This window comes from Erigeron canadensis, chromosome 4 (genome assembly GCF_010389155.1).
Source record: "Erigeron canadensis isolate Cc75 chromosome 4, C_canadensis_v1, whole genome shotgun sequence".
Taxonomy (NCBI): Eukaryota; Viridiplantae; Streptophyta; class Magnoliopsida; order Asterales; family Asteraceae; genus Erigeron; species Erigeron canadensis.
In genome coordinates, this window is record NC_057764.1 from 31,953,456 (window position 1) to 32,097,634 (window position 144,179).

Here is a 144,179-nt window from a genome sequence, read left to right on the forward strand (position 1 = left end):
GAATTCTTATGTTATTGTTGTTATTATCTCTTTTGATTTAGTTTGTTCTCCATTAAAAGTTCATTATGACTTCTTTTCAACAACAAAAAATAAGACCACATTAGTTCATCTTGAAGATCTTAAGCCAACACATGTTAACCATCATCTACAACTTGGCGTTGTGCATGTATAGACTGTTTCGAAGTGGAACAATCCGAAGAAAATTAAAACGTTCGAGATGGTCTTTGTTGATGAATTGATATATGTTTTTCAAATTATATACTGTATATTTTTTGTTTCTCTTTTTGTTTTTGTTTTTCTTTTTATTGAACTTAACTCTAAATCGTTTAGTCAAAAAATATTATTTGTGTTTGTATTAACTTTATATATAACAAACTGCAAAATTTTTATTTGACTAAAGTTGAAAAAAAAAAAGGTAAACTGGAATCAATATTTATATAGAGTTAATTTTCATTTGTTTCTTCTTTAGCTTTCGCATTGATTAAGTTACGTTGTGATATTTGATTAACATATTTTAAAACTACTCATCCATTAGACATACCTGAGCACTAGTTAAGTATATAAAGAGATAATATAGTTAAACCCAAATTTATTCATTTAAAAGAACACACTAAACCCAAATCTATTCATTTAAAAGTATTAAAATACAATACATATAAGTACCAAAACATTGATTGAGTTAAAAAATATATATAGTGTGAAAAACAAACAAAAATATGCATACATTAAGTTATAGAAAGTAATCCTTAAACAATATGTTTTTTTTTATCATATATAACAATATATTCATTATATAATTATATTGTAGAACCGTATAAAAATAATATATGGTTAAAAGAATTTGGCTAAAAAACGTTATGTACATATTATTTCCTATAGGTTATAATGAGCTAAAAAGGTACCACGTGTAGTGTGACACAACTTGACATAGAAGAATATGCCCCACACGTATCCATGTAGGAATCCCAAGCAAAACTCGACAGTTTATTACGAGTAGTTTATATGAGTACCCTACACAACTATTTCTCAACTTTACCTTTTCTTTAAACACTAAAAGACCGTTAGTTATTTCACACGTGAGTCTTCATTTAACCATTTCCCTTTTTATTTTCACCAAATTAGATTAGATTTTCAATTTTAGTGGTAATTATAGTTGTTTAGAGACTTCAAAAGGGTGTTTGAATGTCTGCAAGATGTTACTAAACTTAGTTCTTACTTCCACGTGTTCATACGAAGGGACATAAATAATATTTGATAAAAATATTTAACTGTAAAAATTGCTCATTTGAATTAAAAAGGTTTATAATAATCAAAATTGAAAAACAAATCATAGGCTTACAAATATGATCATTCAAATATTTATTTAATTGGATACAATTTCAACCATAGCAAAATGCATATGAACTTAAAAGTACTTTTAAGAATATACAATATATAGTTGATGCATCCAAATCACTTATTTCTCAGGTGATACAGGGTTTGAAAGCAAATTTAAGATCATCAAGGAATTATTAAGTGGTTGAGATTCACCTGGACACTAGCTTGATTAAGAAATTAGTGGGTATCAAATAGTACATGAGATCAGGAGGATCCCGTCCAATTACTTTCTTTAGTTCATGCATCCGGTACATATTAATCTCAATTCTCAAGAGTTTACATTTTTTTACTTATGGATTAGATTTAAATCTTCAAAATCATGATTGTTTTTATCATGAAATTCAGGGACTTAGACTTTTAATATAATAAGTATGATTAACAATAACCCTGATGATCTTCAAACTTGCTTACTGCTTTGATATCAAAGTTGGATCAATTGAATCTTTTTCCAATGCACATGTTCCTACTATTCACTATTTTTTGGGTCGTAGTTAGCATATTATCGGTAGAAAGATCCTTCAATTATGTCATATCTTCTCTCGAATATTTATACTTAATGGTTGCTTTCATTAATCCATATCATATCTTTTTCTTTTGTCCACATTCCAAATGTAAGAAAAAAAACTTCTCATCCACCATCTTTATTTTCACTTTTATCTTTAACTTTTAAGAAATCGCAGTAAGATAAATAAATGTCATAAACGTTGGTGTGAATAAAACCATTTACATATGCATTGAACGTTAAATTCTACAAACAAAACATATATACCACTAAGAGCTTTTAATCATATGCATGCTAAACATGTTTTAGTCATAAAGCATTTAATTAGGTCGGCCATTGAACCAAAAAAAAAAAAAAACAAACAAAAACACATGAAAATATTGTTGGAAATTTTATGTAATAACATAAAATATCCAAGTTAATAGATATGTTAAAAGGAGTTGAAAGAGTAATTAATTAATGTGAGTTTGTCCCACATTGATAGAAGAATAAATATTAAGTGTGTTTATAAGGAGGAGTGTACCCGACACGCCTGGGACCGTGGGCGATGAGGCGTAATGTGGCGCACTTTGCACTTGGCAGGACACCTAACTTAGTCTTACATGTAACACATGTTGTTTAACCATGCAAAATTGCAAACCAACATGTGTCCCACTAAAACATTCACTAACCTAGTGGTGTTTTGGTAGAAAAACAAGAACACAAACACTCTCTCAATCTGATCAACCAGAATTTCTTTCACTTTTTTCACTTCGAATTGTTCTTGAAGGTATAATTCCGGGTTGTCGTTAACTCCGGCAGTACAATCTGCTTTGGCTGTTGTACCCTGGGAAACTGTCGGGTTCACTTGGGTGGCCCGAAATCAGTTTTAAGGGACCTTGGTTTAACCATATCCTCAGCCCGTTTTTGCTTTTTTTTCTGTTTCCGTTTTGTTCTTTATTTTGCTTTCTTGTATTTTTTAGTAGTACTTAATTTACTTGTAATTTTATTATTGTAATTCGAATGTATCTTCAATAAAATTGTTAGTTTATTGAATGGTGCTCCAACAAATATTTCAAAGAACGGTATTAACCATATATGTTGAAACTTATTCATTGAAAGCATTAAAATAAGTTTACTTGTTACCATAATTGAGAATTTGAGATTATCCAAGCTTAAGTACGGAGCAAGTTAATTTATGAACTAGAGCTGGAAACGAGCAATTATTCAAGCTTAAAATTAAATGATTAAAATTTTTTAATGAACTAAATTAAGGTGTATCGAGTACAAATACAATTCTAAAAATTGTTAAAGCTCGAGTCTAATAAGTTATTAACAAACGAGAGTCCATGCTTTCAATTTCTTACTCAGTTTGTCTACTATATAGGACGATCATCATGTCGATGAAACTAGCTAGCTTTTCTTTCACATATATTAAACAAAATATATCGTGTTACAAAATATATATATAATATGTTAATATTATATAGTACTGCTATGGATATATATAGGACCTATTGGTTATGCATAATAATGATGAAAGTTCATGATTATTTCCTACTAAACTTTGTTAAAAAATTAATATCAATTCTTTTCAAGTTTTTTAGGTAAAAGATTTGTTCAAATACTAAAACAAATTGTCGTTTACGTACATTGCATCGGATATTAAGCTACATATATGTTAAACTACGTACAATCACCAAGTGGTCTAATATTAAAAGTTCTAGTTTCATTATAACAGATTTTAGATTCAAATCCTATTAGAAAAATATTTTTAAAATGGTTGGGAAAATGTTGGAACAGACCATAGGCAACCAAAATACATGTTTAATGTGCTATATGTGAGCCAAAAAATGACTCGCTATCCTTAAATAACCTTAACTCGAACCCGAAATATATAAACCTCCTCCATTTATCGTTTACCCTTTACTAGCAACTTCAATCAAATATTTGTGATGTTAGTTTTAGTTTACATAATACTCGTATAATAAGTATGCATATGAGCTATGCTCAAATAAACAGTATAAAATCGGGTTTAAAAGCAGATATGGATATGGATTGACACTTTAATTATTTATTAATCTTTTGATTATTATCCCCAACATTCTCCGAGTCCAACTTAGAATTAGTGGAAAAGAGAGAAAAATTAGGGGGCCTCAAGGAGCGCTTACTCTAGACTCTACTTTCCGCTTTGAATCAAAAGTTAAAACTAAAAAAAATACGAGTAGATTGTAAATTTTAATATATTCTTTTAGCTCGCTCATGCTATTTTTATATGTTTTTCGTTATTGTTAAATCAAATAATTGTTTCTTTTGTAATTTGTGTCCACAACTAGCTATTTATCTTGTAGTGCATGGTGTTTTTGTCGTTTGAAAAATGATAATGACAATCATAAAAGCTGTCAATACCAACATATTACATGCTTAAAAACTAATAATTTAATTATTAAAAGTCACCTCTATGAATTTATCAACAACAATGTACAAATTTTAATACACCAAATTTGTTTTTACCGACATTCTAAACGTTGTCATAACAAAACCCTATTTTTAATTATAGTTAATTTGTTTGCGACTATGAAGTATGTGATCAAATTGTTAACTGAGACAAGAATAGTGAACATCTGAACTATGATTTATTTTATACTTAGATTAATCCCTCTTTTTTTACAAATTTTCAAATATAAAAAAAAATAAATTTAGCCATAACTAATTAAAGTAGCTTAGGTTAGACATTTTTGAACTTTTTAAACAAAATGTTTCAAGTTTGAACCTTCCTGAAACATTTTTAATTAAGATGGGACAGAGAAAAAAAATCAAGACTAAGAAGTGACCAAATTAATCAATTTACACGTGAATCAAATATCCGTTTCTCTTGAATATACTAAACATCTCATTTGTTTAGGTCAAAGACAAAACCCAAAGAAAAAATTAAAGCATGGATAGGTAACTTTTTAGATCATTAATTAACTAAAAATCAGTAGTTACTCTCTGGGCGCAAATGACAAAAACTGAATCTAATTTATGTACTTAACAAGGAACACATCACAATTTTTGGGTGTGTTTCAAAAGGTCGTTTTCCCTGTTATAAAGTTGTCCCACATAATTTACTTTTTGTAACTTTTAGACAAAAATTTGGAAAATTTACAACCAATACCTCTCATACACCCCAAAAACATCTCCCATGGGACACTAAAAAGAAATTTGTTATAAAACGAAATTAAAAGTCTCACTAAACATAATTATGGTCGGTCGATTTTATTCGGTTGCTCTTTATTCCGGTAGAGTTTTTTTTCATCTAGATTATATTTTACTATACAAAAGATATATTACATTGAATCATTGATAAATATATACAAACAATCTTTTTTTTTCATTATTATTATTATTACGCGAAATAATGCTTGTAATATACTAGTAGTATACAAATATATTTAATTCTAGATGCTTTTGAATGAGCTTATTTGAAATCCGCATCCTTTAAGGGCGTGTTTGGTCTGATGGAATTTGAATTAAATTTCATTCCGTGGTACGTTTGGTTGTCAAAAGATGATGAAATTTCATTCCATTGGAATGTAAATATTTCATCAAATGATGGAATCTCCAATCCATGGGGTTATTGGATGGAACTTGATTCCTTCATTCTCTTGAATTTTAAGAAAACAAAAAAAATTCCATCAAATTTCATTCCTTCGGAATCTAATTCCGTTGCAAGATTTCATTATTTCTAAAAACATTCTGTGAATCAAACGCGCCCTAATATTTTGTTTTATTATTGTTAATAGTATTTGTTTTAATATCACTAATATTATTGTTTTATTTTGTTAACTATTATTGTTTTATTATCGCTAATATTATTTAACATGTGAATGATATAGTATGATACGATATATATAATAAAATTCGAGGATTGAGTCATTCCAAAAAAAAAAAAAAACTTAATGATGATGAATATAGATAACTTTATGTTGACATAATTCTAAATCAAATTAATTAGTGTATCTTGCTCATCTAGATTGAGAAGTTAAAGAGCATATATAATTTAACTGTAATGGCTGGTATGATTATGTTTGCCTTCACTGGCCATGGACTACTCAATCGGACAACCGCATATGTACGTATAAGATATTCATTTAGCATATGAAATATGATATTTGTATTATATTTTGATTTGTATAATATGTTAGACTATACTGAGTGTGGCGGTTTTCTCCTCTTTTTCGTCCCCATTTCGCCCACTACACCACCCTTCCCAGCCGATTGGGCCCCAAAAACACCTTCAGGTAGAAAATTTCGATCGCCCACTTCTCCAACAAAAAATGCAGTATTTCTTTTTATCTCTTAGACTTTATCACCACTAAACCAATTACCTTATAGTATTTTATTCAAGTAATATTTTATGATAAATAAATTAAAATTTTCTATATATTTATCATCTAATATACATCACTGTGGACCCATAGTCATCAATCTCTTTCGGAACTTGGACCTCCATAACAAGCACCACTTGCAGTTTCATTATCCCAAATTATTCATTACAAAAAAGTTGATTAAGAATTTAATTATATTATTAAAACTACATTATACAAAAGCTACCTTTTGATACCATTTATATTACGAGTATATTATTATAAAACATGTATAAATTATAATCTCTCTTAGTATAAAACTTGAAATTTGATAACCAAACTATATAATTATTTCGATTACTATCTATGGTATATTTGATATACTATTTGCGATGGCGACCTTGAGAAAGAATTGAGTGTCCAAGTTTAGTCGAGAAAAAAATATCCTGGCGATTTCAAATATATAAACAAATTTGTTTATAAATAATAAATAACGTTATAACAATACATACATTATATTTATATAAAAGAATCATATTATAGAAATACATCTTATGACAGTTAATACTTAACCAATAATTCTTATCATTTTTCATAGCAAATTGACTGATTAGCCCTTTTCACTTTAAGTTATATATGGAGAATGAGAATATACGGCTGTTAAACACCTAGTTTGAATGTAGAACTCTTCACATCTCGATTTTTTAACCGTAAAAAGCATGGAGAACCAATCATTTATATCTCACAACTTGATTTTGTAACCATAAAAAACATGGAGAATCGATCATTTATATATTATATAATAAATATTAAAATATTAGTATATGAGGAGTTCTATACTCATGTTTGGAAAAGTTAAAATGAGAACCAAGTATTTGTCGAAAGCTACAAGAACTCTTATGTATAGGGATAATATTGTAATTTACAGAATTAGTTTAGATTAATATTAATTTAAATTGAAAATGCTCCTTAAATGTCTCGGTTCGTTACATGTAACATGTGGAGTTACAAAAACTTGAAATGGATTCAAGCACATGTGTGCGTAACAAAATAAAAGATATCAAAGGATTTCGTTTTTTAATTTCAATAACTGATGCTTTGAAATTTAAATTTAGATAAAATTTAAGCTTCTTATTTGATTACATCTTTACAAATTTACTTATGTGCTAATTAAACGTGTTACAATGTGGTACACGTATGTTTAGACTATACAGTTATACCACAAATGATACAATCTCAACCTCATATCTAAAATAGCCATAAGCCATAACACATTTGTAACACACAAATATATGTAAAACGAGTCAAATACAAATGTGTACACCGAACCAAACATGTGTTCATGGACCTGCTATGACATATGACATATACGAACACGGTGCACACCGACGAAAACAAGTGTACTAGCTGTTCAAGACCAAAATAAACGAGATTACTCCAAGTTCAGACATAAACATGTGTACTAACTGAATTCTAAAATTGATGAGATAATAACCTTTTGTTTATACTCAAAAATGCTATCAACTGAATCCCGTATTGTATGTCGAACACAGTGAAAGCACGTATTCTTGTCTTCAATCTAGATTTTGTTTTAATTAATATATTGTATTGAATCTTCATTAATGGGTTTTGATAGATATGAAGCCGTCTAATTCGTAGGAAGTTATATATGTGTGTTTTTATTAATCAGCCTTGATATATTTTTATTTTTTGCTACCTAAAATACCCTTTCGGTCCGTCAACCCTCTTTAAACGAGTCCACTTATTTACATTAATGCCATTATTATTACTCCGTATAAACCATTGATTGCTTTAATCTAACGCAAGAAATTGGTTCTCGCAATTCTCGATATTTTCTTGGTTCTCACAATATATGCCCATTATATATATATATATATATATATATATATATATATATATATATACGGTAGAGATCCTAAAAGAAGGTGTCTTAAGGAGAGAAGGTCCTATAGGTCAATTAGAACGCGACATGTGTCAATATAAAAAAAAATGTGCGGTGGCATTTTAGTAAATAAATCAAACTTTTTTTGAAGCCTGGTCAGCCTGGGTTCTGGGTCAGCTTGGGTTCTGGGTTAGCTTGGGTTCTGATCAACTTTGTTGGTCAGCATGATCAATTTGGTCAGCTTGGGGTCAGGTTCGGTTAGATTGGGGTTGGGTCAGCTTGGGGTCAGCTTGGGGTTTGGGTCAGCTTGGGTCAACTTGGTTAGCTTGGGTTGGATCAGCTTGACACAATCTACATAAATGTAGATTATGGGTTTTGGGTTAGCTTGGGGTCAAGTTGGGTCAGCTTGGGGTCTGGGTCAGGTTGGGTTGGGTCAACTTGACACAATCTACACAAATGTAGATTAATCTACACAAATGTAGATTATGGGTTTTGGTCAGCTTGGGGTCAGGTTGGGGTTGGGTCGGGTCAGCTTGGGATCTGGTTCAGGTTGGGTCAGCTTGGTTAGCTTGGGTTGGGTTAGCTTGACACAATCTACACAAATGTAGATTATGGGTTTTGGGTCAGCTTGGGGTCGGGTTGGGTCAGCTTGGTTAGCTTGGGTTGGGTCAGCTTGACACAAAACTACACATAATCTACACAAATGTAGATCCCAAGCTGACCTAGATTCCAGGCTGACCAAGTTGACTCATAACCCAGGTTGACCAAGCTGACCCAACCAAGCTCACAGACCAAGCTGATCATAACCGAAGCTGACCCAGACCTAAGCTGACCCAGAACCAGGCTGACAAAAGTTTGATTAATCTACAAAAATGCCACCGCGTTTTTTTTTAAATCCACATGTCACGTTCTGATTGGTTCATAAGACCTTCTCTCTCTTCTCTCCTTAAGACACCTTCTTATTTGATCTCTCTCATATATATATATATATATACATATATAAGGTAATACTCCGGTGAGAACTGTCTTAAAATAAGAATGGTGAGAACACTTAAAAAACATCATTTTGATGCATTAAAATTCCATAAAACTAACATAGTGCATAACTAATTATCATTATTTAAGTGTTTAACAACACATTGATCCGTCAAAATTGAAAAATTCACGTTTTTTTGTGGATGCATCATTTTGAAGAATATGCATCCAAGATGGATGCACAAAATAAAAAACATGATTTTTTTGATTTTGACAGACCAATATATTGTTATACACTTAAATAATGATAATTAGTAATATACTATGTTAGTTTTATGGACTTTTAATGCATCAAAATGATATTTTTTAAGTGTTCTCACCATTTTTATTTTAAGACTGTTCTTATTTGATTGTCCTTGTATATATATATTATTTTAAAAAATTTCGTTCTAGTAAATGTGTTCAAGCCGGGAATCAAGTTTTCCCCCTTTAAGCCTCCTTTAATGGGTTGTAAACATTGCATGTAACTTTTTATTTTTTATATTGTAAGAGTGTGAAATGCAATATTTTTAATTTTTATTATATTCTATTATATATATATATATATATATATATATATATATATGGGAGCCTTATTTTGAGAACTAATTTTTTTAAGAACCGTGAGAACTCTTAAACTTCATATTGGATCACATGTTTTTTTTGTTCATTCATATGTGAAACGTTATAAAAATATATTTTGCAGAAGAATTTTTTTTTTTCAAAACCTTATATATAGTTGTTTGTTACATGTGAACAAAAAACGTGAACAAATTCATTCACAATTTCACAAAATGGTACTTTGAATGATTTTTAAAAAAGTTTCTTCTACAACATTCATTTTTATATAATTTCACATGTGAATGAAAAAAAAAACATGTGAACAAATATATAATTTAAAAGTTATCGTGGTTCTTAAAAAAAAATAATCTCAAATAAGAAAACTTTATAATGGGTCGTAAACATTGCATGTAACTTTTTATATTTTATATTGTAAGAGTGTGCAATGCAATATTTTTATTATATTCCATTGTAAATAAATAAATAATAATAATAATAATTAAGTAGATAGAAGCATAATTGTTAGACTCTTACGAATCGAATTGATTTAGATCAAAAATGAGGTGACTCGCTAGGTGACTCTTTTGTTTCCTAACTCTTACGAGTCGCAGTGTGAATTTTGAGCAAGTCAAGCGAGTCACAAGTTATGATTGTTGTAGTTTGATATGATTATATATTATATATATCCTATTGTATGGTTACATTATTTTGTATGTTATAAATGTATTTTTGATCCTTTTAGTAAAACTGTAGATAAAGTGTAAGTTTATGATCAAAAGGTATTGAATGTATAATAATTTAGTAATGTATTTAGATAATCAACTTATATTTTGTTTATAAATACGTCACATATATATAATTATACAATATTATGTAGTATAGAGACTCTTACGAGTCAAGTCACGAGTCAAAAAATAGATTTTCGAGTCGAGTCAAAAGTTATGAGTCGACAACTATGAATAGGAGTCGAAATGTAATTGCCATTCTACTAAAGTAAAACTAAAACATCAATCTAACTTTTGAGAGTGTCTCTCGTTAATATATGAATTTTGGGTTGTGGATGATCACCTTTTGTATAAAATTATCTTTGTTTGGTAAAATACTAAAATACCTCAAAATGAGATTTTGTACATGATGACCTATGGAGACCACATATGTTGATCTTTAACTTCCACTTAATAAAGAATACATGCCTGATAATTTCCTGATAATTAAAATTATCATCTAAATCTATGGGTTTAAGGTTTAATTAAAACAAAAGGAAAAACACTTTGAAGTGGGGAAATGCCATGAGAGCCATGGCCAAAAAACCAATAGCTAGCACTCCACTTTATAACCAAACGCTCCTTCCTTTCTCTTTTGAGAAACTTAGACATATAATATTCGAACATTGGGATCATAAATTGTTTGGTAATATATATATATATATAATTTTAATAGAAGTCAGTCAAGGCATAAATTATTAAAAGTATCTTTGTGATCAAACTTATGAAAAATTGAAAATTAAAAACTTATGTTACCCTTGATACTTAAAGATTAGAGTATCAAGTATGTAAAAGATAATCTGGACGATGTCCAGCAATACACCATTTTCTTCGCTCTAACACAAACATACCATTTATACTTTGTCAAACACATACATATCTTGTGTTGTTAGAAGTATTGGTTTATAGGACTCAATATTATCTTATTATACCAGAACAGTACCCGCGCGATGCGGAAGTGGTGATGGAGGAGGTGGCGGCGGTGATGGCGATGACGGGTGGTGACGTTGACAACGATTGGTGGTGACGAGGTGGTGGGCAATTATTGGTGGTGGTGGTGGGCTGGTAGCGGTGAGTAGTTTTGGTAATTAATGTAATGTGGTTTTAATAAATTGTTAAAACTTAATTATTGAAAGTTGAAACTTAAAATTTAAACAAAAACCCTATTTGTTTTATAATATAGTATAAATATAGATACAGATATATCAAGGTTAAGGAGCTGTGACAAACTCCTTTGCTTAAATCGTTTGAGGTAACGTAGGTGTTGTAAATGATTTGCCTTTTAAAAGAAAAACGTAACCCAATAACCTTTAAATTAGGCTCTCTATCACGAAACTGGTTAAGTCAATATATGTTAGTCCTCTCGTTATTCTTGAGTATTTTAAACCTTTCAAAAATAAAATAAAATTTAACGATAGATGAATAAACATGTTGATAGCCCATGTCATATAATGATATAAATTACAAGAGGTTAATTAAGTTCTACCATTTTACTAATGTTAGATCTATTGTTAGGTAGCCACTAATTCGGTTTAGATCTTTTTTATTTATTTTATTACAAACTATATTTTTCTCAAAAGTAGATGAAATTCAATCAAAATTTTTTATAAAGGAAAAGGTTTGGTTGGAGTAGTTATTATAATACGGAGTATTAAACATGGTCGATGAAACATTATGAAACATCCTCATCTTAAATAAAGTGGCATCGGTATCGAGTGTTCGTAGGTGTAGGGTTTTTAGCAGCTTTAAAGAAATGAAGGTGGAGGTCGGTTCACATTGGGTTCCTTATTTGTTTGTCCTTTTAATCTTTTTCCATATCTAAATTATACACTTATATGGTTTTAAAAGGTTTCGTTTGGCTAATTAAATTGGTAATACTTTAGGTAAATCTTTTGAATAGTCAATGGACGAAATTAATTGTATTTGTGGAGTAACATCTACAACTATGTTTTACAACTCCATGTTTTTTAGGGCTTGTACAATGTTAAGTGTGCTACATATATATAAATATGTTGTGTATATGATATATTGATATGACTAGCTTTTGTTCGTAATTACCACTTTCATTTATAAACAATGTGAGGCATGCATTCAACTATCGAGCCATGAAATATGATGTTTAGGTTACATCATTTTTCAGTTTTCACATATATAATTAATAGGAGATTGGTTATTGTAAAAAGTATTAAAGTAAATAAATAAGACATGATCTTAACTCTTAAATCATGATAAAATTGATGCACGTAGATTCACGAAGCACAATTATATATATTGATGCATGATGATTTTCATGATGCATGTCGATTTTTAGTGAAGAAAAAAAATTATTATTTTATTTGTTTTACTTTAATACTTGTTTTATTTTACCTTGAACCTAATTAATAGATTGGAACAACAGATTATGTTTACATGAAAAATTATTTTGCCCAAAAGTAAAATTCTTTGCGAGAATAATTTGTCTTCGTAAATACAAGTAGGGGTGAGTACAGTTCGGTTTGGTTCGGTTTTTGACTAAAACCGAAACCAAACCGTTATAATTCGGTTTTTGAAAACTAAAACCATTGGGTTTCGGTTTTTTCAGTTTTGGTTTATTTCGGTTCGGTTTTTCAGTTTTAGTCGGTTTTTAACCACTTGTGGTTTGAGTCAAATTGAGCTTCAAAAGTTTATAAATTTATACCCTATAATTACACCTTAATTAATTTCAACAAGTTTTCAAAACAATGTTAATAACAATAACACTACAACAATGACAACAAATCCATAAAAGTAAGTTGTACAAACTTTAAACAAATTTTATATATAACTATTTATATCTTTTACGCGTTGTTTAATTGTACGATTATTAAAACAAATTAATTTCGTTGTGTATTTTTACTTAAAACATATAAATGATATAATTATATACACCTAAAAATGCAAATATAATAACATATTTATCAAAAATTAATAATAAAATGATATAAATATAAAATAAAGTAAAGATATATATATATTTGGTTCGGTTCGGTTTTTATGGTTCGGTTTATTATTAGAAACCAAAACCGAACCACAACTTTCGGTTTTTAGAAAACCAAAACCAATGGTTTTTGGTTTTTTCGGTTTTCATGGTTTTTTCAGTTTTCAGTTCGATTTTTGCTCACCCCTATAATACAACCATGATGTAGTGATAAGCATAAAGCATGTAACAAAATCGATAACTCTGAGTTCGGTTATGGATCCTTTAAGCCAAATCGATCTAGCAAACCACATAATTCCATCTTTTCCTTTTATCGTAAGTTTGTATGTTGTATTATAATTGATACCCATGATCGAATTATTTGTAACTAAGCTCAATTTCTATTGGCTTTTTTTATATGTTAAGAGCTGTTGGTGGAGGATAGAAATTAAATGTAATAAAGAAATTAAAATGATAAAGAATAGATGGATGTTAGGATGTAAACCTGAGAAGGGAATAAATTCACAGTTATCAAACAAAAACTATTCTTGTTCACTGGTTAGTTTGAAGTAGCTACTAGTTTTTTAAGGTAATTATAAACTAGCATGATATTCGCGCGATATGGTGATGGTGGCGGCATGCGGTGGTGACTGGTCGCAACGGCGATTGATGGTGGTGACGACGAGTAGTGTAGGCTATTGATGCAAATATAATAAATATTATTTTAAGAGTTGAAGTTGATGGTATAATTTATTTTATTAAAGGTATTTTGAGTATATTAGTGAAGATAAATAAATTAGTGAATAAAAAAAAGAATGAGGTATTTTTGTCATATTGTGTAGAGTATTTCTGTCATATTATACAGAGTAAGTTTCAACATTTCCAAATATAAAAAGTGCTATTCTTTTTATAAGTATAGGTCTAGAAAATAAGATGTTGTGAATGAGAAATGATATTCATATCATAAGTTTTCATAAGTTCACCATAATATATAAGTATATATCTGACTGTACAAGTTAGCATCTGATTGTACAAGTTAGTAATATACAGTTAGGTTATAGGTAAAATAAAGCAAATATTAAAGTAAAACAGATAAAATAATAAGTTTTTTTTTATTGAAAATCAACGTGCATCATGAAAATCATCATGCATCTTGTGCTTCGTGAATTTTCGTGCACCAATTTTATCATGAACTAACGATCAAAATCTTGTCTTGTTTGTTTTACTTTAATACTTACTAGATTTTAGACCCGTGTCCAACACTGGACACGAGACTTACGACATTATTAAAAATAGATATTAATACATGTAACTTATAAAAGCTTATAAGTTCAAAGTTGAATAAATATGTAGATTTTATGTGTTTAATTCAAATGTCAAGAATGTTAAGCATAGAAAGAAAACTAATGTAAAAAAATAATATTGGAAGCATATACCCCCATTCGGCAGTTGAAAAACTTTTTTATAGACGAAATTTATTGTAATGTTTTTTCTCTTCTCATTTTTGTCACATATTAACACCTTAGAGCCCCTTCTCGACTTAACTCGAGATACTGCGTTGTACAATTATTCTTGTGTGAAAGCTGGACTTTGTAGATAGAAACCAATTTTAATAACATTGTAAAATAATTATTTTAGTTATTTGCTTTTTATTAATTAAATAAAATTATGTAAAAAACTAAATGATGACATTATCGAGAGTCAATTTGATGAAATCGAGCGATATAATTGGCTAATAAGTCATAAGTTCATCTGTCTCTATTAATATTAAAATATTACAATTAGTCAATTACTATTAAGATCTTGATATATTTACATTAAATTTAATTTATTATTAATTATATATATATATATAATAGAACATATTATTAGATATATATTAGTTATTATTTTATTGAATAATATTAGATATTATTCTATCAGATATATATTAAATATTATTATTTATTTATTATATCGAAATTATTGGATAAAAAGTGTAAATTTGTGATGAAATACAAAAACTTGTAAATTAAAGTCAAAATTGAAAATAAAAGTCAACATTAAGAAATCGAAAGTTATGATTGGTCGATAAGTTATTAGAGCAACTGTACTTTAGTATAATAAAAGATTTTACAATAACCAACCCTTACCGTTATAGTATTTCCATCAAAATATTATGAATTGTTTAAACTTTTTACTTAAATGATAAGGTATTGTGAATTATGTATATTAAATTATGGTATAGCACATATCATCAATACCATTCACGCAATATGATGTTATTCGTCGTATAATTGTTTATGCGAAAAGTTAAATCCTATCAACCCAGTGCATTTCATTTCTTTTCTAATCGTGCAAGACCAATTGCTGTTATTAGTCTTAATTTGTAGGCGAGCTAGGTCTCAAAAGCTAACATTTTAATTGGCTACTTTTATTAAGTTTGTCCTAAGGCGTCAAATTCATTTTATGATGGTTAATTCATCCCAAATTTGGTAATTAACAACTTATAATGTCAGACTTGACACCATCGATCAATATTCTATACTTTTGTTTATATGATTCAGGTTTACTGTCTATAAATTTTACCTTTTTTTTTTAAAGTAAATAAATTTTTTTTTGTTTTATCTTTTCTAGGTCATGTTGCTAGTAACTCAAATGTAATAGTGCTTTAACTATCTCCAACATTCAGTTATGCGCCACAAAATTGTCAATCTGTAATTTTCGACCGAGGAGTTAGAAGTTACAACTTTGAAGATGTGTTTGGTTGGAATTAGGAGGTGATAAACATCTTCACTTACAGTTTGTCGACCACACCATGCCCATGGAACTGAGAGGCGTGAATCGTCATAAACATTAACTTAATGATCCATTTAATTATAAATTATGATATATATCATTTTAAAAAATTATCTTAATAATCCGTTTAATTACTAGATCGTGACACTTGCAAAATCAAAAAATAAAATTAAGAAAGAATAAATAGATCATTTGTGTCATGCAATCAAATTGTTAAAAGGAGATTATTAGAGTAATTTTTAAGAACATATTGTTGGAACTACATTAGTGTGACCGTCGCTGATCATGTATCATTCCTGATATGATAATTGATGATAACTGAAATCCCTATGTCTAGTAAATATATAATAGGCTTATTTACTCTTAAAGACGTAGTATATGGTTTCCCATTAGACGATTGTAACTAAGAGGACTAATGGTACATACATTAAACACCAAATGGGTTGAATGTGTAATTACTTTCATTATAAATAGAGGGTAATTAACCATGAGTTAAGGTTAATCCCTACACACATTAAATCCTAATTTTCGTGTGTCCCTCCTCTTTAAATTCGTGCATCAAGTTACAACCGAATTACTCATCCCATTATTACTCAATCACCTTGTTATGGGAACCCAAAATCAATAGCAATTATGCTTTATACTCTTACAGGTTTCACAGGATGATTGGGGATACTTTATCATTCGAATCGAATCATGTTTATTCCAACACATGTATCATTACTCTTTTATTATATGTTTCAAACTTTTAACAACTTTTTAGAGATTGATTGATATCCATGTTGGATAGTTAGCTTTATTTTTTACGGATTTGCACAATCTCATGGTAGGAGTGTTATATTAAACATGAATTTGTTTTTGGATTTAATATATGTTTAGTTAGAGCTTGGATTTACCTAAAAATTTTACAATCACATCATAATCGAAATTGTAAGCATAGTGGATGACGACATATAGCCTAGTGATTTCGGATCGTAAACTCAAATTTTTGAAGTCTTCATGTTAAAAACTAATTATAAGTAATATAAGTCATAGGAGTTGAAGAATCGAGAAAGAAAAATAGACATTAATGAAAAAACGATCAATCAAATAAGGTTATAATGTGTTTTGTATTTATAAGCCAAGAGATAGAGTTTATATCTAAGTCTCGTAAGGAATCTTAATATATACTATAAGACAGTTGAACTAATGACTAATTAAACAATCACATCGTTCGATTTCATCAAATTGACTTTTGATGATGTCATCATTTAGATAAACTACAAATTAAAAATCCTAATAATCATTATCCAAATATATTATTATATTAATATTTATATTAATTTTTAGAAAAAGTCTCATTAATTTACACTTTTTTATTTTCCATTAATAATTTACACTTTTTAGCCCTGAATACTTAATTTATATTTATTTTTAGTCATCAACTTAAGAAATTTTTTTAAAATTTACAATCATTTAATTAAATAAAAAAAAAATTAACATATATATGAAATATTTTCTACAAAAAAATATTTATTTGAAAACCTAATGACTTATTAACAAATATTAGAAGAGTCCTAATTGTTATCAAAAAATATAAAAACAATCATAATTGTTACCATATTATCATAGAACAAATGATTGAAAATAAACATATGCGTATACGCGCATCATGATTAGATACATATACTTGAATGTCAAGTCCGGGATCACAAATATGTTTATATTTCAATTCTTAATTATTTTTCCTAATAATATCACATTATGAATACATCTGTTTCAAAATATATTATAATGGAGAAATTATTATATATAGCATGTGCCTTGTGAAATAACTACGATAAACAATTTCATCAATATGTCTAGGCTAATAATGACAGTGAGGAACCTATGATTATTGTACTACAACTTGCAAAATATAACACTTAAAACCGTGTTTTTTTAAAATTGTAAGCTTTTGTGACTTAAATGTATGAAGATCTAATATTGTTAATATCGTAAATCACGTGTCCAGTGTTGGACACGGGTCTAAAATCTAGTTGAATCTATATACGATTAAAAAAAGCCAATTGAATAAAATAAATAAAATAAAAAGACACATGTCGATCAAGAATTATGCCAAGTGTCGTTTCAAAAACATCTTAATTCTGTTTTAGTTTATTGGTAGATTTGAAGCGTTTAAATAATTTTACAAGTGAAACTTTATTTTAAAATGAGTGTGGTATGAATCATTATATATATGAAAGTTTTAGGTAAAATAAAACAAGTATTAAGGTAAAACAAATAAAACAATAGTTTTTTTTTTCCACTGAAAATCACCGTGCATCATTAAAAATCATCGTGCATCAATTGCTTCATGAATCTTCGTGCGTTAATTTAACCATGGTCTAAAGGTTAAGATTTTGTCCTATGTGTTTTACAATACCCAACCCCTATATATAAATGATCAACTAAATAGACTAAGATGTATTTTACTTTTTTTAAATAAAAAAACTAAGATGTATTTTATTTTTAAACATAAATAATTCAAAATTGTTTTGTTTTGTTCGTAACTATGTAGTATTTCAAACTTAGCTTATTTGGCGGGAGGTTTTTATAGTCACGAAAGAATATACATATGGATGGTGTGATCATATTCATATCCCTTTCATAGGTATCATATTCGTTAGTCTAGTCATTCATTTGCTTTTTATATAGACTTGTAATTTTGTTGTTTACGAGTATCATGTTTAACTATCATTGGTGCAATTAGTTTATTATTATACAGGCATGTACGTCAGTCCAAAACTCCAATCACTATGAAACTTTGATTACCAAACAATGCTTTATGTTGATTCGACCCACAAGTCCATAACCTAATGGATAAAATGATACTCCTATATACTCGTATTAGATAAAACAAATGTTAATTTGAAGTTTGTAATTTAATTCTTTAAACATGTCGATGAAATTTATTTAATATATAATGAGACAGAATCATAAAAAATGCCATACACATGTATGTAATTTTTTTTTGCCAATGTGGTTGGTGGCCCATTGGTAAGGTCTTTGACTTTGGGCGATTTACTTGGGTTCGAGTCCCACTTCTCACATTTGTGGGGTGGATTAATAGGGATTTTTCGAAAGTCTTGAATTTCAACTCACACATGCGTGTAATTTAAGAGTAGAAGTAGATTATAATGTCGTTCTAAAAAAAAAAAACAAAAAAACATATATGTATTTTTTACATGTGTATGGAGTCGTGCTCTACTATACATCACACTGGTATTTGTCAATGTTTTGTTTTGCGTTTTCCATAGTTAAATCCATGTTAGTATTAACATCATAAAATTTTGGTTCTATATATAGTAGTTTTTGGTTCATTAGATTTTTTCAAATCCCGTTGTGTCAACTATTTTGCGGCTTGATCATGTAATCCTAGTATCCCACTGAGCAATGTTTTAAAAACCGGTATTTTAGTCATACCGGTGTGAAAATGTTTTTCGGTATTACCGGTATTATCGGTAAGTACGACGACTTTAGTTTATTTTATTTCTTATATAAAAATCTTACAAAATTTCTTACAATCTAACGAAAATATTCAAAATACAATTATAATCTATTTAAAAATAATACCAAATAGGTATATCATAAGTTTTAAAGCTCACAAATAACAAAAAAAATAACATTAAAGTATAACAAAATAATTTTTTAAGTATTTTTTTTTTAAATATCAGAAAATTCCGGGAATACCTTTAATACCGGCCGACATTTAATAGTGAAAATACCAAAAAAATACCGGATTTAAAATATCCTAGTACCCTCCGATATCGGTTATACCGGCCGGTATATACCGGTATTTAAAATATTACTAATGAGTATTCTTATGGTTAATTAACTACTCCTTTAAGTTTTTCAAAGTGTGTGTAAGTGTAACCAAGCTTATTAATTTATCAAACACAATTTATCCTGCTTTAAGCTTAAGCTTTATTTATTTATTTTTTTCTCTCTTTCCTTTAAGCTTAATTTATAAAAGACCATGCTTTTGAAATTTTCATAAACTCATATGAACTATTTATCAAACACACTTTAGAAGTGGACATAAAAAAAGAGTTCAAAACCGATCATTTGAATATTTTGATTAAGTTGCATACATCTTAATCGACAATTCATGTTTATTAAATAACCAATGTTTCATAAACTGGTATGTTATTTTTGCATTTTCGCCGGACGTCTTTATATCTGAAGCAGTCTATTTATTCTTGGATGGAAACAAAATTATGTATGTCTCATCTACTCCATATACATCTTTGCAAAGATTAAGTATTGTTGTTGTTGTTATCGTCGAAAACTAGTATGTTATTTGAATCGCTAGGGTGTTAAATTAGAAACCAGCTAAACTATGTTCCAACCGGTATATATTCATAAAATGCTATTAAAGTTATTACAATCAAACAAATATAACTTATAATAATTACCAAAAACATTAATGCTAAATAGCTAAAATTTCAATACAGATATAAGTTTTGAAGTTTATTAGCATCACAAGATAAATAATAAAGTATATATAAACCAGAATATCATTCAAGTAAATAATAAAATTTAATTTTAACAGTATATTTTTAAAATATAAAAAGAGAAGACTAAAAACTCCAAATTAAATCGAAAAAAGGTTTTGCCTTATTTATGGAATTAAATTTATTTCATTATTTATTGAGAAAAAAATCAGTTATTTACCAACTGATTAAATAAAAAAACCAACCGATTCAACATTCAACCTATTAATATAATATGACCGTCTTTGTTAAATCGCCGGTTCAATGGTAGGCTCAAACCGATTTTAAATCATTGCAAATTCAATAATCTAACTAATTTATTAGCTTTACTTCATTGACCCATTACATTACAAGAAATACTAGAGAAGCACACAACAAGCGACAAACCGTGAAACCGGAAGATACTTGTTTACATGTATATATATATTTTTAAAAGTAATAATATATAAATAATCCGATAAGTTTGTAAACATGTTTAAAATTTAATTGGTGACACATTGATTCCACTTAATTCTAACTTTTAATTTTATCAATACCAAAATTTTAAACAAATTTATAACATATCAAACAAGTAGTTAGTAAGATTTATCTAACTTTTCATTAAAAAATTATAGTTGGGAATATATATAAAAAAAACGAGCATTAACAGAAATCACATGAAGTATAAAGTAAAAAGGTTAGTAGGAATATATATTCACCATCACACCACCACGAGGCTCCATCCATCCATCACTCACATTGTCATCATGAAAATCACCTCCGGAGCGTAAATTTCAATAACCCCTCATTAATGATAACGACTTCCTCCTTATATTTTTAACTGTCTCTCTCTCTCTCTCTCTCTATATATATATATATATCTATAAATCTATATATATCTAATTCGTGGATTTCAGCGTCAATTTTCAAACTTATACTCATCCCCGCGCTCTCTAACCCCACCACCCACACTCTCGCCCTTTTTCAACCCACACATTCACTCTCACCGATTACTTACTTACAGGTATACTATTTATATCTATACATTTATATCTGTATCTATACGTTTTTAATATCTATTTCATTTTGTATATAATCCGATCAATCTCAAATTCAATCAGATCTATAAACACTAGTATTCCTCGATTCTCTCAATATTTGTGTATTTTTAATTCATTTTGAGCTACTTACTGTTTATTAATTAACATGACTTTTTTAATTTTATATTCATGTTGAATAGATTATCTGATTATTGCGTCTGCGTTAAGCCGAAAAGTGATTTTTTGCATTTTCTAGATAGAAAAAAATAAACAGTTTTGAAAAAGCAGGTTGAGTTACAAGTATATATTTTGTGAATTGATCTTTGTTGTTTTAATATTAAGTATACTATACATGTATTGAACTATTGATTGTATTTGTAATGTGTTTTTGTTTTTTAGGTTTGAAAAAGATGGAATCCAAGGCAAAAAGAGGAATAAAAAAGAAAATGGACCTATAATAGATGTGTTGCATTTTTCAAATGAACAGTAGTAGTCTGTAAAGTTTTATTTAAGCACTTCCTTTTTTGCTTCTCTTTTATATTGTATCCTTCTGTGTATGTATATGAAAAATACAACTTTGAGAATATACTACTACTACTACCACTACATATAAACAGCCAAAGGAGTGTTTGTTTTACTTTAGCATGCTAGAGATATTGAATTTTTGAAATATGAAGAACAAACCTTGTGATTCTACTACTATTAATAATAAAAATAATAAGAATAATAATGGGGATGCAAGTGGTGAAGGTCAGAAGCAGAAAGAGAGGCATATTGTTTCTTGGTCTCAAGAGGTTGTTATTTTTCAACTTATATATATATATATATATATATATATATATATATATATATATATATATATATATATATTTTTGCTTTAGATATTGTTATTGTTGGTTAAAACCATCTCCGGGGTCGCCTGATGGTAAGGCGTCCTGAACGCCTTTAAAGAGACGAGTTCGAGACTCACTGGGTAAACATTTTGGGATGGCTAGGGGAAAAAAAACCACTAGGAAACGGCCATGGGAATAAGGATCAGAGCCAAAAGCTTTCCTTGGTAGCCTAAACAGGGAACCCTTTATGTTTACGTGTTTGATCGGTCATGATATTTTTATTTGGTTATTGATATCGGTTGTTTGTGATTCAGGAGGATGATATACTGAGAGAGCAAATCGGTATCCATGGAACCGACAAGTAAGTTTTTTTTGGTGTGAATTTGTGATATGGTTTGATGAGAATAAAGTTTTTTGAAAAAGCTCGGTAGTGATTATTGGATTAATAAGATTGATTGATGGATGGTATTGTGCAGTTGGGCTATTGTTGCTTCTAAGTTTAAGGATAAGACTACAAGGCAATGCAGAAGAAGGTAAACTATAAAGATTTTCTATATAAAAAAAGGAAAAGTATACCATGTGGTCATGCACTATTTGTACTTTATCTTGCAAGATCCTATTTTTTCGATACTTTTTTGCTGAACTTTGATTCGGGTAAATGACAATAACACAGATGGTTCACTTATTTGAATTCTGATTTCAAAAAAGGAGGATGGTCACAGGAGGAAGATATGCTCTTATGTGAGGTAGAGTTGTAAAAACTTATAATGCCCTTTTATTTTGCATGTTATCAATATGTTTGTTATGTTTTCATTTTACCAAAATTGATATTACTGTACATACGTGATATTTATCGTTTTGAATATGGTTGATGAGGTAAACTGATATCAGAAGATGGTTTTGCAGGCCCAGAAGATATTTGGCAACAGATGGACTGAAATAGCAAAAGTGGTTTCAGGCAGGTAAAGTCTAAATGATATTCTATTTGATTTTCAGTTCAAGTTGTGCATTGAAGAAAAACTTAAACACGATTAAACTTCCTCTGTTTTAATATAGGACGGACAATGCCGTTAAGAACCGATTCTCCACTTTGTGTAAGAAGAGAGCAAAGAATGAAGCGATGGCAAAAGAGAACCACACTTCTTACATCACAACAAACAACAAAAGGACCAGATTTCACATTGAACAAGATTCAGATAGAGTATTAGAAACTTCCATGCCTCCTTCCAAGATGAGGTATTTTTGATGCAGGCTTTCAGCCTTTCAGCCACCCATATCAAAGATCAAATTTTTTTTTTTTACATTAGTGCTACTGTATTATTTAGGAGGAAACATATCTCGGATTCGGCAGAAGAATTGACTGGGACCTTTAGAACGATTGATCAGCAACTGAGACCTCCATTTGCTGTACTTTTACATAACTGCCATAATGTCAACACCGTAGCCACTCAGCTTCCTTCCAAAAGTGAAGATGCGTCGAAAAATGGTAATTCACCATACAAGAAGCTTCATTGATGATACTATTTCAGAGTTGTAATTATATATCGTATATTAAGGGTTCATAGTAATATACACTTAAATTGTAATATAAATTGATTGGATAATTAAGACCTATCAAGTGTTATAAATTGATTAAAAGAAACTAAATGTAATGTGTTTGAAGGAACATTCCTCAAGAAAGACGATCCGAAGATCATTGCATTGCTACAACAAGCAGAACTTCTCAGCTCATTAGCACTAAAAGTAAATATGGAGAAAACAGATGAAAGTTATGAAAATGCTTGCAAGGTGACAACATCACTCATGACAGCCCTTTATTGTAACTATTTTGTCGTATCTTCTTTGAAAATGTATCGTGACTTCACATGGAGATGAAGGGCAGTCTAGTGCTTTAACCATATGGAAATTTGTTTCATAATGTAACCTTAGACATTCAATCATACTATATTCAGGCTGTCCAAGATTTTCTCAAGCAAACCAAAGAAAATGATGTGCTTGGATTCAACATATCTGATATGGATTTTCAGCTTGAGAATATCAAAGATCGGTTACAGGACATAAGAAATTGTGATGAAGGCAGCCAACAGTCATGGAGGTACTAAATAAGGGACATAGTTGTTATTTCACTTGACATGGTTAACCAGAATAACACACTCGAAATGTTTCAATTTGTGCAGACAGCCTGATTTATATCAGGGATCCCCAGACAGCTCTGAGTACAGTACTGGGTCAACTGCCCTCTCCCAAGTGATTGAAAAAATGGAACCACTTCCGGATAACATCGTTGATGGTAAAAATATGATGATACCCGACTCACCGACAAACCAAGGTAACTTTCTGTCAATGATTTTGTTATTATTTTGCATTCTTGATGATAAATTATAGTTCTATTTCTGTTTCAGATATTTTACCTTCTTGTGACGAATTTCACCTTGATATTGGATCTATATGTGCCTTGCCAAATTCAGAGTTCAACTCCCCACTTCAAGTAACTCCATTGTTCAGATCGATGGCTGCAGGGATTCCAAGCCCACAATTCTCAGAAAGTGTAAGTTTGTTTCAGCAGTTTTTTTTTCTATGTATCTATTCTTATTTAAAACAATACAATATCTTATAATGGTACTCACTTCATGCTATAAGACATGTTTTGACTTTGTTGAAACATAGAGAAGTACCAACCATTTTTTACAAGCCAACAGTAGAATCACAAAGTATTAAGGAAACTTTTTCAATTAGTCGAGATGCTTGTGTGCTTTTCTGTAAGCATTATAAGTTACGTATGTTCTAACTACTGTCACTATTTGGTAATAGTTGATCATCAGTGGTGGATTTCAACCATACTCTTGGGTACAGCCAGATGAATCACCAGGGTAGAGTCAATGGGTGGGTTGTAATATATTTCATCTGCAAGTGTGGTTTTCGTTTCTAAAGAAGATCGATGATCACAAATATAAAAATAAAAATAAAAACATCTCCATTCAACTCTAAAGTAATGACACGTACTTCCTCCCAAATACCATATTATGGTATATGGAATTTTTAAGACATAAGGTCATAAAAGATTCAAATTACTTGCTATTATCATATTATGGTCTTCGGGCAACCCGATAACTTATTTTTTTAAACCTGCTTAACTGATGACATAGTGTTCAGTTGCCATGCCATTTGGCATTTTTCATTGATGTGGAATCCATAAGGTGCATCATGTTCTGGTAATATGGTTACCAAAACACCATTTTGAAACCTAAAGTTTTAACTTTTTATGACTGTTTAAAATAATACGCTTACTAAAATGATTGTTTTGGAAAAGTACATAGCCAATGGCCTTAACTCTTTACTTTAGCCTTTAGGTGGGGTTTATGCTATAAAGTACCAAGGCACTTTCAGTTTTGTCTCAATTTAAGCAAGAAAACCCAAATGAAATCTACTAATATAGTCATTGAAAATGTTTTTGGGTTAATATCAACTTAACAGTTTAACTGGTAGCCGGTTGCCACAATGACTACACCAACACAAAAATTGAAACTTATATGACTACATTGGTATATTTGGGTTTATTACCTACTTTGAGACAAAACTAAATGCATGTTGCTATTCTGAAGCTTAAACCACAGATAACTTCTACGAATGAACTCATTATTTCTAGTGAAGAATTGCATAGATAATCTTTGACAAAAGAAAACTCAATGTAGCCAATGGTCATTTTGAACCTTGTTCATGATACTGACATACTGTCATCAACCTGTTGGCATTACATTTTTTTGGAAAACCTGAATTGGTAAATATGGACCATAGCCTAGTAAAATGGCATTTGCTTCTTACCAACTTGTTTGGGATATCTACACCTGAAAATAAAACAACATGATTGTTAAGTTTTTGATGGATCAGGGAAGAGTTCTTACATAATTTTTTTATTATTACTATTTTATTTTGAAAGGCAGAGTGGATAAATGACTAATACCCCAACTTTGGTCTGCCCACGCCGGGTTAGTGAGTGGTGATGCGGCATTCACTATAAAATGGTTAATTATAGTAGCATGATAAAATGGTTATGTGGCATGACAGGTGCCAAGTCAACATTTTACCAACTATAAGAAAGGTTACTTGCATACTTTGGTGATCAAATTATATGTTGTTACATCAAAAGATAAAATAGTAGTTCTGTTACATACAATGAAGACTTAGTGAAGATCCTTTATTTTTGCTCTAATAAACCCTATTGGTAGAGGAACTTTTTATAATGCTCCTGAGTAGCTTACATGGCGTTATGATTGTGGTTATGCACTTATACCATTACCAGTGATGCATACTTCTGAATCAATTGTTTAATTGCCTCATATTATAAATATGGATGCATCTGCGTTATTGATAAGGGTATTTCTTATAAATGTAATCCTTACTCTCAATTGCCTACAATTGTTAGGCCGAGCTAAGAGGCCGAGAGGACCTCAAATTCTTTTACCTATTTTATATTATCAATCAGAATAAGAATGTAGACATCATTTAGTTAAAATGTTAAAGATAGATTAACTAACATCTGCAGTTGGTTACTTCTATGTTTACTGACCAGATTTGCTTTCTTGATCATCTTTTTCAGGAAAGGAACTTCCTGCTAAAAACACTTGGAATGGAAACAACACCCCAAAAGCCAGGCACCCGAACCTCGCAACCTCCACCCTGTAAAAGGGCTCTTCTCCATTGCCTTTGAGCAAAACCCCATCCAGAGTTTTGAACGCATGTAGAGTTTTTTCTTCATAGGATTTGCAGTCATCTCAGCCTGATTTTTTTACCCAAAAAGGTTTGATCAAGATCTGCATCAACGCTAGAATGTTACGGTACGTTCTAGAACCACAAGTAGATCTAACATTGTGTTTTGTTGACTTGTATTGTTATTGTTTGTTCATTTTTGGAGGATTTTGAATACGGGTATTCAATAATTTTCCTCATAACCTATTTGGCCTCAAAATATGCCAAATCCTGCACAGAACATTATTTAATTTTTACAGAGTGTAATTATACATCGGCAACTCGCCACATATTTACAATATTACCCCCCAAATGGAAAAGAGGGGGATTAGTAGAAGCATAGAAGTGAGTATAGGAGGCTCAACCACCTTAGTTGGACTCCCATCCGTTTGTTTGTATTAGTGTGTTTAGAATAGAGGTTATGGTATAAGGTTTTGTGCTATTGTAATGTATAATATACAATGATTGGTTTTTAGAGAATGTGATTCTTGTGTGCACAAATTTATCTTTATGTTTGTTTTTCTTTCTTAACTTCCAAATATACCATTCCAAGACGATTGACAGAAAAAATCATGAATGCAAAGACAATGTACTACAGAAGGAGATCAAGAAACTTACTTGCAGATTATTATAAATTCATTCTTTCACCTTGCAGTGTGTGTGTGTGTGTGTGTGAAATTTGGTTAGAAATGGTGGTTCTGTGTTGTGGGGAAGGTGGGGATTGTAAGAGTATTTAACCTGGTCAGCACTGATGATGGTTAGAAAGAGCAAAAAGATGGTTGGGACTTATTCCAGGATTGAATTTGGTAAAACTTGAGGAATGCACTACTATTGTTGCATGATGTACGAGTTACTTTTGTGTTATTGGTTTAGAAATATATATTTAACAAAAAAGGTTTTGGTGAAAGTGGAAGAGAGAAGAGAGGGAAATCTGTACAAATTTTAAAAGCATGTTACAAATGGGGCATGCACTTTCTCTTTGTTTCTTTTGTTATTAAACAAAATTAACCATATGTTCATGATTAGTTCTTGGGTCCTTTTACATTAATGGACTACAGAATGCTAGTCACTCGTGCTGTGACCGGTTATACCTTGTGTTTCAATAAAGTTTCCTTCCAGCAAGTAAACCAAACGGGTATACGGATAAGCTTTTCCTGTTTAAAGAACAGAGGAGGGTTAATCGGTGAATCGGATATATGCGACCTTGCCGCGGTATCCCCGTGATCATTTTGGTAAGCCTTTCTTTCGTCATGCATAAAATGTTTATGCAGGGAGATTTGAACCTGATATCTTTTGTGTCCATTAATAGATCAAATTAGAATTAGGATATCAGAAGTCTTGACTAACCATGTCCATGTTTTGTCATGATCCTATATGACATTGTAAAGTTATTAATTTTTATATGTAATTTAATGCAAAAGTTACAGTATATGTTAAACATTGTTCCTCTACAAGAAGAGGCCGACAAGGGTCAATGATGGGAGAAAAAGAAATCCTTCAATAATCCAAAACAGAAGATATGGTAATTTGTTGACAAAAACTATTGACAATTTATGGTCATCCACCGAGTACTAAAAGACAAGTAATTATTAATTGAAAACCTTTTGCAAATGGAATTTGTTACAAGAAGACAATCGTATACAGGAACAAAGATTTGTTGCAATTTAATTTGGAAAATAAAAGTCATAAAGTTGATGGACATAGAAAGGTATTCTTTTAAGAGTACTGGGCATGGTGCTTGGCTTCATCCGGCTTCATCTCTGTTGCTCAGCAGTCATACCAGGTTCACGTTGATTTGTGTTCGATGTCGTAGGGCTAACTTAAACTCAACATGAATAGCTTACATGCTTATTCTTGTTAAATAGGGCCTAAGTCAACGCTTCGTCAGTTGCCTCATCGGTTGGCGCTCAAGTTTTGACATTGTTGGCATGACTTCTTCCGTTGCCTCATCAGTTTGCTATCATTCGGTAAAGCAAAGAGTGAAAAGCATGTGGAGTCCATTCAATATGTGTGTGTGTGAATAAAACAATGAAGGAAGTGAAGAGATATTGTTGGCTGTGTATTTCAGTTTAGAAGTACTGATGTGACAAAACTGATCGAAGGAAAGAAGAGGTGGTTGTTTGGGAGGTTTTTTGAATTTCAAAATACAGTAACAAAAAACCATTTCGTTTCTACGTATATACAAAGATAGAGAACTAATTGACAGCATTATATTAAGCTATTTTCAAACAAAAAATTCCAATTGGCTTTGCCTTTCTATTTTTCCTTTTGTTGGAATCGCCTTGACACATACTGACAATTATCTGAGATCATTCATCATTACAATATACAATAGACAATCAAGTTAATCTCTTTAAGAAACACTCAAGATGAACAATGGAAATATTATTGAACAAGTAGAACTTTTTATCAACTTGTAAAACTTACAAACCACTTCACTAGGACTTAAAACACATCTACATTCAAATTGTAGCCCCTCAAACTTAGGATTTCAACAGTCACTAGTAATATAACCTTCAAAGGGGCCATACCCGCCTCTTAGAGAGGGAAGTTCTTCACATGAACCTCGTGGATTCGCAGACCAAGGAATCGGTAACATGAAACTTCAGTAGAAAAAAGTTATCCAAGATACTGGCAGACTTGTATTCGGAAAGTTTTATAGAATGATTGCCACGAGCTTTGCCAAACTCCTTCAAGGGGATGTTAGTAATTTCTTATGGATTCTATCGTTTCATTGATTTCTGCTAAATAATGACCTAATGAATCTATAACTTCTAGCTATCAAAAAGGATTTACCTAAAAAGGGAAAGTTTTCGTCAAAATCAAAAGGCTTTCTTCTTCCTCTTCATTCTTTTTGATTTCTTCCGTTTAAGGTATATCTGATATGATAAACCGCTAAAGACCATTGCAACACTCCCCCATTGCTTTCTAGACAAGGGATTCCCACTAAGCAATGATGAAACCACAATGCTGACAAATTTGCGGGTGGTTGTAATTGTGGTGTTAGTTAAAGAACCAAATCGGCTAATGGTAAAAAATATGAAGTTTTGACCAATTGCGCCACATAAACAGTAGTATAATATATCCCAGGCTGCTTCAGGGTTGTCCCTGCAGAACTGAACTGCTTGGTACCCACTGGCTTGTGGCCAACCAAACATGAAAACTAAGTTGTAAATGGTACCCCATAAGTTCATTCCTAGCATCATATCCCATGCATTTGTTTTCGGGTACCTATAGCATCATAAATGCATTTTATCAAATTTACTGAATTACAAATGGTAGTATTTGTTGGATATTTTGTAAACAGTTTATTATTGATGCTAAATGGGTCAGAATTAATGGGTCGACTTGGGTTGTGTTTTATATTTGATGGGTAACACCTAAAAAAAAAAGTAGATAAAAGTGAAATGGGTCAAATGAATTAACCGTGTCACAAATTCTCCGAAAGTGTGTTTTACACATACAACCAACCATGACTTTCTCAGAAGTTCGTATCAAGATTGTAAGAACACAGTTTTTGTGATCATATTTGGAAACAGGATATCGTTAAAAAAGTTTTGGAGTCTTTTAGGATACAACAGTCTCTGTTCAACCCAGCTCGTTTTGCCCCATACAATAAATTACCCTGTCTGACCCGCCTGTTTCTCCAGTTACCCAAGAATCCCTGACCCCCCATTTTGCCACCTCTAACAAATGGAACTGTTAGAGCTTATTGACAGGGTACCTTGCCGAGATTGAATCTTGAGTGGCATTTGTGAAACCATCAAACACCAAGTTTAGAAAACAAAGTCCATATCCAAGTGGTGCATTTGGATTAGCCACCTTGTTTATGGTCTTGGAGTTAGTCTGAGCGAAATCAAGATATCATTTGGGTCAAAAACATAACGACGCTTGCAGATCTTATCAGAAAGGTTAGACAGAAACTAAATGGAAGTATGTCCTATACTATAACAAAAGTTCTCTTGAGTGAATTTATTCACCTTTGACAATGCAAAAATCGACACCCCGCCAGCAACAAGGAGGCTGCAAAGATACTCCCGATAACTGTATTTAATACCATAAACTAGTGTCCCCATCAGCATCACTGTGTACATATTTTTGTAGGAGGTGATTAAGATATGTAACCATGGTGATATATCTTATTTTAATGGCCAGTTGGATCACTAATGGGCCACTGGCCCAATCGATCATCTCCATTCCCCTGGTGGAGGACCCAAAGACCACCGACTGGAGAAAACACACCATAGGTGACAGAAAACCCTATGCCTCAACATGGAACCCCAATTTATTTATTTATTTTTGTCATATGTGGGACTTGAACGAAAGACCTTTCCATTATTGAAGTCATTGGGTACCTCACCTCAATCATTTGAACCGAGGGTCATTAGCATGGTGGTGTATCAATTAACTGACCACATTTGATACCAAAGTGTTAAATTAAAATAAATTATCAAATTATGTAATTGTTGTATTTTGGCTTTAGAATGCAAAACACCATTATAGTTGCAAACTTCCACATACCATAGAACAAAAACTTTAATATCGTAAACTTTGATACTTTTACCCGGATTTCATGGAATTGTTAAAAGCTATAAACAAATACAGTAGTTACATATATCGCTTACGTACTAGGAATCTTAATTTGGTGCAACTTTTACGGGTTAGGGGAGCAGGTAAAATTATGTAGTATCAACTTCAGAGTTGTTTGATAACAGAAGAAAACAAAAACCCATGTTTCAGTGGACCGGTTAAAACAATTAACCTATAATTATGCAATTGTGAACTTGATTAGTTTGATATTTTAATAAATAATCAAATGTTATAGAAGGTCATTTCAAATCAAAGCCAGAACTCACCAGGAATCATTTTTGATGATTTTGCCAAGACCTGCAAGTGATAATGAATAAGTGAGTACTGAGTACCGAAAGCAATTTACATTCTTATTTAAAGAAAAGCTATAAACCCTTGTAAAACAATAATCTGGAGTCCGGACTACACTCTGGGAAATACAAGGAAGCCAGAAAAATAGTTCATATATCACAAAGCTAATTCACAACAGTCTTACAGCTCGGTTCCACAACATGGTCTAATGAACAATAATGATTTTTGATGCTATAAACTTTTAACATACCTGAGCAGGATAACTAATATATTTTAGAGCTTCAATCCCCATAGCCGGTCCAATGGTATTGGTAATGCCAGCACTCCAATAACTCCGCCATGGAGCACGAGCAACCCTAGCCTTGCGCCAGATATTTATCACTATTCAATAACCATAAACGGTCAATACATTTGCTAACTAAAAGGGGCATCAAAAAAAGGGTAATGAACACAAAGAATACCCACTTATGAATGACCATTGTAGGCAAACAACACTTTGTGCCAAGTTTAAGAATGCCAAATGTTCAAACCTCTCCTTGTTTAGACCAAATCTCCTAGTAGACCTGGACATTAATAATGAAAATTGATATGAAGAAAGAATGCCAAATGTTCAAACTTTGTAGGAGCGGTTGCATACATAAACCGCTAACATCTCTTAAGATATCGCCTCCCATATATAAAGCACTTAATCATCACTATGAAACTTACACTATAAGTTTTAAGTTTAAGAGACCGGGGCATAGGCCCCAGAGCCAGAAAAAAGTTCCAAAAGGAGGCAAAACTAATGGTTCTAATTGCGTCAACCTACTTTTGGTTGTCATATGGGGCAAATTCCCGAAAATTTCATTATTCTACAAACAACTACATTTACACATCCAAAACTTTGTCTACCTAGACTGCCACCAAGCTGTCTCCGCCCCTGAAAATAGGATCATATATATTACGTGCGATAAATTAAAAAAAATATCACCTGATACATATTAATAGTAACATGCACACTTCCTTAAAGTCTAGTACTAGTTAAATTAATAATGGGCTAAATGCATCAATATATATTTAAGTTGTGATATTTTTTTGTTATATCCGATTACATGGTTACATCTCATCTTCACCATGTAACCGGTTTTTCATGATTTGACAGCCATATACATGTAACTTTGTAAGGCGTCACATCATATAACATATTAACATAAGCATTGCATGTTTTTATAGCACATTTTTGTCCCACATTATCATATATCATATACATATATGGATACATAATAACGATGATGATCCTCATGATCATATGTCATATAATAATAATAGTAAAAAAAAGAATTTAAAAGAAATGGAAAAAAAAAAAGGCGCCATACACAGTTTCTTGGAGAAGGCCTTGATAAATATAAGCCGACCAGATTCCAGTTATACAAAATGCCAGCTCCATCGCACGCCGTATTCCCACGCCGTGAATTCCCATCGGCGCGCCGAGCCACACCAACAGATTATTATATTATATAATCCGGCGTTATTCACAAATCAAAGATCAATAATTAATAAACGATCAATCAAATATTGTGTTTTTATTTTCTAATTTTTAATTACTTATTTATTACATAAATACATATATCTTTGTTTTGTAATATGTAAATTTACTTTTTATTTTTGTAATTTTAAGGTGGAGTGAGTGAGCCATGCTCTTGAAGCATCCTTTCTTGGCGTCGGTTATTTTGATTGGATAATCCATTAACCGTTACGTCCCTATTGCTTTAATTAGATTGGTGGGGGTGATACGTGTAACATGTTATAAAGTTTGATCGTCAAATGTTTAATTGTTGATATTAATTATTTTTTTTTCCCTTGATTTATAACACATCTTATTTAAAGTTTAAATGATTATTTAATTGATTTATTGATTATTTCTTTTTAGCTTAAGTCTTATAATAATTTTATCATAATAAATTTTTAAATTATCCACATATTATGCGAGAAGCTAATTATATTTATCCAAAATATAAGGTAAACTATTCCAAGTTACGAGTATGGCTAAATTATCTCATAATTTTTAAATATTACCGCAACTTAATATTATAACTTTTATTAATAAACCCGGGTTGAATCCGGGTTAATTAACTAGTTATTTATGTATATAGTACAACGATTCAAGTGACCCAAAAATAAAATAAAATTATAGAAAGTGTTATTTTGTGAGAATGGATTATACTTTGGTTTACTTTAACCCTATATAATTTTAACAAAGTAACCATTGTCATGGGTGGGTACCTCGGTAGAATATGAGGAGTTGGTAACATCTTCTTTAGTAGGTCTTGCCAAAATTAGGGAGAATTAAGCGTAAATAATCATTCATCTCCCATTCTTAAATTAGGGAAATAATAGTTGATAACCTACCTTCTACGTCACCGACATAAGAGTCACATTAAAAGTTATAAGTAATTGTCCACTACGTATTACTATTATTAGTTATACTTGACTCATAACTATACGATGTTGATGATGGTGGTAACACTGATGAGTGATGGTGGCCGCGACGAATGGTGGTGGTGATAGTGGTGAATACAACAAGTAAATATAAGTTATTAATGCAAAATTAATTAGTTAAAAAAATAATTTAGTTTTCTTAAAAGTTGGATGATAAATGATATAAATTATTTAATTAAAGATATTTTTAATAGACCAAATATATTAGGTAATCGGTGTGATAAATGCGAGAGACATATAAAGCAGATCAAACTTATAATTTGAAAAAAAAAAAGAAGATGTTGTTATTTATAATAATATAAATATAGTCAGTTTGTATGGCTAACAATTTCATGTTTACATTTTTGATAATATATACAGTTAAACAACGTTTTAAAGATACTAGAAGGGTACTCGCGCATGCAGCGACGGTAAAGGCGACGATGGGTGACGTTAATAATGGCAGCGTTGGTGGTGGTAATGATAGCGATGTGATTATTAATGTAAAAAATAGTGTAATTAATAGTTCATTTATGGGTCGAGAATTGTAAGTTATAAATAATTTCATTAAGGCTGTTAAAAGTTTATTAAATGGAATTGCAAGCAAAATTCATGTTTCAAAAAAAAGATAGATGTGTATTTTAAACGAGCATGGTACCCGTGCAATGCGGTGGTGGTGGTGGGGAAGACGATCTAATGGTGCCGGTGATGGTACTATTGGTGGTGGTGGCGGTGTCAAGTGGTGTAGATTGATATAATTGCAATAATAGAAATTTTTAGAAGATAAGGGCTTAAAGTATTAATTATTAAAAGGGAAAATGATTTATGATGTTAACATCATCTTTGTTGGATGATGTTGCTCTCACAAACTTACTTAAATCAATTTCTACACATGTCAAAAAGCCCCCCATGATTTTAATGGTTTGTGAGAGCAACACCATCCAACCAAAATAATGTTAACATCATCTAAGTTATCCCTTTATTAAAATAAAAGTTTTGTGTAGTTACGTAAAGAAAAAAAAACAAAAAAGTCCAAGGGCAAATAAGGTATTTCAAAGACATAAATATTTAATAAGGGGGTATTTGTTTTATTAGGGAGTAGAGATAGGTATAATGTGTGGGTTCAAAATGTGTTGATTGTAAAGAGTATTTTGGAATTTTTTTTATAAGTAGAAAGTTTAGAAGGAAAGGAGTAGTTTATTTTATAAAGAAGTGATATATTAGGGGCAATGGTGTATTCGGCAAAAAGCATTAGCTAAATCGGCAAATCGGCGACCCTATAGCACATGCATCGGCTTCTTTTGGCAAGTTTAATCGGAAAGTTTCGGCAAGCAACATCGGCTAGTTTTGGCCTATGCTAGTGAACGTTGGGCGTGTTGGGAAAAGTGATTTGACCTTTTTTTAAAAATTGACATATATATACACACACATATATAAATACCTCTTGTTTTCCTTCCTCTGTTTTCCGGCGACCAGCATTCCGGTGACACATCTGTTTTCGGCGAAAATAGGTAACTACTCCCTTGGTATCCTTCCTTCCTCTTTTTTTTCTTTTCAGCGAAAATGGTTGTCTTTTTTTCCGGTGATGCTTCCTTCTTTCTTTATCGTTTTCCAACGACACCTCCCTTTTCCGGTGCAAATAGACAACTAATCCCTTGCTATCCTTCCTTCCTCTTTTTCTTCTTTCCAGCTAATATGGCTGACCGCCGTTTTAAAAACAAAAGATATATATAGATGGAGAGAGACCGGAGAAAAAAAAGAAAAGAAGATAGATAGATAGAGAAGAAAGAAAGACAGTGGGGTCGGGGTAGCGGGGTTGGATTTATATATAGATAAATATAATATAATATAATATTATATATAGATATAGAACATGGATCCAATTGGTAAATCGACAAGATTTTTGTTATTATACCATCATTTTTGACAAGAATTGACTAATTATTGTCAAATCCATGTGGCGTTTTTTTATTGGGTGAAAATTTGTCAAAATTTGTTAAAGAGCCAAACCTTTAGCACTACATCTTTGCTCCTTAAGAATGTTTAAGGCTGGGAGTAGCTTGGGCATAAAAAAAATACTGAATTTTAATAGAGTATAAAGTATTATAAATAAAATTCTATTTTAGAAACATATAATCTCCTAACGTGTCTATATATTTTTTTTATACGACAAACGTAAGTTGCTAGCGGTTAGTTTTATCTGAGTAAGTAATTAAACACCAATCACCGAATATAAACTTGAAACCTACATAAAAGCAAAACCTCAACCCATAAACCACTTAAAGAAGAGCTCATTAGCTCTAAACTCATCTATCTATTAAAATCTTTTTAAATGTGGCCCTATCGTAATTCATTCGTAACATGTTGTTTTCATTATAACTTTCATATTCATATTTAATTATAGTATTAATTAAAGAATTTCACAAATCCATCAATAGATTGAATGGTACCCGTTATAGTGTTACTGATGCAACTAGGGCTCACATGTAGTCGAAAGAAACGAGTTTAAGTCTCAAAAATGTCCAAATAATGTGGATATTAAGTTAAGGTATTTTACCGGCATAAAATACTTACGGGATGAGATGATAAGAATCTAATATTCATGTTATATGTTAGCTAAGCTTTTTACCTTTTAGAAAAAAGTTAGCTAAGCTTTTTAAAAAGCAAAATAGCAAGTAAGTAAGCTTGAATCTTTGATATATGATAACACGAATTGAGACGTAATATAATAAAATACTAACTATTAGACCGAAAATTAATACTCATAATAATAATATAATAATAATAATAATAATAATAATAATAATAATATATAATAAAAAAGATAGGAGAGAGGGTATATGGTGTTAGAATGTGATTCTTCGACCAACTAGTTCACCTAAACAATATAATTAATAACTTTCCTAAACAGTACTTATTTATACTTATAAAGTTTCTTAATAAGTAATCACAAAATGTTTTCTCTAGTCTATAATACCTTGTAAAAGAAATGACATATTCTATATTAGGTAATTCTGTCTTTAAATTACCAGATTTGCCCTTGGACTTTTTTGTTTTTTTTTTTTGTGTAACTACCTAAAATCTCTAACAGGCCGTCTTCCCCATTACTACCGCCGCATTGCGCGGGTACCATGCTCATTCTATTTTATTCTTCCTGTAATTTTCTAAATTAAATAAGTTGTTTTTTTGTTTTTGTTTTAAGCTTGGGGTGGGGGTGGCAAAGTACATTCAACTTGTTTTATTCTTGAAAGGCAATTCATACCACTACAAATTCATACCACTACAAAAGTCTTTTTGATTTATTATATTGTACAAATCATTGAATCAAAGAATACATTTTGTTCATAAAGTAAAATACATCTACATTTTTGGCTTGGTGATATGTAAACAAATTGTAAATATTTATGATCTATGTATTAATGTTTGTAATAATGAGTTTCCTAAAAAAAGAAAATACGTTTTAAAAGAAAACATCTTTTTCTCAATATAATAACCTTTTATCTTAAAAATATGAGACTATGAGAAAAAATATATATAATAACTAAATAAAATTCATGTGAGAACTATTTTTATATATATATATATATATATATATATATATATATATATATATATATATAAACACCTTTAAAATAAAAACACATTGAGATTACTTAAAAACATTATTTAACCAACTCCACTTAAGTGAGTTGGCCAAGAGTATCTTCTAAATCCACTATGTGGGTCCCAGATGTGAGTTTTTCCGTCTCAGGTTCGAGTCTTCGGTTTCTCGTCTGAAGGTATTTTCCATGACCGAAAATTGCCTCCAGCACGTCTGAATCGAAACTAATTTTATTAAAAAACCTTAAAAACATCATTTTAAAGCATTAAAAGTGCATAAAAACTTTTATAGTGTATAATTAATTATCATTATTTAAGTGTTTAACAACACATTGATCCATCAAAGTAAAAAATATCACTTTTTTTGTTGGATGCATCCATTTTTATGAATATGCATCTATGATGGATGTACAAAATAAAAAACATAATTTTCTCGATTTTGACAGATTAATGTGTTGTTAAATACTTAAATAATAATTAGTTATACACTATATTAGTTTTATTAGTTTTATAAACTTTTAATGCATCAAAAAAAATTTAAATAGTGTTCTTATTTTAAGGTTTTTTTATTTGATTGGTCTCTATTTTCCTATTATACAACTATTTGTACACATGTAACGTATTTATATAAATAGTTTAATCAGAAAGGCCACATGCAGTCCTTGAGCATTAGCTCAATAGTTGAAATATCATCCCTTTATCCATGAGGTCTTAAGTTCAAGCCTTGAGGAGGACATAAGGAAGTTCCTTTATGAGGACTTGGCTTGGTTATACCCATGTTCAAGTCTGAGGGGGCAGGGTCCCTATTGATCGTCATGCCTTCGAGCGGATTAATAGGGGTTTTTCCCCCATCGGGTATTTGAAATAGACATTTCTACTTCGTAGGAGCTATATAGTGCGGACCCGGTTAAGACAACGTATGCTAGACCTTCCGCTGTCGAATCGCGACACAAAATTTCCAGCGAAATTCACCTTAAAAAAAAAAAAAAAAGAAGCCACATGCAGGCATGAGTCACCGGCAGGTAGGTCTACGCTAACGAGTCAACACAGGAACCGCCGCGGTATGCTCTTCATGTGCTTCATTCTATTTCTTATGCGTACGTGTTGACTTTTTTTATACTCTTCACATTTACTTCCTACTATTTAATTTGCTTCTTGACCCAATAGCTAGCTTTCATGCAGGTTATTTTATACCCTTTGTGAAGGGTGTAAAAATTTAGTTAATATTCATGCTTCGCTGTATATGTATCATTGTGTTTCTGAAATGTCATAGTAAATAGATAAAAAGAAAAACTAAACTAAATATGAATATTATTGAAAAGTTAATACAAGAGCCTAATGGTAAGTTTTAGACTTTAGGTAACTCTACGAGGGTTCGAATCTAACGATTATTGGGTGGCTTTTTCAAAAGTCTTGGTTTTATCTCATACATGCGTGGTTTGAGCTCCGAATACTGTCTAATTGGATATTACTGTGGTGACTTAAATGCTTACTACTAACCATTAGCTCAATGATAAAAATATGAAAAATAATAAATGAAGCTCTTAAGGATTTAGTTAATGTGTATAGAAAGATTATACCTATTTATATTAAAAGTCACTCATTTTGTGATAAATGTACCATTGATACATTTTAACAAAATCATTAAGACTTTGTTTAACAAAACTCAATTATTATTGAGATTTAATTTAATTTATAGAAAAGCAAAAGTTAAGACAAGAGATGTTTTTGCCTTTAGTGAATAGTGTTTTTGTATAGGATTATAGGAAGAACTGAAGATACGAGGACAGAAATGGAAAGCCAAGATATAGTCATAAGTGATTGTTGGAGAAATAACTGATAATTAACGCGAACTCTTTTATCGGCTTTTTTCGACTCATCTGAGGTCAACATGTTAATAATCTTTTAAACCGAATAAACCTACATTGATTTGGAAACTTTAGCCCCGGTATCACAATTAGATATCTATCGACCCATCCCGTTCAAACATACAGTAGGTTTATTCCAATATGAAATATATAGATGAACATTGACATTGTTTAACTTTTTAAGCTCGAAATACATAAAAACTCAGTACATATATCATCTTGATCGAGCGAGCCATTTTTTCAAGATCAAACAAACTTTAAAACAATATTGTTTTAAAATAATCCAGTACATATATCATCTTGAGATAATTAATTATCTCAATATCTGCAAAGCAAACTTTTAAAATAATCTAAAATCTAAAACTGACCCGAGCATTTCGTTCTTAAACATGATAATTAACTTTTGGGGTCTACTATACTTTTCATTAAACTATATATATAGATGATTATGGTTAACTTGCATTAAAATTAAATATGGTTGGAACTTATTTTTAAAGGACGGATAACAGGATAAATTCTAGAGAAATTATCACAAATCGTCCATGTGGTTTGCTCGATTTGCATTTTCATCATTCTGTTTTTTAATATCATTAGCTGTCCTTCTTTTCATTTTCATTACCAACCATCACTAATACTAATTGTCATTAGTTTTGCTCCATTAAACTCCTCATGTGCAATGCACATGAGGGTATAATCGTCAAGTTCATATCCACATGGACTATTTGTAATAAAAACACTGGATTAAAAAAAATCTTTGTATTCCTTCTCCCACACAGCTCCGACAACCATTCCTGACCGGCCGGCCACCGCTGGAAAAGTTCGTTGGAAACCAAGAACCACCATCCCACTATGGTTACCAAAACAGTGACAAAATTCGACGATTTCAGTCCCGAAAATATTGACAAAACAGTGATGGTTCACGGTGGTGAAAAGAGGTGGTAAATGACGGTTCGAACCAAAAATGAAGAGAAAAACATAATAATCGAGCATGTTCAGATCTATAACAACCTGTATTAAAGCTTGAACGCCTTTTCTCCTTTCTAGACCGTTGTTAGGTGGTGGTAGTCTGGTGGTGCGTGGCTGTGTGAGAGAGAAATATAAGAAAAAAAAGAGAGAAAAGATTAGGGTTTTTTTAGAGAGAGAGAGGTGGAATGGGTTTGTTTAGAAGATCGTTACTTACGTTTCATACTTTCCTGGGATGTTATGGAGTCGTGTATTGGTGGCTGGAAAATGAAACAGCAACAACAACGACGATAAAATGGCGGAGCAGCAGCGGCGGCGACGGTTCTATGGTTGTGATTAAGTAATTAAGGCTTAGGGTTAAAGATGAAACCCTAAATGTTGTTGGTGATGATGGCCGGAGTTTTTTATGCTGAAAAAGAGCGGCGGTAGGAGGCTGTGAGGGTGACCGGAAGTTTGACTGATGGTAGGAGTGAGAGAGGGAGGAAAATGATGAGTTTTTGTCTTTTATTATAAATAGTCCCCTAAAGCTGCTTTATTACAAATAGTCTCTATGGTTACAAACTGGATGAAAATGCCCTCATGTGCACTGCACATGAGGGGTTTAACGAATGAAAACTAACGGTTGTAAGTGGCAGGGACGACTACTAATGAAAATGAAAAGTACAAGGACACATAATGATAAAAAAAAAACACAAAGTTCAAAATACGAATTGAGCAAACCACATAGACGATTTATGACAATTTCTCTAAATTCTATCGATTTTACACATACTAATAAAATTAAATGAAAAGAAAAAGGTTCACTTAAATGTCATGTCGATATGAGAAACGCCTCCTTCAATTCTGAACCGTGTGAGTAACGTATAATTACACCCTTATGAAAACTCTAATATTTAATAAAATATATTCATTGGTAATGGTAAATCTACAATTTATTTAATAAAATGTCACTGTAATCCAAGATACATACTCTTCGAAAAAATCCAAAACAAGTTGTTAAAATTCATTCTGAACCGACTGAATTAAGTGAGTAAAATATCCTTATCTTTTCTTCTAACAATTATATGAAAATACAGATCATAGAACAAGCCATGTTGGCTTTAGAATCTCCAACACAACATGTCTACATCTTCCCACCTCACTATTCCATCATTCTTCCTAAGAAGTTTTTTACTTTCCAATCATTTGCCATTTCTTTGTTGATCAAAACCAAACTTTCATGCAAAAAAGTTTCAATCTTTTCCATACCCTTGTGTTAAATCATTTGTAACTAAAAGAACCATAACATAACTCCTTATTCTTAAAGTCCATTATTATATCCTGACTCATCTTCATAAACATTAAAGTCCCTCATTCTTACACATGTTCACTTGCATTAACTTCTGCATTCATTTCACAAATCTCTAAAAGGGGTCCAAACCATACAAATCAAGATTCATGATTTCATGGATTTAAAGTTTTAAGATTTGTGTTTCATTTGACGAAAGCAAGTATGCAAGAAAACTTCATAGTTTTAGCTATATTATCCTTCATTTTATTACTACCATGTTCTATAGCACAGCTAAATTCAGGTGATTCAAGAATCTTGTTTCAAGTCCAACAAAAACTTGAGTATCCACAAGCTTTACAAGGATGGTCTAATTGGACAAACTTTTGTTTTCTTCCATCAACTCCAAATCTTGTGATAGTTTGTTCAGGTAATCATATCACTGAACTTACTATTGTTGGAAACAAAACAAGTCCAAAACTTTCTGCAAGTTTTTCCCTTGATTCTTTCTTTACTGTCCTTACAAAGCTTTCAACTTTGAAGAAGTTGACTCTTGTGTCTCTAGGCTTATGGGGTCCATTGCCACCTAAGGTTGATAGGTTTTGGTCACTTGAAGTTATGAACTTTAGCTCAAATTTCATTAGTGGTGAAATCCCAGCTTCTGTTTCAACAATCAAGAATTTGACCATTTTCGATATGTCAAATAATTTGTTGAATGGAAGTGTGTTAGATCTAAAAGGGTTACAAAATATTGAAATACTTGATTTGGGTAGTAACCATTTAGGGCCTAAGTATCCTTCTTTAAGTTACAATCTTGTGTCAATTACATTAAGAAACAATTCCTTTAGGAATCAAATCCCAACAGATTTTGTGAAGTTTGTTCATCTTGAAAGACTTGATCTTTCTTTGAATAAACTCGTGGGTCCTGTTCCTTTGGTTTTGTTTTCACTCTCTTCGATTAAGTATATCAATTTAGCCAACAATCAATTCAGTGGAGCAATGCTTACAAACTTAACATGTAGCACTAAGCTAGGATTTGTTGATGTTTCTAATAACCTTTTGATTGGAAAATTACCATCTTGTATCGGGTCAAACACTCCAAACAGAACGGTTATTAGCACGTGGAATTGTTTAACGAATTCTACCTCAAAGTATCAACATCCTAAGAAGTTCTGTCAGAAAGAAGCAATAGCAGTAATGCCTACAAAAAAGAGGGGTGAAAGCAAGAAAGAGGAGAATACTGTAAAGCTTGGACTTGTTCTTGGTATCATTGGGGGTATAGTGGGAGTTGCAGGTTTGATTGGGTTGCTAATATTGGGTATTTATAGAAGAAGAGAGGCGAAACGGGTGAAAGAATACAGATCTGATAGCTTTGCTTTCGACAAAAATGCAGCTCGTGCTCCTTCATCGATAGCCAAAGATGGTATAAACTCTTTTTGATTAATTTCACATGCTATTCTGGTTACTTGGGTTCAAACCAGATAAACTTAGTATGAGTCAAAAATGGTCTGGGTCAGGTCAATATGACTCGTAAGGCCGTAACATTTTTGCATATTTACTTGATGCCTGTGACCTCTAGACCACCTTGGTGGTGGCTGTAATATATAACCAATGCATTACATAAAGTTAACCAACTTCATTTTGCTTTTTGTGTTTGGGGTAACTATTATCTTTCCAGAAATACTCTTAGACTTTTCAAAACGCTTGAGGAAAAATAACTCAAACTTTCAATATGACCTGTAAGTCTGTAACATTTTTGCACATTTACTTCATGCATGTGACCAGTAGGCCACCTAGGCAAGGGCGGTACTAGAGGGGGCCAAGAGCGGCCAATGCCCCCTCAAAATTTAGATTTTGTCATGCATTTTTAAATTTTTCATGGATATTTAAATTTTTTCTATAGATTTTATCATTCTGTCGCCTTTTGAATTTGTTTTTCATAGATACTTTAAATTTGTCCCCTTTGAGATATTTTTGTGGTACCGCTTCTCCCTGGGTGGTGACTATTATATATAACCAATGCATTACATATAGTTAAACAACTTCATTTTGCTTTTTCTATGTTTAATTTAAATTTTTTCTTTCCAGAAATACTCTTTTGACTTTTCAAAAAATTTAAGGAAAAAGGTTTTACTTTCAAATACTTCTATTTAAGATATTAATTCGTACTGTTGATTACCATACTATGAGATAATCTGTTGTATATTATTTATTGGGGTTTGTTAAATACAGCCCTAAGGGCTGTGTTTAAGGTGCATAAATTGTTTATACATTTACCATGAAAATCAAGAGGCAGACTTTTAATATGGAATGTACAAGTTTTTTTATGCACATTAAATACAGCCCTTAGGGCTGTATTTAGCATTTCCTTATTTATTAAATAACTTCAGGGGGTGCTGATAATTTTTATACATTTGGCTGACTTTCGAGTTATATATATATATGCAAATAGACACATTTTACCAACGAAAATACAGTTTCTACAGGGCGTAGACCGCAAACTATGAGAACTGCTGCACTAGGCCTACCACCATATACCGTATTCACACTTGAAGAAATCGAAGAAGCAACAAACAACTTTGATTCTATGAATTTGGTGGGAGAAGGATCTCAAGCACAAGTAAACACCTAAATTCTTGTGTTTCTTTTAATCAATCTGATCTGATTCAACTAATTCTTTTTGAGCTTATTTTTTATATTTCCTTTCTGTTTGTAGCTTTACAAGGGGTGGTTAAAGGATGGTACGACCGTCCTTATCAAATGTTTGAAGTTAAAACAAAAGCATTCAGCACAAACCGTGCAACAACATATAGACGTGATCTCTAAGCTCAGACATCGGCATCTAGTGAGCGTTCTTGGTCACTGTATCGTCTCATACGTGGATCATCCCAACTCAGGAAGCACTGTCTTTGTTGTTCTTGAAAACGTTTCAAATGGGTCATTGAGAGATCATCTTACAGGTATAGTCTACTAATATACTTAATAAACATTCTCTCTTACTACATGTGGTAAATTGGGTGGGTTGGGTAAAGTTCAAAACAAGTCGTTTTTAGTCTTTATTGAAAGGGCCGAATCTGGTTTGGGTTGCAGGATTTTGTCTAAATAGCTGGTACGTAATTCAATTTGTGATCAAAATAACAATATTATTCTGATAATCATCGAAAAGTTGATTATAAAGATAGTAACTTTCTGTTATAAGGTTAACTATTTCTTACTGATAATGGTGTATGTTTATAGATTGGAGAAAGAAAGAAATTTTGAAATGGCCACACAGAATGGGAATCACTATGGGAATTGCGAGAGGAATTCAGTTCTTACACACTGGAACTCAACAAGGAATTTTTGGCAATGATTTGAAGATTCATAGCATTCTTTTGGATGATAATCTTATTGCGAAGATTAGTAGTTACAATATTTCATTACCATCAAAGGTAAATTCTTGAAACTTAAATCACATTGATCCATCAAACATAAGTTAACATCAAGATTGTCTAATTTTCTAACAGCAGGCAGGTTCAGAGAGTCCTCTAAACAGCCATGACGCCTCCCCAGTTTCTCACAGGTATAAAATACATTTTTGGACACTCTTCAGTTCTTATATATGAAAGTAATGGAACTATGGCTTTGGACCCTAAAAAATCTCTAATATATCCATAGAGATAGAACTGTCTACTCGTTTACTTATCAACGGACTATTTGGTAAGATAAAAAAAGACTAATCAGATAACTTGGCTGAAAGTAAACGGGTCAAATGGGTTGAAAGTTGCCCAAAGTCCTTCTTAATGTATACGACCTCCTAAAATGTTTTATTAAATGAAAATTTAGATTGTCATTGGAAATGTATTGTATTTTAGTAATCTTAATAAACATATTAAATTAATTTTTTTCTAAAATGGATAAAAGGTGTGTGTTGGTGGTCTACTGGTCTCCCACCCTATATCACCCTGCCTGTTTTGCTTGTACTAAAGATGACCCGTCTCAATACAAACTTGTTGCCCAACCCACGGTACCCACCCACCCCACCCGCCCATTTTGCCACATTACACATCTGCTTGAATAGTAGGATACCCTAATATGTAAATTCTCACCTCACAGGCTTATAAATCCAGAAAAAGACGACATATATCAATTTGGAGTCATCATCCTGCAACTCATTACAGGGAAACCAGTAAACTCGGAGGATGAGATAACCGAGCTCAAGAACCAGGTAAATTCATCAACATATAATATTGATCTCTCTTTATCAATTAAACCTATATAACTCCTTTATTACTAACCGGCTTTGCAAATTTTCAGCTAGAGATTGGTTTATCCGAGTCACCAACCAGACTCAAAGAGGCAGCAGATTCATCAATCAGGGGAACTTATGCTTACGAATCCATGAAAACTGCTGTCCAGATAGCACTCAATTGTCTTAATGAAGATGTGAGTGTGCGTCCATCGATTGAAGATGTCCTTTGGAACATGCAATATTCTGTTCAAGTTCAAGAAGGCTGGAATAGCAGTGGTAACCTCAGTACAAAATTGTAAAGATGTTCAGTTCGATATCATTTGGGAACTTGATTCACTTTCTCTGTGGAAAAAGCTTAAATATCGGGTTTAGTTTTGGTACATTATGTAGGGAATGGGCATGGAATAATGATTTTTCATAAGATATTATAATCTTCAGAGTTGTTATCCAAATTAATACGTTGGAGTCAATCCAAATTTGCAATTAAACAATGTCAATTTAAATTTGTTACATAAAAGCAATACCCTCGCATAATGTTACTCAAGTCTCAAACACTTGCAGGGGTATGAACTCCCTAGTTTAAAAGATTTTGACTTTCTGAAGTAAACTTCAGATATCTTTATTTTACCCACATTCCTCATTTCCTTGGTCAACTCTTTTACTATATCAATTTGACCTAATGACAATACATAATCCATCTAAATTGCTACCTAACCATGAGACATGTGATACTTGTAGAGATATACGTACAAAAAGAACCACACTTCTATACCAAAACGTGGAAATTACAAAAGCGATAATTTCTTATGTACTCGACCAAAAACAAAACAAAAAATGTCAAAGCCATGTTTCAGAAAGTTATCTGGTCCAATCCAAATACAGACACATACATACAACACAAATCTGCTGCTAAGTTCCTAATCCATTGTTAAACAATGCAAACAACCGAGGCAGGCATGTGGAGAGAGTTTTGAACATGGAGTACACAAATTCAATCAGAAAGTAATGCAAGCAAATGAGGTTTTGTAAAGTATCTGGAGCTAAAACTCACTCAAACCGGGCAGGAAAGGATGTTCCAGCATGATACTTGTTTAGTCAGCTGTCCAGCTTTGTTCAACTACCTCTCGTACTCTCCTGTTGTAATCACGTTTCGCTTCACTAAACATCCGTGCAGCTTCTGAATTGGCAGGGGAGTTTGGGTTTGGGTCACTGAGCAACGACTGTCATTAAATAGAACAAAATGATTAAAACACAAGACAGAAATTCACATGAATGAAACAATATGTTTTAAAGATCGCCAAAGATATGGTTTCTCAATTTGAACTGTTGATGGTAAGTCATACAAGTTACAATGATGTTCATATATGCAATTAAGCAAGGAGAATAAAGAATGAGTTTTAGATTTGGATTGTACTCCCATTTCACAAGCCCTCACCCTTTTTTTTCTCTCATAAACATGTCTATTTGGTAACTTGTCTATCAACTTTATCAATAATGAGAATACTCCAATCGTTCAAACATTAAAATCTCTGAGCATTATAAGTATAAAAAAACAAAATATATATATATATATATATATAAACACTGTCTGTTACAACCCATTTTATGACACTAATACACTATGCTATCTAAGTCTGATTACTTAAAATCACATAATCACTTTCAAACGCTATATTAAACACCCTTTTAGTTTGTTTTTTTTATATAAAAAGATCACCCGTTTAGTCTTATCACAATATTCACATATGAACGGAAAACAAAAGAAGATATTAATAAAAGCAGATGAATGTGGGTTTACTAATAGAAATACCTGGACAGAAGTAAGAATAGCAGCAACATCATAGATAGGACTCCACTGATTTTGTAAAATATCCAAGCAGATGCTTCCATCAGCATAAACTGTAATATTGCATAAATTATCGACAGCAAAAGCATAGTGTGGAGATTGACGGTAGATAACTGTGAAATGTGAAGATATGAAGGAGTTTTGCATAGTTTGTATGTACTTACTGTTTGGATGAAACATACGAGAAACAAACCGAATAACTGGTGGCTTATTTGGATAATCTTCTGAGAAACTTAGCACCAATTTGAATGTACCTGGTATGTAGTTCAATGATACGTTAACAAAAAGACATATCAGGATAAATACAACACCACTACACTAATATCTCAATAAGCAATCAGGCATTACCAATCATCACAAAACAAAGAGCACCAATTATGTTTTTTACGCACATAAATAAGTTACTCAAGTAAAAAACAGAACAGCAGAAATGAAAATACCTCCATCCCATGGAGTATCATCCGGCCTGCAATAAGAAGTGAAAAGATAGCACACGTCATTTCAATAGATGTTCGTATGAATCAAGAAAAATAGGTAGCATAAAGGTACTGAAACTCATAAAAATAAGGGATAAGTATCTTGTAAGGTAAGAAACTTTGAACGAATGTCTATAGTAGGAAATAACTAAAGTTGTGTTTATTGTATGTAAACAATTCGAAAATAATGTTTATTGTATGTAAGAAAATATATTCAACCAATGAAAATCAGACTAGTGGCACCTCTATATGGTTGCCACGTATGTTTTCTTACATACAATAAACATTTTTTAAAGTTGTTTACATACAATACACAAAACTTTAGTTATTTCCTACTATAGACATTCGTCCAAAATTTGTTACATTCCAGGATACTTATCCCTAAAAATAATGTGAAATTTTTTGTTTTATCATATATTAGTTACCCAAATATCACAGCATTCCATGCCATTATATTATTGTCTTCGGGTGCTCCACTAACGCCTGCAGGAGGGTCCTGCTGTAACCTCTTAAAATCCCTCATCAGCCTCTTCCTTGCAGCAGTTGACATTGTACTCACCTGAATATATCATAAAAAAAAAAAAAAAAAGGTAGAACTAAAGTGTCTTTATATTTAAAACACAGACCGAATTAGTGAAAAAGAAACAGTATGACCAGCTAAATTTTTTAAAAAAACTATCAAGCATAATTAGCTAATCTACAATTTAAGCATAATTAGCTTAAATCCTTAATTAGTAAATGTTTCAGGAATTCAATACCACTAAAAGTTCCTACATCAAAAACTCACTCTTCTTCATACTTTAACAATCGAAATAACCTATATATACATATACGAAACCTATATAATATATATATATATATAAATCCTAGATCAATAATTAGGTTACTTGTATACACATATAATCACTAAATCAAATTCACAAATCCTTAGCAATAAACACAACAGCTAGAAATGATGTTTACAAAAAGTGAAATATAAATAAGAGAAAAGCGAATCGTAAGCTTTGAATTATACCTTTGGAGTTTTGGTTAGTTTGAGTATACACACAGTTGTTTTATACGTATATTTCCTTATTGGACAGAGAGAGAAATGTATACATATAGATATAGATACAGAGAGAGGAAACAAAAGGGAGATGAGAGAGAATCTTGTATAGGGATACAGATATTTACAGATAGATATTATTAGAGGAGGAGAATTCATGAGTAGAAAAGGACAGGGGGGTCCCTGCCTTTTTTTGTTAACTTCTCAATCTTTCATTTTCATTTCATACCGTAGCATTCTACCAACTAGACGGCAAAAAATTGTCGAATCAGTTTGTTTAGATAGGTAAAGTTTGAGTAATTTGATGGTTAAAGTTAAAAGGGTCATTGATTATTGGATTAAAACCAATTGTCAAGATTTAAATTAATGGTCGAGACTCGAGACTCCTCTGAAGGGATCTCAATTTTTTTTTGGATATGATATAGTGTATGCAATTTGTTTTTATATATGTAGAAAAATGTCATCTCATTAAACTATAATAGTTTATTTTTTAATTGTGGTTTTAGTTTAGTAGGCAATTTTTATTTTTTAAGTACAAGTTCAACTGTCGTCAATGACGTGTTCAGGATTTTTAGCCTGGAATTATCAAGTAGTTTTTATAATACCAATATAAAGTTTTATAGACGTTGTGTGGTTGTCATAACTACCTTAATCACCATATATCTTTGTCACTAACTGTCGTGCAATTAGAATTGTTTAGTAGTTATGTAGACTTGATTGTTACACAAACACTATGATAATGTAGTTTGGTCAGTATGATATTAGCTTATTTCATAAAAAAAATTTACTTATAGCTAGCATAGTTGTATTTAGAATCACATTACATAAACTGATAAAAGTAACTTGAGATATTGTAAGACATTTGCCTTAAAAAATAAAATAATACAGTAATTCACCTCAAAGTCGCGGGGGAACTTGACTGTTACCTTATTGGATGGAGTTCATGTCGTTCTAGTCGATTACTTATTTATTTACTTACATTGCATATAAAGAATATATATATCACTCTATATTACGAGTACTTTTTAGTTACAAATCCAAATGAATACAACATTAACAAAATTAGTTACAACAGGATTTTACAAAGAAGCCCTTGCATTATTTTCAAATCTCCATTTTCAATCCCACCCCCTTACAAAATTCACATTTCCAGTCCTTCTTAAATCATGCTCAAAGCTGAAACTAATTTCCCATGGCCAAATGCTTCATGCCCATGTCACAAAAACAGGATTTAATACAGATATATATACAGCCACTTCCCTTACAGATATGTACATGAAGTTTCATTTTGTAGACAATGCACTAAAGGTGTTTGATGAAATGCCTCAACCAAATATAACTTTGATTAATGCTGTTGTTTCTGGGTTTGTAAACAACGGGTGTTACGAGAAATGTTTTGATATTTTTAGACGTGTTAGTGAGTATGGAGTTAGACCTGATTCGGTCACGGTTTCTAGTTTGTTGTCTGGTTGTGACAATGTTGTTAAAAATGGCCTGCAGGTTCATTGTTGGGCTGTTAAGATTGGCGTTGAAATGGATATTTATGTAGCTACATCTCTTGTGACGATGTATTTTAGCTGTAAGCAGACTTGGTCTGCGTCGGTTGTTTTTGAAGGGATTCGTGAGAAAAATGTAGCTTGTTATAACGCGTTTGTTACTGGTTTGTTGCAGAATGGGAATCCTCAACGGTTATTTGGAGTGTTTAAGGAAATGTTAAGATGGTCAGATGAAAAACCGAATAAGGTCACATTTGTTTCTATTTTATCTGCTTGTTCTGATCTTAGGATTTTAAGATTTGGGAGACAGATTCATGGGTTGCTTGTTAAAGTCGATTTAGTACTTGATGTGTTAGTAGGAACTGCACTCTTAGACATGTATTCAAAATGCGGATATTGGCATTGGGGTTACGATGTTTTTAAAGAACTAATTGGTGTTAGGAGTCTAATTACATGGAACTCAATGATTTCTGGTATGATGATGAATGGAGAGACTGAAGGCGCCATCAGTTTGTTTATGATGTTAGAATCTAATGGACTTAGACCGGATTCAGCAACATGGAATTCAATGATAAACGGGTTCTCAAATCTTGGAAAAACAGACGAAGCATTCTTGTTCTTTAAAAAAATGCAGGCTACAGGAGAACCTCCGAGTATGAAATCTTTAACAAGTTTATTATCAGCTTGTGCTTCTGCATCATCATTAACACGTGGAAAAGAAATTCATGGACATGTTACTAGAACTAGTATTGATAAAGATGAGTTTATTGCCACTGCACTTATTAAACTATACATGAGATGTGGTCAATCTTTGTTGGCATCTTTTGTTTTTGACCAGTTTGAGACAAAACCGAAAGATCCAGTGATTTGGAACGCTATGATATCTGGGTGTGGAAAAAATGGGGAGAGTGAAGCTGCATTTGATATGTTTGAGTGGATGCAAACAGAGAATATAAAACCAAATTCTTCAACTTTTAACAGTGTTTTAGCTGTTTGTAGTCACACAGGAAAAGTCGATAAAGGTTTGGAATTTTTTAACTTAATGAAACATTACAAATTGGTTCCAAGTTCTGAGCATTATGCTTGGTTGATAGATATATTGGGTAGGTCTGGTAGGGTAGATGAAGCTAGGGAGCTATTGATGAAAATCCCTGAAAGTTCGGGTTCAGTTCTTGAATCTTTGATTGGTGCGTGTAAGTTTCATTCAGATGTGAAACATGGGAGAAGAAATGGCTAGGTTACTTGCGGATAAAGATCCTGAAAGCTTGATGTCGGATGTGATTCTGGCGAATATATATGCCTGTGAGTAAAGGTGGAAGGATGTTGCAGAGTTAAGCGATGAGATGGATAAAAAAGATTTGTGGTTTAAGTACAGTAAGCACAAGTTAAAAGAACAAAATGGTTGGATTTGAAAAGAGTTTGCTAGTGTTAATCAAGTTTTGTACTTTTGTTTACTTCTATCAGTTTACTTGGATATGGATGGCCCATTGGCGCCTTTTGGGATTATCCGACTATGTGTGGACTTGGATGTTGTCATGGGCACTAATGCACTATACCATCTGCCCAATGGTTATGGGATCGATCACTGAATTTTAAGAATTTTTAGACTGCTGCTAGTGATCTTATTGGGTGTCATATCTTAACAGTTGGTAAGGTTCTTGAATGGTAATTCATGGCATGTAGGCTTTGAGAAGGTGTTATTAGAGGCAAGGATGGTCGCCGCGGTAAGGTTGATGTGTTGGCTCTGTACTCCAAGCGGGTATAATGGTATATGTGGGGGCTGCTTCAAATATGAAAACCATTGTTGTATGCAAAGCTTACATATAAAAGATGAATTTTTACCTATATTATTTGATTTTTAATTTTTAATATTGATTTTATTGTCATTGACTCATTGTTATTGTTAGTTATTATAAACATTAAAAAAAAAATTACTCCGTATTTATTTTTGTTGATAATTACAATTTTGACACGTGGCACTTTCTATAATTAGTATTTTATCTCATAAAAGAATCTTGTTTATGTCACATGTCTCATTTATATCCACATTTTCATGCTTGTGTTCAACAACTTCATCTTCTTCATTCGCTCTGCAACTCCCAGTTTCTGCATCTATATCTATATCTGTATCAATATCTATATCTATATCCATATCCATATCCAATGACATCATCCTTATGCTCTATGTTTAGAACAGTTATTCCTCCATGGTACCACAACGCCGACAAAAGCAACAACTTGAGATACTACTGGACACTCACACATTGGAATAAGTACAGAAAGAAGCATTCTTTCAGTTTCATTCCCTTGATAATTGTTTCTTCTTTCAAGGATGATTCCATCTCACCTCCACCTACTCCTAAACAATTTCAGGCAAACCAAAATGTCTCTTTCCCTCTCCCTGTTTCTCTCTCTCTCTCTATATATATATATATAGTCATAGTTAATAGTTTATCTCTATTGATTGCAGATGAGTTATGATCCTTCAGAAGATCTCTTTGGAGTTTCAGCAGACTTGCAGCCCAGGTCTTTCTTATCTAGTAGGGCTAACTTGTGTAATCTTTAAGTTTATGATTCTAGTCAATTTTGATATGAAATATCTCTATGTACCATTTTTCTATGTGATAATTATCACATTTCTGGTTTTGTATATGTTGTATGTTACCACATATGTTATTGTGATTAATATCAATACCAATTATAAGCATAGTACTGCTTTTCTTGGTAAAAAGAATGATATAGTTTGCTTTCATTGAAGTTTTAGGAGTAAATTACTCTGACAACTATTTTAATTCTTTTTAGCTTTAGAAATCTTAAATATTTGACACCAGTGTACTTTAAGATTAGCTCTGAATAGAAATTTTTCCATTCGTAAAAATTGGATAAAAAGTTCAGGTCTTTCAAATAAAATGCCCTTGTTATACTAAATTGCTGATAGAATAAAATGACTATCTTGAAGGATATACCTTAATACACCGTCTTTATAAGTCTTCACCACCTGAAACATTTTTATGTAACTTCAATTTCCAGGAAAGCTATTTCAAGTGGCTCTGCACCAAGGTCATGGTTTGGACCAAATGGCCAGTATATTAAAGAGTTGCCTTGCCCTAGTTGCAGGGGAAGGGGTTACACCCCTTGCAAAATTTGTGGCATTGAAAGATCACGATTAGATTGTTCAGAATGTAATGGCAAGGTAACATTTTTCATTATTTTTTTTATTATTGAGGAAAGCTTCGAATAATCCTGCTTTTCGTAGCTAACCCTTGGGTGATGTGACGTCACTGGATGATTGTTATGTAACTATTACAATTTTGTACTATGACATAGTGTTCCATAACTTAAGGTCTTTTCTATGCTGAATTCTGTGTCTTTTACTTAACCCCACCGATAACTGGATCATGGCAGGGTATGGTTACATGTCATCAATGCTTGGGAGAATGCGTAATCTGGGAAGAGTCCATCGATGAACGGCCATGGGAAAAAGCCCGTTTAATGTATCATGTTCAATCTTCCTATGTTAATTTTCTATAGGGGTGGCAAGATGGGCAAGTTAGGTAACGGATTCTAACGGGTTGTGTGAAAAGGGTCAGTTCCAAGCACAAGTTGAAACAGGTTGGGTTGACCCGCAAACTATGTTTTCCTGCGTTTTAAACATTTGATTATAAACAATGATTGTGTCCAATTTTTAACAAAGTTTTAAGGTTTACTCACTTGACCCATTAGAAGTAGTAAATGCAGCCCTTCTTAAGGAGATGGGTTTAAATTGCAACCTCTATTAAATATATAGACGTTACTGTAATGTGTCTATTGTCATGAAATTTCTTGGCTGCAGTTCTCCATTCAAAGTAAAGGAAGACGATGAAGTGGACAACCTTGAAATAAAATTAGCGGCAAGGAAAAAGTCGAAGCGTGTATACCGGTCTCCATCTCCAGAAGTTGGTTTGAAGATTAGTAGATCTCTGAAAGCAAGTTTTTTTTTTATTTCCGTTCATACTTGATCATTTCTAAACATAAAATTGGTTCAAATGTCCAGATCATGAGCTCAATCTTTTGTTTTAGTTGGGTGATTGCAGAGCCTTAATGCGAAAACCGGTCTATTTACCAACAGAATGAAAATCATTCATGGCGATCCCCAACTCCATGCTCAAAGAGTGGCTGCAATCAAGGTTCTAACTTCTGACGACCACATCATATGCTATGAACTTTTTCTTTAACAAATCTATGATTGTCAGATTGTGGATCTCTTATAGCGATACTCGTAAAAAACTTTAGATGGGACTCACATTAAGACACAAATACTTTCTATTCGTTATTTTGAAATAGTTAAGCTATAAAATTAGGGCATAGCATTTGTACTGCGGGCAGTTCCCATCTTCCGTCCTGCACCCCTCACATTCAAGGGGAGTATTTATTTAATTATGTGGAGAAGATGATGTGAGGAGAAATAGGGTACTGCTACAGTTCCCATCATTCCCCCAATTATTATTAGGGAAACAGTATGATTAAGTAATAATAATCTAAATATTTGAATAAAACGAGTTAATAATCTCCTCCATTTGACCCCTTTGGTCTTTTAGCTAAAACTTTTTATCCGACCATTTTGAGATGCAAACTCAATCTGAATCGACCCATTCATAAGTAAATGGGTCAAAACTGTCACTTCTAAGTTATTCATTGGTAATTGTGGTTGCCTTCCCACAGAAATCTAAGGGGTCGGTTGAAGCAAGAAAACAAGCTTCTGAATCCATGAAAGCCTTCTTTAGTGATCCAGAAAACCGACGCAGGAGAAGCATTTCCATGAAAGGTACACCCTTTTTGTGCTTAGCAAAATACTTGTATTTTGTAACAATGTAAATGGGACATTTGAGCTCCAGAAAACAAAATGAAGTATTATGCCCATCATTTCCTAAAGGTGGAAACAGTTGGATGTTTAAGATCACGAGATACAAAGGTATCCTTTTATACGGTGTCAATATAGATCATGACTGTCGGGTTACCCGAATAACGGTTTCTCCAGTTTTATCAGCTCTGTTTAGATAATTAGTATGTTAAGTATGATTACAAATAGTATGGTTGTAGAATATTATAAATCTAGTCTTTTGCATAAAGCAATTAGGATATTGTATGTGTATACACTTTAGGAAACTTGAGTCTTTTTCTTTTGTAGGAGTGAAATTTTACTGCAAAAACTGTGGTCGTGAAGGGCACAGAAGACACTACTGTCCAGAACTTGGTCAAACGTCAGCAGATCGACGGTTTAGATGCAGTTTATGTGGTGAAAAGGGTCATAACAGAAGAAGCTGCAAGAAATCTGATACAATTGAACCGGTTAGTAAAAGTTTCAAACTGCCTTCCTGCAGCATTTGTAGACATCCTGGGCATAATCGGAGGACCTGCCTTCAACAAACAAAAGTGGCTGCCACCACCACCAAAACAACTTTAATAAAGAAAACTTCTTCCAACGCAAATAAAAGGGCATACACTTGTAAAGTGTGTCAAGGAGAAGGTCACAATATGAGGACATGCCCTTCAAGAAGTACACCCTTTGTTCATCTGTAACCAAATCCTTCACTATGGAGTTAAATAGAATTTTCCCTATCTTTTGCTGAGTTTAGGTTCAGTCTTGTATAAAATCTTATCAAAAGATTTTGGTGGTCCAACATCAATTTGTTTATCACATCCATTTGGACTAAGCATTAAAATCTTGAAATAAGATTGATGAATGAACCCAAACACAAGAAATCTCCAAATCTTAACTAATTATAGTGTTCAACCACATTGCTCCATGCCTCCATCCATGTGATAAACAGTAACTGTTACCAACTTGTGTGATCTTTAATGGCCATTTGTAGATGTGATTATTGGTCCTTATGAAATTTGTTCTCCAAGTGTTTGGTGACAAAATCAGGTGGCAATAGCCATGCACATGAAAACCGGCTTCTCCAAAACTGGGCTGGAAAACCCGACCAAGACCGGTTTGGGTTTTTGGAAAACCCGACAGTTTGAAACCGGTTTCGGGTTTCAAAATCAGGTAGTTACCGGGTATAAAATTGGGTTGGGTTCGGTTTTCGGCAAAAACACTAATAAAAAACTGATCCACCTTTGATAAAAACTGGTTTCAAACCGATTCGAGTTTGGTCATAACCGGTTTCTAACTTCGTTGACCAAACTCAGTTCGGATCTAGCAAACCCCAACTTTTGTGCATCTCTAATAAAAAAGAACTTGTGAATAAAACAAGTCAAACATGAAACATCTACACTGGGAATTCAATAAGCCCAAACTTATGTAGAAGTAGCCCATTATAAGAATACACTTTTGACCTTTTGGGCCTTCTAAAAAGTTAAAAAGAGAAAATAAAAACGTTTACTTTAGTCCTTGATGTTCGGATAAAGTTACATATTAGTCCTAAACTAACTATATATTTTCACATCTGTGTGTCTTTTTACAGGCTCACACTAAATTCTGACAAACAACAATGGCGTCTTGCCTTAAGTCAAGAACACAAACTATTTTATCGCAAAGGCCCAGAATTCTTTCACCATTCTTTTTTGCTGTAAGTTAATATTATTTTACTATTTACTGCTAGTATTGACTACTGTAATTATATATGCTTACATGTTTATATATATAAAAATATAGATTTAGGGTTTGTAGTCTGCAAAAATAATAATAATAATTTCTGCTGTAGCTATAAATCCTAAACTTAGGGTTTTAGAAATTATGCTTTTAGATATTTTTTGTGTAGCCCAAGCTGGTTCCTTAGATAGGGATATTTGAACTTATCTTGTTTTCAACTCTAATTATAAGGGTATTTTTGGACTAATGAGCTTATCATGACTTGTAATTGTAAAATAAGCTACAAAAATGGGGATTATCAAACATAAGTGAAACTCAAATAAGCAAATAAGCTTGAAAATAAGCTAAGGCAAACACCCCCTATATGCATCTGATAGTCTAGTTACCTCTTTATCAGATAACAAGTATTTGTTGCTCCATATAAGTCGACACGTTATCAAAACTGGTGACATGTTAGTTGTTTACAATTTATAAGATGTCACATAGATACAATAGCCATTATTGGGTAATGTCTTTGGTGTGATACACTAGTCATTATCAAAAGTTTGATACATTATGTACAAGCTTGATACATTTCAATGTACTTGGCCCTGTTTTTCATAGTTACTTGAAACTATATTGATTTATGCTTTTATGTGAATTTATATGATATAATAGGTGAGTATGTATGTAATGTAGATGTGTTATATGTCATCTGCAGGACAGATGGTTTGGGATGTTGGGTTACCAAGATCATATTGCACATAAGACAAGAACTTCCAGTGGCAGTGATCGTGTTGCAATAACGAATGGGTTAAGGTCTTTTTTCTCCACCCACGCTCTAGCAACGGATAAATCTGTGGTAAGGTTTTTTGCTGTTCTACTAGTGACTTGCGACATGATAATTCATTAGTGCTATAATCTGTATAAAGCACAAGTAATTCCTTCGAGTGTGAAAATCTATTTCCTGTATTAATGTGTCTTCAATGCAGCTTAGCTTTTCAAGGATTTACTTGTTAATATAAGAAGTTTTTGACTCCTATATATGTTTTTAAACTAATCACAGTGGTACCGTGTTGATGTAAAGATATAGTTACTTTTGTTAGCTGTTATTATGTCATTTTGTTACCCTCTGCCAATGTTATAAAAGTTTCTATTGAAGTTAAAATCTAGTTTATTTAGTGCCACTATTTAACTCTGGTGCAGGTGACGGATACACTCTCCAGCATTCCTACTGAGAAGCATAAACCACTCCAGGATCAGGTCTCAGTTTGAACATCTTTTCTCATAAATTTTGCTACTCCATTCAGATGTTTTATTTGAATAATTCTGAACCTCTCTTGTATATTCCTTTTCACTACAAGGGTATCAGTTATCACCAAAGAACTGTCTGGATCTATTTATAGCATGGGGATGTAATAACAAGGAAGCATCACAAATCTTTGAGCGAATGCCGTCTCTCCACAAAGCAAGACTTGATAAACTTCAATCCAAGCTCCAAACACTTCAAGATCTTGGATTCACGTCTTCAGACTTGGTCAAAATCATTAGTTGTAGACCTCGGTTTTTAAGTAGCAAGTTCAACTACTATCTTGATGAGCGTATTTCCTACTTAAAAAAGTTATTCGGGTCAACAGAAATACTTCAAAGAGCCATTCTCAGAAACCCGTCTATTCTAACTTACGATTTGAAGACAATGGTCGAACCGACAGTTGAATTGTACAAATCTATGGGTATAACAGGGAATGATTTAGTTTTAATGCTTGTATCCCGGCCTACTGTTATACCTCGAACCTCTCTGAATGTTGAGAAAATGGATTATATTAGAAGAACACGCACCCCAAAAGATTCAAAAATGTACAAATATGTGGTCACCCTTATGGCGATTTCACGCCTCGAGACGATCCGTGAGAAAATAGCAAACTTGGAGAAGTTTGGGTTTTCAGAAGATGAGGTGTTGCGTCTTTTGGGTATTTCACCTCTTGTGTTGACTTTATCAGTTGACAAAGTTCAAAGAAACATGACTTTTTTGGTGGCATGTATGAAGCTACCTGCAAGTGTTGTACTTGGTCACCCATTTTTGCTTTTCATTAATCTTGAAAAGGTGATGAAACCGCGAATGACTGTTGCATGGAAGATAGATGAAATGGGTTTGGCTCCAAGAATTGATGGGCCCAAAGTGTTAACTGCTTTGAGGATGACGGATAAAAGGTTTGTTAAGGCTTTTATTAATTGTCACCCTCCTGAGATTGCACAAGAGTTGATGGAATGTTTTGTAGATGCTAAACATGTCAAACGGTTAGCTGAAGAGTCTAAAACAAGTTTGCGTAAGGGCTTTCCTTTTTGATACTCCATGAAGTTAAAATTTTTGTAGTTTATGTGGTCTAATCATAGCGAACATGTTAGATTATATGGCTGTGATTTTAAGGTTAACATTTTTCATGATTATGATTTCAATGTAAAGTTAATGCTTCTTGTGGAATCTTTATATTAAGTTGTTTTGGTTCGACTCCTTTATGTTGCATTACCAAGTTTCTATAGACTTGTATGGTTTGCGACTTGTGTTGTCATGGCTAATGTGGGGTTAATACTGGCCCGGGGATTGAAATTGCGCTGGCACTCACTTGGTGGAGTCCCCTCTTCCTCTTCATAACTTCAGTGGAGGAAGACTTGCTGGTTGGTTGTGGCCTTGTGGGTGTCATATCAACCAGATTTTCTTGGTGACTTATAGTACAAGTATTATATACTTTTAAATCTTTCTGTGTATTAGTTTAGATATCAACTATTCTAGTAGGCGAGGGATTGACTTCTGAATTATCATATCTGGGTTAGAAGACACTAGTATTCAGGACTTCATATTCATAAGATATACTGTGGCAGACAAGGTTGAAACAGCAGAAGCTGCAATAAATATAATACAACTCAATTTGAGGTTGAAACTTTCGATTAATTCTGGTGCAGCATTTTCAGGAAAAAAAAAAACTGGGATAATCACAGAGAGTTGCCTTGAATTAACAATGGCAGCCACTACCACCAAAACCCCACGATAAAGGAAGCTCTTTTTTACTCAAAGAAAAGGGCATAGACACTAGTATGATATTATGTGTCATTAAGGCCATGAGATTAGGACATGTCTTGGAATAAATTTACATATTTGTAACCCTTTCTAGCATAGTACTCCGTATATGTTTCTATATGTTTCTAACAGTATCTCAGAGGCCCTGCTCAAGTTGTGAACACTTGTTACTTCATGACCAAATTATCAGATCCACAATTGGTCATCATTTGCGAGTTGGCATTCCGAAAAGATGTCAACATGAAGGATTATCTAATGGTCAAAAGAGGATTTTTGTTTAAACTACATGTACATAAACCTCAATACCAAATTACTAATGGCCAAAAGAGGATTTTTGTTTTAATTACATATACAATTAATAACTTCTAACTATAATTAACATGAGATTATTGCTGAGGTGACTCTCCACATGGTCTCTTGACCGCCACCTCGACACAGTCATCTTCACTATCCACAACACCATCTTTTGATTCGTGATCATGAGCTGCTGCTCACATCCTCTCCAGTACTTCAGTTGCTGAAATACGGCTGGCCGATTGATTCTTGGTGACTTTTGCTAGGCACAACTTATCTTCACTTCTGATGAACTTGAACACACATTCATCTCCTTCAAATAACTCATTTCTTAGTTGGAAATCAAGCCAATTCGACGACAGATAGTACCTTAACTGCTGCTTGCTTGTTTTCGACTGCACACTCATTTTCCACTCCTCACCATCAAGATTCTTCAAAATTATAGCTTTCTTACCATTTACTCCAGTCAACTCCACAAACTCCGCTGGAAGCCACTATATCCAACAAATATATGCAAATGAGTCAATAAACATTAGTTCTGATCACGGTTACTTTTTTGCCTAAAACCAAAACTGAACTGAAATTTTCCGGAATTTTGATCCATACAGTGTCAATTTAATGATTAGGTACAATTCGGGTCGATTTTCAGATTATAAACTAAGCCAACCCAAACCATATAATATGGTTTCATAAACAAAATAACCACGCCAACTTACTTTTCGAAAGGGCACTATTTTAGGTTCAGCCTGGCTTCGTTTTATATGCACACACCAACAAAATGATAAGCTTATTTTCAACGTATTAAAGGGAGTTTATCCTAACTTATTTTCGTCTGATTTTTCTGGTTTATGAGCCTATGTTTCAGATTAAGCATCATAAGCTTATAAGTCACAAAATTGGGTTAATACAAAATAAGCCAAACTAAAATAAGCTAAGGCAAGGAGATTATGATATTGATCAAGAATATTCTTACTTACTTACCAAGACATTTTTCTGGCTTTTAGTCAGAGTGGTCATAAAGAAAGGATTACCATCATCAACATCTTTTTCACACCCATTTGAGTTAAAGATTGAAACTTTGAAAGTGGATTTATCAACAAGCCAAAAAACAAGAAAATCCCCAAATTGTAATTGAAGATCTTGAACCACATTGTCCCATCCATCTGAAAAACAGTAGCTTTTTCCAATTTTTTGCATCTTTAATCTCCATAAATACCCTCCATTTGCAGATTTAAGTATTGGGTCTTTTGGGATTTTGTACCTCTTGACAAATTCAGGTGGCAATGCCTGCAAAATTGCATGAATATGAACACATTTTCAAAAAAGAAAAGTTAGAAAAAAAAAATAAATTGTGTGAGTGTGTGTGTGTGTACCAGGTGAGGAGCTAATGGGTCAAGCAACATCATGAAAAAGGAAGGAGGAGACATATTATATGTATTAGAAGATCAAGACAACTTATTATTATTTATATATTAATGTTTGAACACATATTAATGTTTTCTATTAGACATGAAGAGTAGCTAAGGAAGAAAGTGGAGGGTTTGCCGGAAAAGAGAGAGGCAGCAGAGGTGGTGGGTGGCGGTTCGGAGCAGTCTAGGTGATCTTTAAAAAATGGCTCAAGATTCTAGGTTTTTATTTGCAAGTTTTTTCTTTTAGACAGTTTTTGTAAACTCAATAATGGCTTTGACCATTGACTAGAGAATTTGCAGCGATACTCGCTTCAAAAAGTAGAGTGAGACCCAATTTCGAATATAAACAACCGTCTACGTCTATTCATTCTTTCATTATCATAAAAGTAAAAATTTCTCTCTTTTTCTTCAAAGAACTCTGCCCAACCAACATTTTTACCCCGTTTTTACAATCTGACCATTTTTCAGACGAAGTATTAGAAACGACATCTGGACTTTCAGCGACCCTTTATTTTGACCATCACACGTTTCGCCGTCACGTAGCCACCGCCATCCTCCCTTGACTTTTCAGGCCATATCATATTTTGGTATGTATTTCCTGTCATATTATCTTTTTTTTATTGTTATTATTTGTGTCTTTGATAGTTTTATTAATTGATAATATTGATATGTTAATAATCGATATGTTAGTATTATTTTTGGATTTATTAGTTTTGTTAGAGTTGATATGTTAATTTTTGGATTTTAATAGGTTTGTTAGTATTAGTTTTGTTGATAAGTTAGTGATTTGTATTATAGGTTTTATAAGTTAGTGATTTGTATTATAGGTTTGTTAGTATTACCACTTTTAGTTTTGTTGATTGGTTAGTAATTTGTATAAATTATGTTGATATTTGTCTGTAATTAGTTTTGTTAGTGAAAGATCAATGTTAGTTGTTTTGGTGATTTGTCAAAATTTTCATATTGTTAGATGCAGGATTATGTAAAAAAAATGATAAAAATAAACTATTAAAAATGTATAAAAAAAATAAGAGTAAAAAATATAGATAAAAATAAATATAAAAAGTAAGTTAAAAAAGTATTAAATATTACGTATAAAAAATGTAGTAAAAATGTTAATATAAAAACATAAAAGTTAAGTAAAAAAGTGAATATAAAATTAAGTAATATAAAAATATAGGTATAAAAGTAATATAAAAGTAAATTGTAAAAAGTAAAATAATAAGTTACAAAAAATAAATGTGAGGATTTTGGATCTTTCTTAACCTTGATCATTTTGTTATATGTATTTTAAAAAAGTGTATAATTTGTTTTGTATTTTGCAGTATAAATGGCTACATATCATCGGGGCGACGGTGGTAATGAAGACCCAAATCGATCGTGGTGGAAGAAAGCATGGGGCTGCAAAGGGAGTGGCAGTAAAAAAAATTGGTTGATTATAGTTGTTTTTTTAATTTAAGGGTTTTTAACTATTTTTTTGTTTTTTGTAGTCCCAAGAAAGGGGAGGGGTCCAGGACAGAACTTAAATTTAGAGGCAGAGTTCAAGAAAAGAGGTCGATTAAGCATAGACTTTGATACGACCCATTTTAAGACGTGGCAGGTGATCGGCGATAACGTCAGCATGTATAAGAGCCTGATTGGCACACTGGTCCGACACATCCCCCAGGTTTATGACTCATGGGACCATGTGCCTAAGGAAAGAAAGGCGTTTATCATCCCGACTTTAAATGTACAATCTTTATAATATTTTAATTCTAATATTAAGTTTGTACAAAATTTGTATTTCGCTAACTACTACTTAAAAATTGTAGACTAGGTTTAGATCGGACCACTTCATAGATATTCCTGACCCAGAAGACACTATCAAGAGTGGATTCCAGTTGTGTGTCGACGCGGATTGTGCCTATTAGTATCGGCTCCAAAAGAGCCAGTTCAAAAGAACCCGCTATACAAAAAAGGGGGGGTGAAAAATCTTCCACAGTTAGAGCAAGTTGCACCTCCAGAGGATTTGTTACAGGAGGACTGGAGGGTGTTGTTGAGCTACTACCAGAGGGAACACCGGTTGAAAAAGTCAGAGACAAACAAGACCAACAGGGGAAAGCAAGTTCTTGCAGGGACCCATGGCCGACAGTCTTACTCTGAGTACGTCCACCAAGAAAAGGTCAGTTGTTGTTATGAAATATATACTTGGGTTTAAAAAAAGCTTAAAGAATGTATATTCTTATGATAAATTGATGTGCTTACAGGCTCGTTCGGGCAAAGAAGTAGATTTGGTGGATATGTACGAGGCTAAGCACAAGAAAAAAGCTGATAAGCAATGGGAACACCCCAAAGCCGAAGAAATACATGTAAGTGTCTCTCTTTAAGCTTATATATATTTGTAGTATCAAATGTCCATTTAATCAACTTTATATATAATGTAATGTGATTCAGGGCAAGCTGAAGAGAAAGAAGGAGGAGGCTGAACGGGACCCCAATCCAACACCCTAGACTAATATTTTTATGCAAGAACTTGGAACCCGGTCAGGGCATCGTCGCGGCATAGGGCGGATTGTTCGACGTATGGGTACCAAGGCATATGACTATACGCATTTGACGCAGGGACAAGGTAGCCAGCCTCACCAAGCACAGAGGAGCCATAGTCAGCAACCACATGCTAGCCAGCCACATGCCCAATTTGATCTTAACTTCGCAGCAGAAGGTAGCCCATCCTGGATTGATGAGTCTTTTAACTATACTAGTTATGCACAGGCTCCTATTCAGCCGCCTCAGCAAAATCCGCAATTGGACAGAAGTTTTGGTGTCCCCTCTCCTTTCCCCTCTCCTTACTACAGTGTAAATTTGGGTGATGATGAAGACGATGATGAGGACGATGATGATGCTTAGTTGATATATTTGGTTGTTTATGAACAATTTATTTTTCTTTGTTTAATTATTTTGGTGACTTATGTTTATTTATATTTTCTTTTGTTGATGATGATATTCATAATAACAAATACATTTAGTAATCATAATAACAAATATAGGTAATGAATACGCCAACTATTATTTTAACTTTAAAATACATCAACTATTATTACAAATCTAGATTACAAAATCATGTAGGTTCCTTAGTAGCTTTAATGTTTCTGGAAAACGCAACCAAGCGATCTTTGTACTTCACATCTTCTGCCCAGGCCCGCGATGCCCAAGCTGTGGGAAAAACATTGGGCTGTCCTTGTCGAAATAAACTGTAACAAAATGTGTTCCACCCGCTACTAGGCCAATTGATATCGGCTCATCACGATATAGCTGGCATGGCCCCTTCTTTAAAGGGAAACATGTAATGCTTGCACGGACATTTAAATAGATAATTATAAGACCTAACTTGTTGGACAGAAGCATAACGCAATTGGGAATCATCATCCAGTAGTCCTCTGGGAGACCACCCTTGGGATAAGACAATTGCAGCAAAGTATGTACCAGTGGCCCTTTACGCGTGAATGCTTTCTGATAATATGTTGGGTTGGACTCATACTCCTCTAACATTTGTTCGCGAATCCACTCAAATTTTTTCTCAGGTTGACCCAAAGCAACAGCCAGTGCTCGAAATCCACAATTACCATCAGCTTTAACATTTTTGATTTCGATGACGCACGGTTGAAACACAGCTGGGAGATGGTTTAGGTATGTTCTCATGTCAAACGATGTTGACTCCGTCTCAAAGAAGTTGTGTGTTTGCGGTTTATACAAGTTTTGTGTATGTGGTCCCCCCAAAGATTTGATCAACAAAGCTGGACGTTTCTCCTTGCGTTTGGTTATCAGGGTCTCCGAAAAAACTTTGTGTGTTTGGGAAACGTGATTCACTAACCACATACTCACTGTGTCTGCCACTTTGAGGCCACTGTGGTTGGCTATCAGGGTAGTCGAAGAAACTTGTAGTGTCTGGGAACGTGATTGTGTGCCCACGTATACACTATGTCTCCCATTTTAAGCCATTGTGGTTGGCTTTCAGGTTTGTCGAAGAAACTTGCAGTGTCTGCGAAACGTGATTGTGTTCTCACGTATTCACTGTGTCTAGCATAACGGCCCTCTACAAAGAACGACGACTGCAAAAAAAAATCAGAAAACGCCCCCATGGACTAGGTATCCTAAAAAATCGGTCAGGAAAATTGCACCGACTTGGATTTTTGAAGATCCGGAGGTGCTATATTTGCCTCTGGTATGTTAATGTTGGGCACCTGCAACACATAATAAATCAATTAATTATACTTCGAAAATATACTAACCAATAGGGTGCACTTACATATAAGAAAACAATTAATTATACTTCGCATTATGATGCACGTACTTGAAGCATTTTTTTTTCTTTGACCCAATTAGTCTTCCAAATTTATTTTTTATAACGGAAGGGTCCTTGATTTTGGTTCTCCCCGGATAGACGATGTCTTTTATTTTTGATATCCAGTTTTTCCTCTAGGGCTTCGGTTGTTGCTTCATCTGTACCTTAACATCCTCTACTAAATCTTCGATATATTCGTCATCGTCAGAGTGTATTCGATGATCATTTTCGGGTAGACACGTCGACAGTGTTAAGTCTAACTTTGTCCAAAAGTCATTAATTATCTTACCTACCTCAACATGTTTGCCTACATTTTTAAAATGTAAGTAAATTTTTTTGCATTTAAAAAAAATACACATCAATTAATTATATTCAAATATACTTACTGTAACATAATATAGGTACAAATTTATCATTTATATGTAAACAAGCTTAGCATACAACAATGGAGTTAGAATTATAAATTATGTTGTTGAATTGTAATTATTTAAGTGTGAAAGAAGTATTAATAAAAATAAGATAAATATATATACCCCTTCCACCTCATTTGTAAGTTAGATTATATGGCGATTTCAAGATTAACATTTTTCATGATTATGATTTCAATGTAAAGTTCTTGTGGAATCTTTATAAAAAGTTGTTTTGGTTCCACCCCTTTATGTTGCATTACCTAGTTTTTATAGATTTGTATTGTTTACGACTTGTGTTGTCATGGCTAATGTGAGGTTAAAACTGGCCCGGGATTGAAATTGCACTGTAACTCACTTGGCAGAATCCCCTCTTCCTCTTCACAACTTCAGTAGAGGAAGACTTGCTGGTAGGTTGTGGGTGTCTTATCGGCCAGTTTTTCCTGGTGACTTAAAGAACAAGTATTTATACTTTTAAATCTCTATAGAATAGATCAATTATTCTACTAGATGAGAGATTGACTTCTAAATTATCATATCTGGGTTAGAAGACACTAGTATTCAGGACTTCACATTCATATGATATACTGTGTGGCAAATAAGGTTGAAAGCACGAAATATAATACAACTGAATTTGAGGGTAAAACTTTCAATTAATCCTGGTGAAACATTTTCAGAAGAAAAAAAAATTAGGATATTCACAGAGAGTTGCCTTGAATTAACAATGGCAGCCACCGCCGCCAAAACCCCACAATTAAGGGCATAGGCACTTACAGTAGTATGTGTATTTTTGATAATATTTAGCCGTGGAAAAGGAATAATATATGTTTATATTTTACGATAACGTGTTGGTAAAAAATAAAGGGTAAGTTGATATGAACCCTTAGTCCCATGTGCCTAAGGCACCCGCATAACCCCCGTGTAGCGTCATGGTAAACTACCAAATTAACCCCCCTTGTGGGGATCGAACCTGCGCCCTATGGGACCAGTCGAAGAATTTGACGACACGGTGGCCACTAAACATGTTGGTACTATAATGGATATAATATATTTTATGTAAATACTTTGTTTTGACCTTGTATGTTTTTTGAGAAAATAAACTTTATCTTGTTATTTAAATTATGTGGGAGCTATATAGAAAATATTATACGATGAATGGCTTTTGAATGTTAGCTCAAACAAATATTATGTTCTAATAATGTGATAAATGTTCGAATCTTAAGTGTTCGGTATGACTTTTCGTCACAAATCTTCACATATACACACAAGATTATATGGAAATAAAAGAAAGAGAAATAAGAATTTGAAACTGTTAAACCGGCCAAACCGGACTGGCTCACATTGTCTGGTCCGGTTTGGCAACACAATTGGTCTGATTTGATTTAATTTGTTTTAAAACTGAAAATTCTGGTTTGGTTTGAGATTTAGTCAAAACCAGACCAAACTAGTCCATAAACACCCCTATTATTTTCTATTAAATAATTTTAAATGTAAACCTACAAGACTTGAACATCTGGTATTTTTTTCGGTAAAAAGTCGTCACCCCTACTAGATCGATAAAAAGTCGTCGCCTCTAGTCAGATTATGAACATCTGATCATTATAAAATGGTAATATTATATTTAGTACACTATCTAAATATAGATATTATGTATTATAAACCGGCCATATGAAAGTGTATTCATCTTGAGAATTACTATTAAAATTGGAATAGAGTCCCAACTAAAACAATTCTTTGTATAAAATATGGGAAGTGATATTAATACAACAAGTTATAGCCATCTACAACAAAAATACAAGACTTATTGCGCAATGTACAACTGTATTATACAGAAATTGTTGTAAATGGATAAGATTTGTTGTAGAAATATCACTTCCCCTAAAATATAATTAGTTAATGTGTGTAAACATGAAAGCATGTGGCTTTGCTGCGAACGTTTTTTGCAGAGTTGCAAATTGGAATTGAGCTTTATAAACGTAAATGTTTACAAACTTGAATGGAGTTAGGCCGGTGCCAATAGGCCCATTGACCGTCTATCGAAGGGCTTATCGACGAGGACGTTATTGGTACTTGCCTCTTCGAAGCCCTCATCGTCCTTCTCCATCGCCCCGTCGACAAATCTCTGTGTGTGTGTGTGAGATCGAGAAAGGTAATGGTCAAAAGAAAAAAATGTGTTTTTTTTAACTCAAATAGAACGGCTAGTTTTTTTTTTTTTACCTTTATTTAAACAATAAACTACAACACATTTTCCCACAACAAAAAAATTATATACTCTTTCAAAACTAAACACTTTCACTAAAATACAACTAAAATCATGTCTCGAAACAACGAAAATCAAAATAAATCCGTCGTTGTGTGGCAACACTTACTCGATAACTCGATCCTGGCTATGTCACCAACCAATATAAATAAAAAATACTTAAGGAAGAGGTGTTATTGGTAGGGGTGTTTAAAGTCTTTTGGATATCCAAAATTTCGGATAGTGGATTTCAATATCTGAGCATATATCCAAAATTTCGGATATTTCGGATATCCGAAATCGGATATCTGAACTATCCGAATTATCGGAGTTTTAAGAAATATATATATTTTTTCGGATATTGACTATAAATTTCTCGGATATTTTCGGATATTTTCGGATAGTTTCAGATATTTTTGGATATTAAATAATAAAATATTGAATTTTTTTAAAAAAGAATAAGGTTTTCGGATATCCGAAATATCCAAAATTTTCAAAAATCACTATCCGAATCCGAAATTTCGGATATCTGACTTTTCGGATAAAATCGGATCGTATTTTCGGATAACGGATTTGGATACGGATAGTTTTGAACACCCCTAGTTATTGGTAGTAGTGGAAGAGATATTTTAGAAGAGAGAAAAACTGATGTGGCAGTGAAAACTAAGGTGTGAAAGAGGACTTATTGGAAGAGGGCTTACAAGTATTTTTGTCATGATGTCATAACAACTTAGTGATATTAATATCACGACAATTTATATATTCATCATATATGCGTCTTACTGGTATAAAATATTATAAAGTTGTACAATATAGTAAGTAAAGCAATTTTATAATATTAATATCAATTCCCTTATAAAAAAAAACAAGAAAAAAAGATGTTTTATAATTAATCTTGATAATAAAATGTTGTTGATGTGAAATGTGATAGATGGGGTTGACCCGATATGTATTAAAAGAAAAAAGTGATTAAGGCTAGTTTAGTGTATTAATGGAGGAGTGGTTCACGAATCACGATGGATCAATCAGACAAAGATATGGGGTAAGAGAGGTGAGACGGAAAGGGCTTGGAGAACTTAATGAATTGAATGAATTGATACAATGTTTTGTTCCAAATGCGCTATAAGTTGTGATAGGAGTTTGGACAATCAATGCAAATTTATTCTCAAAGAACTTTAGAAGGTTGATGGATGATACTCTCTCCGTCCCACTAGAAGTATCATGTTTTGAATTTTTTAAGTTTTTATTCTTTAACTTTGACCTTAAATATTTTGTATGTGTCTTTTAATATTTGACGAAAGTTAAATGAATTGATTGAGTTTTAAATATATTTTCATTGGGTATAATTTTCATCAAATATTATATAACAAAAAAAAATATATTTAAGGTCAAAGTTTTAAAACAAAGACTTTGAATTTTCAAAGTGACACACTTCTAATGGGACGGAGGGAGTATTTACTCTAGGTCAAGTAAAATTGGACTTTGCGAGTAACACGACGGTCGTAATTAGGTCCAAAATCTATTATTACACGTTGTTTTGTTACATTATTGCCACATCATTTTTAAAGACATCATTACCAACAATGACTAGCAAGAGGAATTCTTTCTCCTCATGACTAGACCTTTCAAGACTTGGCTAAGACATACCTAAAAATAAGTTCGATGATGCTGGCACTCAACAGTCGAATTACTATTTATGTTGGAATAATTGGGTTACAAAGAAGATCAATATTAGGAATTTGGGGGCAAGCCGGGATAGACTCCCCACGTTCGATCAACTACACAAGAGGGGGATATCGATCTCTTCTAAGGTGAGTCTTTGGTGGAACGAGCAGGACGAAACTATCAAACATCTACTTACGACCTGTCCAACTGCTATGGAGATTTGGAGAAAGATTGAATTGTGGTGCAAGATCGAACCAAATTTTGCTTTTTAAGTTCATGATGTGCATAATTTACACAACAATTTAGTGGGGGATAAAAGATGGAAAAAGATGATAAATGTCGTTATTTTAGTTGTTGTATGGAGTTAATGGCAAACTATAAACAAGGTGGTGCATAACAACCTCCACGTCTCTGCCTCAACAATCTTTAAAGAGATACAATGTTTGACTTTCTTGTAGATTAAAACAAGAGCAAATAAGATGGAACTTGATTGGACTATTTGGTGTAATGGACCAAAGTTGTCCTAACCTGTAATTACATTTTGTATGACTATCTTGTATGTGTATCTTTGACTTGCTTCTTACTAGTTGTGTTTAAATAATAAAATCCACCTGTACTGTTTAAAAAAAAAAAGTGAATGTCATTTTAGTTTTTAGAAGAGGTTAAAAACTAAAAAGAGACAATTGACACTTGCCTAATGCCACTTAAAAACAAAAAATGATTTAACCTAATCCTTTTAAAATATTAAGAAGGTAACATATAATATCCATTAATTATTGTTAATAATCTTGCTCCTTGATTATTCACATATTATCATTTCATGATTAAGAGAATTATTAAGCTATTTAGTTAAAAGGATTAAACATTTACCCTTTAAAAAATGAGCTAGTGCATAACTGCATACATACAGCATATACAAGAAGTATGGGTAAGCCACTAACCTAAAGTACGACTCTCTTATATTTATACAAGTGCTCAGGCACGTTCAATGGACGGGTAGTCTCAAAATATATTAATCAAAGTTAAAAAATTAGAATTCAAGTATATTAATAGATACTAAATAAAATTAAAATACCTAAAAATAAAACATAATCAAGAATATGTATAATGTAAAACAATGATTATCATAATCATCGGATTTAAGCAATGGAGTCGTTGGATCATCTTTACTAACATTTTACTTCAATTAGAAATTTAAAATTTTAAACTCTTCACACCATATTATATAAAAGTAAGTAAAACGCTCTAAAAAAGATAAACATTTGTATCAGAGATATTAGGGCATCAATAGTTTGGACACGGTGTACTCATTTTTTCCTTTATCAAGGTTCCAGAATTTTGTTACTTTGTAATCAAACAGAGCTTTATGGCCAGCCAACTTCTCTAACTCTTCAAGGAAATCAAGTAATGAATAATGATATGTTCTGACATAAAAGCATATTACAATTTAGTTATCACATACTTCTAACACACAATAAACATCCATAGAAAGCAGTTGCTTAATAAAAAAAAAGATACATAACTTAGACGATTTGAACATTTACACAGTAGTAACATTATGATTCGAGCAACCATCAATATGACCAATATCATAACTTAATCAATGCGAAAGCTAAAGAAGAAACATATGAAAAATAACCCATATAAATATTGATTCCAGTTTACCCTTTTTTTCCAACTTTGGTTAAATAAAAAATTTGCAGTTTGTTATATCAAAACTTCCTACAAACACAACCAACACTTTTAGACTAAACGATTTAGAGTTAAACTCAACAAAAAGAGAAACAAAAAGTGTATAGTATATAATTTGAAAAAAAATACATACCAATTCATCAACAAAGACCATCTCGGATGTTTTGATTTTTTTCGGATTGTTCCACTCCAAAATTGTCCATACGTGCGAGAAAAAAATATCTATTGAAAGCACCATAACTCACGTTATGTTGCCTTGTTATCAATTAAATTCTAAACATAATGTAACCTTGATTCAATTAAATTTCTTATTAGACATACATGAGATAGGAATCTAATATTTAATAATGTACATATAGGAAGACACAAACCTAGTTAAATTGTTGCGCAGGATTAATCAGAGTTTATAGAATAAACATAGGTCGGAAGTTAAGGTGAGGGTTAAAGTGTGCGAGAGAAGTTTTAATTAATTAAATAAGTAATTAAAGGATAAAAAAAACAATATATAATACTAAAAAAATATATAAATAATAGGAGAGGGCACGTATAATTTGAGGAGAAATTAGAATTGAGTATTAGGACTAAGGAGGGGATTAAGGGTGCCAAGTGTACCCCCAACCCCCTCTTTTAATTATATTATAGATATATCATAAAAAATAATACTTTTTGACAAGACAATAATCTGTCAAGGTTCCATTAACTTTAAAGATGTGCAATACTACAAATTCAATAAATATATACATATACATAAGAAAAATGATAAAATAAACTTAAAGAGTACTCATAAAACTATAAAATATGACGTATGTATTTTACTAATTCTCTTTCTTAATTTTATACATTGATTTTGTTATTAGTCATCATCTTATAATTAAAAAAATTTTGAGGCTATTTAATTAAAAATATTAATCATTTTCCTAAACATAAAACACAAAATTAATGAAGGCTATGCATACAAGCACCAAGATTTTTCATGACTAAAACACGTTCCGAATGAAATTTAACCATACCATACACGTTACACTAGCTAGCTCATCAACTAAAGTCTTCAAAAGTAAACAAAGTTAGAGTCGTGATATGGCATTAGACGTGGTCGTTTCACCACCTTCACATATTCATCTTCACTTGCCACATCAACATCATCACTGATCATCAGAGTTTCACCTTCGTCGGACGATTCTGGCGGTCTCCTTGACCATTTTTTCTTGGTCACTTTGGCTAGAAGTATCTTGCCTTGGCTTCTAATGAACTTGAATACACATTTATCTCCTAGAGATAAATTATTAGTTCGGTAAAATTTAGACCATCCCGAACTCAACATGTACCTTTCTGATTGAAACGATCTATCCAAACGCAAGCCCATGGGCCATTCTTTTTCCTGAAGATTCTTCACTATAACAATCCCTTCCATAGCGTCTATTCCAGGCAATCCACTAAAATGTGCCGGAAGCCGCTAATTAATAATGTCAACATGAAAGGAAAAAAGAAAGTTATTAAATTATATATCAAAAATAAAAATGTAACTGACTAACCCTATTCAACGGGGCTATTTGGCAAGGGGCTTTTAAGAGCTTGAAAACTTAGAGCTTTTAAAAACAAGTCCTTTCTAAAATAGTAACCCTTTCTGGATATACATTTAAGATAAAAAGCTTTAGCTGAAAATAGCTCATAAAAGCCCCGCAAAGTCTTCAAAATAAAACCTTGTATAAAAAGGTTGTAAAAGGCGTAGCTCCTAGCCAAATCTTCGAGCTCCAGTTTCAAATATGACTGTCCGAGTCTTTCTTTTTGCAACTTTGACCATTAATATTACTGGTTGTGTTTTATAATAATTGACGGAAATTATATCGATATAAGATACATTTAAAACTAAATCGATTTATATATACTCATATTACATCAAATATTACATAATATAATTAAAGATCTAAATAGTCAAATATTAAACAAAAAAGACAACAACAAAAAAAAAGTCAAATTATAACATTTAAAAAACTCAAAATACTACTGTACTTATTTAACCAATAAAGGTAATAATGTAATACTCGTATACTACTAGAGGATGTTTCTTAGGGGCTGCCTTAAGGACCCCTTCCTAGGAGGATTAACCATAATCAGCGTCACATTAGCAATAAATCATTTAAGAATTAATCCCCTAAATCTAATATTATATCCAGGACTAGTCTTGGATCTATTTTTTTTTAATTATACACTCACAAAATAAAAAGAAAAAAGAAAAGAAAAAATGTTAAATCACTCGTCCTTAGGGAACGAATGGGGAGGGACGAGTCCAAAGACTGGTCCAACCCCGCGGTGTATAAGGGAGGACGGGTCCTTGGATGAACCAAGGACGAAGGCATAAGACATATCCTTACGTCTTCCGCTTTGTGCTCACTTAAAGCTGCGTGCCTTCTCGAAGGCAGAACTAAGCCAATTAATTTGTATTACAATTGTTCATTTGAATGGTTCAGAATTTCAGATGGAGGTGAAACACACTTTCTTTCAAAATTTAATTTAACATTTATCATTATAAGGAATATAAAATTAAATGATGTTACCAATGTACAAAAAAATAAGCTGCAAACTGCATATATATTTAACATTTGACAATAACTTCGATATCACAAAAAAGACTTACCTGTAACTTGATTTTCAAAGTCCAATAAAAAGTTTCTTTTTTACTTCCTAAATTTACTTTATTTTATACAAAGCAAAAATCCAAAACATAAATCATACCAGCGTTCTTTCATGGGTTTTACCCATTATTGCCACAAATGAAGGATCACCATCACCAACATCATCACTTTCATCATAATCATCATCATCATCATCATCATCATCACCATTACCAGCATCATCAAAATGTTCAATAACATCACCACCACAGTCATCACCATTACCATCATCACCAGATTGATGTTCTTTTGGGGGCACAACATGTTCTGTTGGGGGCACAACAGGTTCTTTTTGGGGCATAATTTTTTCACAACCATTTGGACTATAAACCAACATTTTGAAAGTGGATCTATTAGCATACCAAATTACAAGAAAATCTCCAAATCCCAAATGTTTATCTTGAACCACATTGCTCCATCCATCTGTAAAACAGTAATTTTCACCAATCTTTTCTATCTTTAACCTCCAGAAATGACACCCATTTGCACACTGAAATACTATTGGGCCTTTTGGCATTTTGTTTTTTAAGTGCATGCAAACAAAATCAGATGGCAATGGCTACAAAATATTAAAGGATTCTACATCAATATTTATGATATATTATAGATAATAAAATGAAAATATATATATAGAGAGAGAGAACAAATTCTTTTTTGAAAAATGCATGTGAAGAAAATGAGTACCAAATAAGGGGCAGATGGATCTAGCAACATCCTGAAGAAAGAAGGGGGCCGGCGAGAAACCATTGATTTTGTTAGAATGAGAGATATTGATGGCAATTTTACATCACCTATGTATGTGCCATTCAAAACTATACTACTAAAGTCTGTAATAACATCCGTAACTTTTTTTTTTTTTTTTTAGTTTTGTTAATGACAGCCCAATATTAATTAATTTGAATTTTTTTAAGCAGGTAACAACATCCGTAACTGTTCCCCTGTCAAAACATTAATGTCACGTCATGATTTATTTTCTTACCAACCCCTTCTCTTTTGTCGCGTAGAATCTATCACCTACGATAGATTTTGAATTTCACGTTCAATTAATTAAAATAAAATGTATGTGATGTATAAACATATATCATTAATATTCAAAATAAAAATACATTTAATTATAAATATGGTAAGGAAAAAAAGACATTTATTTTAATATGTGTAATACCAACGAATGTCGGGAGGTTTAACATACATTAGCTTAACTGGATCCGTAATATATTGCTCCCTCAAAAATAAATTCTTTAAATATAAATATACTACTATTATAAAGTATTTAGTTTATTCCTTTTTTCAATTAACTTGTTGATAACCCAAAATACCTCTCGTTTTTATTCATTTTTAAAAGTTCTCTACTTAAAATACATATAATGTCCATTTGAAAAAATTTTAATACCCTTAATAAACTTAATTTATAACATCTATCTTTAACTCTAAAATAACTACACATTGTGCAGACATATGACTAGTTAAAAAAAAGACATACGAATATTACAAAAAAAAAGTGATAGATTTTCAGTTTAAACTGAACAAAAGTTAGCTTGGTTATGTTATTTTTAATAGGTGGTTTTCTTCACACTAAGTATCGGAGAGGGCTTTCTGACATAAACTCGGTTAATAGGTATATGATGGAACGAAAAAGGAAGAGTGATATAATGAATAGAATTAACTCATTAAGGTTGTTTTGCATATGATGGAACGAAACGGTTGTTTGGTGTATGATGGAACGGAAAGGGAAGACTAGGAATAAGAAATTTTGTTTGTTTGTTTGCATTAGAGAATGCGAATGAGAATGAAAATATGAGAATAATTTATAATCTTTACATTTTTAATAAATTAAAGAGAATGAGTGATATAATGATGAAAAAAATTAACTCATTAAGTAATTCAGGTTTTTGTGTGAGTTTTAGTATGTTTTAATAGAGGTTTAAGCGTGTGTTTATGTGTAAGGAGACACTTATTAGTGTGTGTTACAAAACACATGTGTGAAGGGGTTTATTTACCTATTACAGTATTTATATTTTAACCCTTTCATACTTACAAAAGTTACAATTCTAACCTTTTCATACTTGCAAAAGTTACAATTATAGTCCAAAATACAAATCAATAATATTACATTTATAATTCTACAAGTGAGAATAAAAAATAGGTTTGTTTTGATGGTCTCATATGTATTAATTTTAATTATTAATAAAATTTTGTATTTTTCTTTTATTCATTCACTAATGATATATAAAAAAAAATTCTATTTTATTAAAAATATTTTTTTAATTTACTACTTTTAACTAGTTAATCAACCCGGGTTCAACCCTGACGTTTTAATTAAAAGCAAAAAAATATCTAAAAAAATTTATATATGTAATTTTTGTTATTGATGTGTTATGACTCGGTATGGAGTTACGAAATGGACTAACATAAAATAATGATTTATATATAAGTACCTATTGTATTAACAAAACATAAAATTAAAGACATTTCCTTATATTATATAAAAAATAATTTTTTATGTATCCAACAAAAAAATAATAATTCGAAATAAGCATTTATGGGCTATTTACCTTTAAAAGTATTAGTTGTGACATCATAAGCAAAATAAAAGTTTTTGAATAAAAAATGTAAACATGTCACATTATATATTTTTCTAAAAACAAATAAAAGGACAATTCTTCTTTATTATATATAAAGACTAGTGCTCAAGTCCGTCCATTGAACGGGTAGTCCCAAAATATATAAATTTTATAATAATTGTAAAACAAAATGTCTATGACCAATATTACAACTAAATGAATACAAAAGCTAAAGAAGAAACTTATGAAAAGTAACTCCATATAAATATTAATTCCAGTTTACTTTTTTTTTTCAACTTTAGTTAAATAAAAAGAGAAACAAAAAGTGTATAACCAATATCACAACTTAATGAACACGAAAGCTAAAAAAGAAATATATGAAAATTAACTCCATATAACTATTGATTCCAGTTTACCTTTTTTTTAACATTAGTTAAATGAAAATAGGATCAAAAAGTGTAGCGTATATAATTTGAAAAATACATACAATTTATCAACAAAGACCATCTCGAACTTTTTGATTTTCTTCAGGTTGTTCCACTCCGAAACAGTTCATACATGCACAACATGGAGTCGTAGATGATGGTTAAGATGTGTTGGCTTAAGATCTTCAAGACGAATTAATGTGGTCTTATATTTTGTTGTTGAAGAATAAGCCATAACGAAACTATAATGGACAACAAACTAAATTAAAAGAGATAATAATAACAATAACATAAAAATTCAATGTTAAATAATAATAATAATAATAATAGTTAAATATGGAAAAAGTATATAAATAAAACAACCTTTTTGGAAGTCGATCGTAGTTTTTTTTTATTTTGCCGTAGGTTTTTTTCTTAGGGTTGAGAATATGTGAGGATTTTTTCTAAGTGGTATATAGATAGATAATAATAATACTGATTTTTTTATAAGATTTTTTTTATTAAAGGTCGGCCATTTTTTATTAAATAAATATTAAAAAATGGAGAATTAATAAGGAGGGAGTATTAGGCTAAAAGAGGGGAATTAAGGGTGCCAAGTGTACCCCAACTTCTTCTTTTAGTTATATTACTAGTGTTTAGACCCGTCCATGGACGATTAGTCTCAAAATATATTAATCAAAGGTAAAAACTTGGAATTCAAGTTTATTAGATCGATACTAAATAAATCTGAAATATCTAAAAATAAAACATAAAATCTTTGACTCTCTATGAAGAGACATATTACGAATATTACTTAACATCACACCATCCTTAACTATAAAACCATGATAAAAGAACTCAAGATATGTCAAGTAATGAATAATGATATGTTCTGACATAAAACACTTTTGACATACAATAAACATCCATAAAAAGCAGTTGCTTGATTAAAAAAGAAAAGATGCACAATTTAGACAATTTAAAAATTCATACAATAACAGTATAATTTGAACAACCATCAATATGACAAATATCATAATTTAATCAGAACGAAATTAAAGAATAAACATATGAAAATTAACTCCATATAAATATTGATTTCAGTTTACCCACTTTTTTCAACTTTAGTTAAATTAGTTATATTATAAAAAAACAATACATAAATCAAGTCATAGTTTAAAATATTCAATACGTATCAAGATTGTAATATAACTTTGTTAACGTATGTGATTTTTAATTTAATTATAGATTTTGTACATAGGAGTAGTTAACCGAGCCTTCTGAATCACTCTTCAAATCTAAAGCTATGCTAAAAATTTGCCACATAGGATTAATCCTATGTGACATCTCCATACTTTTTTAACAATATTTTATTTTTTCTTATTATATTTAAATAAATTATATATATATATATATAAAAATCTAATTTCATCACATTACTTATATTAATATTATAATATTAAAACTTGAAAGTATTGATTCATCATATCTACGTTAATTTAGCAAAATATTTCAAACTCTTAATATATAGTATTAAGTCTTTATATTGTAGGTTTTTAATAATTAAGAAAATGATATTACTTACCCAAAAATCACACGAATGTCCATTTTCTATAATACCTTATAAAGCAAACTGGATTCCTCCCTTAACTTAATTAAGAACCTGATAAGATAAAAATGCCCTTAAATAATCTTCCATGCTAAGCACCCTCTCACGTGATATACCAATTATGCCCTTCAACCATTTCGTCTCTAGCAAAGTAAAACCCTATCAACGCCACCACCAGATTGTCTTCCCCACCATCGCCGCATTGTGCGGGTACTATGCTCGTATATATATACAGATACAAAGTTTTCGAGCTTATTTTTCCCTCTCATAATTTTTCATCTGCTCAACGCATTAATTTGATATACATCTGTAAGTTCTTATGTTGGTTAATTATCTATATTTATTTATTCGAATTTATTTGATTATATGTATTTGTAGTTTTTAAGTTTTATTCATTTCATGAATTGAAAAAAATCTTAGTATATTGATATAAATTGGTTTATGATACAAATTCATTTTATTGGTGATGTGCCTATTCTATGTTTTCTGATAATTCCTCTCTTCCATATGATCAGAACATAAACGTCTCAAAAAAAAAGAAGAATTCTTTATATATGTTTGAATCCAAAAATGAGTATTCGTTTGTTAACTTCCCATTTTTAAATTACTAAGATGCATTTTATATTTCGTATTTGACATCAATAACACTAAAACAAAAAGTTAACACTTAGTAATGTCTACATAAGAATTGCAACTTAATACTTTAATCAACTTCTAAAAAAAATTGCGCATCGCGCGGGAAAAAGACTTAGTTATATATATATATATATATATATATTAAAAACAAAGTCTCATAATCCGGAAATTTATGTAACTTTTTCAAACCTCATTATTTATTTAAATTTTTTAAAATTATTTTACACCAAAAGCTTTGATCTCTTACAATTTTACACTAAGGATTTCATTTAAACTGTATGGGTATCATTTTCACACAAAAGTAATTTTTACCCTTTTTTAAAAAATGGTTAAATTTTTTTCACTGTAAATTTATTTAACTTTTTTTAACGTTTTTTATTTTTATTTTCTTTTAAAATCATTTTATACGAAAATATTTAATCTCTTACAATTTTATAGTAAAGATTTCATTTTAAACTGTACAGGTTTCACTTTCACACAAAAGTTTTAATATTCCTTTTTTCACATGGGCATGCCACCTTCATTTATTTTTACCATTTGTTTTTTTTTTAACCACCAGATGAATACTACATGTTCTCCTTAAAAAAATTGTGTCTTTTAACTCCCGTCTCATGAACCCATAATTATTTGTAAAACATAAACTCATCGTATAATATTAAGAGAATTGATGCTAACAACCCTTAGGGCTGCCTCCAAGAGGCTTTTTTAATATTTATTTTATTTTAGATAATTGTAGATCCTAATCCCATAAATCAGTTACTTACGTTTCAAAGGAGGTCAAATGAATTCCTTATTTTTACCCAAATATATACAGCTCATTTTATATTTACAATTCAACACCCATTTTATATTTACAAAACAACACCCATTTTATATTTCGATCTCCTTTGAAACAAAACTATGTCGTCTTCATGAAGTTTGTTCACATTAAAAACTAACAATTCTCGATTTCAAGGCAAAGGTACCGTCCATTTCACAGTGTTCTTTTTATATACACATGATGATATATGATACTCCGTATTTATTATTTCATTTCCATGCATATCTCTATCCATATCTAAATATGAATTGGTATTTGCTGCTTGTTTTTTGCTTTTCAATTCGTACATGTTTATTGAAGAACATATGAAAAGTGTGATTCCCTAGTTTTATTATAGATGTTTATGTTTATGTTTATGTTTATATTACATCAAATACTAACGTATTTTAACACTCTTCATAATATTTTTGAGACATAAGCAGAAAGTATGTTAGATTTGAATAACCTTCCAGAAGAGGAGAATGACGAAGTTGTTACCCAATATGAACAATATAATGCAATTGGACAAAGCAAAACACAAAATTACGAACCTTTCGTTGGCCAAATCTTTTGCACTTTTCAAGAGGCATATGTTTTCTACCAAAACTACGCTAAACAAACTGGTTTTACAGTTCATAAAGATCGATCAGATAAAAGAAATGACAAGACAGTCAAGCGTGATATCTGTTGTCATCGGCAAGGGAAGAAACGATTAAAAGTAATTGATGTTTCCAAACGTCAAAGAAACACACCGTCGATAAAATGTGAGTGCAATGCTCATATTCGTGTTACTTTGAAAAAAAGTTGTGATATATTCCCCGAAGAATGGCACGTCACAAAGTTCGTGAATGATCACAATCATGTTTTACTATCAAGTGAGGAAATGCGTTTTCTTCCTTGTAACCGCATTATCACTCAAGAGGATGAAGAACAAATTCTATTTTATAAAGAGGCTGGACTTGATGTTCGACAGATAATTCGAGTCATGGAGCTTCAAAAACAAGTTCAACATGAAGATCTTCCATTCATAGATAGAGACATTCGAAACTTATTTACTAAAGTGAGAAAGTCCCTTGGTTCAAGTGATGCAAAAGATCTTATAGATTATATGGAATCTTCAAAGCAAAAAGATATCAAGTTTCATTATGCATACACAGTAGATGATGAAAGGAGATTGGAAAACATATTTTGGTGTTATCCTCAAAGTTTCGAATGGTATGAAAGGTATGGTGATGTGGTTGTCTTTGATACGACATATAAGGTCAATGCATATGACATGCCTTATGCACTTTTTGTTGGCATCAATAATCATGGAAATACCATATTATTTGGAACTGCCCTTCTTCGTAATGAGACTGTAAAAACTTTTAGGTGGTTAATGAAGGTATGATTTTTAAATTATTTTAATTTTTTATTAATTTGTTCTTATTGCTAAACTCATCTCCACTTTGACATGCGGACTTTTATAACCATCATGAGAAAACCATCCAAAACAATGATAACAGATCAAGACCCATGGATGTCGGAAACAATTGCTATTGAAATGCCAACTACAAAACATAGCTTTTGTATATGGCATATCACTTCAAAATTTAGTTGTTGGTTTAATGCTCTTCTCCGTACTAACTATCAAAATTGGTGTTGTGATTTTTATACACTTTATAGGATGACTTCTATTGAAGAGTTTGAACATAATTGGCCATTAATAGTTTCAAGGTATAATTTGAAAAACAATAATCATGTGCAAGGTTTGTACGAAATTAGAAAGTCTTGGGCACCTGCTTATCTTCGAAGCTATTTTTTTGGGGGAATGAAATCCACTAGTAGATCTGAGAGTATAAATGCATTCATCAAAAGATTTGTTTTTGCTCATACAAGTTTGAGAGATTTTGTTAAGCAGGTATCAGTTTAACAAATTAGATTATCCTAATACATATATGTCTTCATATTTATGCGCAAACTCTCTTATTTTGTAGGTTGATCTAGCGGTTGAAGAAATCCGAAGTGTAGAGATACGTGCTAATATGTCAAAAACACTTCAACATCCTTCATTAGAGACTAAATCACCATTGGAAGAACAAGCTTACAAAGTTCTTACTTTATTTGCTTTCAAAAAGTTTCAAGACGAGTTTGAAAGAGCAACTCAATATTTGGTTGTGCGTGTTGAAGGTAATGAGTTTATCATACGGTATTTTGAAGAAGGAAATCATAAATGTCACAACGTGTTTTGGGATGGATATATTGCTTCATGTAGTTGCAAGAACTTTAAGTTTTGGGGAATACTTTGTCGTCATATTTTTCGGGCACTCCTCCACAAAGATTGTTTTATCATACCACCAGCTTACTTGCCTTTACGTTGGTGTTCAGATTCTTTACAGAGTCGTCATGTGATTCAAAACATATCAATCGGTGAGTCTTTAACCGTTGAGGCACCTATATGTGTAGACAGTGAACTGGAGGTAGGAAACAACATTCTATGTCCGCCAAAATCGGTCACAAAAGGTCGTCCAAGAAAACAACGTCTCAAAGGTGGGAAAGAGCTCGGGGAGAAGAAACAAAACAAATGTTCTATGTGCAATGAAATTGGACACACAAAACCAACTTGTGGTAAACACAACAAGGAAAATATTGTTGGCATGGAAAATATAGCTTTCGACATATTGCCAAAGAAGAAAAAGAAAGATTTGGCTCATAATGTTGGACTAAATCCAGTGTTTACTTTAAAGCACTAAACCATGAGGTTTAGAATCCCGCTCTTTGTTGATTTGCAAACGTTCAGAGTTTAAGTTGTTTCTTTTTCTTAGTTTCGTATCTCATGTTCGTCTGTACTTGAGTTTCTTGTTACTTAAAAACGTATTGATGAGTCAGACTCTTAATTCATGTTTTTCTTGATGCAATTGTCCCCAATCGCAGGACAACTTTTTAGTTTGACTTTGGTTCCCATGTCATTTGGTGATATATTGCATTTAAGTAATGAAATTTATGTGTGTTTACTAACATTAGGTACATCTCTAACTCTCATGGAAGAATACATGTTCAAAAAGTAAGTTACTATACCCTTATTTATTCCAACATATATTTCATTTCTAGTAATTATAATCATGGTGATTCATTCAAACCATTTTAAACAATTATTTTGTTATATATTTTAGTTGAATGTAAAAATATAAGTAGAACTAGCTGGGATCAGTTTTTTTTTTTTTTTTCTTTTTGTAAATATCGAACTGAGTGGACATGTAAAAATTAATATAAAATGGGTGTTGTTTTGTAAATATATAATGAGTGTTGATTTGTAAATATAAAATGAGCTGTTTATATTTGGCTAAAAAAAAGGAATTTATTTAACCTCTTTTGAAAACGTAAATAGCTGATTTATGGGATTAGAATCTACAATTATCTAAAATAAAATAAATATTAAAAAACCTCTTGTTAGCATCAATTCCCTAATATTAAATATATTTTTATTGTCATTTTTTTCTATCATTGTTTTTAATATTATACCAATCTTTTAAGAACGTCGTTATCGGTATTAATATAGTTATCGTTAATGGGCTTTGCTATTCCGTATTCAAACTTTTGGGCTACTTCTTTATATTTAATTTTGGGCCTTGTGCTGACATTTTAGTATGTCAGGTTAATTCAAAACTTTGGATTTATATGTAAGAACTATCATATTTTTCTATTATTGTTTGCATTATGTTCGTAACACATTTTGCCATTCTTTTAAAAGCGTCGTTTCAGTATTAATATATTTATTTATAGACGTATTTAGTTATTTCTCCTAATACAATTATCCTAATAAATTTAAGTAATTTTTTTTAAAAAGCATCAACATATTGGGATTTGTGCAAAGAATAGTAACTTTTTCACATATCCATTATTTTCTAATTATTATTTTTAACTTACATTTTTTACATGTTTAACTTTTTTTTTTCCTCATCATACATTTATTATCTTTGTAAATTTTTCTAATTTTATTTCTTTAAAATACATTGACACCAAAAAATTTGATCTTTTACATTTTGTACTAAGGATTTCATTTTAAATTGTAGACACCCATTAAACCTTTTTTATTTTCACACAAACTTTTTAAGGGAACATGTAATATTTTGGTTAGAAAATGGTAGAAAGAAATTAATATATCAAAGTCATATTTTTTCTATTATTATTTGTATTATGATCGCAACACATTTTGTCGTTCTTATAAGAGCGTCGTTTATGTATCATATTTCGTCATTTCTCCTAATACCATTTTTTAAATAAATTTAGATAATTTTCTTAAAAAGAAAGACATCCACAAACGTCATGTCTATCGGGGCAACACCCGGGTGATATATCTCGTTAATATAATATAATTAATTATAGATTTGTTTTGATTTTTCATTAATAAGTATAAAAGAAATAGAAGTTTAATTAGGAGAGAGAGTTAGGTTTAAAGAGAGGGATTAAGGGTACTAAATGTACCCCAACCTCCTTTTTTAATTATATTATTAGTGTTTTATCGATTTTTTTTTTTACCAAACACTACTAACGATAAGCATGTTATCAAATTTTCTTTGGAACGCCTATATTTGTGCTTGCATGTGTCACCCTCTAGAAAATGGTGAACAAGTTGCATATACAGGAAGTAGGGGCGAGCCATACGATACAGTCCTGCCAATAACCAATTGTTTAAATACCGGTATACACCGGTCGGTATTACTGGTATTTGAGCTTACTCGATATTTTAATCCTGGTTTTTATCCGGTATTTTTACTATTTCATACCGGCCGGTATTTCCGATATTTCTTGGTATTATCATTCCGGTATTTTTATTTTGTTTTTTTGAAATTTTTTTAAATATTTTTTTATGATACTTTAATCTTAGTTTTTGTTATTTGTGAACTTTAAACCTAATATCTTGTTATGAAATAACTATTTGGTATTATTTTTGAGTGAGTTATAATTTTTTTTTTGATTATTTTCGTTAAATTATAACAAATTTTGTAGATTAATAATAAAATAAACTAAAATAGTCGTATCGGCCGGTATTTCCGGTAATTCCAATAATACCAGTAATTCCGTGAATTTTTTCTACACCGATATAATTAAAATACCGGTTTTTAAAATATTGCAATAACTTGTATTATAGAAAATTTTCAGTATTCCACACTTACATATTTTGACTAAGACAACACTCTGCCAATATCCCACCAACATAAAGATGTGCAAAACTAAAAAAATTTCAATAAAAATAAAACACAGATTAGCAACGGTTTGGCGTACATACAACCAAGATTATTCATGACTAAATACCTTCCTAGTGATAATTAACCATACGCTACACGTTACGCTAACTCATTAACTAAACTTTTCAAGAGTAAACAACGATAGAGTTGTGTTGTGTCGTTTGACGTGGTCTTTTCACCACCTCTACATAGTCATCTTCACTTGTCGCATCAGCATCACAACTGGCCCTTGGAGTTTCACTTTCATCGGACGATTTTGACCGCCTTGTTGACCATTTTTTCTTGGTCACTTTGGCTAGAAGTATCTTACCTTGGCTTCTAATGAACTTGAATACACATTTATCTCCTAAAGATAATTTATTACTTCGGAAAAATTGACGCCATCCCGTACTCAACATGTACCTTTCTGATTGAAACGATCTATCCAACCGCAAGCCCATGGGCCACTCTTTGCCCTTAAGATTCTTCACTATCAGACTTCCTCCCCGGGCGTCTATTCCAGGCAACCCAGTAAAATGTGCCGGAAGCCGCTACGACGCCAACATGCGACACAAAGTTACTTTATTGTATATCAACACAACTTACTGTTTACTATTTATTTAACGTAGCAGGCAATAGAAATAGATGATGTTTCTTTGCATAAGTGCATAACTAAATTAAATTAAACGGTGTTACCAATTTTTTTTTCAATAATAAGCGACTTAAATCTTGATATCATAAAAAACTTAAACTTGATAAACCAACTTTTTTTTCAATAAAAATTGTTTTTTTTTTCTCCATAAACTTTACTTTTTAGTTATTTTTTAATAGCTAAACATTTTATTTCCCCAAATGGCATAAGCCTATGCCAACTGAACTAACCCCAAATTTTGACAAATTTACTTTATTTTATACAAAGCAATAGTGCAAAACATAAATCATACCAATCTTCTTTCATGGGTTTTAGACATTGTTGACACAAATGAAGGATCACCATCACCAAGAACATCAACATCATCATAATCATCACCATGATTATTACCATTACCATCATCATCATCAAAAACATGTTCTTTTGGTGGCACAACATGCTCTTTTGGGGGCATAACTTTTTCACAACCATTTGGATTATAAACCAACATTTTGAAAGTGGATCTATTAGCAAACCAAATGACAAGAAAATCTCCAAAACCCAAAAGTTTATCTTGAACTACATTGTTCCATCCATCTGTAAAACAGTAATTTTCTCCAATCTTTTCTATCTTTAATCTCCAGAAATGACATCCATTTGCACACTGAAGTACTATTGGGCCTTTTGGCATTTTGTTTTTTAAGTGCATGCAAACAAAATCAGGTGGCAATGGCTACAAAATAATTGAAGGATTCTATATCAATATAAAATGAAATGAATATATAATGTAAACAAAATAGAGTTTGAAAAATGCATGTGAAGAAAATCAGTACCAAGTGATGGGCAGATGGATCTAGCAACATTTTGAAGAAGGAAGGAGGCCGCCGAGAACCCATTGATTGAATTTGGTAGAGAATAGAGTGAGAGATGTTGATGGCAATTACCTAGCCTATGAGCCACAAACTATACAGAGTGAGTAGGAATTTTCTGTTTTCTGGTTAAAAGGCCAGATTTACATTATTTTAAAGGGATTAACAATTCAAAATGTAAACCCCTTACATGAATTGTTATAGTATACATAGAACTTTAATTAATTATATGCATCGTATGTAACATTTTAAAATACTTTCAAATCTTTTATATTGTATGTATCTGAATATATCTGGCAATCACATAAGCTGCAACTTGCAAGTTTTTGATTGGTCGAATAAATACAATGCATAGGATTTTAAAGTTTATTACATATAATGCGTAAGATTAAAATTCGATATACACTATAACAATTAGTGTAAAATTGTTTACATTTTAAAGTAATAATCTCTATTGTAAATTACGTGGAAATATGAGGCTCATGTACCTAACTTTAAATATAGATATTTTTACATTTTAATTGTTATTTCATAAAACCATAGGGTTTCAATCATTTACTATTTATATGATAAATATTAAAAAAAATAAAATTATGTGAGGGTTTTATATCCAAACTTATATACATAACAACCATATACTGAGAGAAGTGAATATATGACTGTTAGATACCTAATTTTAGTATATAATCTCTTACATAGTAACTTTTTTTTATATTTATCGTATAATAGATTAATAAATAAATGATTGGCCCTATGTTTTTTATGAATTAAAATACCAAGTTGTAAGAAGTTTTATAGCAGTTTAGGTATCTAACAACCACATATTATATATCTTTACTCTTTTATAAAATATTTTAGGTTTTTATTGATGGTATATATTAAAAAATTAAACATATTTTTTTTTTCCCAAAAAGCCCCATTCACCACATTTATGGTTCCTAAAATGCCCTCCACACACTACAACGCTAAATTACAAAATCTACCTTTATAGCAAATTGTTACTCCTAAAACAAAAGTTCGTCGCAACGCGTGAGTATTATGCTCGTATATATATATATATAGCTAGGCAAAGTGAAATAAGGTTGTCGGCACCTAAGCTTAGGTGTGTAATCCTTCACATATTTTTTATTTTTTTTGTTTAATGAAAAAATGTTCGGGTCCCATGAATCTTATGTTTTAAAATATTAGTATGTGAGTATTCTATATCTAAATTTAGGTACATAACAGGCTACCATTCTCATATACACACCCTCTTAATATACGTAATGTAAGGTTTATGTATATGAAACTATTCACATGTGAACATAAGTAATTATAAATATACGTCCATATGTGAACGAATATGTTCCATATATAGTATAAGTTTTCATGCTTCTTACAATTTACTCACATAAGTTTTTTCATATATATATATACACGTGTGGGTTTTCGTGTTCTTTTCTTTGTCTTCCATATTTGGACCGACGTCTATATCTTGTTGCTGAGGACAAACCTTGAAGATCATATAGTAACGTACAATTGGGTCAATGGGCCGGCCTAAAGAGAAAAATAGATATCAAGAAGTGATAGAATATACAAGGCTATAACTAGAGCACTAAGACAAAGTGGTGTGGAAAGGGACGTTCAAAAGATTTTTGAAGAATCAAATTTGGATGGAGATGGTTTCTATTGATTTCAAGGAGTTTATGCGCGCAGCTAGCTAGGTGCAAAATTAAAGGAAGGGCAGCGGGGTGAAGGTACGTGATGGAACTTCAAAATGCCTTTCGGACGTTTGATCTAGATGGGGATGTACAAATATATATAGCCGAAGCAAGGAGTTAATGACACTTAAAGGATCTATATGGACAAAATCGTGCCATATAAAACCTCGTTGATAAGAAAAAAAAAAGCATCAAACATAATACACCAAAGTCACAAACCTAATGTCTAGAATTCTAAGTTAAGCAAAATTAAGTCCTGATCAATGACTCGATATTGATAACCACAACTTAATGAATGGTTCGACTTGGAATAGGCTTGTCATGATTATCTTGGTGATCAAGAAGAAGTAAAGATTCCGTGTAGGAGCTCACAAACAATGTCCATGGACAATGTTCTATGTGAATTGCAAGGCGATGGATGTTTTTGGAGTGTGGTTCATAAACTGAAACCAACACTCCGCCTGGTCCTACTTCATCGTTGTCCACTGTTGGTCTCGTTGCAACGATAGGTTTGCCACTACTCGTAAACCCTGGTACATTCAATAATAATGCATCTTGTGTGCTAATAATGGTGTATAGCTTTGTAAACGATTTTTGAACACCATCCTCCATCATCATCCATACGGCACAAACTTGGGTCTCGGCCTCTTTATAGTATTCAAGCAGAGCAAGAGACTCCCTTAGCTTAGAAACGCCAACATTGTTAAATGCTAAACACTTAGGGATGTTTACTTCCGCAAAACTTTCACTTTTCATATCAAATGAAACCATCATGAGACGTCCATCCTTGGCCATATCATAAGCTATCCAATAAATAAACCCATTGACATCAACCTTATTAGATGTAAAAAGAATCGATTCACCAGCCGGTAGATTGATGCTACGTGGGATAGTCCAAACCCGCGTGCTTAATCTAAAAACTTGGAAGGTCCTAGGAAGGTCACGACCTTCATCATTAATCTTGACAAGCATAGGGTCACAAGTATCGGGACGAACCCCAAATCCTAACCTCATGCTAGTCTATCGATTCACATTGGTCTTTTCAAGAGCAATAGACTTGTTAATCGACAGATTCCAAATAACAATAAACTTACCACCACCTGATATGTAGCAAAACAACCCGTGAGAACTACCGACTACTATTGGGTCTTCCCATAAGTAAAGTAATTTCAAGGATTCGGGAAGAGTGTGAACAAACTTGTGTCATGGGGACTCGTCGTTATCGTCAACAACTGAAACATTTTCTTTCTCCCAATTATATGGTTTTTCGTACCTTATGAATAGATGATGTGGTCCGGTTTGGGAGATTTTATAATCGGTCATAAACTCGGAGCTTTCGATAAGGGCCTTCCATGCTTTTGATATCAATTTGAATTGAATCAATTTTTTTTGAAAGGAAGCCTTTTCATGATTTCTTCTTCGATATCAAATGGTATGGGATGATGAGTTAACATATTTGTTGTTAATTGGGATGCCTTATGAATTTAATTACGAGTAATTTTCTAGGGGGGTTTTACTTTATATATGTAAACGGAGTGGAAGTAGTATATAATAAAGGGATGTTATGATTTCTTCAACTCGAACTGCTCTTTTTTTATTCGATCAGAAACCTTATCCTTTGAATCGACCACAATGATTATTAATAACAATACATAGATGGTGATAATATATAGTAATTGCGTTTCTGTTTATTTCATATCCGATCCATGCATATATATGGAAATACGATTGAAATTTGGATTTTCCTTTGGCTACAAGAAATTAAAAGGGATATATAGCATGAACAATTTTTTTTAACAGTCATATCTAATCCTACTTCCAAACTACCTCAAATACGTCTATATTTAAGTAGGCTAATTCCACCTTGGCGGTAGTATGAACATTGGTCATAACCTTTATGAAGACAACAAATTTTTGTGTCGACTCGTTATGTAGCAATAACTGCTAAAATTCAGAGTGGTTAACAATTTACGTGCCAAAATTGAAATAATAAAATATTTAAAGAATAAGTGAATGATAGGTCTTATAACTAATGGGTGTTCTTAAACCGGAAGGAGTACCGAATTGGTAATCTCTCCAATTTGTTGCGTCACTTTTACCCAATATATAGAAACCCTCCAACTACTAATTGATTAGTGAGATGAAAAATGAAAGTTCGTTCTATACAAATTTGGAAGTGGTATGAGTTTCTGTTACCTTTTGATAACCTTGAAGTTTTTAGTAAGTTAATTTAATCCTTCCTACTTATTTCTCAACACCACCCTCGCACCACGAGTGTTACTACCAGCAATATCTGACTACCATGCCGGCAACTGCGCTAGGACCTTCAATTTCGGGGCCGTAAATTTACTATCATAATCTATCTCTACTACATTATAAAGCATTTTTCCCTCTAAAATTTCAACTTTACACATGTGTAAAACCCCAAAATACCCTTATCATTTATTTATAATATCTTTAAAATAAATTTGAAACATTCATTTTTTTTTCTCTCCTCAAATCTCAACCAATCATTTGTTTTCTCTTTCTTTCATAAATCATTTATTCCTTCAATTCATTTAAAATATTTTATCTCAAAAACCGTAAATCGATAAATTATAAAAATTATATGGGTGTTCATAAAGTTTCATGCTCTTTCATTAGAAATGTCATTCGATATACTTTCGATGAATTTTTAAATCCGAGGGTGGAGCCCGACGGCTAAGGCATTTGACTATCACCCTACCATCTTACTGCCGCAACGCACGGGTACTTACACCCGTACTATATTATAAAGCAGATTTCCCCTGTATACATGTTAAGTTTCAACATTTACTTTTCCAAAATGTGCATATATCAATTCCATATTTACTTAACACCTTTCTCTTTCCTCAAATCTCAACCAATCATCTCTCATTAATAAATCATTTAGTCATCCAATTCATTCAAAATCTTTTATCTCAAAAACCGTATATCGATAAGTTATAAAAATTATATGATTGTTCTTAAAATTTCATGTTTTTTCATTAGAGATGTCATTTCAATATACTTTCGACGAATTTTTAAATCCGAGTGCGGAGCCCGTACGGCTAAGGCATTTGGCTATTACACTCTATAACCTATCACCCCCACCATCTCAACGCCACAATGCACGGGTACTTGCTCTCTCGTAATATTCAAAACAGGAGCTCGATCTAAAATCTAAACACAGTTTACGTTCAAAAAATTAAGCTAGTGTTGCCGCAAATTGAAGTTTACGGCTTGCCATAAAGGCATAAATTTACGTCCAGTTTTTAAAAAACAAAATAAAATAAAAACCTGGTGTTATATTACACCATCCACAGATAACTAGTCGACTACCGGGTCCCTAAAATGTTGAGATTACAATCAAACAAAAGTTCTAACTGAAATCATAACCGTAAGTTGAAGAATCATTGAAAGGTTTAAATCCCATATCACCAATTCATATTAGCTCATCAAATCCTCATGTCTCCAAATCGAAGAAAAATACAAGATAAGATGACTAGATTTTTGGCCTGAAGTTAATACCAAAGGTGCTAATACATAATCATATATAACATGAATAGCCAATTAATTCTCAAGACTATGTATCAACACTAGATTTTAAACTTTTTAACAAGACTTAGAGAATAATTAATAGAAAAGACGCAAAATTAGATAACTAATTATTAGTTACCATCTGGTATCTCTATCTTCGTGCTGCATGCACTTTTAAAAGCTTCAATAGCTAATTAGATAACTAATTAGTCACCACCATCATTAGTGGTGACTTCAATTCTGGTTCAGTAGCTATGCCACGTGGAACCAACGTCATGACCACAGCTAGTATAAGGACGCCGAAAGCACGTGATCCCGTCATTGTCGCAAAAAATAGTGTACCTAGATGAATACACAAACACAGATCGAGAAAGATCTATATATATGTTATCAATAAATCAAAAATAAAAGCACGTAATTTTTTGGCTAGCTTATCGCTTAATTTTTTAAAAAGTTGATCATCGATATGGTTTTTAGCATCAATATACCGGAGTTTGAAACAAGACAACAAAAGACACAGCCATTGATTAATCGAAACATACACAAGTTCAACTTTAATTAGCTCTACACACAAATTTAATATATTAATTATACCAAAACTGAAAGAAAAAAAAAACAACAAACAAGGGGGAACTAAAAAGAGTGTCTTTGTATATACTAAAAATTATAATCGAGACAATATTAATAATCAACTATCAAACCTGGCTTCGATTTTCAATTGGACTGGCGGAGAATGGAGACTTAGTCTTTTCACTTTAACAATTTATGGTTTATCTTAATTTAGATTAATATAAAAAAATTAAAGTATTAATAAAAAGAGAGAATTAAGCTTTAGGAGGGAGATTAGGGATGCCAAGTGTACCTCAAATCCCCTCTTTTAGTTATATTATTATAGATAGATAATTGTTATTGCCATTTAAAAAAAGGAATAAGTTATCGAGTGCACTATTCTATTAATCATTTGCATTTTAACCTTCTAAACACCGAACTTACTATTTTTTGATTGCATAGAAATAATGTAGAAATAATAATGACGTTAACTTACTACTCATTTTTGGATTTGTATAGAAATTATTATGTAGATATATAATAATGACAGTTGGAAATTAAGCATTTTTTTTCAGTATTTATATAATAACTTTTATACTCCACTTCATAAAACCCTTATATACCTTCTTTTCCCTCATTCTCTTTAATCATTACACGTTTTCATCGGTCTTCTATCACCCTCTGCCGCCACCCCTCCTTTTCCACCGCCTCCCTTGATCTCCACAAAAAAACCGTCTCCCCTTTATATTGTCCTCGCCTTTTAGCCGCAGCAACGCGCGAGCATTATGCTCGTCCAATATAATTCATTTATCAATCATATATTCATCTTCTTATAAACTTCACACTTGGTCGTAACATTCAATCGATTAACCCACATCATGGATCAAACTCAAGACCAAATGAAATCTTTAGGAATATTTGGCATATTCGGTCATTCCTTCAAAACAATCTTTACATTGAATTAAAGAAACTGATCAAGTATTTGCACTAATCACTTTCACACTAATCCTTCCCCTTACACATTCATCATAATCGCTCACATGAACATCTCAAAACGATTCTTTAGCAAAATTGAACAAAATCCAGAAAACTAAAAAGTACCGGGATTCGTGCAAAAGACAGTGACGACGTTTCTTTTCGTTTTCTTAATTTTCGAGTCTTGCCATCCTATTATATTTTGGGCCTACCTCCATCATTTTGACCATTTAATTTGTTTCTATTTCAAATTTCTGTAAAAAGGTTTGTGCAAACATTATTTTAATCAACTAATGAAGGCCCGTGCGTTGCACGGCCGGGTCTCACGGTTTGTTTCGTACGTTTGTAGGACTATTTTATGTAGAGGTTTATGAATTAGCTTAAGTAAAAATATATAACCAAACATACCGTTTTATTTTTTTGTAAGATGCAAGTGATACATAAAAGTAGTTTTGGTTATTGAATATTTAGAGTGAAGGCCCGTGCGATACACGGTCGGGCTTCACAGGTTGTTTTGTAAGTTTGTAAGATTGTCTTACTTTGAGGTTTATGAATCGTATTAAGTAGAATATATAACCAAATATACCGTTTTGTTTTTTATAAGAATCAAGTGATACATAAAAGTATTTATGGTTATTGAGTATATCCTTACAATGATTTTGTGATTTATATATTATAGAGTGAATGCCATGTGTTTACGGCAGCTTTCTGGTCATATATTGAGGTTTACGAAACAGTTTAAAGGTTCAATAGTCGTATCAGACATGTTGGTGGAGGATCACTTGCATGCGTAGTTATTATGTCATGACATGATTTACAAGAGTTATAATAATGCACTTATTGTTACTTAACTCATGAGAAACAATGCACTTTTTTTATGAGGTTAAGTGAAAGCTTAAAAGCAATAAGTATGTAGAAGTCGAATGGTGTGAAATTAGTGAGGTAAACGAAAAAGCGGTTGTAGTTTTTTCAATATTAATTGGTAAGCATATTGCTCGTATTGTATATAAGGAGGCATAATTTGTGAGATTTATGTATCACAAAGGTAATTGTGAATTATTATCAAACGAAGGGACAACATAGCATTCAGACTCATCAATTACGTATGAGATGGCTAGTTTGGATTATGCGATTTTATTCGTATATTCTTGCAACTTATATGCTGGATTTTGCATTCATTCTACCATAACAACATATGATGCAGGTTGTAACAATAAAAACACCAAAACCATGGCTTATACGATTGCAGCAACATGATCAAACTAAGCATGTAATAAAGATTTCATCCAATAGCCATCAAGTAGATGATCAAGTAGATGATCTTAAGTCGCAACAATAAGAAAAAAAAATAAAAGAAAACCAATCAAAGAAAAGAAAAACGATAGTCTTCAAGCCACACTTGCAATAAAGATAAATTCTCTGACCACAGGGGAAGCATTGCATGAATTATAACAAAGTGTGTTGACTTAAAAGCAGCTGGCACTCCAACCATGGGCACTTCAGGCCTTCTTTGCAGTTTCCGTTATCGCAGTATTCTCTGAATCCAAACCGGATTCAACAACTGCTCAGAACATGGGGCCATACAACTTACGAACAGGGGTATTGGAACTCAAGAATGAAAAAGGACTTGAATGAATACCTTGATTTCTTTGAACTGAAGGTCTCCATCGTTTGCTATCTCATCATCAGCCAAGTTAACATAATCATTATCACTGGTTACCTTGTCCAGACTTGCCAAAGCATCAAACAGGAGTCTGTGTAGTCGACCAACAATGACATTTGATAAGACAATTGACAGCAGCATAAGAAAAATTCCAATAAGCAGAGGGTCATGTCACATATACTTTTCTTTCCCATGTAAGGGAGCAGGCTCAACTATCGCTTCTGGATGCTTATCAATAACATTATCAGGTCGACTGTGCAATAGCGGTTAACAAATATTCTATTTAGTCAGCAACCATATTATTAATTAGGTAACTGTATATATAAATATTCATGACAATATTGAAATTTTGCGCCTTCTTGGCTCACAATTTTTGGCCAGAGTGGCCAGTGCAACTAATTGAAAAACATAATACCTTTACATGAGTAGAATGAAATGATAGAGGCAACTAATCGCCTATACAAAGGAATTACAACAACATTGAAACAGGCAACCATTACCTCATCTTTAGTTACTTGCTGATCAAGAACAACATCAAAACAACCCAAACCATGTACTAAGCTGCATAGTTTCCTTCATCTAATAGTTCTACGTATCACCAAAATGCATTAAAAGAAAAACTAAAGCATCGTTCCACTTCGAATACTAACATATATATATATATATATATAACAAAATAAAAACCAACAATGTGATAAATAAGTAATAAAAGGGCCCTATTATAATATGACTAAACTATAAGCATAAAAAATTCTTCATAATACTTTTCGTAGTAAAACATACTCACCTCTTTATCCTTATCGGTGAAAGTAGGCAGATTGATATGAACTTGAGATGCACACAAAGTGAGCAGCCCCCACAACTTTCGTAGTATAACATACTCACCTCTTACTCCCGTATTTCTGGAAAGGCTCACCAAATCTTGGAGCTCCACATTATCAAATGAGAAGCTTGTTTCCTCACTCAGAGCACATAAAAGACAACTGATCTGTGTTTTAAACACAACCCATGGTATAAAATACCTTAAATACTTCCCTTTTCTTAATATGTGATATGCACTAATATAGAGCACCTGTTTTCATGGTGAAAACGGGTTGGATTGCACTGCCACCGCTATATGTCAATTTCCTCACTCGGTTCTAATCTGTTTTTTCTCTCTAATAACACAATAGTTGTAATGTAAGGGAATGTGAAGGTAAGGATGTGATAATTGATAACACGACTTCTATCACGCCTGAAGATGCTTAGGGGACAATTTTGCGATACACATGCTGTGATCACAGTACAAGCCAATGTCACAATGGAATTAGAATGGTTGATGAGGTATACGTATTTCTACCTGACAACCAGATTGGTTTCAACCCATACAAAGTTTACCTGTTTGACCTAATACCCACCCGTTTTGCTACACGTATTGATGATGTTAAAAGATTATCTGTGTATTGCTAACGGATCAAGGTTCGTGAAATTTAAATAGATCTATAAGAATACTGCAAATCAAAGATAAGTTTGACATAGGCATGGTCAAAATGGAACCGTGGCTGTGGGTATGACTTGTACACAAGAAAAATGGTGTATGACAATCCCCCGATACTATTGTCAATCCTGATGCTATCTCTAATAGTATGACAATCGGCAAACCTATCTACTGTATCACGGGAAGGTTGCAACATATATGGGTAAAGAAAGGAACTGCCTCTTTACAAACATTATTGTAGAGTATCAATTATCACTCGTTCTGTCTCATGACGATTTTTAAACTTGGGTAACTATTAAATCATTATCTAGTATGGTAGCAACTCCAATAGTGTAGCAATTGACTAAAATCTGTGTAACAGTTTAATATAATTATGTTACCTGTAGCGTTCTCTTGATCCATTTTTGTCTGTCTTAGACGTAGAATGAATTCTGGCAAAAAGTTAGGGATAATGTTAATTAGATTTAGTTAATATTTGGTATGTAATTGTAAAAGTACATGTATGGATGTCCTCTAAGAGCTTATTATGTGTTCATCCTACCGCCCAACTTCACGGTGTTGTAACAGTCTACCTAAGTACTTTTTCTTAGTCCATCGGGAAGAATCAAGAGTTACGCCCATTTTTTGCAACATGTAATCTGACGATCGAACAAAAGTATGTTGCATACATAATGTTCTGACCCGCTTCCAAAAGGGTCATTGTCCAACCTGAAATAATCTGATAATTAATTACATTCTCCTTTGAAGGAGCTAAATAAGAATTTAAATTATTTAATTACGTGTATCTCCAAAAAAAAAAATTACCCACTCTAGCAACATTTACTGGTGTAGGCTTGCGGCATCTAAATTCAGCAGCATTCTATATAGGAGTTATTAACTCACCTATAAAAAGAAATATTGAAGATTATCCCCAAAAATGATCCAATTACCTTTGCTTCTATCCATGCTTTTGTTGATTCTTAGTGTAGTTGGTTATGTCGATCCTTATTTTAATTGTTTATTCTCCATAAAAAATACATTACCTGAAATACTGTCGGTCCGCCGTAGTATAGCGTAAGAGTCACTGTATTCCCCACTATATCATGACGAAAATAAAAACGATAAAAAGATCAACCTTTTTTGACCCATATAATTCTAAACAGTGCTACAAAGTGGTCACGCAAAGTGGCGGCTGGTACTCGGCTAAAAATCTAACAAAAAGAATGACCCAAAAAATTACATATTGAAAAAAAAGAAAAACAATTTCACATACCTTGACTGGATAATTATTTTTATATTGTGAAAGAACAAACATGGCTAGAACAAACATGGCTGCAGGAAGAAAAAATCGTCACTAAAGGGGGAAAAATCACAATTTTCAATCATTCAAAATCTCAAATCATTAAACGATATTGCAAATAGTGTGTGTGCCGCACACACACATATATATAAACTAAAATAATAAACAAAAAATGATTCCAAAAAAATACATACCTGTGACATATATATACACAGGTTATTTTCTGGAAAAAAAACAATAATTATAATAAAAAATAACAAATACTGTTGATCAATTTCAATATCAGATGATCAAATAATTAATAAATTATAAAGTAGTAACATGAATGGAATTATTGGTGCTAATAGACAACAACCTGGTGGGACCGTTTGGTGGCTGGCTGGAAAAAAGGTGGTTGCTGGAGAAAAGGTGGTTAGTCGGAAGGGCAGACTGCGTTGGTGACTAGTGGTTGTAGTGGCGTGGTGATGTGTTGATATTTGATGGAACGAATTGAAGAGAGATCGTTTAACTACCTTACATATAATAGCACCTCATTTATTGCAGGGATATACCTTTCGGTTGGGATATTGATCGGACACCCGATGAAGGAAAGATAAGAGGAGGAGATGAAAGGGTTTTTATTTTTTGTAACTTTAATCAAGCTGAACAAAGAAATATGAAATAAAAGGGATTTTTGTTTTAAAAAAAAAAATCGGCAGCAATCTGTTTGGGATGGGCATGACTAACAAATGAATGAATGGGCTTTGGGCAGCAAATTAGATAATGGGCCTTTTCCTGCTATTGAAAAGTCGGTTCCTATATGGTTATATGTGTAATTTAATTACATGCCGATCCAAATACAAAACCATCAATTAATTATGTGTAATACATATACATATACATATACATAATAAAATAAACAAAACCATATCAAATAATTAACCCTTATTAAGTACCATAATAACCACCATAAATGTAAGGCTAAAAAGCGTCAAATTTCTCAACTCCTTGATCCAACTTTTATATAGATATATAGATCATTTATATTTGCACATTAAATATTCTAAAGGAACCTAATTACATTTATTAAGTACCAATCGATAAATCGTTAATAATACATCAATTTTTCCACTTGCTTAATAGAACTTTTAGATATATATAGATTAACTGAACTAATTATAGTTTTCTTTAAAAAAGACTTAATTACACTTAATTGCGTCCTTTTTCTATTGTTTACTTAAATGTAGAGTACTAAACACGTATGATGCTTGCGGCAAATGCTTTTAGAATATCAAAATTACGTCCGAGATCCATAGTACATGTCAAAGTAGCTAGGCTTTCGATCAATTAATATCTAGTCTGCTAAAATACCTATACCCAACTCCACCAGATCATTCCAAAACTTAAACACGAGTGACGTCATATATGCTGCTTATAAGAAACACAAGAGGCATATGCATTTCACAAAAACAAACCAAAGGGCCGGATCTTTGGTTCAAACCATATTAAGTAATTATACGCACGTACGTCTAGCTAGTTACTTATATTAACAACCCAAAAAACATCTGACAACTAATTAGGTATATATATGACCTATAGCTAGTAATTATACGTACGTACGTGGTCTAGTTACATATATATAAACTACCCAAAAGACATTAGACGCCTAAGAGATCAAGACGCATTATAATACGAAACTACGGACATGAACGCTGAAATATGATTTGTGCTTTAGTAGATGCACGAAGATACCTTAGCAAGTCTCTTTGCATCCTTACTTCAATATCAACACCGATCTGATCTGATTGTTAATCACCACTCGTACGTACGTACTTTCCTTAGCTTTGATGATTTGGCCAAGACAAGCTTCACAAAATCCATTCCTGGCTTCTTGTTGCAAAAGTTTGTTATCTCTAGTTCACATAGATGATCTAAGGTAACATACATGCGAGTAGTCTTGCCGGTCAAGAAGATTCGTTACCGAAACTGGCACAACTTCCATATACAGGGTTATAACACATCTGTTGAAAAATCCATATAATCGTGATTATATTCAAGTATACGTAAACACATGAGACTTGTATCATATATATATCGCCTAAATTAGATTATATAGCAGGCATAATTGATATTGTATTAATTTAATTACCTCCATTCTAATTTTCTGTATATTTGGAGAGCTTGTAACCAAAAGAAGACCAGAACATAACTCATCTTCTTTAGCAAAGGAAATTCCAGATAAATCAAGAACTCTTAGGTGGACTAATATAATGCATTCGGAAGCTTAAGTGGGATAACCCCTGAAGCAAACCGCTTAAAACCATATATGCAAAAGAGTTGTACATATATATTAATTAGCTAGAATTAATAGATTAATTTTATTTCAGTTGCAAGAGGTGTAGCTATATATATATATTACCTTGATGGGACAACAATTCATACGCAGATACTTAACTTTAGGCATACACTGGAATAACTCGACAAAGTCACAATATTCGCCGGCGATCAAATGGTTTTCATCTTCAATCTGTAGCAAATTAATTATAAAAATAAGTACCATGCATAATATTATATACTTGAGCCATTGTATAGACATATATTTAAAACTTGTTTGGATTGATCTAATTACCAAAGTGAAGCTCGTAACTCCAGGAGAGCAGCATATGAAACGTAACAGAGAGCTCATGGTTATCGTGAACTTTTCAACAGTGGTGTTTCTTGCAAGATGAAGTATGATTTGGTCAATCTCACAGCAACTTAATTTGTAGTTGGGAAACACACAGAGAGAATTCAAGCACCCGGCCATAGTGTAACAATAGTATGCAGAAGCTTACATTTGTTTGGATAACGGAGTATAATTAGGAGTCGACAAGTTTAGCGACTTGTCGTTGAACTCGAGTTTGGGGATTTTCGCGCAACGATACCTCCAGTTACGAGACAAAATACTGGTCCTAAATGCATCTCGAATTGGCATTAGTGTGAGGATAGTAAGAATCAGACTTGACGGCAGGTTGCTGATTCTGTCGGGTGGTACACATTCAATTAACTTCCATTCTAGCAACAACAGAGAAATCTTGTACCATAATTACAATATTATATTAAATTACAAAAAATAGCAATATAGTGGGTTGTCTAAATTTAGCCTTTTCAAAGAGTAAGCCCATTAATATGGGGTTTGGCTAACCCATTTGGTAGCCCCTGTTGTCTCATTTTAATTTGGCAGGAAGGTATTGTAGACGTGTAGTAGATGTAATTTAGTAGTACAACTAGAAATAGACACCCGCGCGTTGCCGCGGGGGTTTTATAGTAACATAGTGAATAAGTATTCATTAAGTTTAAACGTAGTCGTGTATTCCACGCCGCAGATTATATTACACACCTTGTTGCAGGACTCAAGTAAATTATTTTTTTAGATGACAATAATTTGATACAAATTTGATAAAGTCACTAACAAATATTAATTTGACACTGTAACAATATAAGCTATAGGCTTAAAAATCAATCTGACCATATGATGATGACATATGAAAAAATTAAAGGTAAAATTAAAAAAAAAATTTAGTGAAATTCATGTGTCACATGCTTAAAGTTTTAAATTGATTTTTAGACTTATAGGTTAGGTTGCATTATACAAAGAAAAAAAGAAAGAAATATCTATAAGATGGTTGTATTTGTTAATGGGCTTAACATTCATGCTTCTAGCATGTTTTTAATATTTTATCATGTGTTGAAATTATTGTGAGGGAAAGAAATTAATAGCATCATGGTACATATATGTTTTTCCTAAGTTAACATGCTTAAATCAAATTAAATGGTTCTTACTATAATAATTTGATGAAAATTAGGAAATGTGGAATATTTTTCCTAGTTGTTAGCCATACTTACACGTGTACGTGTGATGGCACATATGTAAAACTCTATTTGCAGAACTATTGAACTCTTTCACAAAACGGTGGGTGGGTTTTTTGTTCTTATACGGTATATTCAAGTATTCAACTATTTTACTTCATTTCCATCACAAACAATATTACTGTGCAATTTTCTTTTGCTCCTCATCCCCATCAAATCAATATTTTCTTTTACTTTCATGTCAATATTTTTGAGAAATATTCAAAATATATACTCTCTTTTTGTTGCGCCAACTAAGATGGTTATAAATGTTTATATGAGTTTTTGAACGATTTGTTGTATAATACACTCTTTTTACACCCACGGAATATTAGTATCTTCGCATCAATAACGTTTTTCTTTATGGATTTTTGTTTTATTTTATGATTTTTTTTTATTTGTTTAGAAAGTAATTCAAAAAATTTATTATGTTCAAAAGAATATAATAAGCTCCATACACTACATAGTCCAAAAAAATATGATTGATTATCATGCTACTAAGCACCATACACTACATTTTTTTCCGTATTTGTTTTTTTCTAGATATTGGAGGAAAGGACGCGATGAAGAAGAAAGACCAATGATGTTGTAACTTATGCATAAGTATTTGTATCTTGTACATTGTGCATACCAACTTGTAAAAACCAAGTTGGTTTTAGTATATAGGGTAAATGTATTTTTTTTTTAAAAAAAGATAAGCCCATCAATATGTCCAACAAATAACGATTAGGTTAAGTTTAATTTTTATCTTTATCTTTAAATATACTAAAAAATAATTGAACAAAGACCAATCAAAATTCTCAATTTAACTAAATTATTAAATTAAACATGTGATTTAATTCAATTTAACTAAAATTAAGCTATGTTGTCGACCAAAGAAAGACTCTAGATAACTACAATAGGTATAACTCTAGATAATTACAATACTTATTTTTTGTTAGTTTAAAAAGTTAATGTCGACCTTAAGAACCCCATTTAGATCTAGATTAGTTTAAAAAGTTAATGTCGACCTTAAGAACCCCATCTAGATCTAGATTAATTATATAGTAAATTCTAGATAAATTATATATATTTAAATATTTATATTTATATATATGGACCTTCATTAATTACAACTCTCTCATAATTAATTAAATTAGTCTAAATTAATTTACACTATATGGTCAGGGGTATTTTCTAAATCTACTATGTTGGCTTCGGGGGTGAATTTACCCAAGGTCTCAGGTTCGAGTCTTGGGATTCACATCTCAAAGGAATTTTCCATAAGTAGGGGGTTGGAAGTCCAAAAATGTTCTGGTTAAAATTGCCTCTAACACGTCTGAATCGAAACTTACTTTATAAAATATATATATATATATATATAATTTACACTTTTTATGTTTTACACTAAGATTGGTATAGATACTAATAAAAATGATTATCCTAATTTACACTATAATTAGGATAATCATTGATATTATTAATAATTTGAATTAAACTATAATTAATACTTTATTACATAATATCTATCTAATAACAAAATAAAGTTTTTTATTAGTATTTGTAATCATACTATAATTATGATAATAATTGTTGTTATTAGTAAAGTGAATCAAACTATATTTAGGATACATATTCTTCTTATATAAATTGAACCATACAAATAAAATCACAACACACAAAATCATTGAAATTCCACGTATCAGTTGCTACTTTTATTGTTCTTAACCATGACTATAGAAAATAAAATTAGCTTTTCAAGACATCAATGAAAACTCAGTCAATTGTGTAATTAAAGTAAGATATTGCTTATCTGAAGTAGTTTGTATAAAACAAACTTTGTTAGCCTTAATATGATTTAACATCAATCAATTACTTTTTAAGTACAACTCTTATATTAATGATATTGTAAAACCCGTATATTTGACACGGGTCTAAAATCTAGTATATTTATTATAAATTATAATCACCTATACCAATTACTAGAATTAACTTGTTTAGTTTAAGACAAATTCCCAATTGACTGAATATATAGACTTCGTATATAATATGACACTTTAGCATGTCACATATTCACATGTTAAGCCACCTAAAAATAAAGAAAATGACACCTAACATAGATGGATGTTAAAACTTGAACATCAAAATCTAGAAAACTATATATATGTCTATATATGACATGCAACTACGTATAAAGCAAACATGCATGATATAATCCATCAAAACTCATATAGCTAGCTAGCTAGCATTTTTGTCGAATATTGATCAATCATTGTGTTACTAAATGTTAGATCAAAATAACAGAAAGATATAATCAGTTAAGTATATCATAACATTTAGATTTGTGAGTTACAATTTAGATTTTAGAAAAGAATAGAAAAATAAAACCCAAGGAATAGTTTACCTCCAATAGTCCAGTGTACTTCCTGGTGGTGAAATGTGAATTGGTGAAAGCTTTCTGACAGGTTTACATTCATATTCATTTTTTTTATATATATACTAGTATGGTATCCGCGTGTTGCAGCGGATACCATTGACAATGTGTTCGATGTCATGATTATCAAAAACAGTATCAGTGAACAATTAATTAAACGAGATACCAAGATGATACCGTATCTTCAATATCAGCCAACATTAACAAAAAATACATGTATTAACAATGTAAGTGGATATTCAATTGAAGTGAGAATGTGAAAATAGTTTAAATAGAAATGCATTTGAATTGAAATAAAGGAAGAGCACTTTCGTAAATTTGCATGGTTACATTTCAACATTTGATGAGAGAAAGTGTTAATTTTTTTATATAATAGTATAGATATACAGAGAGTATTGTAATTAATGACGTGTCCCTTTCACGTGGTTTAAAATGTTAAATCATGGTGCACCATTTATACACGTGTCTATGGACTATGGAGACAGTCAGCAGCTCAAACTGTCAAGTGGTTAAAGATCTCTTTGTTTTCTGATTTCTAGTTTATTCCAAGTTAATTAAGGTTGTAATAGCACGTTACCCGTGCAATGCGACGGTGGTCATGACAATGCTGTTGTAGTGGGAGGCCGAGTGTTGGTGGTGGAGAAGTCATCGAGTAGTGTGGATAATTGATGTAAATGGTTAATGAAAATATATTAAAAAATAAAAGATTGGTAGTGTAAATTAATCATTAATGTTATGGGGTAGTTTATGTTGAAATATTTTAAAGGGTGCTAAGTGAAAATATTACATATTTTAAATACTTTTATAAATAAAAAGGACTATTTCTTTTATAATATAGTATAGATTAGGAGTATATGATATTAAATTATGTTTATTAGATAAACAATAAGAAACATGTAGACATCTCTTGAGTCTTGGACCGAGAGAGTAAATCCGAGATTGAGCAATCCAAACCCGAATAAGACTATTTATTCGGTTGAACCAAATTAAATACCAACCCGAACCTGTATGCCATCTAAAACTACTAAGTACTAAGTGGGTCAGTGTATAAATAACAACTTCAAATCAATTCAAGTTGTTCCACTAAGATTTTTATTTATTTTGTTTTTTACCCAAGTATTCTTCATTGAATTGAATATGACCCTGATGAGAAAACTTTACTAAGACCATTAGAACTAAATCTTAACTGTTTTTTTTTTTTTATCTCTTCAGATCCTAACCGTTTATTTCTTTCTTCGCCTTCCTTTCCGATCACCACCATCATCTCTGGCCACCACCTCCTCCCCCTCCTTCCTTCTTCACCGGTGAGACAACCACCGCCATCACAATCATCTCCGACCACCCCAGCCACGGCATCGACGCTAACAGCAAGGGCTACGTCTGTACCGTATCAAACCATTACCATCTCTTGGATCGCCGCCCATCAAATCCATACGATTTCCATATGCGTCCGTTGACAACCCCTTTAAAACGGATGAGGGCAATGCCCGTACCGTATCCACCGGAAAACGAAACTGATTCTCGCCCGAAATGTTGTCGGAGATGTCGCCGCCGTTGCCAGAGTCGTCGTCGTCTCCGGAGATGTCGCCAGATTCTGGAAAACGAAGTTCGATATTTGAGGAGAGGGTGAAAAATGAATGGTTGAGATCTGGTCCTAACGATCCTAATCTAAGATTGGTCCTAAAATAACCTACCCCGACCCAGATACCCACATCTATATTATTTTTATATTAAAATCCCCCATAATCGAGATATGGAAAACAATAATAGAGACACTATGACATACCGATGAAAATCCCTATTTTATAACTGTAGTGGTGAAAAATAATTCTTCGACGTTATAATTTAGTAGAATCGGGTTTGATATATAAAAGGGGTAACAATACAACTTGTTGTCTAATGTAATGACTTTCTGTGATTAATAAAATTCGTGTCATGGAAAAAAAAGTGGTGAATATAGAATTGAAACTTAGAGGGTTGGCAATGGACCACTCATTTCCATTTTCACCACTCACTTCTAACCAATCACCTTATGCCACCTCAACTCCACCACTCACTCACCACTCATCCAAATTTTGTTGGCATCTGACCACTCACTTCACCACTCATTTTACAATTTTCATTTTATTTAAACATTAAATTTTCATTAAATTAAAAACATTACATAATAAATCAAAATAAAACATACATAATACTTAAAAAACATTACGAAAACATTACATGACAAATAAAAACATAACTAACATAGTAAATTTAAAATACATAAATACTAAGCATCGGAGTAGTCCGAGTCCACAGTGCTATCACCGTTTACGATGAATGTAACGGTATGGTTCGGGTGACCTGACAACGTTGCCAGATGGAGGAGATACGTACTCCTCCCCCGGGTCAGAGTAGTAAGATACATCCTCACCATTACCGACACTGCCTTGCCAGTACTCCCCGTGGCCTAGCGTGGTGGTCAAAGTCGAAGAGGCGGTGGTAAGCTGACAGATAACTTGATTCAGTCAATCAATCTTCTGACGAAGATACGTGAGATACTCACTTTCATTGCGATTAAGAACCCGATTGGGAGCCATCAACTGGTCGATCTGGGCTTGGTAAGCCGCCTTGTTTTTAGAGACGCTCTGAATGACGTTGTTTACTACACTCTGGTGTCTGGAGTCATAATTTAGGTGGACTTAGATCGACATTTTAACATCACGAAGATTCATTGGACTGTTAGCCATGGAAGAAGGTAGATTGTGGTAAAATGAGATTTATATTTAGGAGAAAGTATTTGAAATTAGAGAGTTGTGTGTGTAAATATGTATTAGTAGTATATATAGGAAAGGTGAAGATAAAAAAAGAAAAGAAAAAAAAAAATCAAACGGCTCAAATTTTTGAATTCTAACCGTTGGCACGCATCCTCATAGCTCGATTCCATGCAACTTGTGAGTGGTGGACCGCGTGGTGTGACCACTCAATCTCACCCCGCCACGCGTGGTGGGACCACTCCATCCACCATCCATCCATTGCCAACCCCCTTATATAGGCCCTAAAGTTAGTTTAGGGAACATGATATACAAGTCAAGCAGATATGTTTGTAAGACTACCTACATCAGTGAACCAATACAACTCAATTTTCAATTTAAAATTAATTTCTCTCTCTTACACCTATACAACACAATCTAACTCATATTTTCAGTTTTATTCACAACCCAATCTAAACCAATTTTTTATTATATTAAAATGATTTATTATTTTATAATATTAAAACTTTTTATTCTTAATTTTTTTCAAAAAGTAATATTTTTATTTTGTTTCAAAAATCCAAATCAAATAGAATTATAAAAAAATACGTTTTTTTAAATAGCTCTGTTTTTAATAAAATTTATGTCAAAATGTTCGTAACTAAAAAATAAATAATACATTGTTTTTATATTTTTACAAAAAGTTATAAAATATAAGATATTAAAGAAGACTTAAAAAAAATTGTACATAATTGTACATAATAAAATATAATAAAACTATCCACCAATGAAGATACAAGATTAATGGCACAATCTCAGATTGTTTGTAGTCTAGATTGATGAAGTTGGTAAGAAATTTTTTACTTTTATTAATTTTTTATTCTACAATTTCAATGGGAGTTTCTAGTCTAATGTCCTGATGAGATATTACTTAATATACCTAAAGTGCATTTCATTGTATTAAACTATAAATACCTCTTTATGCATAGAAATCACATGGTAGGTTATGAATGTAAACATTTATATAATAACAAAGCATTGGTTTACTGTAACTAAGGAAATTAGTATTTTATAGATTTGTGTCTTGGTTTACTGCAGCGAAGGAAATTAGTATTTCAATTTTGGTCCCACAACTACAAGAGACTTTAGTTGTTATACAATCTTGCCACACTACTTTTTGACTTCTCAATTGTTGCCCCATAACTTTTGCCACAACTATACAACCATTAACTACAACAAACTTACAACCTTCTAAACTTTTACCACAAATTTTCTTTTTTTCACTCTCTGTCCCATTTTCCTTTTTTACATCATTAAACTAACCTAATTAAAATACTAACACAATTACTACATGAACAATGGACATTGTTGATTAAATAGAAACTTAGTGCATGTCTTTAAACATGACATAATACAACTACAAAAAAAAAATCGTTCTACATGAAAATAATACAACCATCCGTATATGTAGTAGCAAAAATATATATATATATATATTCCGGCCACAACCATCAATTTCCGTCAACAGTTTTTTTGGTTAAGAAAAATACTTCCGCAGCAAGGCGCGGGTTTATATTTCTAGTTTTCTAACAATGCAAATGAGGCATTGGAGCCAACAAACTGAATTGTAATTTATTAGTCATGGCAAGAGGCACACGGGTCAGATAATGAGTTTAAACTATTTCATTGATCAGTGAGTTGGCTCGAAACATTTTTTTTTCTTGCACAAATTGCTCTTTCGGCAAACTTCCAACCTTGTGTTACCCGATCACACGATTCGTCTCATTCCCTTTTTTAACTACAAGAAAATATTTCTATTCAACTTGGCAATTTGGATAAAACATAACCCAAATGAACTATGCAAGAGTAGGAGAGTTAATACCGTCACCTTTATTATTTTTTATGAATTTGTTGGGGGCAGGAGTCGATTATCACAGGCAAAGTGCACATAAGAGCCTACTGTCCAAAACCATTCAGCATATTGATGGTTTCAGATGCACATTATGAGTCAAAAAGGGTCATGACAGAAAGCTGCAAGAAGTATAGTACAATTAAAACATGAGGTAAACAGCCCTGATGTGAGAAAACCAGGCTTATGTTAAGTAAACAAGGCCGGTAACCGCCTACACAGAAGGACATACATCTAGATGATATTTCTCCATCTCCAGGAAAAAAAAAAAAAAGAGAGTGGAATATGATGCTATACAACACTTAAATTAACTATGTTATTATACAATATACAATTGTGGATTTTAGGCGTCTCTAAATTATTAGGAGATTCTAAATACAAAATGCGCTGAAACCCTAAGCATCCAATGACAAGTTTTCTTCAAATTTGGTACTCCAGATCTTCAAATATAGAGAAACAAGGTATAGCCTTGGTATTTAGTACTTCAAAAGGTTATTATTCAAGTTAGTCCACTAATATATATCTCAAAAGTATCATGACATTTTATTTTTATTTTTACTGACAGCCTGGTCTTCCACGAGGTCGCTTCTTGATGTCCCCACTTTTGCTTTCCACATTAGCACCAACATGGTGTTCACGCGACGACGGCCGCCCCCTCTTTCTATTCACAACAGGTGGTGGTGGCTGCTCTCTTTTCCTTCCCGGACTTTTACTGGCACCACCATTGTGTACAGGTGATGATGACAGTCCCCTTTTCCTATTCACAACTTCAGTCTTCAGCATTCTATCGGCTGACTTTCGTGTCCTCAGTTGCCTTTTACTCTTGACGTTTGCCAGACATAATTTACCTTCATTTCTAATGAACTTGAACACGCATTCATCACCTTCGGACAAATTATTGTCCCGCAAGAATTCAAGACATCCTACTGTCAAAGTATACCTTACTGATTTCTGATATGCAGTATTCAACCGCACACCAACTGGCCACTCTTCACCTTTAAGGTTCTTCATCATTATGTTTTCCCCAGCCTTTATTCCAGGCAATCCTGAAAATTCCTCCGGGAGTGCCTAATAATACCAACATATGCAAAAAGATTGAATTATAAGACATTGTTCAATATCTGCATATATTTGGATTTGGCATCAATCAATATTATCAGGAATTAATAATTTGTGCAAAAGAAAACAAAATATGGTCCCCCAAGTTAGAAAATATATCAGATAAAACTAATATTAGGTTGAAACATAATGCAATATTGGTAATAAATTCATTAAACTTTACCAAGTACAATCTTTTAGGGATAATCGTCGTGAAGGAAGGATCACCAACATCACCATCAATAGTACCACCACCAGCATCAATGTCATCTTGACCAGCATTATCATTATTATTACCATCATCTTCAACATCATCGTCTTCGTCATCTTGCTTGCCAGCACCCTCAACACATGGTCTCTTTACCACTTCCACACACTCATCCTCATTTTCCACATCCATATCACCAAGAGCTTCACGAGGGGGCTGCCCCCTCTTTCTCTTCACAATTTCAGTTACCGCTATTTCGCCGGATGATTGTGCTTGCTTTGTTGGACTATTTTTCTTCGTGACTTTTGTTAGACATAACTTACCTTCATTTCTGATCAACTTTATTACGCATTCATCACCAACGAATATACCATTACTTCGCAAGAAACCAGGCCATCCCGCCGACAAACTGTATCTTTTCGATTTCTGATACTTTTTATTCAACCGCACGCCCATTGAGCACTCTTCTCCTGTAAGATTTTTCAGCATTATGGTTCCCCCAGCATTTATTCCAGGCAACCCCGCAAATGCCTCCGGAAGCAGCTAATAATAACAACATGCAACAAATTAGATTATAAGGGCATATTTCTTAAACAGAGTTTTACTCATTTACCAATATGTGAATGTATATAGATTTGTTATCGTCAATATAATCTGGTGTTGATAGTTTATGACTTTACGCAGAAGAAAATGAAATATGGTCTCACAAAAATCTCCCAACTTAGTAAATATATTAGATAAAATTGACATTAAGTTGAAATATGATGCAGTATCAGTAGCAAGCTCATTCAATCTTACCAAATCAAGGCTTTTAGTTATAATCGTTGAAAACGAAGGATCGCCGACATCACCATCCTTGTCATCTTTGCCATCATTGTCAGTATCTTTCCCATTATCTACACTGTTATCTTTGCCATCATCGTCATCTTCTTCATCGTGATCTTCACCACATGGTCTCTTTACCACTTCCACACACTCACCCTTATATTTCACATCCACATCACCATCGTTAGTGTTACCGCCACCACCATCGTTATCATCTTCGTCTTCACTATCATTATCATTATGATTATCATCGTCGTTTATATCATTATCCTTATCTTCATCATTATCTTCATCATTAATATCTTCACGACGTGGTCTCTTCACCAATTCCACACAGTCATCTTCACTTTCCACATCCACATCTCCACCGTCTTCACACCGTGGTCGCCCCCTCTTTCTCTTGACATCTTCTGCCGCCGGAATTTCACCAGATGATTGTGGCTGCCAAGCTTGTCTTTGTTTCTTGGTGACTTTAGCCAGACATAACTTACTTTCTTTTCTGATAAACTTGAGTATGCATTCATCACCAACCCATATATCATTACTTCGCAGGAATCTAATCCAACCTGCCGACAAAAGGTACCTTTCCGATTTATACGATCTATCCAACAGCACGCTAATTGGCCATTCTTCTCCTTTGAGATTCTTCAACATTATGGTTTCGTTTGCTTTTATTCCAGGTAACCCCACAAATTCCTCCGGAAGCCGCTAAACAATACCAGCATGAAACAAATAAGGGGACATGTCTCAAAAGTTAAAACAGAGTTTAATGTGTCCCAACAAATGCAAGTAAATGGATTTATTATCGATCAATAAACGTGTATTGATAATTTCTGCAATAAGAATCATTAAACTTCATTTCTTTTGTAGCTTATAATGCAGCCAATCTTCACCTATCAACTTTAAAATACAACAAACTTTTATGTTTTTCATTAGTTTATCATGAATGCAAGCAAAAATTGGAAAGATGGAGATGTATTAAGTTACAAATCATAAATCTCACCAGTATACTTTTGTTGCACTTTAAGATAGTTGACTTAAAGAAGGGATTGCCATCAATGTCAACACCATCTTTTTCTTCATCATCTTCTTCGCCATCATCACCACCACCATCATCATTATCATCTTCACCATCTTCATCTTCATCTTCATCTTCGTCTTCATCACTATCTTCATGTTCGTCAACGTCATCATTACCACGCAATCTCTTCACCATTTCCATGTACTCATCTTCACTTTCCACATCTACATCACTTTCATGTGCACTCTCCCTCTTCGTTACTTCAGTCTTGGAGCATTCACCAGATGGTTGTGACTGCCTTGCTGGCCTTTTTTTCTTGGTGACTTTTGCTAGAAGTATCTTACCTTCACTTTTGATGAACTTAAAAACACATTCATCTCCTTCCCGTAAGTCATTACTTTGCTGGAACTTAATCCACCCCGACGAAATATATAACTTTTCCGACTGATTCACTTTTTCTGGCCGCAACTCCATTCGCAATTCTTCTTCATCAAGATTCTTCAACATTATGCTTCTTTCATTTTCTATTCCAGCCAACTCCACAAATTTATCCGGAAGCCGCTAGTAATGCAAACATAAAGAAAAATTACACTACTTTAGAAACAGATGTCTTGACACCCAAGATTTCTTTTTGGGGGAGTTAGTTGTAAACTACTATCTTTAAGCATACATGGCAACTTAATAATGCAACCAAGTTTCATCTTATAGTTTCAGAGTGTAATAAAGTTCCAACTTTAAAATTGTCAAGCTTCTTTAACTTCTGAAAGACAACAACTTTTGACTGCTGCAGCAGCTTTAAGTTTGGTACTTAAACTAAATAATGATAACCACAAGTAAATGTAAAATGTCAGACTTAAATCTTTTCCAAAAGTGCATATAAAATATGATAGATAGACATGTATAATGTTACAAATCATAAATCTTTACCATCATAATTTTGTGGGTTTGAGAGAATTGCAACAAAATACTCTCTTCTAACTTAAAATGCAGCCAAGTTTCACTCTTTCACCTTAAAACTATAACAAAGTTCCAACTTTACAACTTAGAAAATCTCAAAATCCTATCGTTTTCATTAAAAATGGGCAAATGACTTAGCTTTTCACCGAGATAAATGTGGCCTAACAGGTATCCTTGTGAACATTTCCAAACCTTTCCTCGGCCACCCCCAAGGTATTACCAAATTAGATTCGAATCTAAGACCTCTAGTGAGAACTGACCACTAAGCATGAAAAACGAAAAAACTTATAAATAGTCATGAAATCATAAACTTTACCAAATTTGTTCTGCGGGCTTTCGAGATAGTTGACACAAAGAAAGGATCCCCATCATGACCATCCATATCAACTGCATCCTCTTCTTCTTCTTCTTCTTCTTCTTCTTCTTCTTCTTCTTCTTCGTCTTCTTCGTCTGTCTTCTTCACCATCATCCACATCCTCCTCCTCCTCCTCCTCCTCCTCATCATCATCATCATCATCATCCACATCATCATCATCATCCTCACTATCTTCAACATCAGCATCATTCTCACTGTCATCAACATCATCATCACTAACAACATCAACATTAGTAACAACATTGTCAACACTACTGCTACTATCATCTTCAACCTTAACTTTCTTAAGCAAACTTCTTTCACAGCTATCTTTACCATAAACAAACATCCTAAATTTGTATTTCTCAACAAGTCTAAATAAAACAAAATCCCCAAACATAAAGTTAACATCTTTAACAACATTAGTCCATCCACTGTCAAAATAATAATCTTTACCAACTTTCTTGATCTTTATTTTCCATGAATGCCCCCCATTTGCACATATAACTATTGGGCCTTTTGGGATTTTGTTCTTCAAGTGTTTGGTCACAAACTCATCTGATATTTTCTGAAAAATCAATAATTTTATAAATTATAGATACAATATAGATATGTGTGTGCAGAAAGTGGGTGTGAGTGAAAAAAAGAAAGAAAAGAAAAGAAGAGAGCTAATAGTAGTACCAGAATAGTGGCAGACGGGTCGAGCATCAGACTGAAGAAAGAGGAAGGTGGGTGAGAAGCCATTGGAGTGATTACTTGGAAAAAGGAGGCATGGCAATTTTTTATTTATATATTATCTTTACTAGATTAAACCCACGCCACCTTATGAGACATTACTTAAAAGATAAATAAAAATATAATAACGGAAAGTTACATTATTATTCATAATTCGTGATAACTTAAAAAATGTCAGTTGTAAGATTAAAATTTTTATAAACAATAAAATTATAATTTATGAATCTCTCTATATAACTAAGAGAATATGAAAAATCCTATGTGACACTTTTATTTATTTGACATTTAGGATTTTTATTTAGTTGGAATTTTTTTAAACTTTTAGTATTATTTTATGCTATGTAGATTATGTAAATATAATATAAGTATAAAATATAAATATGGATATAATAATAATAATAATAACAATAATAATAATATATGTATATATATATTTATTTATTGACTGATGCACGTAGGTTGCTACTAATTTTAGATATAACATTTATAGGATTTTTTTTTTGTCCATTTGTGGTATTCTAGAATATTTTTAATAGTGTTTTAGATACATTGTGGCTTTGTTTGTTGCATTTTCACATATACTTTGCTAATTAATCACACGAACCATTATAATTATCCTTTTCTTTTTATTACTATTAGTTTAACAATTTTACTCAAAACATTTGATGATATTGTCATCATTTAACTACAACTTTTTTTTTCAGACTTTGATTTGTATTTATATAAATTTCTAAATATTATATATAAGTCTTTCAAACATTACATATGTATAAAGATATTAATATACGTTATATTATATTTTTTTGAAAATTATTTATTATAAATATATATCATATTTTTTATGATTTATAAATATTTATTTTTTCATTAGTCATACTTTAACATATTTGACGTGTATCATATATTTATAAATTATAATTTTATTTTTTACATCAGTCGTAATATGACAGTTTTTATATTATCATAAATTATGAATAGTTGTAATTATCAGTTATCATATTTTTAATTTATGTTCCCAGTTTCCGCACAACGTGCAGGTTTAATCTAGTATATAATATACGTCAAATATGTAAAAGCATGACTAATGAAGCATACATATATATAAATTATAAAAATCTTTCTTACAATATATAATTATTAAATATAATATAATAAATACTTTTCAAAAGAAATTTAAATTAAAAAAAATTACACTTCATTAAAAATCCAATATGACAAAAAGTTAAAAATGTCATATAGGAAATAAAACATATTCTCTTTTAGTGATAAAGGGATGTTTATGAATAATATTGGAGAATATTTAATTTATATCATAAATCAAATATTTGATTCTAGATAATAAGATATACTTTTTTTTATCATAAAAATCATATAATACATAAAATTAGAAAAAACATCACCTATAATTATATAAGCTTGAAGATATACAATAAATAATTAAAACATTAAAAAAGATTTAGTTGAAGATAAAATAAGATAGAATTAAAGTTAAATCTAATCTAACAACTATTTTATAAAAAGAACTATCGTTGAACAAAATTATTTAATATATTAATATTAATTAATTAATATAATACATAAAGATGCAAATAAAGATAAAGATAAAATATAAGGCTATTAAAAAAGAGAAACTTTTAACCACAATTTTACACATAGGAAAAATGTTTAGTTGTCAACGGAAAAGAATTGCCACATATGCATTTACCTATCATCTCTTAGTTATATAGAGAGATATAGTGACACACTGACATTAAATTTACTACTTTTATATTGGGAAAATATATATTGACCTTAAAATTACTAAATTTTATAGTGTAGGTTTCTCTCTATATAACTAAGAAATGATAGGTTTTTGATTATGTGACAATTATGAAATCATGTCATGTAGGATTTTTTCCTAGGTGTCATACTAAAATTAAATTCCTAATTTTAAGGATACATTTAAAAAATTACACTTTAGCTTAATTATCATTAAAACTTAATGGATGGATTTCTTTTTCACTAAGATACAAATTTACGTTTAATAATTAGTATATATATTCACAAGTTATACATTATTCTTATCTTATTCTTATTATTCATTCAAAGTAGCTTCTTAATAATATTTAAATTACTATCATCTTTCAATATATAACTAAGAGAGGATATATTTTTGCTTAATTGGTATTTGTAGGAGCATGACACGTAGGATTTTGTATCAGTTGTTTTTTTTTTATTATTACTTTCCTAACTTTAAGTTGTCATATGTTTATCTATGCTATTTAAATTATTCCTAATTATTAATCTTAATCATCATTAAGTATTATTAAAAATTAAAAATAAATTCTTTCAATTATTTATTATTCACATGAATTCGGATGCATTATATCGTAAACCTACAAGACAATTATATAATAAATTGTGTTGTGCAGATATTGAATCAAATTAATAAGATCGCAATCAATTTGAACCAAATTAATAAATTGTGCAAATTAATATATAATAAGTCCGCTGCGAAACCTAAATCAAACTAATGTTATCATCATATCATAGTTCTCTAAATTCTATCCTACAATATTAAATTTTAGTATTTATTTAAAATTAATTATTTTTATATGACTAAAAGAGATTATGAATTTTTAGGTGTCATCTTTGCATATAATTTATAAATATTTATGTTTCATTAGTTATGTTTTAACATATTTGATATATATTCATAAATCATAATTTTATTATTTGCATCAGTTGAAATCTAACTATTTTTTTATATTATCATAAATTATGAATAAAAATGTATTTATCTGTTACTTTTAAATTATGTTTTTAGTCGGCCTTGCACAACGTGCAGGTTTAATTTAGTTCTTTATAAAAGTATAGAATAGAAAGTAAATAAACTTGTGGTTTATGTTATTAAGTTTCGTATGAAAAGGATTAAATGGGTGAAACTCTTAGGTCTTTGAAACGCATCATATAAAACTCTTGGTCTTGAGTTCGATCCTTAAGGATGACAAGTTTTGAGGTTTTTTCCTCTAAATACTTGTAACGGCCCATGGCCAATATCTCGTTGTTTAGGATACGTACAAGGCTTTATCATTATACAATGAGGTTTCCCTGATGTCACATACCGACTTAATGTTCGAAAAAACTTATGTTCAATTAAACATTACCTTCATATATAAAGCATAAGATATATTTTTTCTTCATTTGCCCGTAACAAAATTAGACATTATAACCTTACAGTTAAGTTCATATGGTTATGTGATACACAATACCTAACATACATGATCAATTGTATATTAGTTTAATTTGACTTTGTGAAAAGTTAGAATATAATTTGGATATATGCATATAATTAATATATTCTGTAATTGTTTTAAAGTTCCTTTTTATTGTTATTTTTTAAACTTATCATTGTATCGAGAATTGAATTTGAAACAAAGAATATCAAGACATTAACAATTAGTCCATTTTATTGGTGGTTGTAATGTGACTTTGCACGTATATATAAATGAAAAAAGAGAAGAGAATATGAGACGTTTAATTTGGATTAAAAATTACTCACATTTTAATTTTTAATACATAAAATATATGGGGGCTCAATCATTTATTCAAATTTTTAAAAATTAGTATGTGAAAAGTTTTTCACTTAAATTAAATATCTAACAGCTCATATTCTCCGTTCTCATCAAAAATTATATCATCTATCCGTGGTTAATTCCATTTCTAACATAAATGGTATGTTAAAAATACGATGGCTTGATATGTTAATTGATGAGAGATATGAATCAAAATAACATACAAATGAGTTATTCGAGGTTATCCAAATCTTTATATATTTAACCCATATACCAATTAATATAAAGTATCGGGGTTCGAGTTAACCTGGATACCCATTTAACCATACACCAATTCATATAAAGTATCGGGGTTTGAGTTAACCTGAATAAACCTCTAAAGCCCGATGACCCAGAATTCTGTATACTCGTATAGTTCGATCTTCCTTTGACATTTCTAAGACGCACAACGGTCAGATATTTGATTTAAACTAAATCGTTGATTAGTGAGTTGCCTAGAAACAGATTCGTCAAAAAAAATTTACATTTCTTGAAAAAAATATTTTAGGAAAACATATGCATCAAAATTGCAGCAAACTTCCAACTTTGTGTTACCCGATCAATCAATTTGGTCTATCCTTTTTTCAACTAAACTACAAGAGAAGTTTTCTATGTAACTTGGTCAACTTGACCCACTAAAGATGAAAAAAACGGGTAGACCACAGAAGTTGTCATTTGGAGGATATTTCAAGGTCATGTCATTCCAACAATCCAGCCATTTCTTTTTCTTCATCTTCATATAAAATAACGTAATATTCTTTCAAATATCCTATTCCAAACATCTACGAGTATATGCTAATAATATGTTATACAATACTTCAAATTAACTCTATTATATTCTTATATTGTATTTCATACGATAATGTTGTATACAATTATCAATACATAATATGAATAATAAAAAAAAGTGTTAATGGACTATTTTATACACATGGACACATGGTGATGGATCATGACACAAATCCAACACGGAAATAAACGGGCTTGTATCATAAACGGATCAATACAACTAACATATATGTATTAAATGGGTTGGTCAGTCCCTAAATTCACTAAATTATGTGAACATTTGAATATTTAGTTGATCTTATATATAATTTCTGTTAGTAAAACTAAAGAAATGTAACAATACAAAAGACAAGTATATAGAGAGAATGGAGAGAGTTCTATTATTCATCTGATTTAGAGGCTCAATATATAATACAATGATTCTTATTCTCCAAGAAATAGATCTTTTAATATAATACAAATATCTTTCTAATTAATCTATTAAAGGACATGAACATCAATTCCATATTTATCTATAATACTCCCCCTTGGATGTTCATCAGTTAAAGACATTATACCTCGTTAAAACCTTACTAGATAAAACCCAATGGGACAAAATTCTAGTGAAGGGAAAAGAGTACATAATTCTTTTGATACGTTTGGGGATGTTGCCTCATTAAAAACCTTGACAGAAAAACCCAGTGGGACAAGCCTTGCTCAGGGGAAAAAGAGTGCAACGCGTATCTTCTCCCCCTCATGATCACATCATTTAAAATAACTATCATTCTCAAACATATTCGATGTTTGACATATTAAGTGTCTGAATAGAATAAATCTCTTTGCTTCAATTTCATTGCTTCAGTGACACTTTCAACTCAACATTGTGATCATTATCTTGAAAGTCAAAGGGGCATTACAATATCATTTGACCTCATAACCATGAACGTCATTTATTATTAAGATTCATAAACAAGACAAACTTTGTCTTTTGTTTCTCATTTAATTATTCAATCATCATTAGAAACTTCCTCGGAGTTCCATTGATATTCAAATCATCAAAATACATGAAACATATATCATATTCATATTCAGATTTCTTTATAAGTTTCAAACATAATATTTTCTATTCTCGAGAAATTTTCACACGTGTTTCAAGCATTATAAATCATGAGACATGCTTCATTCATTTTATATCCCTCATGAATCTCAATATCAAATGAGCTCTATTTTATATACTAGACGCGAATCAATACTTTCTCATGTTGCCAGACTTTTAATTTAGTTGTTTCCACCATAAAATTTCTACACTTTCAAGTGCTTGGACTTCATGTCCCAAACTACTAGCGTCTTTTCATCTTGGCCAAACATTCATAACATATCAATTTATGTGCATGCATGCTTTCAAGATCCTCACATTATTCATACTCTTAGCGCTATTATATTTAATCAATCTCGACGTCACTTTTATTTATTTTTCGATTCCACAATTCTCTAGACATGTCACAACTCATTGAGATCTCAGTATTTCCAGGTACCCGGGGTTTCTCAAAAACCTCCATGTCTAGTTTCTCATCATCAATCTCTTTGGGGTCTTTCTCCCTCGACTTTGACCATCAAAAATTTATGCTCCTTTTTTTTCGAGGCTTTTATATTGGAATCGACTTTTCTATCACTCATTATCCATTGGAGCATAAGCAGCTTTTTGGTCAGTTAACATTGCTGGCAATTACTAAATATTCATAATGAATTATCCCACAAATTTTAAGCTTATATTCATTGATGTGAGGATCTTTGATAATTCATTTTTATTCATTTTAGCTGCTTTCCATTTTTCCTTAATGTTGGGAACATCTCCCCCTAATGTTGGGAAAACTAAATCATGTCAATGAGAAACTTAAGTCATAAACAAATATTCCAATGATGAATTTATTGAATACGTACACCTCTTTCATGTTTCACCTCATACCCAAAACAACCATACTAATGTCTAGTGTAATCAGACAGTTTCGAACTAAATCAAAGCATGAGCTTACACACTTCCAAGGCACGTCTATTTTCCCAACATTATTTTCAACATTCTTTGAACTCTCATCTTTGTGCATTGTGGTGGAGCAACTTAATCATATATTGCACATTCAAAACTCTTATGAGACATATGTGGTTTCTGACCATAAACCAATTTCAATGGGGAGGAAAAACGATACATTCTTGGCATGATGCAAGTTCATATTATTGCATGTTAAATAACATGGCCCCAAATCATATTCATTTTGCTCTAAATAATCATTACCAAATCAATCACTATTGCCAATACAATATGGAACATGCTCTCAATCTTACAAGATGAGCAATCAACCACGCAAACTTCATGTTGCGACTTTAATGACCCATTTAGACGATGCATCGATTTTAAACACTAAATGGTCTTTATGGACGATGTATAGGCCTACTTACATCTCCTTTGCATATGTTCCAACAATTTAAAAAGATACAATCTTTATCGTACTTGGCAAATACTTTCTTATAGAGCAAATCGCCTTAAATTTATATATAATCACTTTGAAGAATCTCTTGACTCTTCAATAAATTTCGCATCATTATTGATCCGGGATGGTCCAACCGGTCATGCTAATTAATCAACCAATTAATGTCTATAAACTTTCATTTAGACTCATATGTGCTATAATACAAGCCACATGTATTATCAAATCTCAAAACATTATTAACCAAACGACTCGCTATAATGCATATAACTCATCTTACATATATTTCATTAATTAATTAATCAGATATCTTGCATGATACATATAAAACATACACCAGATAAAAAAAGACTTTGAAATATATATATATCACAAGACATGTTGTTTTATTTATCCATCAATAATAAAAATCATTATCTATGTATCAAAATTCTTTAATATCTTTACATCTTTTCAATTTACAAAAAATCTCTAATCTATAACAATATGGCACTTTTATCCTGTTTCGCAATTCATATTCTTTGTTCTTGTATTATATTTCCATTACCATCCTTAATGTAATCAAAAAGCAATTTCGTATACTGCATTTATTATTTACCTTATTCACCACATATGCAAATTTACATTCGTGTACATAATTAGCATAGAGAATATTAGCATATTAGTTAAAAATATTAAGATATCTCTATATAATCAATATATAAGACAAATATAGATATATATATATATTAATAACATTAACTAATAATTTAAGAGTGTAATCAAAATCTTTACCAAATATATATGCCAAAAGTAAAATACTAAAATCCATTTGTAATCATTTTCAATAATATGTTCTTATATGATCATTATATTTCCAAATATTCGAATACGATCAAGTTTCCCTTCATAAGCATAAATAAAAAGAAGAGAATCACATGAATTATGGAAAAAAAACTATTATATATCTTTTTTTCTTCTTAACCTAAATCGATTAAGACATCTAATCGTGTAAAAAGATTTAGGCCAGAGAATACAATATAACATACAAAGAAAATTCATGGTTAGATGAACTAAAGTATTATCTACACTGACACGTCAAAATTAATCCATCTACTAGACCCGTTTTCTAATTTTTGATTTCGAACTATTCGAATAAACACATATATACAAGTTTCAATTAAGATCAGGAAACTATCTTAAAGACCAAGTATACATTCCAACAATGGTTTATAACATAAGTATCAAAAGTTTTAAAATTAATTACCAATGACATAATTAATGGAGTATGATGCATGTATCAATTAAATCAAAGATTTCAGTTAGATCTTTAACTTAGCTATCTATATAGTACGATTTTGTGTTCTAGGATTCAAATACAACACAATGCATGCAGTCGTGACATGAAGCCGAATTGCGTAATATATATTTAGCAATCAATTGCAAATTAACATATATCATATATATTTGATACAACTACATAACCTTGTTATACAAATCATGAAGTCAATGCGATACTAATTACACAAGGTATTTATCTATAAAATCTAGAAGACAGGTTTTCAAAACAAATTTAGCTCTTGTTAAGAGTCCATGCGTTTATCTAAAGAAGGTGGATAACATAGTTAATATATGGTAGAATAGATCTATCAAATTAATATATAAATCTCAAAATCCAAGCCACTAATAATATAATATAGTGTTTCACATATGATTACGCATTAAAAAAAAAATTAGAGATGGCAATTACCTGCGTATCTCCGAGATGACGTAGCACTACAATATCTCAAACTGAGTGTAAACTCATGCCTGTTCGAGCCGACGAAAACCCGTATAATCGAAAGCTGCATTCTTATCACCAATAGTTAATAGTAAATCTGCCGTTTTTAGCAAAGTCAAAAAAAAAAAACTTTAAAGTTTTGTTTTTTTTCTTCCATGATATGTTATTAAAACCGGATCCAATATTTAAGTTAGTATAAGCAAATCATAAGAAAAATCACAAAGTTGCTATATGAATCAAACCGTGAAACTTTGAATTTTAATAGAACTCAGCCGTGAAAAAAAATAGATTTTAAAAAGCAAATTCGTGCTGATAACGTGTTGTAAAACTAAAGAAACATAACAATACAAAAGACAAGTATATAGAGAGAATAGAGAGAATAGAGAGAGTTCTATAATTCATCTCATTCAGAGGCTCAATATATAATACAATGATTCTTATTCTCCAAGAAATAAATCTTCTAATATAATACAAATATCTCTCTAATTAATCTATTAAAGGACATGAACATCCATTCCATATTTATCTATAATAATTTCCTTTTATTTGTTAAGCATTATTTTATTTTATTTTTATAACTAATGTCTTGAAATTAGTGGTTAAATTGTGTATTTATATTCAAGCAAAATAGTAAGGGTTATAAATCGGTTTTGAAAGAATGCATAGAGATCCTCCAAATATAAAAGTTTCTGGTTAAAAAGCAAACTCTCCAAATTTGAAGTATCTATTGAGAAGGTTTTCTTCAATTTTGGTACTCCAAATCTTCATAAAATAAAGAAAAAAGGTATGATGGAGAAGGTTAGTACTGCAAAAGGTTACTATACAACTTCAGTACCCGGAATTTCAACGGTTGGCCGTGGGTCCTGATCACAACTTCAGTCTCCGTAATTCTGCCGGCTCACTTTGCAGTTGCCTTGTATTCTTGGTGACTTTTGCCAGACATAATTTACCTTCATTTCTGATGAACTTATACACACATTCATCACCTTCCGATAAATTATTGCGTCGCAAGAATTTACAACATCCTGCCTTCAAAATATACCTTACTGATTTCCGATATGCTTGATTCAACCGCACGCCCAACGACCACTCTTCACCTTTAAGATTTTTCATCGTTATGCTTCCCCCGGCCTCTATTCCAGGCAACCCCACAAATTCCTCCTGAAGCGCCTAATGATACCAAAACTCAAAAAGATTGAATTATAAGACCATGTTCAATATGTGCAAATATTTGGATATGGCATCATCAATCAATATAATCAGGTATTAATAATTTATGCAAAAGAAAACAACATATGGTCCCCCAAATTAAAACATATATCAGATAAAATTGAGTTTTTTTTTTTTTTTGAACAATCAGATAAAATTGATATAAAGTTCAACACAATGCAGTATCAGTAAGAGGTTCATTCAATCTTTACCAAAAAAGGCCTTTTAGATACATTCATTGAAAAAGAAGGATCACCCACATCACCATGCTTGTTATCATCACCATCATTATCATTATCTTTGCCATTATTGATACCGTTATCTAGGCCATCATTTTTGCAGTCATTTTCTTCATCGTGATCTTCACCGCATAGTCTCGTTACCACTTCCACCGGCTGCCCCCTATTTCTCTTCACAACTCCAGTAGTCGCCAGTATTTCACCTGATGGCAGTGGCTGCCTTGCTGGACTATATTTCTTTCTGACTTTTGCTAGGCATAATTTACCTTCATTTTTGATTAACTTGATAATGCATTCATCCCCAACCAATATATCATTATTTTGCATAAAATCAAGCATTCCGGCCGACAAAATGTACCTTTCCGATTTCAGATACGTTTTATCCAACAGCACGCCAATTCGCCACTCTTCTCCTTTTAGATTCTTTAACATTATGGTTCCGTCTGCATTTATTCCAGGATATCCCACAAATTCCCCCGGAAGCCGCTAATGATGCAAACATGAAACAAAGTTATACTGTAAGGGGGTATAGGTCTCAAATATTAAAACAGAGTTCAATTTATTTCTCAGTATATGCAGAAAAATGGAGTTATTATCAATCAATATTAATCAGGTATTAATGACTTGTGAAAAAAACAAAACAAAACAAAAAACTGAAAATTTTCCTCGCACAGAAAGCATCAAACTTCATTTATTTTCTTAACTTGATATTAAATTAATAAATTCATTTAGGCTTACCAAAGTATGTAGTCTAGAAATAATGGAAGCAAAGAAAGGATCGCCATCAATATCGCCACCACTGCCTCCATCAGCTTCATCTTCATCATCATTATGATTATGATTATCATCGTCGTTTATATTATTATCCTTATCTTCATAATTATCATCATCATTATCATTATCATCTTCACCACATGGTCTCTTCACCAGTTCCACACAGTCATCTTCACTTTCCACATCCACATCTCCACCCTGTTCATGTGGCGGCAGGCCCCTCTTTCTCTTGACATCTTTGGTCGCCAGTATTTGTCCGGATAGCTGTGGACTCCATGCTTGCTTTTGTTTCTTGGTTACTTTTGCTAGACAAAACTTCCCTTCTTTTCTGATAAACTTGATAATGCATTCATCACCAATCGATAAATCATTACTTTGCTGGAAACCAAGCCATCCTGCTGAGAAAATATATCTTTCGGATTTATGATACAGTGTATCCAACAGCACGCCAATTTGCCACTCTTCTCCTTTATTATTCTTCAACTTTATGGTCTCATCTGCATGTATTCCAGACAACTCCACAAATTTCTCCGGGAGCCTCTATATAATACCAACATGAAACGAATAAGGGTATATGTTTAAAAAATTAGATCAGGGTTTAATATATTTCCTAGCAAATGCAAATAATGTTTTGTAATTTTGTTATCAATCAATGTAATCCGGTATTAATACTTTATAATATGATCGAATATATCTCATAACAATCATCAAACTTCATTCTTTTTTCAGAGAACTTGATATTCAGGTAAAAGGGATTACCCTGGTTTGATCAGATAATTTGATATTTAGTTGAACCAAAATATATTATCGGTAATAAATCCATTTAATCTTACCAAAGTACTTTCTCCAGATATAATTAGCATAAATAAAGGATTGCCATCAATGTCTTCAACCGGTGGTTGTGGTTGCCATGCTGGTCTTTGTTTCTTGGTGACTTTTGCCAGACAAAACTTATTTTCTTTTCTGATGTACTTGAGTAAGCATTCTTCACCAGCTGATATATCATTACTTCGCAGGAATCCAACCCATCCTGCCGACAAAAGGTACCTTTCCGATTTATACGATTTATTCAACAGCACGCCAATTTGCCACTCTTCTCCTTTGAGATTCTTCAACAATATGGTCCCACCTGCATGTATTCCAGGCAACCCCACAAATTCCTTCGGAAGCAGCTATTCAATACCAGCATGAAACAAATAAAGCGACATGTCTCAAAATTTAAAACAGAGTTTAATGTATTTCCCAACAAATGCAAATGAATGGATTTATTATCGATCAATAAACAGGTATTAACAATTTCTGCTATAAGAATCATTAAACTTCAATTCTCTTTTCAGATATTAAGTATGAACCAAAATGCATCATCAGTAATAAATTCATTTAATCTTTACCAAAGTACGATGTCTTGAGATGATTGGCGTAAAGAAAGGATCACCAGCAATATCGCCATTGCGGTCATCTTCATCTTCACCGTCATTATCATTATTTTCATCATCATCATTTATATCATTACATATATTTTTGTAATTATCTTCATCATTATCCTTATCATTATCTTCACCACATGTTCTCTTTATCACTTCCACACACTCATCTTCACTTTCCACAATCATATCTCCACCATGTTCATGCAGCGACCGCCCCCACTTTCTCTTGACATAATCCGTCCTCATTAATTCAGCAGATGGTTGTGGCTGTCTTGCTGATTTTTTTTTCTTAGTAACTTTTGCTAGACAAAACTTGCTTTCACTTGTGATGTACTTGAATACACATTCATCTCCTAATGCTATTTTATTACTTCGCCGGAAAGCAGGCCACCCCAATGATATATAGTACGTAGGGTGACTACTTTTCTGCAACCGCAAACTCATTGACGACTCTTCCCCGTCAAGATTCTTCAATGTTATGGTTCCTGCAGCTTTAATTCTAGCCAACCTCACAAAATTCGTCGAGAACCGCTGATCGTACCAACAGGAAAAAAGGTTAAATTACTTTAGATGATATATGTCTTGAAAATGCAAAGCAGGTTAAAGGTTTCTCGCCAAAAATACAAGTAAAATGATACAGAGTGGTAAAAAGGTTAATAAAATCTCAGAAGCGACAGGAACTTATGATTCAGTTTCACTTTGAAGCAATAAATACAGCCAGATGGAGTTACTATCATCAATCCGGCCAATATTCGTTGTCAATTAAGACAATCGTGTATTAACTTGATACCAATTTATTTTTATTTTTAAAATAAGTAAAAAATTAGAGCTCCCACACAAAGGGAATAAGCTTTCACTCTTGTAGCTTATAGTGCAGCCAATCTTCACTTTTGTAAAAGTTTTTAGTTTTTTATGAATGCGAGCAAAAATCTGAAAGATTGAGACGAATTAAATTACAAATCATAAATCTTACCAGTTGACTTTTGTAGCCATTTCGGATAGTTAACTTAAAATAAGGATTGCCATCGATATCAACACCATCTTTTTCTTCATAATCTTCTTCTCCTTCATCACCATCAACATCATCATTATCACCTTTACCGTCTTCATCTTCATCTTCATCACTATCTTCATGTTCGTCATCTTCATCATTACCACGTAATCTCTTCATCACTTCCATACACTCATCTTCACTTTCCACATTTATATCTCGACCGTGTTCATGCAGCGATCGCCCCCTCTTTCTCTTGACATAATCAGTCCTCATTAATTTAGCAGATGGTTGTGGCTGCCTCGCTGACTTTTGTTTCTTGGTAACTTTTGCTAGACAAAACTTGCTTTCACTTATGATGTACTTGAATACACATTCATCTCCTATTGCTACTTTATTACTTCGCCGGAAACCAGCCCATCCCAATGAAATATAGTATGTTTTTTGAATATTTTTCCCCAACCGCAAACTCATTGACGACTCTTCCCCGTCAAGATTCTTCAATGTTATGGTTCCTGCAGCTTCTATTCTAGCCAACCTCACAAAATTCGACGGAAACACCTAATCATACCAATAGGAAAAAAGGTTAAATTACCTTAGATGATAAATGTCTTGAAAATGCAATCAAGTTTAAAGGTTTCTCGCCAAAAATACAAGTAAATTATACCGAGAGGCAAAAAGGTTAATAAAACCACAGAAGCATCAGGAACTTATGATTTAATTTCACTTTTAAGCAATAAATACAGCCAGATGGAGTTGCTATCATCAATCCGGCCAACATTCGTTGTCAATTAAGACAATCGTGTTTTAACGTGATACCAATTTTAAAAAAAAAATTGGATAAAAATCGAGCTTCCCCACAAAGGAAAGAAGCTTTAATTCTTGTAGCTTATAATGCAGCCAATCTTCACCTTTCACTTAAATGTGTAAAAGTTTTTAGTTTTTACAAATGCAAGCAAAAATCTGAAAGATGGAGATGAATTAAATTACAAATTATAAATCTTACCAGATGACTTTTGTAGGCATTTCGGATAGTTAACTTAAAATAAGGATTGCCATCGGTATCAACACCATTTTTTTCTTCATAATCTTCTTCTCCTTCATCACCATCAACATCATCATTATCACCTTCACCATCTTCATCTTCATCACTATCTTCATGTTCGTCATCTTCATCATTAGCGCGCAATCTCTTCATCACTTCCATACACTCATCTTCACTTTCCACATTTATATCTCGACCGTTTTCATGCAGTGACCGCCCCCTCTTTCTCTTGACATAATCAGTCCTCACTAATTTAGCAGATGGTTGTGGCTGCCTCGCTGACTTTTGTTTCTTGGTAACTTTTGCTAGACAAAACTTGTTTTCACTTATGATGTACTTGAATACACATTCATCTCCTATTGCTATTTTATTACTTCGCCGGAAAGCAGGCCACCCCAACGATATATAGTACGTAGGGTGACTACTTTTTTGCAACCGCAAACTCATTGACGACTCTTCCCCGTCAAGATCTTTCAATGTTATGGTTCCTGCAGCTTTTATTCTAGCCAACCTCACAAAATTCGTCGAGAACCGCTAATCGTGACAACAGGAAAAAAGGTTAAATTACTTTAGATGATATATGTCTTGAAAATGCAAGCAGGTTAAAGGTTTCTCGCCAAAAATACAAGTAAATGATACAAAGTGGTAAAAAGGTTAAATAAAATCTCAGAAGCGACAGGAACTTATGAGTCAGTTTCACTTTTAAGCAATAAATACAGCCAGATGGAGTTGCTATCATCAATCCGGCCAATATTCGTTGTCAATTAAGACAATCGTGTTTTAACTTGATACCAATTTATTTTTATTTTTAAAATAAGTAAAAAATTAGAGCTCCAACACAAAGGGAAGAAGCTTTCACTCTTGTAGCTTATTATGCAGCCAATCTTCACTTTTCAACTTAAATGTGTAAAAGTTTTTAGATTTTATAAATGCAAGCAAAAATCTGAAAGATGGAGACGAATTAAATTACAAATCATAAATCTTACCAGATGACTTTTGTAGCCATTTCGGATAGTTATTTTAAAATAAGGATTGCCATCGATATCAACACCATCTTTTTCTTCATAATCTTCTTCTCCTTCATCACCATCAACATCATCATTATCACCTTCACCTTCTTCAATTTCATCACTATCTTCATGTTCTTCATCTTCATCATTACCACACAATCTCTTCACCATTTGCATGTACTCATCTTCACTTTCCACATCCACGTCTCTACCATGTGCATGTAGCTCACGTCCCCTCTTTCTCTTCACGCTATCAGTCTTGGAGCATTCACCAGGTGGTTGTGACTGCCTCGCTGGCCTTTTTTTCTTGGTGACTTTTGCTATAAGTATCTTATTTTCACTTGTGATGAACTTAAAAACACATTCATCTCCTTCCCATAAGTCATTACTTTGCTGGAACTTAGCCCACCCTGATGAAATATATAAATTTTCCGACTGATTCACTTTATCTGGCCACAAGTCCGTTCGCCATTCTTCTCCATCAAGATTTTTCAACATTATGCTTCTTACATCTTCTATTCCGGCCAACTTTACAAATTCATCCGGAAGTCGCTAATGATGCAAACATACAGACAAATTACCCTACTTTAGAAACAGATGTCTTGGTGATGCAACCAAGATTTTTTTGGGGGGAGTTGTACACTACTATCTTTATGAAAAAATGCAACCAAGTTTTATCTTTCAGCTCCAGAGGGTAATAAAGTTCCAACTCTGAAATTGTCAGACTTTTTTGACTTTAAAAATGTCAAGCTTCAATCTATTTTAAAAGTGCATGCTAAAATATGATAGATAGACATGTATAATGTTACAAATCATAAATCTTACCATCATAATTTTGTGGGTTTTTAAGAGAATTGCAAGAAACTACTCTCTTCTAACTTATAATCCGCCCAAGTTTCATTCTTAAACTTAAAAGTACAACAAAGTTCCGGCTTTCCAACTTAGAAAATCTCAAAATTCTATCTATTTCACTAAAAATGGGCAAATGACTGAGATAAACGCTGCCTAACAGGTATCCTTGTGGACATATCCAAACCCTTTCCTAGGCCACCCCCCAGGGCATTACCAAACTAGATTCGAACCTAAGACCTCTTAACTGACCACTAAGCATGAAATGAAAAGAACAAAAACCATATAAATAGTCAAAAAATCATAAACTTTACCAAATTTGTTCTGTGAGCTTTCGAGATAGTCGACATAAAGAAAGGATCGCCATCATCACCATCAATATCAACAGCATCATCATCTTCTTCCTGTTTACCATCATCCGCATCATCATCATCATCATCATCATCATCATCATTAACAACATGAACATTAGCAGCAACATTGTCAACACTACTGCTACCATCATCTTCAACAACCTTAACTTTCTTAGGCAAACTTCTTTCACAACTATTTTTATCATAAACAACCATCTCAAATTTGTATTTCTCAACAAGTGTAAACAAAACAAAATCCCCAAACATAAAGTTTGCATCTTTGACAACATTAGTCCATCCACTGTCAAAATAATAATTTTCACCAACTTTCTTGATCTTTGTTCTCCAAGAATGCCCCTCATTTGAACATATAACTATTGGGCCTTTTGGGATTTTATTCTTCAAGTGTTTGGTCACAAACTCATCTGATATTTTCTGGAAAAAAAAAAGCAATGATTAAACAAACGTTACAAATACTCGTACTATATAATATATATATATATATATAGTACGAGAAAGTGGGTTTGAGTGAAAAATAAGAGACAAGTACCAGAGTAGTAGCAGAAGGGTTGAGCATGAGACTGAAGAAAGAGGGAGGTGGGTGAAAAGCCATTCTTGAATTGGGAAAGGGAGGCATGGTAATTTTATATTTTTTTATATCTTCTTTGTATAATATTAAAACATTAACATTACTCCTACTAATTTTATATTTAAGGTTTTCTTAATAAAAAGTCTATTGAAAGTAAACATGTTGTTACTTGTTTTGTAACTATGTGAAAAAGTACATTTTCATTTGGATGTATGCGAGTAATTAGATTTTTTTGTTCTTTTCTAAATAGATAGAGACTTATATGTTAAACAAAATGTTAATAAAGCTGACATGGATTTGAAATGAATGCTTAGAGTATTGTTATTTTCAATTTCAAATCGAAAAGATAAAAGTTGAATCAAGTCATCTATTAAAACTATTAAAAATAGTTTGTCGTGTTAACCATTTACAATTTGGTATGAGTTTAGCATCAACCTAACCCATTCATTTTTGTGTCAAGTTTATGACAAATTTTTATAACAAGTCAAAAATTGTTGTTCATATTTATTATCTAAATGAAAAATCTTTCGAAATGGCTTATGTAATATTACCATTGACCCTTTGATGTATGATACATCAATTTGTTGGTGACACCCAGGGTGCGACTGTGCGAGCAACCCGAGAAGCAAGCTATTACAACTAGTGACTGAAATTTTAAACTAACTTTATAATCTATGACAAACATTATCTCATATACACGATGTCTAATTGTCTATACTTACTCTAAATTAATACTAACAATAAAATTATAAACCATAGATGTAATATACTATCTAAAAGTTCTTAATAACATAACAAGCTGATATGTTTTGACAAAAAAAGCCATGACGAATAAAAAACCTAAAGTAAAAGTCTGTTAATTCCATGCTGGTCTTTGTTTCTTGGTGACTTTCGCTAGACAAAACTTTACCTTTTTTCCTTCCATCGTTAGTAATTCCACAAGATGGTTCTGACTTCCATGCTGGTCTTTGTTAGTTAGTGACTTTCGCTAGACAAAACTTACCTTCATTCCTGATAAACTTGAATATGCATTCATCACCAGCCGATATATCATTATTTTTTCGCCGGAAGTCAAGCCATCCTGTCTGCAAAAGGTACCTCTCTGATTTCCAATACGATTTATCACACACTACCCCAATTTTCCACTCTTCTCCTTTGACATTCTTCAACGTTATGGTCCCGCCTGCATGTATTCCAGGCAAACCCACAAATTCCTTTGAAAGCCGCTAAACAACACCAGAGAATGAAACACATGCAAATGAATGAATTTATTATCGAACAATATAAGCATGAGCAAAAATCCCAAAAAACTGAAACCAGTACCGGTACCGATGGCATTCTGTATCGGTATTGGTATTGGAAATTTGGCTTAAACGGTTTCGGTACCGAGGAAATCGAATTGTACACCAACTTTCTGCTTTCTGAATAAGAATAGTAGATTGCCCATTCAGTTTTAAGCATGAAGGGATTTTTTCATATGAAAAAACCCAAACCAAGCCGATGCATCTAATTAGAATACGAAATGGTTTCTTAACTTTCAAAAAAACAGTTCTCTTAATCCTTCCTCTTCGACTGCAAGTGTATAACTACATATATTCTGCAAGTGTGTATATATTTCTGTATTCTGCAAGTGCGTGTATGTATGTGTGTATATATATATAATCTTATATTTCTGTATCCATCAAGCCTATAATTCCTGTATTCAGCACCTATAATTTATAACTATATATACTTTTAACTATATATACTGCAAGTGTATATATTTCTGTTCTATTTTACTAACTAGTACGGTATTTGTGAAAGTGAAAATGAGCACTGCAAGTTTATGGTCGCAGTGAGTTTATCTACATTTCAGCTTATTTATGGTCACTGGCTCACTCCAAATTTATTTACATTTCAGTAAAACTTGGTTTTTCTACTTTGAGATCGATACAAAGAAAATATGTCAACTACATTGACGAACAGGCAGTGGTTACATAATTAAAAGTTTCTAAAGGCTTGACTGAGTTTCATATGACAAATTCAATTTGAAAAAAACCATAAAGATTATGGTCTTACTCTTTCCTCTTGGTACTAAAATACCTCAGAATCACTTAGCTGAGCCTACAATTTGGTATAAACAGGTAAAAACCAAAAATATCGGTACCAAAATAGTGGATTCGATACGGTTTCGGGATTGGGTTTTGGTAAATTCGGTTTCCGTATTCACATCGGTACCGGTACCATACCAAACCAGAACCATCACTAGATCAATAAACAGGTACTGATAATTTCTGCAATAAGAATCATTAAACTTCATTTCTCTTTTCAGATAGCTTGATATTAAGCACGAACCAAAATGCATTATCAGTAATAAAGTCATTTAATCTTACCAAATATTTAACTTCCCGGATGGTCACAATAAAGAAAGGATCACCATCGTCATCATCTTCATCTTCATGACGTGGTCTCTTCATCACTTCCATACACTCATCACTTTCCACATCCATATCTCCACCGTCCTCACGCCCCCTCGTTCTCTTGACATATTTAGTCCCCACTATTTCAGCAGATAGTTGTGGCTGGTGTGCTGGTCTTTGTTTCTTGGTAACTTTTGTTAGACAAATCTTACCTTCACTTGTGATGTACTTGAATAAGCATTTATCTCCTTCCAGTAATTTATTACGTCGCTGGAAACCAGGCGACCCCCATGAACTATAGTACCTTACCTGACTATCTTTCTCCATCCGAAGCAACCTCATTGACATTTCTTGTCCGTCAAGATTCTTCAATGTTATAGTTCTGGCAGCTTCTATTCTAGCCAACCTCACAAAATTCGCCGGAAACCACTAATTCGATAGGAAAAAAGGTTTATTTACTTTAGATGTCAACTGTCTTGAAAATGCAGTCTAAGTTAAAAATTTTATCACCAAAGAATACAATAAATGCAACCAATCTTCACCTTTCAATTTTAAAATACAGCTAATTTTTATGTTTTTCAACTTAAATATGTAAAAGTTTTTAGTTTTTCATGAATGCAAGCAAAAATCTGAAAGATAGAGAAGAATTAAGTTACAGATGATAAATCTTACCAGTTTACTTCTGTAGCTAATTGAGATAGTCGACGTAAAGAAAGGATGGCCATCGATATCAACACCGTCTTCTTCTTCTACATTATCTTCTTCTCCTTCATTACCATCATCATCATAATCATTATCACCTTCACCATCTTCATCTTCATCACTATCTTCATCTTTGTCATCATCATCATTACCACGCAATCTCTTCACCGGTTCCATGTATTCATCTTCACTTTCCACATCCACATCTATACCATGTGCATGTAGCTCCCGTCCCCTCTTCTTCTTCACTACTTTAGTCTTGGAGGATTCACCAGATGCCTGTAACTGCCTTGTTGGCCTTTGTTTCTTGGTAACTTTTGCTAGACAAATTTTACCTTCACTTGTGATGTACTTGAATAAGCATTTATCTCCTTCCCGTAATTTATTACGTCGCTGAAAACCAGGCCACCCCCATGAACTATAGTACCTTATCTGACTATCTTTCTCCATCCGATGCAACCTCATTGACGACTCTTCCCCGTCAAGATTCTTCAATGTTATGGTTCTGGCAGCTTCTATTCTAGCCAACCTCACAAAATTAGCCGGAAACCACTAATTCAATAGGAAAAAAGGTTTATTTACTTCAGATGTCAACTGTCTTGAGAATGCAGTCTAAGTTCAAAACTTTATCACCAAAAAATACAATAAACGCAACCAATCTTCACCTTTAAATTTTAAAATACAGCTAATTTTTATGATTTTCAACTTAAATATGTAAAAGTTTTTAGTTTTTCATGAATGCAAGCAAAAATCTGAAAGATAGAGACGAATTAAGTTACAAATGATAAATCTTACCAGTTTACTTCTGTAGCTAATTGAGAGAGTAGACGTAAAGAAAGGATGGCCATCAATATCAACACCGTCTTCTTCTTCTACATTATCTTCTTCTACTTCATTACCATCACCATCATAATCACTATCACCTTCTCCATATTCATCTTCATCACTATCATCATCTTTGTCATCGTCATCATTACCACGGAATCTCTTCTTCACCGGTTCTATGTATTCATCTTCACTTTCCACATCCAAATCTCTACCATGTGCATGTAGCTCCCGTCCCCTCTTCTTCTTCACTACTTTAGTCTTGGAGGATTCACCAGATGCTTGTAACTGCCTTGTTGGCCTTTTTTTCTTGGTGACTTTTGCTAGAAGTATCTTACCTTTGCTTCTGATGAACTTCAAAACACATTCATCTCCTTCCTTTAAGTCATTACTTTGCTGGAAATCAGCCCAGCCCGATGAAATATATAACTTTTTGGACTGATTAACTTTTCCTGGCCTCAAGCCCATTCGCCATTCTTCTCCATCAAGATTCTTCAACATTATGCTTCTTTCATCTTCTATTCCGGCCGACTCCACAAATTCATCCGGAAGCCGCTAAAAATGCAAACATGCAGAAAAATTACACTACTATAAAGACAAATGGCGTGGCAAGGCATCTAATTTTCGTTTTCCAGGTGTGAATTGTACACTACTGTATTTATGCATACACGACATTACAACAACTTAAAAATGCAACCAAGTTTCACACTTTCACCCTTTCAACTTCAGAGTATAATAAATTTTCAAGTAGAAATTTGTCGAGCGTTTTTCAACTTTAATAATGGCAACCTTCAATTTTTTTCATAAATGCATGCTTTAATATAATAGTTAAACATGTATAATGTCGCCATCATAATTTTGTGGGGTTTTGAGATTATTGCAACAAAATTACTCTCTTCTAACTTAAAATGCAGCCAAGTTACACCATTATAACTTCAAAATACAACAAAGTTCCAATTTTTCAGCTTAAAAATAAAATCTCAAAAATCTACCCTTTACATTAAAACCGGCAAATGATTGAGTGTTTGACTGAGATAAACGTGGCCTAACAGGTATCCTCGTGGACATTCCCAAACCCTTTTCTTGGCCACCCCCAAGGTATTACCAAATTAGTCTCTTCTTCTAACTTAAAATCCAGCAAGTTACACTATTTTAGTATTTTAACTTCAAATTACAACAAAGTTCCAATTTTTCAGCTTAAAAAACTCGCAAAATTCTATCTTCTTCATTAAAACGGCAAATAATTGAGTTATTAACTCAGATAAACGCGGCCTAACAGAGTAACAGGAATCCCCTTGGACATTTCCAAACACTTTTCTTGGCCACCCCCAAGATAATACCAAAAAAGATTCGAACCTTATATCTCTTATGGGAACCGACTACTAGGCCACCTTATTCATAAACCTATAGTTCCTATGTTTTTCATAAAAGCATTTAAAAGAACTTATAAATAACTATGAACTCATAAACTTTACCAATTTTGTTCTGTGGGCTTTCGAGATTGTCGATATGAAGAAAGGATCATCACCATCCATATCAACAACATCATCATCATCATCATCATCATCATCATCAACAACATTATCATCATTAACAACATCAACATTAGCAGCAATATTGTCAACACTATTATCTTCAACCTTAACTTTCGTGGGCAAACTTCTTTCACAACTATTTTTATCATAAACAAACATCTCAAATTTGCATATATCATCAACAAGTGTAAACAAAACAAAATCCCCAAACATAAAGTTTGTATCTTTGACAACATTAGTCCATCCATTGTCAAAATAATAGTCTTCACCAATTTTCTTGATCTCTAAACTCCATGAATACCCCCCATCTGCACATATAATAATTGGGCCTTTTGGGATTTTGTTCTTCAAGTGTTTAGTCACAAACTCAGTTGATATTTTCTGCAAAGATCAATGAATTAACTAACAAACCTTATAATATAGAGATATATTGATATATACATGCAGAAAGTGTGGAAAATAAAAGAGATAAAAAAAAGTACCAGGTTAGTAGCAGATTTGTCGAGTATAAGACTGAAGAAAGAGGGAGGTGGGAAAGAAGCCATTGGAGAAATTCTTCTATAATAATTGGGAAAGAGATTCTGTACTTGGAAAAGGGGGGCATAACAACTTTTAATACTCGTATTTTATATTGACCTTAAGATTACTAATCTTATATGAGTAGTGATGCCTAATTGATCAAGTTAATAATCCTCTTAATCATAAGATCAAGTTATATGGAAAAATCAAGGAAGATGATGAAGAAAGATAATAAGTGGATTACACATGTCAAAATGTTAAGATATTATAAGGATTATTAGGTTAAAGTTTTAGAAGATCAATCATTTTCCATTTTATATTTATATTTTGCGAAAAGGTTATTTTATATTGACCTTAAGGTTATGTAGTACTTATCTTAGGTAAAGCAGAGGATTATGTAAAATTCATGTAGATTTTGTAAAATTCAAGGGTTATGTATGTTTATCAAATTCAAAGGTTTAATTTGTAACATTTTTTAAAGTAACAGTACCTAAACTTAGGTAAGTTTGCAGTACGAATCATTTTCCCTTTTATTTTAGGTTTTCATTATGAGAAGTTTATATACTCATATTAAAGAAACTATCTATATCTATATATTGACCCTAATATTATCACTAATTTTATATTTTAATTTTATTTATATTAAAGAACCCAAGTTTAACCAGAATTGTTTAAAAAAATTTAAATAGTAAGAAAAATGATAATGATTATATCTATTCATGAAATAATATAATGTAAATTAATTAATTCAATTTTTTCATGTTGATAAAAAAATATATACTTTAAGAATATACATAAAATTATTTATCAAACTATATGATAAATTAAATAATTTACTTTTAATGTTATAATGATGTCATAATAATTTTTTAGAAAACTTTAAAGTTGCCAAATAAGATATTTAGACAAAATGATGATGTGATCACAATTATCTTTCATTATATATAGTGATTATTAACATTTAACGTTATTTTATAGAATGTAGATGCAATTTCTGAGCACCTTTTATTGTCCGTCGCAATGCAATTCTATGGGCTGATTATGAAGAAGAAAAGATGTCTTCAAGGTCGTGATGACGTCAGCACGAGGCAGCAGGTCGTGATGACATCAGCACGAAGTTGCTAGTTCGTGTGAAGGAGCTTAAAGCCCACAAACGAGATTGAAGTCCAGCCCGTTTCTACAACCTATATATACTAGAATTAGGTTACAATTGTAGGTTAACGATCTTAGTTGTAACAGATTTCGTTCATAGCGCACGAGGTAGAGATCTATACCTCGTGCCAGTTAGATGTATACTCAATTTGGTGTAATATTCATATGATTAATGATATTCACGAGTTTTACATTTGTTCTTATCTCTTGTTCTTCATGTAATTCGTGTTTATATGTCCATTAATTTTCAGAAACCTCAAAGACGCATCTAAGTGGATTCCGCACACTTAGATGTTGTTAGATCGTGATTTAATCGGTCCTAACCGCACTTACAATTGGTATCAGAGAGGGGGAAGCGATTTTGCTTTCAATCACGATCTTAATTGAGGATTTTTTTGCTGAATTCGTGGCTTAATTCGTGAGGATGATGAAATTCGTGCGTAACTTCGTGCTTACGTCAGCACGAAGATAGTTTTGCTTAGTGCTTACATCAACACGAAGTGAATCTAGTTCACGATGACATCATGACGAAAGGATTTCAATTCGTGTTCAGTTCGTGAAGATGAAGAAGTTCGTGCAGCTTCGTGCTTACGTCAGCACGAAGAGGATTTAGCCTCGTGCTTACGTCAGCACAAAGTGGCTATTATTTGCATGATATTTCGTTTGACTTCGTGCTTTCGTCAGCACAAAGTGGATCAAGTTCACGCTGATGTCACCACGAGTTCATGGACAAGATATCACGAATTCTGATTAAGTTCGTGTATACGTCATCACGAGGAGGTTTTCCTTCGTGCTGACATCACACGAAGATAATCTCATATCAAGTTCGTGCTTACGTCATCTCAAAGTATTCGTTACTTCGCGCTGACGTCATGCTGAAGGTGATATATCGATCTGAAACAAGTTCGTGTTTACATTATCACGAAGATGTCTACTTCCTTGTTTGAATCTTATAACAAGAAGCAGATCGAGTAAAGAGGTTCCAAGTTGTGTGCATACATATACATTGAAGCACACAAGACAGGGTATGGCGGGAAAAATAATTTTTACCCATGGTCTTAAAATGGCATGATTCATGGAGATTTAAAGTTTGGTAGCGTTCGGAAAATTTTTGGTCCGTTTTTGTGCATTTTCGGCACGTTTTGGATGAAAATTTTCGGCAATTATCAAAATTTTCCCACAGCCTTATCAATAAAAATTTTCGTGAATACCAATGTTTCACGTAAATAGGTTTTCCCGTTAAAATTTGGAGGGAAAACGGGTATACCCTGGTTGGCGAAGAGCTTTAAACGTCGTGAGCTCTAAGCTTTTTGAAGAACCTCAAGAATGAGAGATACCGTAACCTATTATAGGCTGATTTTCAGAGTATTTGCCAAGAAAAGGGGGCAATAAAAATTTCAAGAATGTTCTTCGGTTTTCTCCGCAAAACTCTGATATACTCGAAACAAAGTGGTGATCAAAGTGTTATTTTGTTAGAATTAACAATTGACGGCGTTTACACTTTTAAAATTCTTGAGTAATGAAGATCATAGTGTTTTCAGTCTTGATTGATATTGTTCAACAAATGATCTTCTATATAGCAGTTATGGAAGCTTTTGTCGAAGTATTGGAGCAATGAAGATACGAGACATAGTTAAAACTTTGTTGAAGTATTGAAATGATGAAACTGGTTATTTGTTGTTTGAGTATTTGAAGATTGAACCTATCTATATGCCATGATGTAAGGATAATAATCAGGCGATATATAAGTTTCATTGCGAGATTAAGATCTTTATGTGATTGGCGGTTTATATAACTGAAGGGGAGATCTGATAAGAAATACTTTAGGTGATTAGTAGAGTTGTGGAGATACAAAACAGAGTTTTGATGCTGCTATAGTTGAGACAGGGTCTATGGTATTACATTTTTGTGATGCAGGTTGTAGAGTTTCCTATCTTTGTGATAGCTGGTTGATTTGATGCTGATTGTTGGAAATTCAACTTCTCTATTATATGCCGATTAGGCAAGGAGAGCAACAATCCTAAGTGGAAGGTGGCAATGCTTAATTCGGAGGTGGCTAACAGTTGAGGGGGAGAACTACAATGAGATGTGTTGGGTTGATTGGTTGTCATAGAGGGACAGGGACTTTGCAGTTTGAAGATCAGGATGCAATGTTAGAAGATCGAGTTTCAACAAAAAGACTCGATATCATCAGTTAAGGGAGAGCCAGTGGATTCAGGTTTTTCGGTAGCTATTGATTATCGGAGTTCATCTAGAATTGATTGCAACGGAAAAGGGGGAGTCTGTAGATGCAATTTATGAGCACCTTTTATTGTCCGTCGCAATGCAATTCTATGGGCTGATTATGAAGAAGAAAAGATGTCTTCAAGGTCGTGATGATGTCATCATCACTTCGTGATGACGTCAGCACGAAGTTGCTAGTTCGTGTGAAGGAGCTTAAAGCCCACGAACGAGATTGAAGTCCAGCCCGTGTCTACAACCTATATATACTAGAATTAGGTTACAATTGTAGGTTAACGATCTTAGTTGCAACAGATTTCGTTCATAGCGCACGAGGTAGAGATCTATACCTCATGCCAGTCAGATGTATACTCAATTTGGTGTAATATTCATATGATTAATGATATTCACGAGTTTTACATCTGTTCTTATCTCTTGTTCTTCATGTAATTCGTGTTTATATGTCCATTAATTTTCAGAAACCTCAAAGACGCATCTAAGTGGATTCCGCACACTTAGATGTTGTTAGATCGTGATTTAATCGGTCCTAACCACACTTACATAGAAATATCTATATATTGTAGGTTTTTTTTATGTTTATAATTGTTAAACGTTATTGACATGTTACTTTGTTAAAAGGTTGAAAAGATAAATTGTGAGTTTTTAATTTAGATATACGCGAGTAATTAGGGTATTGAATAATTGTTTCCATATTTTATTTTATTTTTTTGATTATTTATGTACTGAGAGTCAAATTTAGGACCTGTTATTATTATTGTTATTATTATTATTATTATTTTATAAAGTTATAAAACACCAACAATTAATCTGGTTATAATGTGACTTTTTAATAAATCTCTTATCGACGTATATTCTTTTGGGATGGTGATTTTGAAAAAAAAAAAAAAATTCAATTGGGTGGTTTTGGAGAAGGTCATTAGTCCCAAGGAGTACATAGAAATTGGATTAAGCTCTCTAAAAGAAATAAATCTTGCGATGTTAGCAAAGTGGTGGTGGCATTTCAAAAGTGTCCAAAATAGCCTTTCAAGAAAGGTCATCTAGGCACTTCATCATACTTCAAGGTCATGGACTTTTATTCCATGTAGACTTTCCCTACCAGGTCCATGGAATAATATTTGTCGAATTTCAACAGCTTTTCTCCAAAGAGACATGAGGCTTGAACTCCTTTTACGAGCCATCCCCGGTTGTGGTAGGTCTATACTCTTTTGGTGTGGGGAATTTGTGTTAGCAACACGGTTCCCTCTCTTTATTTTTCTTTGAATCATAAAAATCATATGCAGTCGCTGATAGAGTTTTAGGCCATAACTGGTATGTGTTTTGTTTGAGGCGACTCCCGTCCAGTCCAACCGAGATTAGGGAACACGCGGACTTACTATTTATGATATGGTCATGCAATCTAGATGGGGGTGCTGACAAATGGGTATGGAATGTCAGTGGGAACAAGAGTTCAGTGTCTCTGGTCTAAAATGCAGTTACAAGATTTTGGGCGCTCCGAAACACCCTTCTAGATTACATGGACTAACTGATTACCATCCAAGGTCATGTTACTAGCTTGGAGGGTTGAGCTTGGCAGGCTCCCCGTTGCCGAGTGTCTATGGGCACGCTACATCCCAATTACCTCCATTCTTTGCCCGTTCTACCTCGACCAAAACGAGATTGTGGAACACTTTTTGGTCTCCATTCAACTGGTCAGGAGGTTTGGTCAGATATCACCCAATGGTGTAAGTTCCCACCTTTCTTTCCTTTTGGGGTAAAATATCTTTCAGAGGCCCATAAGTTCGTCCGGGAAACTCCTAAATGGCACAAGCTTCTTCACAGTATTATACATTTATAGATGTGGTGTATTTGGATGGCCTGAAATAGGTTAGTTTTTGACAATAAGTATGTCTCCAAATGCAATGTGGCGAGTGATATACAAACTCTTAGCTATTTATGGATTAAAGCAATAACAAGATGACACTCATTC

General features: G+C 32.2%; 13 protein-coding genes and 1 pseudogene across 18 annotated transcripts; 6 read left to right on the top strand and 8 right to left on the bottom strand.

Annotated features, from left to right (window-relative positions):
• The first annotated feature begins 21,571 nt into the window (after positions 1 to 21,571).
• LOC122595773 (transcription factor MYB124) lies at positions 21,572 to 27,771 on the top strand. The gene is made up of 13 exons (XM_043768210.1): positions 21,572 to 21,679; positions 22,095 to 22,489; positions 22,843 to 22,889; positions 23,005 to 23,061; positions 23,202 to 23,274; positions 23,435 to 23,490; positions 23,585 to 23,764; positions 23,854 to 24,014; positions 24,192 to 24,316; positions 24,481 to 24,623; positions 24,706 to 24,857; positions 24,931 to 25,076; positions 27,126 to 27,771. The coding sequence occupies exons 2-13, from the start codon at positions 22,367 to 22,369 to the stop codon at positions 27,234 to 27,236; spliced, it is 1,374 nt and encodes a 457-aa protein (XP_043624145.1). The 5' UTR covers positions 21,572 to 21,679; positions 22,095 to 22,366; the 3' UTR covers positions 27,237 to 27,771.
• A 1,840-nt stretch (positions 27,772 to 29,611) lies between these two features.
• Positions 29,612 to 33,706, bottom strand: LOC122598142 (UDP-galactose/UDP-glucose transporter 3-like). Its single transcript, XM_043770743.1, has 7 exons — positions 33,511 to 33,706; positions 32,621 to 32,718; positions 32,406 to 32,536; positions 32,131 to 32,161; positions 31,255 to 31,358; positions 30,999 to 31,120; positions 29,612 to 30,505 (listed from the first exon to the last, which is right to left on the bottom strand). The coding sequence occupies exons 1-7, from the start codon at positions 33,612 to 33,614 to the stop codon at positions 30,097 to 30,099; spliced, it is 999 nt and encodes a 332-aa protein (XP_043626678.1). The 5' UTR covers positions 33,615 to 33,706; the 3' UTR covers positions 29,612 to 30,096.
• An 8,542-nt stretch (positions 33,707 to 42,248) lies between these two features.
• On the top strand, positions 42,249 to 47,058 carry LOC122597849 (probable LRR receptor-like serine/threonine-protein kinase At1g14390). 4 transcript variants are annotated; one of them, XM_043770424.1, is made up of 7 exons: positions 42,249 to 43,733; positions 44,797 to 44,930; positions 45,027 to 45,270; positions 45,548 to 45,741; positions 45,820 to 45,872; positions 46,406 to 46,517; positions 46,607 to 47,058. In XM_043770424.1, exons 1-7 carry the CDS (start codon positions 42,536 to 42,538, stop codon positions 46,838 to 46,840), a joined length of 2,169 nt encoding a protein of 722 aa, XP_043626359.1. In that variant the 5' UTR covers positions 42,249 to 42,535; the 3' UTR covers positions 46,841 to 47,058. The 4 variants fall into 4 exon arrangements, with proteins under 4 accessions (XP_043626359.1, XP_043626356.1, XP_043626357.1 ...); XM_043770421.1 differs by having other exon boundaries at positions 42,273 to 43,733; positions 44,788 to 44,930; positions 45,817 to 45,872; XM_043770422.1 differs by having other exon boundaries at positions 42,273 to 43,733; positions 44,788 to 44,930.
• Positions 47,059 to 47,288: 230 nt separating this feature from the next.
• On the bottom strand, positions 47,289 to 50,011 carry LOC122595906 (ubiquitin-conjugating enzyme E2 2-like). Its single transcript, XM_043768385.1, has 6 exons — positions 49,879 to 50,011; positions 49,289 to 49,422; positions 48,828 to 48,853; positions 48,552 to 48,641; positions 48,352 to 48,440; positions 47,289 to 47,761 (listed from the first exon to the last, which is right to left on the bottom strand). Exons 2-6 carry the CDS (start codon positions 49,411 to 49,413, stop codon positions 47,633 to 47,635), a joined length of 459 nt encoding a protein of 152 aa, XP_043624320.1. The 5' UTR covers positions 49,414 to 49,422; positions 49,879 to 50,011; the 3' UTR covers positions 47,289 to 47,632.
• Positions 50,012 to 50,949: 938 nt separating this feature from the next.
• Positions 50,950 to 53,419, top strand: LOC122598227 (annotated as a pseudogene).
• A 46-nt stretch (positions 53,420 to 53,465) lies between these two features.
• On the top strand, positions 53,466 to 57,081 carry LOC122598228. Its single transcript, XM_043770831.1, has 8 exons — positions 53,466 to 53,789; positions 53,875 to 53,930; positions 54,435 to 54,597; positions 54,810 to 54,898; positions 55,237 to 55,369; positions 55,478 to 55,570; positions 56,106 to 56,208; positions 56,572 to 57,081. The coding sequence occupies exons 1-8, from the start codon at positions 53,568 to 53,570 to the stop codon at positions 56,961 to 56,963; spliced, it is 1,251 nt and encodes a 416-aa protein (XP_043626766.1). The 5' UTR covers positions 53,466 to 53,567; the 3' UTR covers positions 56,964 to 57,081.
• A 779-nt stretch (positions 57,082 to 57,860) lies between these two features.
• Positions 57,861 to 60,454, top strand: LOC122598229. Its single transcript, XM_043770832.1, has 4 exons — positions 57,861 to 57,958; positions 58,682 to 58,822; positions 59,167 to 59,223; positions 59,333 to 60,454. The coding sequence occupies exons 1-4, from the start codon at positions 57,881 to 57,883 to the stop codon at positions 60,305 to 60,307; spliced, it is 1,251 nt and encodes a 416-aa protein (XP_043626767.1). The 5' UTR covers positions 57,861 to 57,880; the 3' UTR covers positions 60,308 to 60,454.
• Positions 60,455 to 61,306: 852 nt separating this feature from the next.
• LOC122598230 (B3 domain-containing protein REM10-like) lies at positions 61,307 to 63,021 on the bottom strand. Its single transcript, XM_043770833.1, has 3 exons — positions 62,704 to 63,021; positions 62,312 to 62,617; positions 61,307 to 61,824 (listed from the first exon to the last, which is right to left on the bottom strand). The coding sequence occupies exons 1-3, from the start codon at positions 62,755 to 62,757 to the stop codon at positions 61,528 to 61,530; spliced, it is 657 nt and encodes a 218-aa protein (XP_043626768.1). The 5' UTR covers positions 62,758 to 63,021; the 3' UTR covers positions 61,307 to 61,527.
• Positions 63,022 to 73,954: 10,933 nt separating this feature from the next.
• Positions 73,955 to 76,520, bottom strand: LOC122598640 (B3 domain-containing protein REM20-like). Its single transcript, XM_043771227.1, has 3 exons — positions 76,420 to 76,520; positions 75,797 to 76,294; positions 73,955 to 74,516 (listed from the first exon to the last, which is right to left on the bottom strand). The coding sequence occupies exons 1-3, from the start codon at positions 76,480 to 76,482 to the stop codon at positions 74,112 to 74,114; spliced, it is 966 nt and encodes a 321-aa protein (XP_043627162.1). The 5' UTR covers positions 76,483 to 76,520; the 3' UTR covers positions 73,955 to 74,111.
• A 5,672-nt stretch (positions 76,521 to 82,192) lies between these two features.
• Positions 82,193 to 84,476, top strand: LOC122597415 (protein FAR1-RELATED SEQUENCE 11-like). Its single transcript, XM_043770012.1, has 2 exons — positions 82,193 to 83,128; positions 83,721 to 84,476. The coding sequence occupies exons 1-2, from the start codon at positions 82,193 to 82,195 to the stop codon at positions 84,474 to 84,476; spliced, it is 1,692 nt and encodes a 563-aa protein (XP_043625947.1).
• A 2,521-nt stretch (positions 84,477 to 86,997) lies between these two features.
• On the bottom strand, positions 86,998 to 88,478 carry LOC122597416 (B3 domain-containing protein REM5-like). The gene is made up of 3 exons (XM_043770013.1): positions 88,416 to 88,478; positions 87,896 to 88,315; positions 86,998 to 87,502 (listed from the first exon to the last, which is right to left on the bottom strand). The coding sequence occupies exons 1-3, from the start codon at positions 88,476 to 88,478 to the stop codon at positions 87,098 to 87,100; spliced, it is 888 nt and encodes a 295-aa protein (XP_043625948.1). The 3' UTR covers positions 86,998 to 87,097.
• Positions 88,479 to 110,702: 22,224 nt separating this feature from the next.
• LOC122598602 lies at positions 110,703 to 115,791 on the bottom strand. The gene is made up of 6 exons (XM_043771191.1): positions 115,698 to 115,791; positions 114,978 to 115,584; positions 113,687 to 114,265; positions 112,657 to 113,391; positions 111,835 to 112,401; positions 110,703 to 111,620 (listed from the first exon to the last, which is right to left on the bottom strand). The coding sequence occupies exons 2-6, from the start codon at positions 115,437 to 115,439 to the stop codon at positions 111,108 to 111,110; spliced, it is 2,856 nt and encodes a 951-aa protein (XP_043627126.1). The 5' UTR covers positions 115,440 to 115,584; positions 115,698 to 115,791; the 3' UTR covers positions 110,703 to 111,107.
• Positions 115,792 to 125,599: 9,808 nt separating this feature from the next.
• On the bottom strand, positions 125,600 to 132,909 carry LOC122594883. 2 transcript variants are annotated; one of them, XM_043767182.1, is made up of 9 exons: positions 132,802 to 132,909; positions 132,213 to 132,686; positions 131,026 to 131,601; positions 130,001 to 130,573; positions 128,977 to 129,555; positions 127,968 to 128,534; positions 127,410 to 127,748; positions 126,541 to 127,116; positions 125,600 to 126,288 (listed from the first exon to the last, which is right to left on the bottom strand). In XM_043767182.1, exons 1-9 carry the CDS (start codon positions 132,886 to 132,888, stop codon positions 125,761 to 125,763), a joined length of 4,299 nt encoding a protein of 1,432 aa, XP_043623117.1. In that variant the 5' UTR covers positions 132,889 to 132,909; the 3' UTR covers positions 125,600 to 125,760. The 2 variants fall into 2 exon arrangements, with proteins under 2 accessions (XP_043623117.1, XP_043623118.1); XM_043767183.1 differs by lacking the exon at positions 130,001 to 130,573 and having other exon boundaries at positions 132,802 to 132,906.
• Positions 132,910 to 133,483: 574 nt separating this feature from the next.
• LOC122598070 (protein PFC0760c-like) lies at positions 133,484 to 138,893 on the bottom strand. Of its 2 annotated transcripts, none has more exons than XM_043770681.1 (6): positions 138,784 to 138,893; positions 138,242 to 138,682; positions 136,737 to 137,321; positions 135,912 to 136,493; positions 135,213 to 135,668; positions 133,484 to 134,066 (listed from the first exon to the last, which is right to left on the bottom strand). In XM_043770681.1, the coding sequence occupies exons 1-6, from the start codon at positions 138,844 to 138,846 to the stop codon at positions 133,812 to 133,814; spliced, it is 2,382 nt and encodes a 793-aa protein (XP_043626616.1). In that variant the 5' UTR covers positions 138,847 to 138,893; the 3' UTR covers positions 133,484 to 133,811. The 2 variants fall into 2 exon arrangements, with proteins under 2 accessions (XP_043626616.1, XP_043626618.1); XM_043770683.1 differs by having other exon boundaries at positions 133,921 to 134,023.
• Between the last annotated feature and the right edge of the window lie 5,286 nt (positions 138,894 to 144,179).

Excerpts from the sequence above, each read along its gene's own strand:
- LOC122598640 (XM_043771227.1), bottom strand. The coding sequence starts at position 76,482 with ATGGTTTCTCGCCGGCCCCCTTCTTTCTTCAGGATGTTGCTAGATCCA. Across the intron at positions 76,295-76,419 it reads ATCCATCTGCCCCTTATTTG|CCATTGCCATCTGATTTTGT; the intron begins GTACTCATTTTC and ends AATATTTTGTAG. Across the intron at positions 74,517-75,796 it reads AAACCCATGAAAGAACGCTG|CGGCTTCCGGCACATTTTAG; the intron begins GTATGATTTATG and ends ATTATTAATTAG.
- LOC122595906 (XM_043768385.1), bottom strand. The coding sequence starts at position 49,413 with ATGTCAACTGCTGCAAGGAAGAGGCTGATGAGGGATTTTAAGAGGTTA. Across the intron at positions 48,441-48,551 it reads TCGTATGTTTCATCCAAACA|TTTATGCTGATGGAAGCATC; the intron begins GTAAGTACATAC and ends GCAATATTACAG. Across the intron at positions 47,762-48,351 it reads CTATTCTTACTTCTGTCCAG|TCGTTGCTCAGTGACCCAAA; the intron begins GTATTTCTATTA and ends ATTTAATGACAG.
- LOC122597849 (XM_043770421.1), top strand. The coding sequence starts at position 42,536 with ATGCAAGAAAACTTCATAGTTTTAGCTATATTATCCTTCATTTTATTA. Across the intron at positions 44,931-45,026 it reads GAGAAGGATCTCAAGCACAA|CTTTACAAGGGGTGGTTAAA; the intron begins GTAAACACCTAA and ends TTCTGTTTGTAG. Across the intron at positions 45,271-45,547 it reads ATTGAGAGATCATCTTACAG|ATTGGAGAAAGAAAGAAATT; the intron begins GTATAGTCTACT and ends GTATGTTTATAG.
- LOC122597416 (XM_043770013.1), bottom strand. The coding sequence starts at position 88,478 with ATGGGTTCTCGGCGGCCTCCTTCCTTCTTCAAAATGTTGCTAGATCCA. Across the intron at positions 88,316-88,415 it reads ATCCATCTGCCCATCACTTG|CCATTGCCACCTGATTTTGT; the intron begins GTACTGATTTTC and ends ATTATTTTGTAG. Across the intron at positions 87,503-87,895 it reads AAACCCATGAAAGAAGATTG|CGGCTTCCGGCACATTTTAC; the intron begins GTATGATTTATG and ends TTGGCGTCGTAG.
- LOC122598070 (XM_043770681.1), bottom strand. The coding sequence starts at position 138,846 with ATGGCTTCTTTCCCACCTCCCTCTTTCTTCAGTCTTATACTCGACAAA. Across the intron at positions 137,322-138,241 it reads AAGCCCACAGAACAAAATTG|CGGCTTCCGGATGAATTTGT; the intron begins GTAAAGTTTATG and ends TTGCATTTTTAG. Across the intron at positions 134,067-135,212 it reads TCCGGGAAGTTAAATATTTG|CGGCTTTCAAAGGAATTTGT; the intron begins GTAAGATTAAAT and ends GGTGTTGTTTAG.
- LOC122595773 (XM_043768210.1), top strand. The coding sequence starts at position 22,367 with ATGAAGAACAAACCTTGTGATTCTACTACTATTAATAATAAAAATAAT. Across the intron at positions 22,490-22,842 it reads TTGTTTCTTGGTCTCAAGAG|GAGGATGATATACTGAGAGA; the intron begins GTTGTTATTTTT and ends TTTGTGATTCAG. Across the intron at positions 24,858-24,930 it reads CGACTCACCGACAAACCAAG|ATATTTTACCTTCTTGTGAC; the intron begins GTAACTTTCTGT and ends TTTCTGTTTCAG.
- LOC122598229 (XM_043770832.1), top strand. The coding sequence starts at position 57,881 with ATGGCGTCTTGCCTTAAGTCAAGAACACAAACTATTTTATCGCAAAGG. Across the intron at positions 57,959-58,681 it reads TTTCACCATTCTTTTTTGCT|GACAGATGGTTTGGGATGTT; the intron begins GTAAGTTAATAT and ends TGTCATCTGCAG. Across the intron at positions 59,224-59,332 it reads ATAAACCACTCCAGGATCAG|TTATCACCAAAGAACTGTCT; the intron begins GTCTCAGTTTGA and ends CAAGGGTATCAG.
- LOC122594883 (XM_043767182.1), bottom strand. The coding sequence starts at position 132,888 with ATGCCTCCCTTTCCCAATTCAAGAATGGCTTTTCACCCACCTCCCTCT. Across the intron at positions 128,535-128,976 it reads ATGGCTACAAAAGTCAACTG|CGGTTCTCGACGAATTTTGT; the intron begins GTAAGATTTATG and ends TGGTACGATCAG. Across the intron at positions 127,749-127,967 it reads TCTCAAGACATCGTACTTTG|CTGCTTCCGAAGGAATTTGT; the intron begins GTAAAGATTAAA and ends GGTATTGAATAG.
- LOC122598142 (XM_043770743.1), bottom strand. The coding sequence starts at position 33,614 with ATGGGAATTCACGGCGTGGGAATACGGCGTGCGATGGAGCTGGCATTT. Across the intron at positions 32,537-32,620 it reads CCTACAATGGTCATTCATAA|TGATAAATATCTGGCGCAAG; the intron begins GTGGGTATTCTT and ends GTTATTGAATAG. Across the intron at positions 31,359-32,130 it reads ATCATCAAAAATGATTCCTG|TGATGCTGATGGGGACACTA; the intron begins GTGAGTTCTGGC and ends ATATGTACACAG.
- LOC122598228 (XM_043770831.1), top strand. The coding sequence starts at position 53,568 with ATGACATCATCCTTATGCTCTATGTTTAGAACAGTTATTCCTCCATGG. Across the intron at positions 55,370-55,477 it reads AGATTAGTAGATCTCTGAAA|AGCCTTAATGCGAAAACCGG; the intron begins GCAAGTTTTTTT and ends GGGTGATTGCAG. Across the intron at positions 55,571-56,105 it reads AAAGAGTGGCTGCAATCAAG|AAATCTAAGGGGTCGGTTGA; the intron begins GTTCTAACTTCT and ends GCCTTCCCACAG.
- LOC122598602 (XM_043771191.1), bottom strand. The coding sequence starts at position 115,439 with ATGTTGTTAAAGATGTTAACTTTATGTTTGGGGATTTTGTTTTATTTA. Across the intron at positions 114,266-114,977 it reads AAGCCCGCAGAACAAATTTG|CGGCTTCCGGATAAATTTGT; the intron begins GTAAAGTTTATG and ends TTGCATTACTAG. Across the intron at positions 113,392-113,686 it reads AGTGCAACAAAAGTATACTG|CGGCTTCCGGAGGAATTTGT; the intron begins GTGAGATTTATG and ends GGTATTGTTTAG.
- LOC122597415 (XM_043770012.1), top strand. The coding sequence starts at position 82,193 with ATGTTAGATTTGAATAACCTTCCAGAAGAGGAGAATGACGAAGTTGTT. Across the intron at positions 83,129-83,720 it reads CTTTTAGGTGGTTAATGAAG|GTTGATCTAGCGGTTGAAGA; the intron begins GTATGATTTTTA and ends CTTATTTTGTAG.
- LOC122598230 (XM_043770833.1), bottom strand. The coding sequence starts at position 62,757 with ATGTCTCCTCCTTCCTTTTTCATGATGTTGCTTGACCCATTAGCTCCT. Across the intron at positions 62,618-62,703 it reads ACCCATTAGCTCCTCACCTG|GCATTGCCACCTGAATTTGT; the intron begins GTACACACACAC and ends GCAATTTTGCAG. Across the intron at positions 61,825-62,311 it reads AAAGCCAGAAAAATGTCTTG|TGGCTTCCAGCGGAGTTTGT; the intron begins GTAAGTAAGTAA and ends TGTTGGATATAG.